Raw genomic sequence first — 121,493 nt, forward strand, 5'->3', positions numbered from 1 at the left:
GGAGGGTGTGTCTGTATGGCCTGGGGTTGGGGTACTAGGGGGATCTGTGTATGCTGGGGTGCTAGAGAGTGGGGGTTCTGTGTGGGGTGCTGTGCAGTTGGGGTGCTGACGGGTGGTGTTGTGCAGGGCGTTGTGTATTTGTGGCAGGCTCTGGGGGGCAGGGGTGCTGGGCATAGTGGGTCTGGGGGAGCTCTGGCCGTAGGGAATCAGAGGACTGTTCCAGTGTTGTGGAGGGGACCTCTGTGGTGTGGCATGGACCCACCCCCGAGGGGAATGGGCATGCTGGCAGCACAGGACTGGGCAGGCCACTGTGTATCTGGCAACTGCAGGTTTCTAAATAGAGCCCTCACACTGGGCACGATGCTATACCCCAGGCCAGCCGCTCACTCCAGGGACCAACCACCTGCATCATGCTCCATTGCCCCCAGGGGGGCCCACAAAAGGTTAATCTGGCTTTGCCTCTGAGCGGCCAGGCTGGGTCAGACCAACAGCGCCGAGCCCCACCCAATCCGCAGGGCTTGCCAGGGAATGCTGGGTGCCGCACAGGCGGTGACAATAACTTTGAGCACCGACCGACAGTCGGGTCTCCTGGTGTCAGGCTGCTTCTGGGTCCTGTTCTTCCTCCTAACAGGAAACCAGGGGCGCTGGAACCATTTGTATAGCAGGGGGTGCTGAGAGCCATTGATCCAAACTGTAATCTCTACATATCATGGAAACGGTTTCAAGCTAGTTCCAGCACCTCCATCCCCTGCTCTCCAAGTCACCCCAGGTCTGGGTGCATCCCCATGGCCTCCCACTGGCTTGGCACTCCTATAAAGGGCAGATGGGAAAGATGATGATGCTATCCTCTTATCTTGGGCCACGCAGTGTGGATGCTATGAAAAGATGTTCCAGGGTTCCCTAGCCTTGTTGGAATTGGCCTGGTTGAAACATAGCCAATGGGCATCAGCTAGCTTGCACACAGCATAATAATACAGGGAGACAAAAATGCAGCTAGGACACTGGAGGAAACTCTTGTGAAAAGTTAAATAATCAAAGTTGGCACTTTATATAGCCTTTTGCATCCAAGGATCTCAAAGCCTTTTCTGTAAGTTGTACAAAGTGTAATTATTTAATTTTACATGAGAGAGAAACTAAAAGTATTGTTATTTGCCATGTGATCTTAATGTCCATGTGCAGCAGAGAGAATATACTTTTATAAGGTTTTATTTGAAAGACCCGCTCTTCATAAACTGCATGCTATTCAATATGACTACTCAGACCGAGGCCATAGCTACACTCAAAACTTCAAAGTGCTGCCGCGGGAGCGCTCCTGCGCTTAGAAGTGCGAGTGTGGTCGTGGCACCAGCGCTGGGAGAGAGCTCTCCCAGCGCTGCAGGTACTCCACCTCCACAAGGGGATTAGGTTACAGCGCTGGGAGCATAACTCCCAGTGCTAGGGCACTGTTTACACTGGCGCTTTACGGCACTGTAACTTGCTGCGATCAGGGGGCTGCTTTGTCACACCCCTGAGCAAGAAAGTTGCAGCACTGTAAAGGGCCAGTGTAGCCATAGCCTGAGTAAAACATGACACATGGCTGGTGGGACAAAGGCATCTATACAGCAATTAAACATCCATAGCTGGCCTGGGTGCTCCAAACCCACTGAAAAGTATGTCAACATTGCCATCTAGATGCTGACCACCCCCACAGGCCACCAGTTTGTAGCCACTGTTTGGTGTAGACGCTTAGGGTTATTGTCTTACAGGTATGTGATGCCATTCATAAGACACTGGTGCTCTGGGTTATAAAGCAGGGTAATGCTAAGGAGACTGACAGCTTTCCATGCAGGGGGGTCCCAAACTGAATTTGTACACAGAAAAGGGTATTTCTCCCCCGTGCTCCCAGGGCTGACTGATCACCATGACAGTTTTACAAACATAAATGCAGAGTGGACTGGAAAGAGCAATGCTGTGATAGGATCTTTTGGAACTCAGCTCTGTTTACTATAATGAATAAAGGACAGTTTGCCCCCAGGATCACTTTGGACATTTGGTGTGGAGATTACGCTGGTTATCCTGGGAGAACTGGCTTATCCTCTGCTTCCTTGTTTAATGAAGCCATCCAAAGGCTATTTGGACAGTTTAACTATTGCCTCAGAATGGCAGTGGAGTATGTATTTGGCCATCTGAAAGGAAGGCGACACTGCTTGTAAAATAGGTTGGAAGGTGCTGGAAAAAAATCTTGCCTGAATGTGACATATTAGCAGAGGCATTTGAACAGGGACCCAGGGGCTATGCCCCCCCGTTTTTAACAACCATAAGGGTGAGCGACGGGGAAGGGATAGAGAGAAGTGAGCAGGGGCAGGGTCTTGGGGGGGGGGCGGAAAAGAGAAGAGGCAGTGTGGGATCAGGGCCTTGAGGGAAGGGTCAGGGCAAGGGTGGGCCCTTAGGGAGAAGGGGCAGGGTGAGGGTACCTATGACCCACACACACACACTTTTAGGGACCTTCTGTCAGTCCTGCATACTAGGGTACAATCCAGACTAAAGAACAGCTGTGTCACCTCTGCCCTGCAGCCTTGGGTGCCTTACAATGTCTTGCTGAAGTGACTTCCACCTGAGCTGCTCAGAAACAGCCTTCCAGCATGCAAGCCATGAGTCTGTGTGTAACTGCAGCCTGGTAGCTTCACTTGGATTACACTCTGGTTCTCATCAGCCTTGTTTATACTGCAGGGTGACCCCAACACACACCCAGTCTTAGTTTTCCCCCCAGTAATATATGTCCTGTACTGCCCAGCCCTCTCCTGGACAATACAAGTTGTATTAAGTCTATTATTTCTTTAAAAGAATAATGTGACATCTGATTATTTCAGAGAGTTATTCAGATACGAAACACACTGGATTAGATAAAACAGTAAACAAGTTTATTAACTACAAAGAGATTCTAAGTGAGTACAAGTAATGTGGCATAAAAGTCAGAAATGGTTACAAGAAAAATAAAAGATAAAACGCTTCTGGTGCCTAACTTAACAAACTATGTTAAATTCAAAGCAAAATTTTTACCCTTTGCTTTCAGCAGTCTTACTGACCAAACTTCTTAGCTCAGGGCCTCTCCCCCCAAGTCCAATGGCTGCTTCTTTTGTCCCTTCAGGTGTAGTGAATTGAAGGTGTGTGTGTGTGGCGGGGGGGTCTTCCCCTTCTTTTTATACTCCTGTCCCCCCTTTGACAAGCATTTCCAGCTGGGAGAAAAGTGACAGGCAGTCTGGGTGGAAGGGCACTCCATGTTGTTTCTTTGCTAAGATGTTGCGTTTTTTGCCCCTGGCCCCTTATCTGCCAAAGAATGGCCACTTAGCAGGTAATGACCCATCTGTCTTGTTTACACTTGGCTGAGGTGTCAAATTACCTGTTGTCTCTGAGGAACTGGTTTGGCCGCTCCCCAGACTTCTCTGGAAACCATGCTTTTAGTCATGATCTCAGCTTATGTTTATAACTTCACATATAACACTGCTACTTAAATTTTGCCATTATATTATAGGTCAGCAAATTACAAGTTTTTAAGTGATACCTCACAAGACATGTGTCAAGGTTCCTCCCCCACTCTGAACTTTAGGGTACAGATGTGAGGACCTGCATGGACACTTCTAAGCTTAATTACTAGCTTAGATCTGGTAACACTGCCACCATCCAGAAATTTTAGTGTCTGGATCACTTTCTGTCCCCCCAAAACCTTCCCCTCCCTGGGCAGCCTTGAGAGGCTTTTTCACCAAGTTCCTGGTGAACACCAATCCAACCCCTTGGATCTTAACACTAGGAAAAAATCAATCAGGTTCTTAAAAAGAAAGCTTTTAATTAAAGAAAGAAAGGAAAAAATTCTCTGTAAAATCAGGATGGAAAATACTTTACAGGGTAATCAAATTTATATAGCCCAGTGGAACCCCCCTCTAGCCTTAGGTTCAAAGTTACAGCAAACAGAGGTAAAATCCTCTCAGCAAGAAGGAACATTTACAAGTTGAGAAAACAAAAAATAAGACTAACACACCTTGCCTGGCTATTACTTACAAGTTTGAAACATGAGAGACTGATTTAGAAAGATTTGGAGAGCCTGGATTGATGTCTGGTCCCTCTTAGTCCCAAGAGCGAACAACCCCCAAAACAAAGAGCACAAACAAAAGACTTCCCTCCACCAAGATTTGAAAGTATCTTGTCCCCTTATTGGTCCTCTGGTCAGGTGTCAGCCAGGTTTACTGAGCTTCTTAACCCTTTACAGGTAAAAGAGACATTAACCCTTAACTATCTGTTTATGACAACATGCCTTGAACAAAATTACAATGGTATGTAGGGTGTGAACACAGGGGTATATTCTGTCACATGCAGCTATCATCTCAGTGTATTTTGCACAATATTTATGAGAGAAGGGGAGATGGACTTTGTAGGGAGGCACCCTGGCTCCCCGCCACGCCTGAGAAGGACGAGCCAGACCAGGTGCCGGAGTGGGCGGAGCCACCGCTGCCTATCCCCCCCCCCCGCTCCAAGTCAAGGGGCGGGACAGGAAGTATAAAAGCCCAGCCCCAGCACTCAGTTGGGCAGAGGCTGCTGGAGAGGACAGATGCTGGTACTTGAGCGCCTGCTGGGCCCAGCCGTCCCTGTGCCTGGTATCCAGAGGAGTGCTGGCCTGACCTTTCCTGGGCCTGGTACCCTGAGGAGTTGCCTGAGCATCCCCTATGCCCAGTATCCGGAGGAGTTGCCTGAGTGTCCCCTATGCCCAGTATCTGGAGGAGCCCATGGTCTGGGACCCACTGGATGACGTTGGTGAGGGACAGGTACCTAGAGAGGGGGAGATTAGAAGTGGCCTGGGGGTAGCTGACCCCAGTCAGGCTGCAGATATACCTGAGCCTATGTCAGTGTGTTGCGGCCAGGATCCCCACTGACAGCAGTGAGTCTTTGCTGCTGCTAAGGCCCTGGGCTGGGATGCAGTGGAGCGGGAGGGCCTGTGTCCCCCCCCTGCCACCCTTCCCAGGGTGGCAGACTCCCCCTCCCCCCTGGCCTGAGGAGGCCTTTGCTATTGTTTAGTTTGCTGCTCAGCCCCTGCCTAAGGGTCTGAGCCTTACCTGTGTTTGTTGCCCTGCCCTGAGCCAGGGCTTGGGCTATATAGACTGCTACTGTTTAGCTCGCTGCTTGTTGCCCTGCCTGAAGGGCCTGGGCTCACAGGCTACTGTGTGTGCTCAGCCCTGCTGAAGAACCTGAGCCTGAACTGCTTGTTGCCCCACACTGCTCCAGGGCCGGGCATATAGCCACTGGGTTTACTTGGGCCCTGCTAAAGGGCCGGGACTCTGCTGTGGGTAGAGACTATTGGTTTGCTCAGCCCTTGCGGAGGGGTCTGAGCCAGAGGTGGACTGCTGCCTGTCGGGAGGCGCCCTGGCTCCCCGCCGTGCCTGAGAAGGACGAGCCCCATACCGGACCTTTACACACTTAATGATGGGTGGGAGGCTGAGGTGCAGAGACTTACTCAGGAGTTTGAGGAGCCAGCAGGTGTCTACTAGAAAATGGAAACAGCCACAGCAATAATTTCAGGGCTGCTCTGACTTTGAGTCTCATACCTGAAAATGTGCTCCTGTACATCCAGCTGTTCTCCCAGGGAGGGGATGGTGGATAGATTGTGAGTAGTGTGATCTTTGATGAGTGGTAGAAGTAGCATGTCATGGCTCCTTATTTTAGAGTGTCTTTAACTTTGTAAAAGCCTGTGACCTATGCAAAATGTATGGATATCCTGTGCAGAATGCATAAGACGGTTACTCACCGTTGTAACTGTTGTTCTTCGAGATGTGTTGCTCCTATCCATTCCAGTTAGGTGTGCGCGCCGCGCGTGCACGGCTCTTCGGAAGATTTTTACCCTAGCAACACTCGGTGGGTCAGCTGGGCGCCCCCTGGAGTGGCGCCGCTATGGCGCAGGATATATACCCCTGCCGACCCATCCGCCCCTCAGTTCCTTCTTGCCGGCTACTCCGACAGTGGGGAAGAAGGTCTGGAATGGATAGGAGCAACACATCTCGAAGAACAACAGTTACAACGGTGAGTAACCGTCTTTTCTTCTTCGAGTGATTGCTCCTATGCATTCCAGTTAGGTGATTCCCAAGCCTTACGTAGGCGGTGGGGTCGGAGTTAGATGTTGCAGAATGCAAACTTCTGTGCCAAAGGCTGCATCATCTCTGGACACTTGGGCCAATGAGGCAAAGGTGTGGACCGAGGGCCAGGTAGTTGCACGACACATCCCCTGAAAGGGTACGTGAGCCAGGAAGGCAGCAGAGAAGCCTGAGCTCTGGTGGAATGTGAAGTAAGGTGGCTCTATGGAACATGGGCCAAAACACAGGAGGTGCGGATGCACGACATCATCGAAGACGAAATCCTCTAGGAGGAGACAGGCATGCCCCTCGTCCGGCACGCCCGCACGACGAAGATTTGGGGGCGTTACGAAAGGGCTTTGTCCGCTCGATATAGATTGTGGATGCCCTACGAACGTCTAGGGAGGGCAATTGTTGCTCTCCTTGCTATAAGTGAGGCTTCGGAAAGAAGACCGGAAGGAAGATATCCTGGATGATATGAGAGGCTGACACCACCTTTAGGGAGGAAGGCCGGACGTGGTCACCACTGCCCTTGTCCGTGAGAGACACAGTATACCGTGGGTTCATCGTGAGCGCCTGAAGCTCGGAGACTCGTCTGGCCGATAGAAAGGCTACAAGGAAAAACTGTCTCCCAGGACAGGTATGTCAGTGAGCATGTCGTCAGTGGCTCGAATGGGCAATCATAAAACTGGTTAGAACCAGGTCGAAGACCCAGGTTTTGGCGGGGGCCAACTGGGGGGGGGTATAACGCTCCAAGCCCTTGAGGAACCTAGAAACGACAAGGTGTAAGAATACGGAGCGGCCACTCTCCGTTGGGTGGAAGGGAGAGATGGCTGCCAAGAGTGCCCTTAATGAGGACCGCGCCAGGCGCTGCTGTTTGAGAGACCAGAGGTAGTCCAAGACGGAATGGATCGGGACCTCGGCGGGAGAAACATTGTGCGTTTCGTAGCAACAGGAGAAACGCTTCCACCCTGCCAGATACGTTAACCGAGTGGAAGATTTCCTACCACCCAGGAGAATCCTGTAGAACCGAGGCAGAACAATGTAATTCGGATCGGTTTAGCCACGCAGCAGCCATGCTGTGAGGTGCAGGGATTACAAGTCTGGGTGGTGAAGCTTGCCGTGATCCCGCGTTATGGGGTCTGGGCAAAGAGGTAGGGAAACAGGGTTGGCTACCGACAGGGGTAGCAACCTGGTGTACCAGTGCTGCCTGGGTTACGCTGGAGCGATCATGAACAGGTGCGCTCCGTCCCTGCGGAGTTTTAGCAGGACCCTGTGAACCAGCGGGAACGGTGGGAAATCGTACAGCCGATGGCTCATCCACGGCATCAGAAAACCCCTCCAAAACTGAGCCCGGGGAGAGGCTTGGGAATGAGGAGAACTTCTCTCTCTTTTCGCTCTCGTGGGAGCGAAGAGGGCTATGCGGGGAAAGACCCACTTCCGAAAAACGGAATGGATAATGTCCGGAGGAACGACCACTTGTGAGACAGGAAGGATCTGCTGAGGCGATCCGCCAGCTGAAACGCCTGGTATACAAGGCAGACTGCTCTCAGCTCTCGGACATTGATGTGTAAGGCCAGCTCTTGAGCCGACCGAAGGCCGTGAGTGCGAAACTGACCCAGGTGAGCACCCAGCCGAGAGATGGGGTGTCTGTCATGAGGGTCCCCGAGGGGTTAATGGAACAGCCTGCCTGGATACACCAGGGAGGGCGCTGACTCCCGGTCTAGGGAGCCCAGGATGCTCTGGGGGAACGAGACGACCAGGAGTATGCTATCTCTGCCCGGGTGGTACACCAAGGTGAGCCACAATTGAAGTGGACGGAGGCGAAGCCTGGCATGTTTGGAATCAAACATGCAGACAGCCATGTGACTCAGGAAACCTAGGCAAGTGCGAGCCAAAGTTGTCGGGAAGGTCCGTAGACCTTGTACAATTGTTACCATCACTTGAAACCGAGGCTGAGGTAAGCAGGCTCTGGTGAGACTGGAGTCCAGGATGGCCCCAATGAATTCTATTCCCTGTGTGGGAACCAGAGTGGATTTTACTATTGATCATCAGGCCTAGACACAGGAATAGGTCCGTGTCGATGCCCACAGGACTGGTAACTCGGGCCGGGAGGTCCCTCGAATGAGCCAATTGTCTAGATACGGAGAACGTGTATCCGACGGTGGCGAAGAGAGGCGGGGACTACCGCCATGCACTTTGAATACACTTGGGCTGTATAGAGGCCAACCGGGAGGGCCGTATACTGGAAACGACGGTAGGCCCCCAACCGGGGGTACCTTCTGTGTGGAAGAGAAATGGCGATGTGAAAATACGCGCCCTTCATATCGAGGGCGGCATACAGTCTCCAGGATCCAAGGATGGGATGACGGTCCCCATGGGTACCATGCGGAACTTATCTGCATCGTGAACTTGTTGAGGTCCCGCAGGTCTAGGATAGGTCCGAGACCTCCCTTCGCCCAGGGGATTAGGTTTCGTCCTTAGGTACCTCCTGTATAGCTCCGATGAAGGGGAGCGTCCGCACCTGTTGCAAGCGGAATCGCTCGTGAGAGGGGTCCCTAAGAGGGACAAGGATGGGTAGGCTTTTGCCCCATTGGTGGTTAGAAGGACCTTAATTTTGGCTCCTTTGGGGGCCTGATTGACGCCTACGACCGCGTAAGTGACGCTTGCTGGCAAAGTCCTGTCTTTGTCTAGGCGCAGGGTAAGAGCGGTGAGGCTGGGGACGGAAAGGTCGGCGCTAAAGCACCGGCGTGTGCATGCCGAGAGAGAGCGCAAAGTGACCCTGCTGCCCTTCAGGCTTTGCAGCCTAGGGCCCGTTTTTTTTTTTAGAGAACAGGCCTTTGCCACTGAAGGGCAAGTCCTGTATAGTGTGCAGCAGCTGCGAGGGAAGGCTCGATAACTGGAGCCATGAAATGCGCCTCGTGGCAACACCCGAGGCCAGGGTCGTGGCAGCGGAGTCAGCTGCATCCAACGAGGCCTGGAGGGAAGCTCTAGCCAGCTTCTTCCTTCGTTCCAGGAGGGCATCGAACTCTTGATGGGAGTTCTGAAGAACCGACTCTGTAAATTTGTCCACCGCCACCCATAGTAGCGGCTAAGCAGGGCTTGCTAGTTTGCTACACGAAGTGGCAGGGCCCCCGCCGAATACATCTTACGGCCCAGTAAGACCATTCGCCTAGCCTCCTTGGCTTTAGGGGCTGGTGCCTGCTGGCCATGGCGTTCCATCCCATTGAGGGACTGGACGACAAGGGAGCGGGGGGGGGGTAGATGTACCTATAGGTACTCGTACCCCCTGGATGATACCATGCACTTGCGTTCCGATCAGAGGAGGGCCCGAGGAGTATGTTCCTGCCCCTGCCTCATCTGGGGAGGAGGCAGAAGAAAGGCCAGGGACAAGCGGGTCCTGTGTGGGCTCGCACTCCTGGACGACCTCCTGATCCGGTGGGATCTGGGAGCCCGGTGGCTGAACCGGGGCTTGCTCTGTACCGGTCGGAGGGGGACGGCTAATTGTCGCCTCTGGCACCCAGAGCTCCGACGGAACGGAGCGAGATGGGAGCACCGGTATGCCTCTGGCATGGTAGTACGCCCAAGGTGACTAGAAGGACCACTGATAAGTCTCCTGACCTGGAAGACTCTGGAGGGCACATCGGAAAACAGAGTACTGCGCATATGAAGCGTCCGCACGTGGCAACACTGATGCGTGGCTGGATGGCCCTGAAGGAGCTGAAGAGCCTTTGGTAGAGTCTCCTTCTCTAACTGATGTCGCTCGACGCGGCACCGGGGATCGGTACCGGGAGACATACCGTTACCGAGAACGGGACCTGCCACCGGAGCTGTGCCGGGCGGTCGACTGAGAGCGCGAGGCTCAATGTTCAGGAGTGGCTACGGGAGTCTCGGTGCCTGGGGCGGTGCCGGGAGCGGGATCGGTGCCGAGTGTACCGGGCCAGCGAACGGGACGCTGACCGGTGCCGTGAGTACTAAAGGTACCGAAATAGAGAACGGTGCCGAGACTGCGAGCGGCGTCGGGACCTCAATCGGTGACGGGACCGAGAACGTCTGCGGGACCGCGATCGGGAACGGTGCCGCTCTGCGGTACCAACGCAGGGTGGCGTGAGCAAGACAGGCTCGCCGATAGACAATATAACCTGCTCCGGCGGTGTCGGGGGTTAAAGCAGCCATCAACTCCCTCGCTGTGGAAATATTTCCAGCATGGAGGGAATAGTGAGCTCGACCACAGCTCGCACCGGGGAGCGTTCAGGTGCTGGACTCGACGGCTCTTGCGTGTCCGGAGTCTACGGTGCTGATACTGTCGGTGCCGCAGCAGGTACCGGTGCCGGGCAGTATGACGTAGTAGAGCGCTCGGGCTGCGGAGCAGGCGGCCTGGACGCAGCTTAAAAGCGAGCTCGACCACGGTTCTTACCGGGGAGCTTTCCAGCACCGGACTTGACGGCTCTTGCCTGGCCGGAGTTAACGGTGCGGATATAGTCGGTGCCGCGGCAGACATCGGGCGATCCGACTGAGCATAGCGCTCGGCTGCGGAGCAGGCGGCTCGGACGCAGCAAGTATATTGTGCCTCTTCATCCTCCAGGAAAGGGAACCATGCCGAGTGGACGTCGGAGCCAGCGAGGGCCAGTGCCGGGAGGCCTTGGCGGTACCGGCGATCCGGTGCCGAGGGAGCGCTCCTTGAAGACTAACCAGCGCTCGGTGCCAAGAGCGGAGGAGCAAGAGCTGCCTCCCTCAGGAGCTGCTTGAGACGAAAGTCCCGCTCCCCTTTGTTCTCGGATTAAAGGCCTCACAAATGCGGCACTTATCTGTTAGTTGAGATTCCTCGAGGCACTTAGGAGAGGATCTCTTGCCGAGCAGTGTAAAACCCTGTGGACCGGGCATCGGACCCAGCACCGGGTGAGGGGAAGGGGATATACCCCGAACCCCTGAAAATAAATACTATACTACAAACAAATAAAGTTAACTACAACTATAAACAACTGAACTATATACTAAACGAGAGAAACTACGAGTAGCTAGGGAAGTGAAGGTCAGCTAAGCCGCGCTCCACTGTTCCAACGGCCGTCACGGGCGGAAAGAAGGAACTGAGGGGCGGATGGGTCGGCAGGGGTATATATCCTGCGCCATAGCGGCGCCACTCCAGGGGGCGCCCAGCCGACCCACCGAGTGTTGCTAGGGTAAAAATCTTCCGAAGAGCCGTGCACGCGCGGCGCGCACACCTAACTGGAATGCATAGGAGCAATCACTCGAAGAAGAATGACAGCTTTTAATAAATTCATTTTCAAGTGTTTGTATTAAACAATGTAATGACTAGAAATAAACATTTGATTACATCGATAACAAAACAGCTTTAAAGCAACAGTGCAATGGATGACAGAGCACAACAATGTGGCGACTCCAAGTCACAGACAAGCATATAGCTTGCTTCTGCCTCTTCTTGTTCTTGGGCCTTCTGGTGTTGAGTGGTGGGACTCAAACTTATCAGGGGCATTGGATGGCTCAAAAAAACTGGGCTTCCAGGTGCAATTGTACTCGCTGCCCTCAGCTTCAGCCTGAGAAGAGAATGGCCTCTGGGAGCACAGCTGCAGGGTTACAGCAGGGAGCAGATGCTGGTGTTCCCAGTTCCCTGTACTGTCAGGGGCTGCAGAACATGGCTCGGTCCTGGTTTAGGGCACAGGATTATCTGTGGGCCCAGTAGCAGCATGCTCGGCTGCAGAGCATTCTGCTTCTATATTGCCTCTGCATATCCTGTCTTTCTCCACAATGTCTTTGCAATTGTAGTGCTGCCTCTGGAGAGCTCCATTTCTTTTTCCCTCTCCAACCTCCACCTCGCCATTGTCTTTGGAGTTGTATGGGAGGCTCCAATGAGGTCTGCAAACATGTTATCCTGAGTTTTCTGTTTCTTCCCCCTCAGGTTAACCAGCTGCTTAGCCTTTGATAGAGGCCCTGTCCTTGAGGGTCTGGCTGCTGCAGGTGCCATGGCTGGGGGACTGGGAGGAAAAAACAAACAGTTATTGTTCATATTCCAGAGAGGTTATGATAGCACTTACGTGTATTTCTGATTTCTCCTCCATGAGATTCATCCTGGGGGAACCCCACAGATGGTCTGTACATGAGGAGGGCTAGATTGGAATTTTGTCTGTGCAGTTCATGCTGTTTAGGGTTGCCATTGTGCTTTGGAGGCTGGGGACGCTGGGAATTATATTCCCAGTTTGGCTCTGCAGTTTTGCTGTGCCTTGTAAGTGCTTATAGAGAGTGCTGGAGGTGTTAGCAGGGGACAGCTGGGGGCAAGCTGAATAGTAATCCCTTCTACCTCCCCTTTAGGCTGTCCTCAGTGACATTACACTGAGGCAGGTGACTAGGATGCATAGAATGTCTTTATTCGAAGAGGCAAAGGGTAGTGAGATACACTGAAGTTATTCACCAAGACGGTCCCGTAGAAGTACTGTAGGAGTGGAAGGGAATTGTGAGCTATATTGGGTGTGGGGGGAATGACTATGCAGTTATCCCATATAACGGCTGGAACAAAAATCTAGCAATTTCTCAGCCTCAGGTATGTCTACACTACAAGCACTACAGGGGCACAAGTTCAGCGCTGTAGTGTAGACCAGTGGTTCTCAACCAGAGGACTGGGGCCCTCCAGTGGGCCGAAAGCAAGTTTCAGGGGGGCTGCCAAGCAGGGCCGGCATTAGACTTGCTGGAGCCCAGAGCAGAAAGCCAAAGCCCCACTGCATAGGGTTGAAGCACAGGGCCCGAAGTCCTGCCACACAGTGCTGAAGCTGAAGCCTGAGCAACTTAGCTTTGTGGGGCCCCCTGTGGCATGGGGACCAGGCAGTTGCCCTGCTTGCTACTCCCTAATGCTAGCCCTGGTTTTCATATGCAGAAAAAAATAGTTGTTGTAGCACAGATGGGCCATGAAATTTTTATAGCATGTAGCGGGGGCCTTAGAAAGAAAAAGATTGAGAAACCCCTGGTGTAGATGCTTACTACAGCTATAGAAGTGTTTTTCTGTCACTCTGGTATACCCACCCTCTTAAGGGGTGGTAGCTAGGTTGATGGAAGAATTTTTCTGTTAGCCTAGTTGCATCTGCAGTGTGCATTAGGTTAGCCTAACTACATCACACAGGGCATAACATTTCTCACAACCTTGAACATTGTAGCTGGGTCAACCTAAGTTTTAGATGTAGCCCATGCCTTCAATTCTGCTTTATCTCCCCTGCCGACATGGTGAAAATGCAGAGAAAAATATAGAGTTCTGCACGGATTGTTTGAAGCATTCGTGGTTCACAGTTTCTCTGTGTTTAAGTCTGTGTAAAACCATTATGACCTTTGCTATACTTAAGGTAAATTTCTTGTCTTGTATAAATGACCTCTAAAATGTATTTCTACCTCAGCAAAAAGCTGTAGTATTAATACCTGTATGGGCATGTAATGCCCATGCCTACCTCATGTAAACTGAAAAGACTTACTACACTTCTTTTCCTGTAAACATTGTCTCAATAAACAGTTTAATTTTGCACAATTGAATGTTTTCATTATTCAGATATGCTGTGGGAGGGGAGGTGGGGTAGACGTCGTAACTGCACCATTCTGCCAGACACCATTTTTAGCTGACAAATTAAATTGGGGTTTCATGAGGCAGGACAGATGCAGGGAGGGGAAAAGAAAATAGATAGATGGGTGTGGTGGTATGTGTAGTGGTGTGGGCTTGAAAACAGTCACTAGCTGGGCCTTTAACATGACACCGAAGCAGTTTGCCCAGCCATACCACCATTTGAAAACCTATATAGAGGAGGGGGCAAATAGACAGTGTAGGCCAAGGTAGGGAGATGGGAGATGGAGATTCCAAAAGGCTCCCACCTCACATCTGCCAAAAATGGCGGAGGCCATAGGGTACCCAGAACAGAAGCTAGCATGGCAGTATAGCATAATAATAGATAGTAAAGATAGATACTTACATGTTCAGGTTCCTTCCATAGGATCTGCCTCCTCAGGCCTAGCCTGGCTTCTGACTAGGAACTGGACTCACTTCTACACAGCCGCCATCAGGGTCCTGAGTCTCAAAGTGATCCTGGCTTTCCCTGGACAGTTCTTTCACTGACCTCCTTGTGTTCCTCCTCTGATGACTCTTGCTGATCGTTTTTTGGGATGGGCATAGGGGGGAAGCAGGGTCAACAGCCTCCTTGGGTTCAGTAGTAGTACAATTGCTCAAAATCCTGTCCAGGTCCTCAAAAAAAGAAAAATGGACAGGTTACAGTCCACTACCAAACCTTTTTTGTTTGTAATCCTTAGTTTAAAAGTAAGTCCTCCAGAACTGTTTGCTCTTTATCTGGCACTGGTCAGAGTCCTGATTGAAGCCCCTCGCAGACATCTGACTAGCAATGTCCACAAACAGATCTTTAGTCCAGTGGCTGACCCCAACAGCTTGCTGCACCTGCACATCTCCCCAGATGGCGAGGAGATCTAGGGTCTCAACATGGCTCCAAGCAGCTGCTAGATGTATGTTGTAAGGCTCCTGGAGTAATATAGCAATGCTGATATATTCCAAGCCAGGAGCAAATGGGCAAATTCTAGCCTCATGCCAGTTATTAAACAGGAAGGGGATATCTGGTCAACTTGACCCCAATGCAGTGGAGGGCAAAGGTAAACAGATAGGTCATAATTAACACCTACCAAGCAGTGTGGGATAGCAGATGGAGGACAGCTAAAGTAGTGTGCACCAGCATTGAATGCACACTAACAATAGACCAAATTAACTCCATTTGCATCAAACTTAATACACTTGGAAAGAGGATTCCCAAGTTCACAACAGATGCGAAATTAGTGCACTGTAATGAACTGTGTCGGGTGTATGCAGGCGTTTTCCACACTGGACTAAACTCCCCAGGTAGCCATACCCACAGTGAATTAGCCAGGTGACTTGCCAGCAAAGGAAGGCAGGGACATAGGGGTTGTTTTTTGGCTCTTAACTTCCAGATACTCTACATGGAGGAACCCACAATGAGAGGAAAATGGCACATCGCCAACACCATTACTAACTCTTCCTCTGCCTCCTTGTGTGGGTCCTCTAGCCAAACAGGCATCTTGACCCTGGAGGCTTCTACCCAGGTCCTGGTCTTGACTTGCTAGGAATGCAGCCTGTATGTCCCTGCTGAAGAAAGACAGGTAGGGGGAACCATCTGTTGTGAGAGGTGTCTGTTGGGGGAGTCCCCTAGGAAGCAGGTAAGACCTGTAGAAGGAGGTGGCTTGTCTGCATAGTTTCTGAAAGCCATGAACTTTGATGGGATGCACATAGAGATGTCCAGAATGGATGCTAGCTAGCTAGAAAAGACTATAGCAAAACCAAAGGAGGCATGAGAACCAGCTGCTCTGCGGGGAGAAGACTGGCTGCTGGTCACCTTGGGTAGTAGACAGTGCTCGACCCCACACCCAGGTCAAGAACTGGTACACTGTACTGACAACAGAAGGAGAGGAGCAGACCCCAATGGCTGAGGAAGAGGAGTCACCTGCCCCCAAGGCTGGGAGGCTCACAGCCACCACATCCAAGAGGAGGAAATGTAGGTGGTCAGGGACTCCCGTCGGAGGGGGGCAGAGGCATGCATCTGCTAACCTGACATGTCCCAGGAGAAGTGCTGCCTGCCTGGAACCCACATTTGAGATGTCACAGAAAGGTTGTCAAGACTCATCCATCCCTCTGACTACCACCTCATGCTGCTCATCCACGTGGGCACCAATGATATTGCCAGGGATAATCTCGAGCAGATCAGCAGTGATTACATGGTCCTGGGAGTGAGGGTGAAGCAGTCAGGGACACAAGTGGTGTTCTCGTCCATCCTGTCAGTTGAGGGTAAGGGCCCAGGCAGGGACATGCGCATCCTGGAGATCAGTGTATGCCTGCGCAGATTGTGTCAATGGGAGGACTTTGGCTTCCTTGACCATAGGATTCTGTTCTGGGAAGGAGGATTGCTGGGAAGAGATGGGGTCCACCTGACCAAGGAGGGGAAGAGCATCTTCACACACTGACTCACCAACCTAGTAAAGAAAGCTTTAAACTAGGCTCAAAGAGGGCAGGCAACAAAAGCCTACGCATAGGAATTAAAAAAAAGTGACTAAGAGTGCTAGATGTTAGGGGGAAATGGAAAATTACAATAAGGTCACAGGAGCAACAAGAGAGAAAACAGTGCGGGAATCTGCTCAACATCTGATGTCTATAAACAAATGCAACAAGTATTAGTACATAAGTTAAGTTATTACTTAATTGGCATCACAGAGACTTGGTGGGATAAATCTTATTACTGTAATATTGGTATAGATGACCATAGCATGGGCGGTGGGTAGAAGAGGCTTGAAGAGGCTAGGCCTCCCCAAACGGGGCAAGAAATGCTGGATGCAGCACACCTCCAAAGCCCCACCGCTTTTGGAGCACCATCGCCAGAAGCCCGCACCAGCGCCCCATTTGCACTCCGCTCCGAAGCCCCGCTTACACTTGGCCTCTTCCCCGTGCCACCACCCCCCGCCCAGCTCTGCCCTTGCTCCGCCTCTTCATGCCCCTGCTCCGCCTCTTTCCACAAGGCCACCCCTCACCTGCTGCTCAGAGAGGAGGGGGAGGAGAGGTAGGGTTGCCAACATTTTAACTGCACAAAACTGAACACCCTGAGGTCCCCCCGCCTAGGACCCAGACCTGCTGGTTGCTTACGGGGCACAGCGTGATGCCAGAACAGGTCGGAGCTAGCCTGTCTTAGCCCGGAAGCACCGCCAACCAGGCTTTTAATGGCGCGGTCAGTGGTGTTGACTGGAGCCGCCAGGGTCCCTTTTCAACTGGGTGTTCTGGTCAAAAACCAGGGCACCTGGTCACCTTATGGAGAGGAGTGGGCAGAGGGGCCTCAGGGAAGGGGAGAGCGGAATGAGCGGTGGGTGGGTGGGGGCCTCTGGGGAAGAGGCACAGTGTGGGTGGGGTGGGGTACAGGGCCACAGTCTGGTGCACCCCCACTTCTATGGAGCTTCTGGCGCTTGCACCCAGCCTCCCTAGACACAAGAATCACGTGCCACCTATGGACCATAGCTTGTTCAGGAAGGACAGGTGGGGGCGGGGGGGGAGGAGGTGTTGCATGGCTAAAAAGCAAAGTAAAAAAGAGATGGTAAAAGGCAAAAATGCCTTTATTAATAGGAAAACAGAAAGGAACAAAGTGACAAGTCAAGTACTTTTTTGGCCTGCTTAATGATATTTGAAGAGTAGCAAGCAAAAGACACAAAATAGAAAAAAAAAATAAAGTACATCAGAAGCAGGAATCCTTCCAAACAATCAGTAGGGCCACTGAACAATCAGGATGCTAAAGGAGAACTCAAGGAAGAAGAGGCCACTGCAGAGAAACTAAATGAATTTTTTTGCATCTATCTTCACTGCAGAGGATGTCAGAGATTCCTACACCTGAGCCATTCTTTTTAGGCAACAAATCTGAGAAACTGTCCCAGATGGAGGTTTTAATGAAAGAGGTTTTGGAACGAATTGATATATTAGATAGTAATAAAATCACCAGGACCCATTCACCCAAGAGTTCTGAAGGAACTCAAATATGAAATTGCAGAACCACTAACTGTGGTATGTAACCTATTGCTTAAATCAGCATCTGTACCAGATGACTGGTGGGTAGCTAACGTGACACTGATTTTTAGTAAGGGCTCCAGAGGCGATTCTGGCAATTAAAGGCTGGTAAGCCTGAAGTTACTACTAGGCAAATTGGTTAAAACTATAATAAGGAATAGAATTATCAAAAACATAGATGAATATATGTTATTGTTATATGTAAAAGCCAACATAGCTTTTGTAAAGGGAAATCACACTTCACCAGTCTATTGGAATTCTTTGAGGGTGTCAACAAACGTGGACAAGGTTGATCCAGTGGATACAGTGTACTTGGATTTTCAGAAAGCCTCTGACAAGGTCCCTCACCAAAGGCTCTTAAGCAAAGTAGGCAATCATAGGAAGATCCTTTCATGGACCAGTAACTGGTAAAAAAAATAATAATAAAAAAAAAAAAGGAAACAAAAGGATAAATATAAAATGGTAATTTTTCACACTAGAGCAGTAAGCAGCAGAGTCCCCCAAGAATCTGTACTGGGGCCCGTGCTTTTCAACATATTAGTAAGTGATTGGGAAAAGGAGGTAAAAGAGTGCGGTGGCGAAGTTTGCATATGATACTAAATTACTCAAGATAGCTACATCCAAAGCAAACTGCGAAGAGTTACAGAGGGATCTGACAAAACTGTGTGACTGGGCAACACAATGGCAGATGAAATTCAATATTGATAGGTGCAAAATAATGCACATGGGAAAAGATAATCCCCAGTTATACATACAAAAAGATTGGTTCTAAATTAGCTGCTACCACTCAAGATAGATCTTGGAGTCATTGTGCATGGTTCTCCAAAAATGTCTGCTCAATGTGCACTGGCAGTCAAAAAGCTAACAGAATGTTAGGAACCCTTAAGAAAGGGATGGATCAGTGATTTTCAAACTGAGGGTTGGGACCCCAAAGTGGGTTGCAAACCCATTTTAATAGGGTCACCAGGGCCAGCATTAGACTTGCTGGTACACAGGGCTGAAGTTGATGCCCAAACTCCACCCCTCCCCCCAGGGTGGCGGGGCTCAGGCTGCAGCCCCCTCCACCCGAGGCTCGATCTCCACCCTCCTCTCGGGGTCACGTAGTATCTTTGTTGGCAGAAGGGGGTTGCAGTGCAATGAAGTTTGAGAACCCCAGGGATAGATAATAAGGCAGAAAATATCATGTCACTATGTAAACCCACGGGACTCCCACACCTGGAATACCATGTGCAGTTCTGGTCACCCCATCTCAAAAAAGGTATTAGAATTAGAAGAGGTAGAGAGAAGAGCAACAAAGATGATTGAGTTATGGAACAACTTCCATATGAGGAGAGGTTAAAAAGAATGGAACAGTTCAGCTTAGAAAAGAGATGATGAAGGGGGCTTTCACCATCTCTTGGTGTGGTCTTTTGAGGGGTCTCAGTTTCTCTTAACTGACCATCCTTAGTTTGGTCTCAGTTCCTGGACCCTCAACTCCAATTAAGCTATCAGCTGGCAGGGGCGGCTCTAGAAAATCCGCCGCCCCAAGCAGGGCGTGCGCCGCGCCGCTCGCGTCGCCCTTCCCCGGTCCCGCGGCCGGAGCAGAAGTGCCTGCGGACCGTCCAGTGGTCCCGCGGCTCCGGTGGAGCATCCGCAGGCATGCCTGTGGAAGCTCCGTCCAAGCCGCGGGACCAGCGCACCCGCCGCAGTCATGCCTGCGGGAGCTCGACCGGAGCTGCGGGAAGAGAGGACCCTCCGCAGTCATGCCTGCGGCAGGTCCGCTTGTTCCGGGGCTCCGGTGGACCTCCCGCAGCCAGGACTGCAGGAGGTCTGCTGGAGCCAAATGCCGCCCTGCCGGTAAAATGCCACCCCACGCACCTGCTTGGCACGCTGGGGTCTGGAGCCGGCCCTGTCAGCTGGTACACTTTTGGGTTTGCAGTCTCCTTCAGCCTCCTGGCAATTTTCTTAGAGGCAGCCTGTTGCAGGGCTGTTACTCCTTTGATATCTCAGGCCTTTTGGCCTCCCTTTCCATCTCTGTACTCATCTTTATAGCAGGTCTTGTTTTCTCTCTTGGTTGCAGCTGTGGGTGAACTGATTGGCAGTTCTGGCAGCTGTTTGGGAGTGTGATCAAGCCGCTTGCTTGTAAACAGAAGATACGCTGTGCCGGAATGCACTCCTGCATTCACACCCTACACTCTGCTGTAATAATCTTTGTACAAAATATGCCTTGAAAAGTATCACTTGAAAACTAATAACTCTCTAGTCAATAATATCATACTGTAATGTACAGTTATGAACATAAGCTGAAATGACTTAAATGGGTTTACCAATCAAGTCTTTGGAGGGAATCAACCTGTTCCTCATGAACAAAAAACAAGCTGATGCCTCTAGCCAGGTGTCAAAGTTGATTGTCAATCACATATCAAGTGGTTATTCTTTGTCAGCGAAAGGGGGACAGGAACAGATTGATCTGCATTTCAACAAATAATAACATGGAACCTCTTTCACCAGGAGACTCCTTGTCTCCGTTCTCACAACTGGAAGGAACTTTATCTAGGGGTAACTGTTAGGAAAATGCCTTGCAAAGGTGACTGGACTATAAAAGTGAGAGGGAGAGAGCCTGGGGTGTTTTTGCCCATCTCTCTCTTACTCTCCCTTTCACCTAAGATGACAAAGAAACCAGCCCTTGGACTTTGGGTGAGATCCTGACCTGAAATTTGGTCAGCAATACATCTTGAACCAAGTCTAGTTTGGTAAGTCTTAGCTACTAGGAAGCATTTTATCTTTATTTCTCTTGAAACCATTTTGATTTAAATACATTGTACTTGTACTCACTTAAAACCTCTCTGTAGTTAAATAAACTTGTTTTATTCTTTAATCAAAACTAATCCAGTATTGTGTTTAAACTGAATTGTTTGGTAATGCCAATTAAAGTAGCAAGAGGTCAGACATTGACCCCAACAGACCTGTAATATCTGAACTGTCTAAGAGAGGACTGGACAGTGCAGAACACACATCTTTGGGAAATTTGAGAATGGGAGTGTGTTGGGGTCACACTACAAGTAGTAACCGAGGCTGGTGGAATCCAGAATGTGACTGGAGTGTGGCTGGCAGGCTGCAGCTATACACAGATGCTCAGGGTGTGGTGTTATTTACCCTTTCACATAACACAAGAACCAGGGTCACGCAACGAAATTAATAGGCAACAGGTTTCAAAAACATACATAAGTGCCTCTTCACAAAACACAGTGTCAAGCTGTGGAACACAACACCCCATGGCAATGAGAAGGCCAAAAAGTATAACTGCATTAAAAAAAAGTATTAGATAAGTTCATGCAGGATGGGTCCATGAATGGCTATCAGGCAAGGTGGTTGGGGTGCAACATCAAGCCCTGGTATGATGTTATTGACATGAACTGTGACTGTCTAGATCATTTTTGCAACCAAGGTCCTATAGTGGCACCAAATCTTGTACAAAGGAGATCAAGTAAGGTATCAATGGAAAGGTTGTAATTTGCTGGTTATGATTATGGTGTTTGTATGTGTGTATTTTTGTATTTGAAGTTATGAATATCGGCTATGTACTTGTTTCTCAATGTGTTTGTAAGTAGCACCAGTGAAGCAATTCTAAGTAGCACCAGTGAAGCATTCAGTCAGTTTCTTGAGAAAGGACTATTCTGAGTAAATGCCCAATCAAGAAACACTTAAGTGACAATGGACCTTGGGAAACTCCAATCCACATCTGCGGAGCCTTCCTGTGAACGTTCAAGGCAGCACATGAGCAAACTGAGTCATGCATGTACATGTGACTTGCCCATGTGACTCTAAATTCCATCTTGTTGCTGTGATTTTCCACAGTAAGAACAAAGGGGTCCTGCCACATGGCAGAGAATATAAAAGGCCCTGGAAAACCCTCCATTTTGTCTTCAGTCCTGCTTCTGACCGCTGGAGGAACTTTGCTTGAAACTGAAGCTCTGAACAAAGGGCTGAATGACCCATCCAAGCTGGGATGTTTGTACTCCAGACACTTGATTGGTTTAAATCGGCAGTAATCCCATCAAGCATAAACTAAGAACTTTGCAATTGTATGTATTTAATTCCATTTAACCAATTTTAACTTGCATCTATATTTCTTTCTTTCTTTTTATAAATAAACCTTTAGATTCTAAAGGATTGGCAACAGCGTGATTTGTGGGTAAGATCTGACTTGTACATTGACCTGGGTCTGGGGCATGGTCCTTTGGGATTGGGAGAACCTTTTCTTTCTTTTTCTGGGGTAGTGGTTTTCATAACCATTTATCCCCATAAGAACTGGTGCTGGTGGTGATACTGGAAAACTGGAGTGTCTGCGGGAATTGCTTGTATGACTTCTGGTTAGCCAATGGGGTAAAACTGAGGTCCTCTCTGTTTGGCTGGTTTGGTGTGCCTTAGTAGTGAATGACCCCGGTCTTGGGTTGTGACTGCCCTGCTCCAAGCAATTTGTCCTGAATTGATACTCTCGGTTATGTCCTGCCAAAGGCTGCTTTGTTACACCTGGGTATCCCTAAACCTCTGCCTGTATGATGGAGGATGGATCATTCGACAATTGCCCTGTTCTGTTCATTCCCTCTGAAGCATCTGGTACTGGCCACTGTTGTAAGACAGGGTACTGGACTAGATGGACTATTGGTTTGACGCAATATGAACATTATGTTCTTATTATACACTAAGAATATATATACACACTTGTTCTGAGATCCAGAAGGAGGTGAGAGGCAGACCACTTGAAAGTCTGAGTGAAAGTAAAAGGGGGGAAAAAACAGGGGGAGCATCATGGATCACCAAATCAAGAGGCCAAGGTAAATGAGGCATTTCTAGGACAAATAACACAAATATCCAAACACAAGATGCTGTGGCACTGGGGAATTTTAGCTACTGAGGCATCTGTTGGAAAAGTAACATGGTAAAAGACAACATTTCCAATAAGTTCTTGGAATATTTTAGAGACCAATTTTTGTTTCAGAAGGTGGGGGGTGGAAATAAAATGGGACAGTCATTTTAGACTTGATTCTAACTAACAGGGAAGAATTGGTTGTGAATCTGAAGGCTGGGGGCAATTTGGATGAAAGTGAACATTAAATAATAGATTTCATGATTCTAAAGAAAGCTAGGAGTGAGAGCAATAGAATAAGGATAACGGACTTCAAAGAAGCAAACTTTAACAAACTCCGAGAACAGGTAAATAAGGTCCCATGTGAAGAAAGTTTAAGGGAAAAAAGGAGTTCAGGACAGCTGAGTTTATCAGAGACAATATTAAAGGCACAACACACTATTTGATGCTAAAGAAAGATAGGAAGAAAAGTAAGAGGCCAATATGGCTCAATCAAGAGCTCTTTAATTATATGAAAATCAAAAAGGAATTCTACAAAAGTGGAAATATAAACAAATTGCTAAGGATGAGTACAAAAGAATAGCATAAGCACATAGGGACAATCTCAAAAAGGCAAGATACAAAATCAGTTATACCTAACAAGAGACATAAAAAGTAAGGCTGCCTGTCTGTCATGGAAGTCATGAATTCCATGACTTCCTGTGACATCTGCAGCAGCTGGTGCTGGCTCAGGGGCTGTTAGGGTGACCAGATGTCCTGATTTTATAGGGACAGTCTCAATATTTGGAGCTTTTTCTTATATAGGCTCCTATTACCCCCCACCTCCATCCTGATTTTTCATACTTGCTATCTGGTCACCCTAGGGCAGGGGTAGGCAACCTATGGCACGGGTGCTGAAGGCAGCACGCAAGCTGATTTTCAGTGGCACTCACACTGCCTGGGTCCTGGCCACTGGTCTGAGGGTTCTGCATTTTAATTTAATTTTAAATGAAGCTTCTTAAACTTTTTAAAAACCTTAGTTACTTTACATACAACAATAGTTTAGTTATATATTATAGACTTAGAGAAAGAGACCTTCTAAAAATGTTAAAATGTATTACTGGCACGCAAAACCTTAAATCAGAGTGAATAAATGAAGACTCGGCACTCCACATCTGAAAGGTTGCCGACCTCTGCCCTAGGGGCTGCCCGAGCTCAGCAGCACCTGGGCCAGCAGCAGCAGCTTGGGTGTGTGGGAGGGGGCTCAGGGCTGGAGCTCTGGGCTGAGGTTGGGGTGTGGGGTGGCTCTTGCTGGTGGGAGCCGGGGAGCCCTCCCCTCCCCACAGTATGTCCCTCCAGCTCCTAGGTGGAGAGGCTAGAGGACTCTGCACGCTGCCTACAGTCCCCAGCCAGTGGGCGCTGCGGAGCCAGCGCTTGTGGCAGGAGCAGCGCATGGAGCCCCCCTGGCCGCCCCTCCCCCTAGGAGCTGCCAGGACATACCGGTCAGAGCCAGGTAGGGAGCCTCCCCCCCCCAGCACCAGATACTGGAAAAAAATATTAAACAATCAATTTGTAAGCAGCTAGAGGACAATAGGGTTATAAGGAATAGTCAGCAAGGATTTGTCAAGAACAAATCATGCCAAACCAACCTAATTTCCTTCTTTGATAGAGTTAGTGGCCTAGTGGATAGCACAGAGACTGTAGATTTGTTTTTAGTAAGGCTTTTGGCACAGTCCAACATGACAGTCTCATAAACAAACTAGAGAAATGTGGTGTAGATGAAGTGGATGCACAACTGGGTGAAAGACTGTATTCAAAGAGTAGTTATCAATGGCTCACTGTCAAACTGGGAGAACATATGTCCTGGGTCTGATACTATTCAATGTTTTCATTAATGCCTTGGATAAGGGAGCAGAGACAATGATTATGAAATTTGTACATGGCACCAAGCCAGGAGGTATTGAAAGCACTTTGGAGGACAGGAGTAGAATTCAAAACAATCTGGACAAATTGGAGAGTTGGTCTGAAATCAACAAGATGAAATTCAATAAAGACAAGTGAAAAATACTACACTTTGGAAGGAACCATCAAATGCAAAAATAAAAATGGAGAATAACTGGCTAGTAGTACTGCTGGGATCTAGGAGTTATAGTGGATTACAGACAAACTGAATACGAGTCGACAATGTGATTCAGTTGCAAAAAAGGCTAATATTCTAGGGTGTGTTAACAGGCATGTTGTACATAAGACAGGTGGTAACTGTTCTGCTCTAGCTGGTACTGGTGAGGCCTCTGCTGGAGTACTGTGTGCAGTTCTGGACACCACACTTTAGGAAAGATGTGGATTAACTGGAGAAAGTCCCAGGAAAGCAACAAAAAGAATAAACAGTTTAGAAAACGTGACCTATGAGGAAGTGTTAAAAAACTGGGGTGTTTAGTCTTGAGAAAAGAAGACTGATAACAGTCTTCAGATATATTAAGGGCTGCTATAGAAAGGACAGTGATTGATTGTTCACCATGTCATCTCAAGGTAAGACAAGTAGTAATGGGCTTAATCTGTACCCATCATATAAAAATCAACATGACCTTGCCCAGAGGTTCTTAAACTGGGGGTTATTACATGGGGGTCATGAGCTCTCTGTCAGTTATGTGAGGGGCTGACGGCCACAGCCCCCATTCAATTAAATTAACCCCCCATTTTTAATTTATATTCAGAGATTTACCACGTAAAGGGGTCACCAATATAAAAAGTTTGAGAACCACTGCTCTACTGCATTGCCACCAGCAGTCACAGTATATTTTTCCATTGTCCATTGGACTAAAATGTGTCCTGGGCCAGTAAATCAGTGCAGCTCTATTGACTTCAGTGGAGGTATTCCAATTTACACCAGCTGCTGATCTCAGTACCTGTGTGATCCTTAGCCTTTGACATCCAAATGGCTCCCTAAATCAAAATGCAACATGCCACTTCAGTGCTCCCTGCAACTACATGTTAGCATTTACTCAGCCTAGAATTTTAAATCAAGCCTATATAAGAAAACAACCTGAATCCTCAGGTTATATACTAAGATGATGTGTGCTAAACTAGTAGATTAGAAAGATCCTGAACATCCTCCAGAGGACTGAATATGGGGCTGCAACATTAGAACTCTGGGACCCAAGAATCTCTTAATGCCAACTGGCAAGGGAGTGCAGAGACTATGACAGATACTGTGTTCTTAAACTCTGTTTATGGGGATTGGTCACCGGCAAAGGTGAAAAATTAGGTTTCTGTCAGACGAGATGTTTAGCCATTTATCTGTTTACATGTAAAGTGAAACCAACATGACATTTGCTCTTATCACATTGTTCACCGTGCTTGTATGTTATACCTTTTCCCCTACTATGTATCTGTCTTGTCGATTTATATTATAAGCTCTTTGGGATAGAGACAGTCTGCTATAAAGTTTGTCCAGTACAATGGAGCATTATTCTTGGTTGGCCCTTAGGCACTATTGTAACAAACGTGACTGATAATTCTAATGATGGCTTTGACACTATTGCTTTGTGTTCTCGAGCAAGTCACTTAAACGCTGACTGGAATTTTCAAAGGAACCTACAGAAATTAGGTACCCAAATCCCATTGAAATTCAACTGGAGGTGGGCACCTGACTCACATAGCCTCTGTATGCTAGGGTCCTCATCTATCACCTAGGGATAATAGTACTTATCCACCTACCTCACTGGAGTGTTGTGAGAATTCATTAGTCAATGCTACTGCAATGCTTTTAAAATGTAAAGAGCCTTTTCTTTTTTTTTTAAATCTTCAAATAAATATATGTTTACTGATTTAGTCAGTTGGTATTTTCATAGCATTGAAATCCAAAAATTCCTTTGGCTTTCAAAAGGTTACCAATTCACATCATAAAGTAGTTTAAGGGACAATCTCAGAATGATATTCTGCCCTCTCAAAAGTCTAACCTATAACTTCATTAATTTTTTGTGTTTCTAAGACAAGCTGCTATTGAATGGGCAGAATCATTTTCAACAGATCCATGTTGCTTGCAGGTAACATGACTGTGCCATGTGCAAGTACAGTGCTCCTTACTACACAGCCAAAAAATCAAATTATTATACTGTAGGTCAGATTCACCAGTACACGGGTCCCCAACACGGTGCCCGCGGGCGCCATGGTGCCTGCCGGGGCATCTAAGTGCGCCCACGTACTGGCCGGCGGACGAGCATCTGCCAAAATGCCACCAACAAGCTGTGTCATCCAGAGGCGTCGCCGCCAAAATGCCGCCGATTTTTGGCAGCGCCTCTGGATGACACTGCTTGTCGGCGGCATTTTGGCAGCAACCCCTATTGATGTTGCTGCTTGTCGGTGGCATTTTGGCAGATGCTCGTCCGCTGCCACGGTCCTCCGTGGCTTGTCTGGTGCCCGCCAGACGAAAAAGATTGGGGACCACTGCACCAGTACTTTCTGGCTGCTTTGTGCCTCTTCAGGAGCACTAAGGAGCAGTAAATCTAATGCATCCATCTGTTTAAATTATGTTTACAACTACTTGATATTGCTGGAATGGTGGAAAAGGACTAAATGCCCTGGTTAATCTAGTCCAAAGTTCTTGGATTTGAATTCTGTCTGCTGTATTTTGCAAAACTTTCAATAAAACAACAATATCCTGCAGTTCTTTAATATCTTCCAGCTTCATTGACAGGAATGAATTAAATCTTGCAACATCCCAGTGAGGCGCAGTAACACTGAACATTATTATGCCCATTTTACAGGATGAAAGGGAGGCAGGATTGAAGAAATTTAGGATTCCTATACCCCTGTTCTAACTATTAAACTATGCTCCCCCTTTCTATGTTACTCAATTTTATTTGTTGGTTGCTACATTCTGAAGTGGAAAGCATAACGTGTGATTTCACTGTTATACATGAAGAAGCCAAGGGGTATAATAATTAACTAATCAATTAATAAAAGCTCCCAAATTAAATAGCCATCTATACTTCTGAGGGATATTTAGTAACAATTAGAAGAGCTTTATATGTGCAGGACAACGTATTACCATAAATTGTAAGACTTGACAGAGGGCTTTTTAGTCCTACAACATGCTCACAGTAGAGCTTAAAAAGGTTTTGTTTTCTTATTTAATAAGTGTAATGAATCAAATCTCTTGAATGTCCATCTATTGGTGTTGCCCATTATCTGGTGGCACACTCATTCTCACAGGGGAAGTTCATTGACCTTTGCTGTGACCTTCCCTGAGCGAAGCTCTTGTTCTCTATCCTGCTTTTCTTGTCACTCTCTAGCTGGCTGGCCTCTTGTCATAGACAAACACTCAGAGGCAGATATTAATCAGAAACTTTATAGTTCATTCATGGTCCCTGATTTATGTCAATGCTCCATTCCTGCTCTGCTCCTAGTTTCTCTAAAGCAATGCAGGAGGTGGGAATGAGATTAGCAAAAAAGGCCTGAAGGAGGGGTCATCTGTGTATCAAGGGTCAGTAAACTGCTGTGGGAAAGACTAGTGCAGCTGGCAGTCAAGACAGCTTCTGGATACAATGAAAAAGGCCACTATAAACACAATTTTACTTTTTCAAGAGAGCTCCTTAAACGTTCATGTCCTATGCAGCTATATATTGTTATGCTTGGAAGCTCAGCAATCATGCCACCTTGTTGAAATTGTTGGGCATGACAGCTGCCTTCGTTTCAGGTTAACTGAAGGAACAATTAAATGCCCTTTGTTTAGTGATAGATGAAACAATGGAAAACCTCTGCCTAAGATCTAGACTGCATGCAAGTCTGGGTAGTGGGTAGGCTATGCAGTCCAAGGGGTTTTCCAATGGTTTGATAACAAATGCAGGGGTGGGGGATTGATCTGATTGGAGCTCTGTGTGAGAGACAAAGAAGCAGCCGAAATACCACAGAAGCACACAGAGTGACAGAAGGGAGCAAGGAAGCCCCAGAGACAGCCAAACACAGTGGCACTTCCTGCAGTTCCCATTGGCTGGGAATAGCGAACTGTGGCCACAGGGATCTGAGGGGCTCCATGCCTGCAGATGCTCCAGGTAAACAAAACATCCCAACCGGCCAGCGGCTTACCCTGACTGGCCGGGAGCCAAAGTTTTCCAACCTCTGAAATATAGTGTTGGCTTATGAAAGGGTCATACAGTTTTTGCTATTTTTACCTATCCATTTTGGGGGAGTCGGCTTATTAGCGAACAGGCTAACAAGTATATATATGGCATGTAAAATTAAACACACAGAAATACTCTGATCCAAATGGGGTCTATACACTCACTGATGTTATGATTTACTGATGCTAACTGTAGTTAGTAGCCAGATCTGGAAGTGTACAAATTGATTTAAAGCTTATCTTTGCATGCCCCTGATTCTGGTGCTTCTCAATTTTCTCTAATGGCAACTCTAATTTACACTGAATGTGAGAGAAGCACTAAAGTCAGAGGACTGTGTTGCACAAGAGTGTTTCAGTCACATACTCTTTCCTTCAGAATCCCTCCTTCTCTCTCCCCCTTTCTTTTGCTACCCCACCAAGAGGGAGAAAATGGTGTAAAATTCCTACGTTGTGTTATACATTACTGGAGGATCACCTTCCCTGGGCCATTTAAACCAGTTTTAGGCCAGATGGGTGGTGGTGTACAGAGTGGCTATACTGCTTCAGAGGATCTGGCTCTACACGTGTCTTCACTACAAGAGTCAGAGAAAAGATTCTCTGTCCATAGCTAATTACATGTTTTTGCTTGACCTCTGAGTGATCTCCTTAAAGATTTTGTAGATTTTTAACTTAGTACATCTGAGCAAGACAAATAATTGTTTGCAATAAAAAGAGTACATTAGTCTTATATGTAAAGTTTTAGAATGCAGGTATCCCCACTGTCATATTCAGTGAGTATAAAAATACAAAGTGAAACACAAAAGAAGCTCAGGAGAAAATGAAGCAAAGAGGATTTTGAATGGATTATCTTTATTTAGGTTAAGACATTTAAAGGCAGGATTAAAACAGAGGCCGTAAAAGAATATACATGCTTGCCAAGCCAATGTAATGGAATATCAGATCCACCTTGCAACTTAAAATGTAATATAGCTTATGAATTCATATCAACCAAAATCTGTAATGAAACAGCTATAAAACTAGATGTCAGATATTATGAAGTAAATAAAAGACAACAGCAATTAATGAAAAAAGCCTCACAGGATAAACAGTGATACTTTAAAAATTATTGGCAGACACTAGCTGTGCAAAATAGAATATTATTTTATTATCATAATATGGTTAAGTTACATGAAACGGAGAGGGTGAAGGAGCTCATTAATTAAATTCAATACTTTATTTTTTATTTTATCATTGGCAAAGTGTATCCAAATAATTTAAAAATATATATATTTCCAGTTTGTAAGGCATGCTGTCTTGAAAAAGTTATAGAAGTCTTAAAGTCAAGTGTTAGTAAATTTTGTTGCATCTCTTTTCAAATTTAAGAAGGGTGGAGAAAATGTCACTGCACTGAGTAGTCACCCTTTTTATAAAATAAATATTGATTCATAAAATTAATAGTCTAAATTGTGTGTGGTGGGGTCAGGGAATACCGCAAAGCCTTTCACTTCTAGGTCACTAATTCAAATCCTCATCAGTTTGATAGTAATAAAAAAGTTAATTATTTAGTGGTCTATATTTAAATATCATAGATGGCTGTTGTAGTCTAGCTCCTGATAAGAACGTGCACACAATAGAAAACTGACAACAAAGATGGTGAATCTCAGAGAGGCTAATGACTGAACGAGGATATAGACTTAGCTACCCTCCTCCCCTTACAAAGAAACCTCATCACCTGGGGTCCCTAGAGGTCACTGTGGTGCTGCTGTCCTGTGGATATATTTACACAATTGAATTCTCCAGGGCTGCCAATCAAGCACCTTTCACAAGCACCCAGTGGCAGCTCCAGGCACCAGCGCTTCAAGTGCATGCCTGGGGCAGCAAGCCAGGCAGCCTTTGGTGGCAGTCAGGCAGCCTTCAGCTGCATGCCTGCAGGAGGTCCCCGGATTTGGCAGCAATTCAGCGGTGGGTACCGGCAGACCTCCCGCAGGCAAGCCGCCGAAGGCAGTCTGACTGCCATGCTTGGGGTGGCAAAAAAGCTAGAGCCGCCCCTGCAAGCACTAAATTAATTTAAGAAATACAATTTTATAAACTATAGTCTGAATAAAAATCACCACTTCAGTTGTTGGATAAAACATGGTACTTCTTTTGCATGCAACACTTTTATTGCATTATTTGCTAATGTGTGCCTCATTTTACAGCGGCTTACTCTGAGCAGGACTATTTCAAACATTTTACAACCATACATAAATCTGACCACCAATTTATGTAGTCTTCCACCTAGTAAATAAAGTGGATTAAACTACAGAATTCAGAGAAGAGTCTGAGGCAAATCTACAGCTAAACCAGGGCTGCTCACTCAGCACCCCTCTAACAGGGGTGAGGTGAGTCACCACTCATGCAGCAGCAACCCAGCTGCACTAACATTCTTCCCACAGACCCTGCAGAGAGTCAGCCTTCAGGCACTGTTTTCCCCAGGAATTGAAATTAGAAGGAGTGTTCAAATTTACTGCAGCTTCCTTTTTATATGGGCCCGTTTGTTCCTGATTGCCTGCTCTCTTCAGCCCTTCTCTGATTGGCTGCCTCCTGCGCAACCTCTTTGGGGCTCTATTAACTCCTTAGAGCCCAGTGTGGGATAGGCTCCCCATCACACATCCCTAAACAAAATAAGCACTATAGTGACAGAAGAATGCCTTTTATATCACTTTATACAGCACTTTTAATAACTTTTCCAAATAAAATGGGTATTAATCTCCACTGCCTTGCACAATCAATTATATAAGTGTAAAGAAGGTATAAATTGATACAAAAATCAGAATAGTTATGTTTTACAAACACTTTTCACTAGCTTTGCAATAATTACATATGGTGCAAGGCACTGGAGAATCAGCCCTAATATAATTGTATTGATGTGAATGCAAAAATTGGCAAAAATAAAAAATGTATCCCAAATTCAATAAAGATACATGGACACAGAATAAAAAAATTAAAATGGAGAAAAAGTGATCAGTTTAATCTTCCTAATTATATGATGATTGGCAATCTACTTCTGTATCTAAGCTTTATCAGGTTATCGCCCTGGATATAGGGAAGTAATCACAACATTGGTGCAGTGACAAAGAGCTGTTAAATTTTTTTAAGGAAGCATTTAAACCTTTTCAGAGTAATTATGCCAAAATGCAATTAATTCTTTAAGGAGAAAGCTTTCAGGTAAGGTAGGCTTTCAGAATCACTATCATACACTGGACATGACTATATAAATGTTTTGGGAAATTGTCACAAACTCACAAAATACAAGAAAGAACAGGAGGCATGGATCAATCATAATATCTCATGGAAGTTGACTTAAGAAGATATGGCTAAACCCAAACTGAATGAGGTGAATGAGAACGGATGAATAAATATGGAGATATGCTCACAAGAAGATTTTCTTTAAAATATAAGAGTCGCATAGGTATATACTGTAACATAGTGCACAGAGATTTATTCACATATCTCCAGATGCATCGAGATGATAATATATTCCTGTGTTAAACTAGCTAATCATATTTAAAAGGATGCTGTCAGTTTTTAGACGCACAGTGTTACTTACCTTTAAAGTTGTTTGTGTCTCAGCAGCCAGAGACTTGTTAGGTATTTCTAGTTCAACCCAATATTGCAAGCCACAAGAAATATAAAAAGTAAAAATTAAAATAAACCGTGACTGGGAGTTTGTTCTCGACACAGGATCCCGTTTCTTATACTCTTACTCATGTTGAATATTGTAGTAGTCTATGAATAATCCCATTGATGTCAATAGGACTACTTGTAGATTAAAGTACTATTCAGTTAAGGCCTGGTTTACACCTAATACATAGCTCAACCAGCTACGTCACTCAAGGTTGTGAAAAATGTTATGCCCTGTGCGACATATTTAAGTCAACCTAACCCCAACTGTAGATGCAGCTAGGTCAATTCTTCCATCTCCCTATCTACTGCATCTCAAGGGGGTGGATTTCTACAATGATGGGGGGGGGGAACCCTTTTATTGCTGCAGTAATTGTCTATGCCAGCAGTTCTCAAAATTTTAGCAACCCAAGGACCCCCATTTTGATTTAAAAATTTTCCAGACCCCTAAGTCCCCCGGCTCAGTCCCAGGCCCCGCCCCCACTCCACCCAACCTCCTCACACCCCTGCTCCACCCTCGCCCCTCCTCTTCCCCCCCCTTTCCACCCCTCCCCCAAGCGCGCCTCATCCCCGCTTCTCTCCCTCCCTCCCAGAGCCTCCTGGGGAGGGAGCTGATCAGCAAGACCAGCGGTCCCCCGAGAGTATCCTTGCGGACCCACAGGGGTCTGCGGACCCCATTTTGAGAAATGCTGGTCTATGCTGCAGCAGTACAGCTGCAGCTGTGCTAATGTAGTGCTTTGTGAAAGCACTGGTGCCTCCTTGTGGATAGGCATGTCATAGCAGTTCTCTTCCCACTGGAAGTCTCTTGTCGATAGCTGCTCTGTTTCTGCAGTGACTTGCCTCTTCCTGTGACTTGGCCTTCCAGCCAGTTCATTTTAAATTCTTTTTCCTTCCAGGGTAGTCCATGAACAAAAAGCAAGGGGAATTAACACAAATCAATGGAGATAATAGGAAGTAGAGGGAAATGAGTCCCTCTCAATGGGCATCAGAATCTGGCCCTCTCTTCCTTCAGGGAGGGGCCGTCAGCCAGTGGTTATCTGGGAAGCTCCTCTCTTCAGTAAACCCTTTCCTCTTGTCTTTGAGCACAAGCTCATAAAAATTTGCCCTCTCCCTCAACGTGAAGAGAGATATGTAGAGCTTCTTGCCCCTCCCCAGATACGGATTGCACAAACTGGGTTATGTTATAAACAAGAAATAAGATTATTACAAGACAGTTTAAGTGATTATAAGGGATAGCAAACAGAACAAAACAGATTATTAAACAAATAAAACAAAACACACATACTAAACTTAAGTTCTTAAAGAGACAGGTTTCAAGAAGTAATTTCTCACCCTAAATGAGGTTTTAGGCAAATTGCAGAGATTCTGTAGCTTAGAGTTGCAGTTATTTCTTCTTACAAACTGGACCCCTGTCTCAGTCCCTGTCTACACTGGCAAGTTTCTGTGCAGTAAAGCAGCTTTCTGTGCTGTAACTCCCAAGGTGTACACACTGCCAAACCATTTAGTGTGCAGAAACTGTGCAGTTGTAATGCTTTAAAAAAAACACCCCGACGAGAGGCATACAGCTTTCTGCGGTGCCAGTGTAGACACCGTGGCAATTACAGCACTGCGACTGGCCTCCGGGAGGTATCCCACAATGCCTGTTCTCACCTCTCTGGTCATTGGTTAGAACGCTACTGCCCTGCCCTCAGATGACTAACCGTCAGTCCCACCTCGTAAATTCCTTTGGAAATTTGAAAGTTCCCTTCCTGTTTGCTCAGTGATGCGTGCAGTGATCTCAGTGCACCTTTCCAGGTGGCCACGCCTGCTCCACGCACCAGGCGATCACCCGCTTGGAGAAGTGCCAAGCAGCTGGACCTCATCGGGATTTGGCAAGAGGAGGCTGTGCAGTCCCGGCTGCGCTCCAGCCGTAGGAATTATACCTACGGACAGATTTCACGATGCATGATAGAAAGGGGCCATGACCGGGATACATTGCAACGTAGGGTAAAAGTGAAGGAGCTGCAAAATGCCTACCAGAAGGCATGGGAGAAAAACCGCTGCTCCTGAACTGTGCCCACGAGCTGCCAGTTCTACAAAGAGCGAGACATGATACTCAGTGGCGACCCCACCTCGACTGCAAAGGCCCCTGTGGAAACTTCGTTGGCTGGCTCACGTGCCAGTTGAAAGTGGACTGAGCCAGGAGGAGGAAATCTTGGATGAAGAGGAGGAGGGGGACCCAGAGGCAGAGGATGACTCGGAGGCCAGAGTTGCATGCAGCCAGGAGGTCTTTTCTACCCCCGCGGAGCCTGGCCAGTCACAGCAGTTGGATCTTGGCGAAGTGCAAACAGGAGAGGAGGCCCCTGGTAAGTGGATCTGATTTGGGGAATTGCTGAAGCGAATTGTTGGGGGCAGGAGGGTTGCAGAAAGCAGGCTTTTCTCCCACCGCATGCCTAGTCTGAGCAGCACAACAGGCTGTTGATTGACTCCCTCACTTCACAGGAATCTCCCTCAGAGATCTCCAGGAAACTCTTATGAAGATACTGGGCAATCCGCTGCTGCAGGTTCTTTGGCAGAGCTGCTTTGTTTCTTGCCCCATTAACGGTAACTTTCTGGCGCAACTCTGCTGTCATGGGGAGGGACCATTGCTGCACACAGGTGAGCCGCATAGGAGCCAGGGCAGAAGCCACAGGCTTGGAGAAGACCCTCCCTTGATTCCCTGCTCACCCTACAGCAACGAGATATCTTCCGTTATGATCACATCCTTTGGAAAGTGTGGGGACAGGAATGATTATCAGGCTCCCCCTACAGTGCTGGATCTCCCCAAGAGCCACGTGCCCAGTGTACAGCAGAGTTCAGGAAGAGTGATTTACCCTGCCACTGCACCTACTCACCATTTTGGGGGTCTTGTGGCTCATGTGTGCTTGCCTGGGGTCAGCCAGTTAGTGACAAGTGTGTGAGTATTGGCTGTGCTTTAAAGCCAGGGGCGGATCTAGGAATTTCGCAGCCCCAAGCACGGCAGCACGCCGCGGGGGGCGCTCTGGCGGTTGCCAGTCCCGCGGCTCCGGTGGACCTCCTGCAGACGTGCCTGCGGAGGGTCCGCTGGTCCCGCGGCTCCGGTGGACCTCTTGCAGACGTGCCTGCGGAGGGTCTGCTGGTCCCGCGGCTCCGGTGGAGCATCCGCAGGCACGCCTGCGGGAGGTCCACCGGAGCCGCGGGACCAGCGGACCCTCCGCAGGCACGTCTGCAGGAGGTCCACCGGAGCCGCGGGACCAGCGGACCCTCCGCAGGCATGCCTGTGGGAGGTCCACCGGAGCCGCCTGCCGCCCTCCCAGCGACAGGCAGAGCGCCCCCCGTGGCATGCCGCCCCAAGCGCGCGCTTGGCGCGCTGGGGTCTGGAGCCGGCCCTGTTTAAAGCACTGAATCAGTGTTCTCTGTGTTGCAAACAATATTGCTTCTGTCAAATGTTGCATTTAAACTTCACAGAGATGACCTTGGGAGCCCAGCCTCTATCTTTGTTATCGGCGGAAGAATGGCTGCACAGAATTAGAAAGTGGCCAAGAAGAACTAAGGAGGACTTTCTGCATGATGTTATGCACTCCACCACCAAGAAACAGGAATTGAAGAAGTGGAAGGACAGTGAGAAGAGGGACCAAAAGGAGAATGTGGCACCCCAGAATGAAATTTAAACTATATGGAGTGCCAAACAGACACGGTTCAGGCGATACTAACACTGCAAACTGATCAGCTCCACGCCCACCCTCCCCTGCAGTTGCCGTAGCAAAACTTTTTCCCATGTGCCCCACAGACACTGCCAACCCACCCTCAGCAACCTCCTGGCTCCAGTCTCTACCTGAAGCATTCCACTCCTCCCTCCTCACAGTCCAACACTGTGGACTCCGACTACCCACTGCACTCAACACCCATCCCTCTGCAGCTTGCCCCTACTGAAATACAGCACCCGCTACATTGTACTCCAAAGGAGAAGGTTGAGTATGATCCCTGGACATGCACAAATCTGTAGCCGTCCCGAGATCTCTCCTCCTCCTTGGACCTTCCCTTCCCCCATCCCCCTCCCTGCTTGTGTATTTTTGTTGTTTGACTCTCTTTTATGGTTGTTGTCTTTTAATAAAATAATTGTGTTGGTTTGAAAACAATCTTTATTTTATTAAGAGAAAGCATTTCGACGTCCCCTATGGTGATCTTCTGGTCCAGGAAGAAAGACCCTGCTTGCAGCTTCTTCAACAGGCCAGTGTTCTGAAAGATGCATGTGTCATGCACCTCTCCGGACCAGCCTGTGTTAATGTCTGTGAAATGCCCATGGTGATCCACAAGTGCCTGGAGAACCATTGAGAAATACCCCTTGCAATAAATGTACTCGGTGGCTAGATGGTCTGGTGCCAGAATTGGAATGTGTGTGCCATCTATTGCCCCTCCACAGTTAGGGAAGCCCATTTGTGCAAAGCCATCTACAATGTCACACACGTTGCCCAGAGTCACGGTCTTTCAGAGCAGGATGCGATTAATGGCCCTGCACACTTCCATCAACATGAGTCCAACAGTCGACTTTCCCACTCGAAACTGGTTTGCGACCGATCGGTAGCAGTCTGGAGTAGCCAGCTTCCACAATGCAATCGCCACGCGCTTCTCCAAGGACAAGGCAACTCTCATTCTTGTGTCCTTGCCCCACAGGGCTGAGACAAGCTCATCACACAGTCCCATGAATATGGCTTTCCTCATGCAAAAGTTCTGCAGCCACTGCTCATCATCCCAGATGTGCATGTTGATGTGATCCCACCATTCAATGCTTGTTTCCCAGTCCCAAAAGCGGCGTTCCACTGTGGTCAGCACCTCCATGAATTCCACAAGCAATCTCGTTTCATAGCTAGTACGCGTGGCGAGATCAACACTGCACTCCTTTTGTCTTTATAGTTTAAGGAATAACTCCACTGCTACTCGTGATGTGTTGGTCAGAGTGAGCAGCATATTGTTCAACAATTCGGGATCCATTCCTGCAGACTGAAGAGGCAGAGCGCACAGTATACAAACCATTGAAAGATGGCACCAAATGTAGACGGAAGCGCAGGGATTTCTGGGATGTGAAGCAATGCATCACAGGTCATTGGGACAGGACCCCAGATGCCGCGCGACCCCATCCACCTTCCCACAAGTCTTAGCAGCAGAAGAGAAAGAGGTGTGCTGAGGGATAGCTGCCAAGGCTGTACTGCTCCGAATACCACTGCAAGTGTGAACACGCTATTGCACTGGCAACTGACAGTATGAAGACACAACAGCGGTTTCCCTTCAGCGCTCTCTGAGCGGCGCTGTAACTTTGCCAGTGTAGATGTGCCCTCAGTCTGGACTCACCCCTGCCTTTCCCTTCAGGTTAGTTCCTTTGTCTCTTCAGTTACTTTCAGCAGTCTTTCTTCTTGGGTAGGCAATGGAGGAGAGAGCTGATGGCCTTGCCTTCCAGCCCTTAAATAGAATGTACATAAGGCAGGAAGCCTGTTTCCAGTGAAAAAGTACCAGCAGTGTCGAAGGTGGTATTTTGCATTAGGTGACATTTTCACCTGACCTTGTAGTGTAAATGCGGCATCCCAGGAAGTTCCTCAGGAAGGTGGGAGATTAATATCTTCAGAGTTCTATTCTCCTTCTTAAATAACCCATTTAGGATGATTGCTTACTGTCTGGTGGGCGTTTCCCCAAGTACCCACCAAGTTGTAATTGTGATATAGTCAATATTCCTAACTTCAGATACAGAAACGATACAAGCATACAAATTGGATAATCACATTCAGTAAATTATAACCTTTCCGATGACACCTTACAAGACCCATCTTGCATAAAATATATCTCACCACTCAGTTCTTTTGTCTCTTCAGGTACTTTCAGCAGTCTTTCTTCTTGGGCAGGAAGGCAATGGAAAAGAGTCCTGTTTGCCTTACTCCCCCGCCTTAAATAAGATTTACATAAGGCAGGAATATTTTGTTTCCCAGTCTTGACCTCCCACTCCTTTTAATGGAAAATTACTAGAAGTGTGAGATGGTGTTTAGTACCAGGTGACAGGACCACCTGACCTATTAGTGTCACAGCTATGCCCTAGGATGCCTTTTAGGAAGGAGAGAGATTAGTATCTTCAGAGTTCTATTGTCCTTCTTAAATGGCTCATTTAGGATGATTTCTTACTCTCTGGTGGGCGTTTCCCCAAGTACACACACAGTTGTAATTATTATATAGTCAATATTCCTAACTTCAGATACAGAAATGATATATGCACACAAATTGGATAATCACATTCAGTAAATTATAACCTTTCCGATGATACCTTACAAGACTCATTTTGCATAAAATATATCTCAGTTATGCCATATCCATATCATAAGCATATTTCCATAAAGAATATAGGGTACAACATAACACATGGCATCTCCAGGGCAACCCGGGTGCTATCTGTACATTCTAGACAACTTTTGTTTGGAATTATAATGCTTCCAGAGTTATACTGAAGGTGAAAACTACAATGGACAGGTGTATATTTGCTCACTTGCTAGTTAGGCGTTTACAGCTAGAAGTCAGATTGACAGGTTGATGGGTGGTTTATACTCACTGTGGTGGGAATCCAGAGCTGAATGCCACATTGAAAGGTATTCGTTTACTTTGTCTCACTGAAATAGAGGTAGGAGAAAAAGGAAGATGGAACATCCTGAATTTTATTCAAGGGTGGAATCCTTACCGAATTTCTCTCCTTCCTGATAGGCCAGTGCCTCACAAACTTTTTTACTGGTGACCCCTTTCACGCAGCAAGTCTCTGAGTGCGACCACCCCTTATAATTAAAAACACTTTTTGATATATTTAACACCATTATAAGTGGTGGTGGCAAAGTGGGATTTGGGGTGGAGGTTGACAGCTCGTGACCCCCCATGTGATAACCTTGCGACCCCTTGAGGGGTCCCAACCCTCAGTTTGAGAACACCTGTGATAAAGGAGTTACCAGTGGAAGGTTGTCTAGAGACTGTCTCTTGGCACAGTGAATCTCAAAAAGAGGCTGTTGGTAACAGCAGACACACATAAAGACTAATGATAATTTTATATTTCTAAAAGCTGCTTTTGGAGTAGTTTTCCTGGAAATAAAAATACTTTCCCCTTGTTTTATTGTTAGTTCAACTCCAGTTTACAATTCTCTGTCTTTTTGTATACTCCTAGACCAGATGTGGGCAAACTATGGCCCACGGGCCACATCTGGCCCACGGGACCCTCCTGCCTGGCTGCTGAGCTCCCGGCCTGGGAGGCTAGTCCCCAGCCCCTCCCCTACAGCCTCAGATCACTGCGCCGCTGGTGCAATTCTCTGGGTGGCGGGGCTGCAGAGCCGCGGCCTGACCCGGTGCTCTGTGCTGCACAGTGGCATGGCTGGCTCTAGCCAGGCGGTGCAGCTGCATGTCCTGGTGCTCTGGGCGGCGCAGCTGTAGCGCCACCAGCCACCAGTGCTCCAGGCAATGCAGTAAGGGGGCAGGGAGCAGGGGGGATTGGATAGAGGGCAGGGGAGTTCAGGGTGGTGGGCAGAGGGCAGGGGTGTGGATAGGGGGTGGGGCGGTCAGAGGGTGGGGAAGAAGGGGGTGAATGGGGGCAGGGATTCCGGGGGGGCAGTCAGGAAGGAGTGGGGGGGTTGGATGGGGTAGCGGGGGGCAGTCAGGGACAGGGGTTCCGGGGGCAGTGAGGAGACAGAGAGAAGGGGTGACTGGATGGGGCAGAGGTCCCGGACGGGCAGTTAGGAATGAGAGGAGGGGTTGGATAGGGCAGCGGGGGGGGGCAGTCAGGAGTGTTGAGATGAGTTCCTGTCTGCATCCTGTAAAACTTGCCATACCAGTATTGCCCTGGCCTCTTCTTTTGTCATTCAGTGTTGTACGCATTCTAAACCAATATGCATTTCCTCACCTTTTGGGGGCGAAGCCAGACTTTAAGGCACCTGCTCCCCTACATGGTGTTAACTTCGCTTGTGCCAATCAGAAAAAAACACAAACAGGTTTTGGGCCCCGTCCCCTATGACACTTGTATGATGTCATAGTGGGTACTTTATGGCCTGCCTGCCATGTGCAGGCAGGGAGAGGAGAAAGAAAAACGAATCCTGTGTATACCCGTGTATCCTGTGTATACCCGTAACCGAGCCTGATCACCTCGAAGCCTCTCTCTCAGCTCACGTGTTTCAAACAGAGCTTCTACGTTTGCCGGTCGTTATGCGTTGGTTTGTATTTGTAAGTATCAGTTATTACTAAATGCTGCATCTTTGTTTATAAATATTGTTAGTAGATATTTTAGTCATTGTGTGTTTTAAGTTTCATTAACTCTATTAGCTAATCATACACTGCTCCCTTACCCCTTGTAATTATCCCCAATAAAACTTTTAAATTGATTAAGTTTAGTGTGTGTGTGTCTGCAGTTTGCATCGTGACCCACACTCTCCTTGCATCCCTTACCAATATAGTCTGTTGCCACGTGCAGCCTGGTAAATAACAGGCCTGCATTTTCTTTCGCCCCTGCGAGTCCGTGGCAATCTACAAGGAGCAGGGAGTCCGGGGGCGGTCAGGGAACAGGGTGGGTTGGATGGGGCAGGAGTCCCAGGGGGGCCACCAAGGGGCAAGAAGCAGGGGGGGTCGGATAGGAGGCGGGGGGCTGGGTCATGTCTGGCTGCTTGGGGAGGCACAGCCTCCCCTAACTAGCCCTCCATACAATTTCAGAAACCCAATGTGGCCCTCAGCCCAAAAAGTTTGCCCGCCCCTGTCCTAGGCTGTAGCTTTTATGCTAGATTTAAGGAGAAACATGCTTCTAATTTTCCCCTTGCCTTGCACCTGCTGAACATAACTCTTGACTTCCCAGAGTTTGAGCACCAAGTTAACTAAATCAATTTAGAATCAATAAGAAATCAACTTAAACAAAATTGAAATAGGATACGCAATCCAAAATAAGTGTCCATGCCAGAAGGCAGCACTGATTTACTTAAATCGGGGCTCATATTGTATGTAAACCAGCCCTAAGGAACTGTAATTAAATATGGAGAGAGGACACCTAATGTCACTTCCCTCAAAACATGCTACTGTCCCCATCATGTATGGATCAGAGGGACAAATGTTAGTCCTGAGAACTGATAAAAATAACATAAGAGTTATATACTGGTAGCCTATTCATTTGGGTCTGTAGCAACCTTCTCTGACATTTGTCATAACTTCTTTTGTCATCATGCCAACATATCCAGGTTTAATTATTTTATTCTTTCCTAAAAAGTTGGTACTTCTGTGGAAGTAGGGAAAGAATTAACAAGGATTTGAAGGGGATCTTAATGCATGTCAGTCAGTTAGCAAGAGTCAGGCTAGTAGTTAGCAAGAGTTAGGCCACACTGTAACCCTAATGACGTGAGACTTGTAGAAGCGAGGAGGGTGTGAGGCGAGAGAGAAAGAACTGTGGAGAAGTTGTTACAACCTTGCAACTGATAACCAAATATGTAGACTGGCGTCTCCTAGAAGTGAGAAAAATAAGATAGCAGGATGGCTTATGTATAAACAAAATGCAGTTGTTGCTCATTATTGTCTGTATTATTGCTTGTTATTGTCTGTAACAAAGGTATAAATGCTTGCTGTAATTGTTTACCTGTTGAGAGACCTGACCGGGACTGGGGCGACCCTGTGTCCTAGGGTACTCCCTCCCTCTATTGTAATTACTGGAGAAATAATAAAGTATTTGATTTTGCTGCACCCAAACAAAAAGCGAGAACTGAGTTTTTCCCCGACACTTCCAACCCCATCTTTCTTTTTTTGGTCTACTCTGTATTGCCTCCGATTTGTCAACATCTTTCTGGTACCCAGAATAGTAGTATTCTAGGTGCAGTCTCAGCAGTGCTATAGAAAGAAGGATATTTCTAGTGACATGATGCCATTGTGTATTTTAATCTAAAATTTCATTGGCTTTTTTGGCTGCCATATTATTTGTTGCCAAACCTTTGTTTGGAAATAATTGAATAATACCTGGAAATATGACTTTTTCTGGTGAATAAAATATCCTTATAATAAAATTCTCATTTGTCCAATTCTCCACTGAAAAATGTTGTTCTTACTGAAGTGATTTGTTCATGCCCAGTCTCAAGCACATGACAGATGTCAAAAGTGGACTTGTTTTTAAAAATCACCCAATATGTGACCAATTGCCATGAACAACAAGCATTTTATTTATTTCATGTAACTTGCATGCTTAAGAGTTCTCTTCACAAAATAATGCAAATGACATTTAGAAAATGGCATTTTTTAGTTTTTATTTCCTTATTTTGAGCGAAGCAGTTGCATTTGATTTTCTTGCCATTAATAATAAGTTAAGAGCAACGACGCTTAAATTGGCCCTGAGGAAGTGGGAAGGCACATCAGCTAAACATGCAAATACTTTGCAACTCTCTGGACACTGAAGTGTAGAAATATGATTTGATGAACATGACTTATTGATGAAACACACAAATAATAATATAATAAATGTAATTACATTATTTCCAGTATGAGACAAAGTATAATGGTTGAATTTGATATGGGTTTTAAATTTCTACTATATTAATTGCAAGCAGTAAATTTGGAAGATAGCAGTGTTAGCTGAAATATTGTCTTTACATTCTTCTGTACTCAGTTCTTTCATATACATAAATGTAGCTACTTAGGGTTTGTCTACATTGGCACTTTACAGCACTGCAACTTTCTCCCTCAGGGGTGTGAAAAAACGCCCCCCTGAGCCCTGCAAGTTTCAGCGCTGTAAAGTGCCAGTGTAGACACCTCGTGGAGGTGGTTTTTTTGGAGCTCTCTCCCAGTGCTATGCCACATTAAAGCGCTGCCATGGCAGCACTGCTACGGCAGCACTTTAATGTTGCCAGTGAAGACATGTCCTTACATTTCTTCCAAAAGATCACTAGAGTGCTTTGAGGATTTGCATGTCTGCATCCTCTGAGCACCAGGCATATGCTTTAAGGTGGGGCTTAAAAATCTTCTATAAACATATTATTATTCTTTCAATCCTGATATAACTGCAATGGAACCATCCTCATAATTCTAATGAGATTACACATACAAACCATGAGGTAATCTGAAATATTTCAAAACGGTGTACTGTATGATTTAATAAGGCCTCATCCTCTGGAAAACCACAAAAGTATTCTCCTTGTTGAGTTTCCACTGGATTATCTGCTTGAGGAAGGTGGGGTTTGTCCATCTGTGAAATAACCAGGAGATTCTGCCCCAAAATCCACACATTTGTCAGAAGCCAGGACTGTCTATGCCGCAACACAGTGTCTCCTCTCCCGACTTCCTCCAGGATCTTCCAGGCTCTGGACCAGCATGCCCCCACCCTCCAGCTTCATCCACAGAAGCCACGCTGTCTGGTGATCCTCTTCCTGCTGCTGGTCCCAGATACGCCCCCAGGAGGAGCTCAATAGCACAATATTTTACCAAAATCTTCACAGGCTTAGTTAGGAGATGATGAGGGAAATGCAGAAAACTTTGAAACATAAAGGGTGATGGTTTAACCTCAACCAAATTCTTACACAGCCAGTCACTATGTAATCCTTGAAAACAGGGATTTTCTGTGGGGCAGGGATGCAGCATCACTAGCCACATCAACAATATATTTGTGAAGAGATTTAAAAAGTCAAATTCTGAGTTAGCTTCTAAGTATTTCCCAGTGAAGCACAGAAAGCAAAATCCTTCCCCATCCCAGAGAGAAGAAAAACTAACACGCTGAGAAGAGATTATTATTGGTGATAAGAAGCTTCATTTAAAATTAAATTAAAATGCAGATCTTATCAGTTTAGTGCAGTGGTTCTTAACCTGGGGTGCACGCACTCCCTGGGGCAGGGCTAGTGCAAGGATATTTTGCCCCCTAGGCGAAACTTCCACCTTGCACCCCCCCCTCCCCTCCCCTCCCACCCTCCCTCACACACACACATAGGTTCACTGAGGGGAAAATCCCAATGAGTCCTTATAGACCCTAGGGGCCTGCCTGCCCAGGGGTCAGCCATGCCCAGGGGCTGCTCCCCAGACCAGGTTCCCCCCTCCCCGCCCCCTGAATTCCACTGGAGGGTGCACAGCACCACCACCCCCCGCGAGCCCTCCCCACCTCACCCCAGTGGCCCCCACCCTGAGTCCACTCACTGGCTTTGCCGGGCTTGGGCCACTGCAGCAGCTTGGCAGGGAGGAGCCGCCTTCTGGAGGCACTGGAGAGCCAGAGCGTCCTGCTTGCGGCAGCAGCGAGCCCCAGCCATGGAGGAGCCGGCACGGTGCAGGGAGGCAGCAACCCTGCAAAGGCGGTGGCGCCGCTAGCGGGGAGCAGCCCCACCCCCTTACCCCTCCTGTCCAGGCTGCGGCCCGGCGTCCCCCCTGAGGCTCCTGCAGGCTGCAGTGGATGTATGCGGGCACCAGCCCCCATGCGCCTTCCGGGTCCCCCCTCGCCTAGGGAGAGCCCTGCCTTAGCCCCGCCCCCATCCACACCCTCCCACTTCCCACCCCTACTGCCCCCGTCAGAACCCCCAACCCCCCCCCGCTCCTTGTCCCCTGATTGCCCCCTCCTGGGACCCTTGCTCCTAACTGTCCCCCAGAACCCCACCCCCTACCTAAGCCTCCCTGCTCCTTGTCCCTGACTGCCCCCTCCTGAGACCCCCTCCCACCATAACTGTCCCCCTAGGACTCTAGCCCCTACCTGTCCCCTGACTGCCCCAACCATATCTACATCCCCACCCCCAGAAAGCCCCCTGGGACTCCCACATCCAACCACTCCCCCATCCAACCACTCCCCACCACCTGACAGGACCCCCAGAACTCTTGAGCCATCCAGCCCTACCCCTGCTCCCTGACTGCCCCCCGGGACTCCCCTTACCATGCCCATGCCGGTCAGACACCGGCTCCACGTGGAGGCAAAACACGCTGCTGGGCTGCTGCGTGCACAGCCCCTCCCCCGCAGAGTGCTGAGGCAGCGGGGGATGGGGGGACCTGCGGGAGGGGCAGCAGCAGCTCACGCTTCCAGAAGCCGCAGAACCCGAGCACGGTGAGGGGGGAGCTGGGGGGCGTGCTTGCCCGGGCTGCGGCCCGGTGCCCCCCCGGGGGGCTCCTGCAGCGGATGCATGTGGGTGGCAGTCCCCGTGCACCCCCCGGCTCTCCCCTCGCTGCACTCGGGCTCTGCGGCTCCCAGAAGTGTGAGCAGCCGCTGGCACCCCTCCTGCAGCAGGCTCAGGGCCCCGCGCCCCAGGGGCTCACACTGCTGGGAGCTGCAGAACCTGAGCATGGTGACGGGGGAGCCAGGGGACATGCCTGCCGCCGGTCTGGGGTCCCGGCTGCCGGCCACGCTCAGCCTCCTGCCGGCCTGGGGTTCCGTTCACTCAGCCGGCAGCAGGCTGAGTGGGACTGGCAGCCGGGACCCCAGCTGGCAGCTGTTTGCCAGGCAAAATCGGCTCGCATGCCACCTTTGGCACGTGTGCCATAGGTTGCCAACCTCTGTACTATACACTGAAATGTAAGTACAATATTTATATTCCAATTGATTTATTTTATTATTACATGGTAAAAATAATAAAGTGAGCAATTTTTCAGTAATAGTGTGCAGTGACACTTTTGTATTTTTATGTCTGATTTTGTAAACAAGTAGTTTTTAAATGAGGGGACACCTGGGACTACGCGAGACAAGTCAGACTCCAGAAAGGAGTACAGTAGTCTGGAAAGGTTGAGAGCCACTGAGTTAGATAGACTGCCGGTCTAAGGGTATGCAATATAATTGTAGCCATGTCAGTCCCAGGATATGAGAGAGACAAAGTGGGCGAGGTAATATCTTTTATTGGACCAACTTCTGTTGGTGAGAGAGACAGGGCTAGGAATGGTCCCTTACAACTATTCATGCTAAACAATCAGTTCCACTTGCATTTGGCTGTGATGCTAGAAGTAGCCTCTCCAGACCTGAAGAAGAGCTCTGTGTGGCTCAACAGTTTGTCTCTCTCACCAATAGTTGCTGCAATAAAAGATATTACCTGACCCACCGTGTGTCTCTAAGGGTACGTCTACACTTCAAACGCTACAGCAGCGCCGCAGCAGCGCTTCAGTACAAACATGACCCACACCAACGGGAGGGGTTCTCCCCTCAGCACAGGTCATCCCTCTCCCTGAGATTTTTCACACCCTTGAGCGACACAGTTAATCTGACTTTATTTTCTAATGCAGACCAAGCCTCACCTGGCACGCAGTGTTAGCTTAGACAGACTGTGCGTGTAAAACAGACAGACCAAGTGCCCATTGAGAAGGGAGTCTCAGTCTCCCCTTGACTGAGGGTGCCTGTGGTGCAGGGGGGCGGCTTGCATCATGCATTGTGAGTGCAGACATCCCCGTGACAGGGGGCAGTGTCAGGCCACACAGCACCGCAGTGCCTAACAGGGATGCCGACGGAGGAGGCTTCCAAGCTCCTGCAGTGACTGGGTCTGGCCGCGAGGGGTCCCTTCCCTTCAGACACAGCCTGGCACGCCCCGTCTGCCTCCCCCTCCCCCACGTGACTGTCTCTCTCCTGTGAGAGGAAGGCAGGGAGGGGGAGGGGCACCGGCCTCCTCCACTCTCATCCCCCACCCCAGCGACTACAGTTCCCAGAAGGCACCGCTCTCTCACCTTTCCCCGCCTTGCGCAGGCGCCGAGCCCTTTCAAACGGCCGTGCGCCTCACGTGACCCGCTGATAGCCAATCGGGTTTGAATCTGATTTTTTATCCGCCCCCTCCCCTCCCCGCAGCGCTTGTGTGCGATCAGATCGATCTAAGATGGCGACTGTGGAACCGGTGAGTGTTTCATTCCCTCTCCCTCGCGCCCTGATCCCCGCTCCCCTGAGCCCGGGCAGAGGAGGAGGCAGGGGGGAAGGAGGGACCGCTCCCCAAGGGGGGGCGGAGAGGGGTGATCCCCACTGGGGCGGGACGGGGTGAGAGTGGATCGGCAAAGCTCTGAGTAGCGCACGCGCGTGGAGGGGGACGCGCCGGCCTGTGTAGGGGGGGAGGGGATGGGTGGATTCCGAGCCCGTGAGTTAGGCGCGTGGTGGGGATTGTGCCGTCACCACCTGGGGCCCGCCCGGCGCCAGGCCTGGGAAGTGGGGGGAGGGGGCAACGGACGCGAGGGGCGGCGCGTGCGTGAGGTGGGAGGGAAGAGGGGGAAGCCGGCGCGTGATGAAGAGGGGGCGCACGCGGCCTGGGCTTGGGGGGGGGGCTGCTGTGCTGGGGCCAGACACCGGGTGGCTGCGGTTCCTATTGTGCCAGCAGTTGCACGGCGCGTGCGGGGGAGGCCCGGCGCGTCTCCCACGTGTGCTTCCGCCCCGACTGACACAGGGGAAACGGAGAGACCCCCGTGCGCGCGCTTGGCCGCCGCCGCTCCCCGCTGGGAGCCCGCCCCGCTGTCTCCCGGCGGGGTCGTGATGCGCCCGGACAGGACCGGGAGCTTCTGGCGCGCCCCTTGCGAGTGACCTTGGCGACCCTCTCCCGGTCTGCGCGCTCGTAGTCCGGGGCCGGGGGGGGGAGCGGACCCGAGTGGCGCGGGCAGGGGCCGCGGCGCCGGAAGGTGACCCACGGAAGAGCCTAGTGCCACCATGACTGTGGCCGGCCGGACCCGCCGCTGGCGGCGGAGGGGGCGGTACTGTCTGGTGAAATGTCCGTGTTGCTGACCACCCTGGTGCGGCCAGGTAGGAAATGCATTTCCTGGCCACTGAGGGGCTAACGGGCTCCCTACTTCTTCCATCGATTTCTCTGTCTCTACCAAACTGCTCTGACACCTGGGCAGTTTAGCCCTGGATTGACAGCATGGCAGCCTACATTCAGATGTCGGGTGGGGATAGAGTGCTGAGCCGTGCGCCGCATTGAAGTGACTCTTGTGACGTGATCACTGTTCCCTTTCGGGTTTGAAGTATCCAAAGTTAATATGGCTTGTTCCCTGACAAACCCTGGCACGTACGTTTCACTTACCAAGCTGTTGCCACGTTACTGGGGAGAATTCGCGACTCCTCTTGTGACATCCTGTTGCTTTGCACATATTTACTAAATATTTTTGATGTCCTTGTTTCAATTTTAAGTAGCAGAGCTCCAGAGAATATTATTTCTTAGATATTATTTCAGCCTGCTTTTTCTTTATTTCTGTGTGCCACCTCCAGCCATTCTCCATGATTCATGTGATGCCATCTTTGATATACATGCTCATGTATCTCAGGGGATGGTCACCTGCAAGATTGGGTATTAGGGTCTGGAAAAGAAGGTGGGGAAGAGGTAAATAAGTCTCTCTTTTGAGCGTTGTGATTTATTCTATTAAATTTTGAAAATATAATTTGAAAGTTGCTAAACTTACTTATTATCTCTTAAAAATCTAATAAATGTTTTTTTAAGTACAAGAATCAGTTTACTGTCTCATTTGACCTAGTTGTAAATAAACTGATTTTCATAGAGAAACAGAAATACTACTGCGTAAAACAATTCGCTGAAGTTTTCTTACTGTTTTATGGTGAAGTAAATGTAGCTGAAAACATTATAGACATCCATTTCCAATTAATGGCTCTCTGCAAAGACACAAATTACTTTAAATATAAGCAAAAGATGAGTGAATTTAATGTTTGTAAACAGTGTCTAACAGCCCTAGAAAACAATGTCATTGACTTATCCAAAGAACAGGAACAGACTAAGCAGCAACAGCATCAGTTTCCCCTTGTTGTTCACATGGTTTCATCATGACTTGAGTTTGGGGGGAACCATTTCTAGGGTCAGAGGATCAGTGTCTCCATCTTTGTTCACTTTTTTGTGAGGGCCACCAAGATCACTAATTGCTGTGATGTGGGCAGCTGTCCGCTAGTGACTGAACTGATACTAAAAGCATGCTTTCCTAAAGGAACCAAATGGCTATCAAATGGTAACCACTCTTGGTTACAACTGAACTTGAAGGCAATTTAAAATTAAAGGTTCCATGCCTCCTCATAAGTCTCTTGCCTGTTCTCAATTTTTTTTTCTATTTGCCAAGCCTGACCAGCATATTTCTGAACATAATACATAAAGTTTATAAAACGACTAGAGTGACACTTGTATGTTGTTGTGTTGTAGCCGTGTTGGTCCAAGGATATTAGAGGCAAGTGGATGAGAAAATACCTTTTATTAGACCAACTTCTGTTGGTGAGAGAGAAGCTTTCAAGCTCTTCATCAGGTCTGTGCCCGCGTAAGCTCTGTGTAAGCTCGAAAGCTTGTCTCACCGACGCAAGTTGGCTCCTAAAAGATATTGGCTATTTGTACAGAATTAAAATACTATTTACTGTTGTACAGTTCAAAAAAAGAGGGAAAACTGCTTGTTGAGGTTCCAAAATCTGGGACTCTACAGGCATATAAATCCTTCATTTTTCTGTAGTTCCTGTATCTCCCTTTCCAGTGTAACACAGAAGCATTTTATGGAGCTCGCAGTACCACCTTATTTTCTCTGAGTGTCTTCTGCAGTTGAGGCAGGAAAGATCTTATGAAATGGGAAGGGTGATCCCCTGTAGGGGGAAGGGTGTTAAAGGAAAATCAAAGCTAAAGCAATTGTTGCTATTTTGTTTTAAAAAAATTTCTGTGGACACCTTTCTTCAGGTTGAAAGCATTTGAGGTACAATGCAAAACATTAAAGCTTATTCAGTGGAAACATCTGTTACCAATGCAAGTATAATTCTACAAAATAACATCTGTAATGTTAGTGTTGGAACAACTAATTCCCAAAACATTTTTGTTTATACATTTCAAACTTCCAGAAACTCACTTTTCAGTACAGATCTCTTCTCTCCCCCCCCCCTTCTCTTCCATGTTTGCTATTGAAAAGGGAAGAAAAAGAAGAAAACAAAGGTGTTAAGAAGCAAGTTTTTCCACACAAGTTTAATTTAGGTCTCTTCTTGTTTAAATATTATCAGCTAGTTCTAGTAGACATTAAAACACAAATTACTTGATAGGTGTAGATGTCTCTGAAAATATTTATAGAGCTTAATACAATGCTTAAAATGCTTTTCTTGCTAACTGTAAAGATAATTTCAAAGCTGCATGCATCCGTGGAAGCTACATTTTGTAATGGAACTGAGTGTATTTACTTTAGAGTTGTGCGCTTGTACATTTTATTTTAGGGTTAGTCAACATATATAAATTTGTATTCATTTTACAAGCATTGTAAGTTCATAGTCAGAGTTGTACTAAAGATTCAAACCCTGGCATATGTACTTTGTTTCATACTGATGTGGGCGATTTCTCATTTACCTTGCTCTTCTTGCTCCAAAATCCATTGAATTTAGTGGTAACTTAAATATCAAACCAGGGCAATATATTGCATCTCGTGAAATGTAGAAATACTGTTTTGGTATGTTCCTCAAGCACCTCAAGAAAATGTAGTCCTGTTTTGGAACTTATAGTTAAATTGCATCTATAAGAAAAATATGGGTCTATCAAACCTATGTACTTTTAATCATCTTATATGGATCCGAAGCCTGGGTATTGCTTAAATAGAACATCAGGACGCTGAAGGCACTTCATATGCATTGCCAGCAGCTACTGTTGGGCATAAGAAAGTTTGTTTTGTTTTTTTAATCAGTGATAGGGGATGTGTTGTTGAGAATTGACTTCAAGAAGATTCAAGTCTTCCTTTGTCACCTCTGGCTGGCTCTTTATGGTCATATAGCCTGCCTCAGAGACGAAGTCTACACACGTCAAGTCCTGAAGATCGGACTTAAGGTCAGCAGGGATCATTGCCTAGCCATGGACTGCCGGCAGCCAGGTGGTCATCTGCAGTTAACCTGGCTACATCAGATCAGTAATAACCCAGTGGCACTTCTAGTCCCCTGGAATACAGTATAATGTGGTCATGGACATTCGGCTCTGCGGACACTCACTGTATCTGAATGTTCTTTTTAATAAGAAAAGAACTGTTTGTACAAAGCACTAAAGAAAAAGAAAAAAGTCCCAGTGTTAATGCTTTGGCATTATTTCAGGGGTTTCAACAACAGCCTGCAGAAAATAACTTTAAAAATAAAATTCTGCCATGCTAAACCTATGAATGGTTTGGATAAATAAGACAAGAAGATAACTTATATAACCTTGTACCCTTCCATCTCCCAAATTGCAAGCAGATTTCGGTATGGGATTTTGCTTTTATCATTTTGTTCTTATTCAGTGCACTTAAATATATGTATTTTCTTAACACTTGCATTTGTATAGTTAACTAATTCCACATTCAAAAGATCCTATCTTGAGCTGAAAGTCTGTGTCTTAGCTGAAACTTTCATATCTGTTCTTCCATTTTTAATTTGGCTAGTTGCATGCTATGAGTCAGCTTTGGTAAGGATCACTGGAATAGGCTTCCAAGGGAGGTGGGGGAATCCCTGTCATTTGAGGTTTTTAAAAACAGTTTGGACAAATATCTGCTAGGGGTGGCTTAGGTTTATTTTGTCCTACTTCAGCTCAGCAGGGTGGACCTGATGACTTTTTGAGGTTCCTTCCAGCCCTACACTTCTGATTCTATGCATAATTAAACACTAGTGTGTAGGATCTTGGCCCTTGCTAATGGAAATGGCAGACCTTGTAATGATTTACTTAAATTAAAAAAATGCAGCTGAACTATGGCTTGGAGTTTAAGTTAGTGTGTATGCTGATATCAAAACAGCTTCTAATTTAAGGATACATTTAAAGCTTTTTTGTAATTTTAACACTCCTTTTATTCTATGGAAAAGAAAATTAAACAGCAAAAAAAGCTTTGACTTTTGTTCTTTAACCTGAACTGCTTTAGGACAGAAATTGGCCTTAATCTCTCTGTGACTAGGAATTTCTAGTGTCATTGTGATCAGTGACCTGCTGTTGGGAGATTCCCACAGTATTCAGTCATAGTGTGATGAATTAGGCCAGTGGGTCTAAACCAGGGGTATACACAGATTTTCCAGGGGTACATCAACTCATCTAGATATTTGCCTAGATAAAGTGCACTAGCAGAGTCAGTACATACTAAAATTTCATACAGGCAATGACTTTGTTCTGTATACTATACCCTGAAATGTAAGTACAATATTTATTTTCAAGTTGATTTATTTTATAATTATATGGTGAAAATGAGAAAGTAAGCAATTTTTCAGTAATAGTCTGCTGTGACACTTTTTTTTTTAAAATGTCTGATTTTTGTAAGCAGGTAGTTTTTAAGTGACATGGAACTTGGGAGTACGCAAGACAAATCAGATGCCTGAAATGGGTATAGTAGTGTGGAAAGGTTGAGCGTCACTGAATTAAGCAGTTTTGTTCATTATATTTTGCTTAAATATATTGCTGGTATTTACCAACTGGGGATCAGTCTAAAGTGCAGTTGATAATTAATGAAGAGATACTGTAGTTTTAAAAGAGTTTATGAACATAAGAACGGCCATATTGGGTCAGACCAAAGGTCCATCCAGCCCAGTATCCTGTCTTCCAACAATGGCCAATGCCAGGTATCCCAGAGAGAATGAACAGAATAGGTAATCATCATGTGATCCATCCCTTGTTGCCCATTCCCAGCTTCTGGCAAACAGAGGCTATGGATACCATCCCTGCTTATCCTGGCAAATAGCCTTTGATGGACCTATCCTCCATGAACTTACCTAGTTCTTTTTTTAACCCTGTTATAGTTTCCATCATAAGCTCACTTTAAAAATAAAAATTAAAAAATTCCACGCTAACTTTCTGAAAAAGTTTAGTCAGAAACATACCTATCATACTTTTCTTTTAGATCAGAGGAAAATTTCTGGTCCATTTTAGATAATCACCCAAGTGGTTTGTGTTAGTTATAGAATCTTGAAAAGAATTGAGATTTTTTTAATGTTACGTTTTCTAAAGAGTTTTGTAAAAGGGTGTCCCATACAGCGTGGTCTATATATCCATTAATCCTCAGTGAGAAGCAGTGCATAGGACCACCTATCTATGTTGGGTTTTAACAGCACTTTACATGGTATGTAAGTGCTACTGTAAACATTGAGTGCAAAACTTTAAAGTTATTAGATTAAAAAAATAGGAACTTCTGCAGAGCTTCATGAAGACCTCTGTAAACATCATAAGCTCTAGGAGAGATGTAGTGAAAATTGTAAGAAATTGAAGTGTTTGTAGAGAGGATTACATTGTGAGAAATGACCTTGCTTTCATGCCCTAGCTATTTTAAGGTTTTCTGCTTAACATTTAAACAAAAACCTCTTTTTATTTTCTCTCTTGGTAAGGAAACACTTATAAACTGAGGTGGTTTTTTTCATTTCTTGAAACTTTCAACATTTTAAACATATTAATACAGAAGTTTGTTTTAGAAATTCAAAATGTGCATTATTCTTCTCTTGTCACATCCTAGTGCATAGGACTGTTTGTTTTTAAGTTTGAGTTTCTACCTTTGGTGATGCTTGGTAAGAACTTGAAGTTCCATATGTTCTCTGCACACTTGATAAAATTCCTTAGGTCTTGCAGTGTTTAAAAGCCGTTAAATAGTCCCAATTCCAAGGCACTTACAAATGGCTGCAGTCTTAGATTTTAAATAGTATGTATAGTTCAAAATTATACAAAAGCACAGGAGGTAGATTTTAAAAAAAAAGTAACATTTGAACAATTTTTTGTATCACGTCTTTTATGTATAAATCAGAGCTTGTTTTTGTTCATAACTTTACACTAATAACATGTTAGTTAATAAACAGGGTGCTGACTTCATTTTCATGTGATGAAAATGTAGCATCAACTTTCATTTATCAGTTCTATTTAAATATTTCAGCCTCATGATAATTAGAGTTTATTTTCCCGACCTTACTTGAATTAAACAGATAATTATGCGGCTTAGATGTAGCATGAATGAACTGGATGACAAGGACTATCCTGTGCTTTAACTATAGTACTGTCTTCCTTGGAAGTCCTAAATTTTCTGATTATAATGTTGGCTCAGATGTTGGCTTAATTTTGAAATATGATATATGTTCATGATTAGAATCAATTTGAAAATTCCTGTTTCAAGAGCCTTGCTTTTTACTTTAAGTTTAATGTTGTAATTGTTCTTGGTAACTTTAGACTTGTGAGTCAGCAAAGAAGAGATTTAGCACATGGATGAAATTTTTGGATATTGGTTGGAATGTTACATTATCTAATTGTTTAATTGCTAGCTTTAATAACTTAATCAAATTATTGAATTTACATCCATTTGGAAACTCACCAGAAGTTCACAACACAAAATACTGTTATGTTGGCAATGGCTTGAATCTCTAATATCTAAAGTGAAGCCCTCCGTAGTCCTGGTCCTCCAACTCATGAGACTTCCAGCAAACACCAGTGGCAATGTTGGTACTAGTAAACAAGATCATTTGGAACCCTCTTACATATTGACTATTGAAGAAACTTACCTTATCCCCATATGCAGATTCCATGTTCCAGTATTAAAGGCACCAGCACATCACATGCTGGCACGTCTCGTGTAAGCGGGAAGTTTGGTATCACAGGGCAACCACTTTGTGCAACTAGAAACATCCACAAAGGTATTAACTTTAAAACAATTCTAAATACTTTGTAACGTGCATCTTTTAGCCCTATGAAGATTGCAACTCCAGTACTGGAAAAAGTGCTGCTCACTTTCAGGTAGACATAATCCCTTTTTAAAAAAGCTGTTATAACTGTTGCTGGATGGAAGCCAACAATAGTTGGTTTCTTAACTTCTTGAGGAAAATGTGTTAATCTTCATGTAGACACTTTATTTATTCCTGGAAGGTATACTAAAGGCCTTCTTTCTGTTCACGCACTTCCTTGCTACATAACCTCTTGTAACATCTCACTTGGGCTTCAGGTAATGTGTCATATTCCTGTTGTTACTGCTAGTTGCTTTCCTAAGATCTTTGGTTTAAGAAAATGTATACGGTTAGGATAGCCATTCCCTTATACACATAGTTCAGTAGCTTCAAGTCACTTCCTCTTTTCTTCCTAGAACTTGATTAATTGCACAGATTTTCTTTATTTTCAATTTTTGGGCATATCACAGTTAAACTACTAGACTATCCAATTAATTTAAACATTTTAATAAGATTTTGCCTGTGATGGTATTAGTTCAAGCTTTAGTGTCCAAACGAATAGCTACGGAAAGTTGCTGAATGATCATATACTATAATTAGATCAAAACCAGCAATTCTAGTGAACAGCGAGCTTTAAAATAGAATAATTCCATTTCTGAAAGTTCTGAGCCTTTCATTTTAAAGGAAAGAACATGACAGCCTAAAATATTGGTTGTATTTCTTGTCTGCCAGTCTTGGTGTTTTGCTTTGGTTTTTTTCTCCCAGGAAGAAGGCCCCAAGAAGTAACTAAAATGGAAACTTAAATAGGTTGCATTGTCTGCTTTGTCAGGCCTCACCTGTACTTAAAAATCTAGTACTGACATCTGTTCTAATCCAATGAATATGTAGCTGAATCTTGGTTCTTTTAACCTCAGCATAGTGCCTTTTTCTGTGCCTGGGTTTAATTGAATTCTTTATATTGAGAGAGATTTTTTTTTAATTTTTATTTATTTTTGAGCTAAGTAGTTTTTAATTGTACTTTTTGGGAGTTAGTTAGCAAGAGTCACAATTGCTATCTTACAAATCTCGTTGTTTGTCGTCTTCCCATTTTGTTACAGTAAAAGCTTTTGCTGATGTCCATGTTCTAATATGCGTCTCATTACATTGGAAGCTACTCAGCAGCTGTTCCCTGGGTCAGTGGGCTGTGTGGGCACATAGCTGTAGGTTTTGCAAATGATGGTAGCAGCCCTGATGAAGATGATTGAATCCAGTAGACAAAGCCTGTTTTAATCAGATGCTGTGCACTTAACTAGAAAATCCACTTAATGTGGGAAATTCCCAGGCCACCTGTTTATTCCCAGAGATGTATAATAGGGATTGTAATTATGGCCTCTTGGGATAAAAGTTACAGTTGAATATCCAGTGGATTTCTCTCTCCTGCTATGGAGCTCTTAATTGCCAGTGTGTGGTCCCTGCGAATCTTTGTGACATCTGTACTATGAAGAATAGTAGATGCAGAAGAAATTCCCAAGATACAGAATCCTGTTACCATGTATATGTACTTGATATCTTTTTAAAACTGTGAATGGGATCGTTCTGCCAAGTTTTCCAGGAGATGTCGATATCTGATTTTCTGTTCAGAAACTGTAATATATGTAGTGAGTACATTGAGCTGTCTACTACAGTGCATATAAGAGTAACAGGGTTGACCCTACAAAGGCTTCCAATTTAGCAGGTAACCAGGTTTGGATTTACAATCTACCCTATCTGTATATCTCTGAAAAAAAACTAACAAAACTAGAGAAGGCAGATCTTTAAAAGCAAGCTTGTACCCACTTGCTTGTCCTAAAACAAATTCAAGTTTGAGAAATGCATTTAATAAATGATAACAGTAAAATGTTTAGAAAAATCTCATTTTAAATGAGATTTTAGAAACTACTATTGCTAATGGTAATTTTACTAATAAAATATTGTAGGGCTCTAGCATTGTCTGCTTAGTCAGGCCTCACCTATACTTAAAAATCTAGTACTGACATCTGTTCTAATCCAATGAATATGTAGCTGAATCTTGGTTCTTTTAACCTCAGAGTTTATACTAATCAATAACTGGCTTTAACAATCCAGCTGAAAGCTTTAAGCAAGTTTTACTAATTGTATTTAATACACTGCACATTTGATTAATAATGATAAATGCTTCACTGTGTAAACATTTGGTCTGATGATCTGGGCAAGGGGTCGAATGTGAAAGATCAAAAGAAACTGTAACAAGTAGCATTAACTAAAATTTTGTTTTCCCACTAAGTAGCTCACTCTGTTTTGCTCAACTTGATAGCATTTGTACTGAGCATAAACTGCTCTAGTTGAGAGTTAAACTTCTGTGTACCTGAAACTTATCCTCAACTCTGCTTTGAAGCACAAAACTCTGCTTCCAATTTAATGGACTAGGTTAACTTTTGCAAGTGATAGCATACACAGCAGTGCTTAGATCTGATGGCATGTCTTGTATTGCATAACTATCTCATAATTTGATTAGTTTTTGAGGGAGTCATGTCATCCAGTGCCAAAAGGATCATAGTTGGCTATTGCAGGGCCTTTGAAGTGAGTGAATCATAAGGACACTTGTGAATGACATCTTGAAAATGAACTTTTTAAAATGTGCACATAAGCTACTTGGTATCAGAATTGCTCTAACTAGAAGTATGTAATTTGATAGGCTGTTGGGTGGAGTGCAATGTCTTCTATTCAGTTTTGGTCCATACACGTGGTATCCATAAATACAATAAGCAAGTAAAAGGTTTCTAGCACATGCATACCTAATATATTTTTCTAAAGCTGTTTAAAACGTGCACTTGCTAGTTATCACTTTCCTTTTCCATTCCTAGTTAGTCTTGTATTCATCTTTCTAGCCTAGGTTGCACTGGACAGTTAAAAAAAATAGGTGACTAGTCTAGTGGGTTTAAAAAAAATTTCTTAGATGTTATTCTTTAGCTATTTAAAGAGCTGATTACTTAGTGGATCTGAGTAGTTGCTCAATAGAAATAGCTACAGGAAAAACAGCAAGTTTTCAAAACTTCCCATTTGTACAATAAGTATTAAAACAGTCTTGATGAAGACTTCATTAGTGTTTGCAGAATTCTGGGTGGTCATAATTTATTTGTGTTTAATAAAACCAGTGAAGTACTGTGAACAAAAGCCAGCATTATTTCAAAATATGAATACCTCCCCTAACCCCCACTTCTAGGTGATAGAAAATATTTTGTTGCTAAAGTATAAAACCTAAGACAATATCAGATTATGAGAGGATATTTTTTTTAAGATCGTTTACTTTGTGTATTTGACAGCATTTGTGTGTTGGCCATTTCATTGATTTTTTTTTTTTCACTCTGGGGGGTCTTTCAAGTGGCTTCAGGAGGAAGAGTTCAATTTAAAAAAAAATTAAAAGTGATTGGTAAACTACAAAATGATCAGGAGGCTAATGGAGGGGGGGGGGAGGTGGGAGGTAGCAGGGTGCAGTTCCTGAAACTACTAACACTTGAATTTTGAGTGATTTAATGGAGTGCCCCTTTTTAAAAGAAATTTGTCATGTGAACCAAATCTGGCAACAGATTCTAAAATAGGATACTACTACTACTTTTGGATATTGTAGTGAAGTCTATTAGTATATGAATAATTTCTTAGTAAAATATTTCCGCAGTTAAGGCAGGAGACTGTGCTGTCTGTAGTGTATTTGAATCAGCAGTGAAGTCCTAAATATCCGTGCCTCAACAGTGGTTTTCTGTGTAATCCATGTTATTCGAAGAGCATTCTAGGTAAAATATGGTAGTAACATAATCTCATACTTCGAAAATGCTGCCACTTCATCTTCATGTTTAATAATCCCTTCAGGTCTACTCCACTTCTCCTCAGTGTTCCAGTAGCTCAGAAGCTTCTGGGACTGTGAATAACTTTGAGAGGTGGGAAATCCATATTCAAATCACTTCCCTTTAGGTGGGGTGGAGGGATTGAACCAACCTGTCTCTCATCCGGAGTGAGTACCCTAACCACTGGGCTAAAGGTTATAATGGAGGCTACTGCCTCCTCCTCCACCCTCCAGCTGTTTTGTATGAAATGTGATTTGAGAACGCATAGGGGGGTCTATCCCCACAGGCAAGTTGGCAGTGGAATGGAACACCTACTTTCACATGCTTTGAGGGATTGTACTGGGGTTTATGCATTGTGTACATACCCAGAGGCAGAAATTTAGGGTCACGGGACTTTTACAGTGAAAATTTAGGCACCTAGGGATTATAGGTGCCTTCAGGGTTACACTTAGCAGGGATTTTGAGTCTCTCTGTAGTGCACAACTCCTACTTCAGTGCTGAAGTCCTTTTGACTTGTCATGGCTGAACTTAATCTACTTCTGCACTGCTTCTCTTTGATCAAGACCATAAAGTCTAAAATTTTACCTAGTTTTTAAATCCTTTTTTGTGCCTCTGGATTTAGAAGTGTCTAGAATATTTTTACATTTAGGTAGGTTTTGTTTTGTGTGTGGAGTGTAACTAAGTGCTAGTTATTGTGCAGAATCAGCTGTATACAGCTTTGTTTGCCCTAAATGTAGAATGAGCTGTCTTTCATCCCCTGTCTCGTGAATGTTACGGCAAGGATTGCAAATTGGAGTGGGATGGAGAGATGGCAGTAGCGGCTGGAAATGCTTTATTATACTTTCTAAAGTTCTGAGGGAATGACTTTAATAGCCACAATGTCATGTTTGAAATTGTAGAATTAAATGACAAATAAACTTGAAGAGCAACACACATCCTGAATTTTCTTCTCTACTCATGTTTTTTCCATATTCTGTTTTAAATTTAATAAATTCAGTGTATATTTGAGGTCTGTAGCACTTTCTCTAAAGCAAGTGTAGGATGATATTTTGAATCAACGTGTATTGTAGTAGCAGGTGTTAATGGGTAACTTAAACTCATTGAGAAAGGTAAACTTCAAATCTGAGAATTACTTTTAGTTAACACTACACTGCCATTTAGGGCACATATTTCAGCTCATACTTGCTTACGTTGAGAGTACAGGCATTGGAAATTACCCCGTTTGAATTTCAATACTTGTAGTGTTTCGTACTGGCTGCAGTAGTTTTGGAGTCAAGTATCTCTCAAACCCTTAGGGCTAGAAAAAAGTTATGCAAATACATTGAAAGGCTGGCAATCTCTACTTTCCAGGGATTGTTCATTAGATTCCAGACCTTAAAATCAAATCATTCTAATTATCATCTTCTTCCTCGCAATTATGACATTTAATGGCTGCCTCCTCAGGAAACACTGATTATGGAAATCAGTGTTGTACGCTAATGGTTCTAAAACTAAAGTGCACAGAGCTCATTCCTGGAACTCCCAATTCTTAAAGATCGCAAGCAGACTTTTGTGCCTTCTGGTACTTGGTAAAATAAGCTGTATAAACCACATTGAAATCAAAGTGGAGCTGGGGAAAGCCAAACAGCAAGCAAAATTACATGAATTTTCGTGGTCCAATATCTTGTGACCTGTTAGGATTTACGCGCATGTTGCATAGATGAGCACACATACTTGCAGGGCCATATGTGTTTTTATGCTGTGATCCTGGACTGCTAATCAGAAAAAAGGTAGTGGAAGCTAATTCTCTGAAGTAAACTTAAGAGGGTGGTAGCTAAGTGTTTTCAGAATACAGTTGAAGACACACATTCATAATTTTGCTTTTCTTTATACAGGAAACCACTCCCAATCCTCAGACTTCAGAAGAAGAGAAAACTGAAACAGCACCAACTCAGGAGGTTGCCAGCCCTGAACAGTATATTAAGCATCCACTACAAAACAGGTGAGCCATGTTGTTCTGTCACCAGGCTTTGTGATTCTACAGGTAAATACGTCACCTCAAAATTCTCATAGTTGTTGTTTTGTCAAATAATTATTGTGATTTATAGAGAAAAGCTTTGTTTTTTCACTTTTTGTTCATAAACTTTCAGCCTATTCTAACAAATTTTTTCAGTGACCCTCATGAAGAAATAAACACCCAATTGTACTGGTTCTGAGTTCATCTTCTATTGTAATTGAAACCTTTTGTTTGTATTAATAATAGTGATAGAGAGCTGAGATCTCTTCCCTCTGTATATTTTCTTATTGCAGCCAAGATGCTCTGAAGGTGGTGGGGAGAGGCCAAGTTCGTTCTTCTATCAGTCAGGGGCAGGTGGAGCTTCACATGTATCAGACATCCGACAGTGGCTGATATAAAAAATTGAACCCCTATCAAGCAGGGTCCAGAAATATACTTTGATAGAAAGCATAATGTACTGTTCGATCCCAGCAACTAAGTGCTACGGATCTGGGCATCACATGTGATGTTAGCCCTAGACGTCATTAGGGAGTTATACACCCTCATCTTTCATGTATTTTTCTTAGTTTTCATGGTTGTACTACACTGATGGAAGCAGTAGTGGTAGACCAACTGAGCAGCTGTTTTCATCAGGGTTGGACAACAAGTTGGTAAAACTCTACTGGCTAGTCTGTATTAGTGTTCCCACTTTGCTATTACCAGTGGCAATGCAATGGTGCAAAATTCTAAGAAAAATGTAGTACAGACCTACAACGTTATATGAGGAGTTAATGTTCCTGAAAAATGCGACTTTAACTGAAACGATGTTAAGCGAATCCAATTTCCTCCTAAGAATTAATGTAAATGGGGGGAGTTAGGTTCCAGGGAATTTTTTTTTGCCAGACACAAGGCATTCTATATATTTTAAACAATTTTAAACAAGCAATTTAATACTACACTGGGGGGAGTCGTGTGCATGTGCTGTGTGTTTACAAACATGTTGTACATACAGTACAGTACTATAGTTGGGAGGTGCCCCTGCCTTACCCTACACAGGCACAGCCCACTGGCACTGGAGAGGAGGCAGGCAAGGAGGCTGAAGGTGCTGTAGGCTGGGAGAAGCACACTGCGCAGCAGCGGCAGCTTCCCCTCCTCTGCAAGCACCGGGGGGCGGGGGCCTCAACCCTCAGCCTGCCCACTCCTTCCTTCCCCAAGCCCCCATCCTTGACCTGCCTCTTCTTCCCCCTCCACCTCCTCCCCCTTTACTTCCCATGCTGCATCCTCACTCCTCCCCCTCCCTCCGCTCCCTTCTAAACTCTGCAAGCCACTCCGGCAGGAGGCAGGGGAGGGAAGGCAGGATGAGTCCTTGCTCCTCCCCCCCCTCCTGCCTGGAGCAATCAGCTGGTTTGTGGTGTTTAGGGGGCAGGAGGGAGCGGGGAGGAGCGAGGACTCGGCACGCAGGCTCCCCCTCCCTCCCGTCTGCCTCCTGCCCAGGGCAGTTAGCTGGCTTGCGGCGTTCAGGAGGGATGGGGAGCCTGCTTGCTGAGTCCTTGTTCCTCCCTCCTTCCCCCGAAAAGCCGCAAGCCAGCTGATTGGCGGGGGAGGGGGTGTAGGGAGGCTTCCAGCTGTGGAGAAAGCAGGCAGCCAAACAACATAAGAGTGGAGCATTGCACGGCTTTAAATGAGCATGTTCCCTAATTGATCAGCAACGTAACAACGAAACAACATTAACTGGGACGACTTAAAGTGAGGAGTTACTGTATAGGTGTTTTCTTTGGCTAAATTTCTCAAGCACTGCGAGCAACAATTACAATGCTGTTTGTAGTTATTAAATATTTTAAAACAATATTCACAAGACCACTTATGAAAATGTTACTTTTGAGTAAAATATTCGGAGCTTAGGATATCAATTCGGGGAATTGATTTAAATCATCGATTTTTTTTTTTTTTGGATTTTTAGTCAACTTTTCCATTTGTACTACAGTTATTTTTAAGAGGTGCATTCTCATTGGTTAATATAACCATTAAAACATGTTGATTTACAATTAAATAGAGCATTTACACTAAATTTGGTGTATCTTTTTGCTACATTGGAGGGTATACTATAACTATATACATATATTTAAGCAATTGTATAGCTTAAAATTTGTAGATTCTTATTAATTATACATTTTATTGTTAGAAAATGGTGAATGATCTATATATACTAGATAAGTAACTTTTTGCTCTTGATTTGTCTCAAGCTGCATTAGGATGGTAATTGGAATTTAAAGAAACACAAAACAACATATACTTTTTTCTTTTTCTTTTTTTAGAAAACATTAAATGTTTTGGATACATACATTTGTATTATCAGAACATGTTTCATATTTACAACTAAATGATTTATTAACAGACTAGAGGGGTTAACTATAGACAGTGAATTAAACTGATTATTTCAGATCAGCCTGGGCAATTTTTCCAATATGCAGAAGTGCAAATGACTGGAGTTTGTTAGTTAGGCTGTCCTTCAAACATTTAGAACTAGTAGATCTAATCTCCCTCCTCATCTCTTTTTGTGAACTATAAGAGAGACAAGTGTTCATGCTTTTTCAATTCCCACTTAGTTTCTAGACTTCGAATGAATTAGCTCAAATGAAGAAAATACTCCAGTGCTTGCAGAAGAGGTTGCTATTGTCAAACTCTGGTTCCCAGGATTTAGCTAATGACTTTCTCCAGTTCAGTTGTGACCTTCTTCGTACTTTTATTGATGATGGTTTACTGCTTGAATGGTTCATAGTTGGCATGATTGATTGGGTAATTATTAGATGCCCACATCACAGCAGCACCATCTTTCGCAATTAAGCATCTACCCTGGTTCATTGGATTGAGAATATTGGCAAGAAAATGTTGAGAGTAAGTGCTTCATCCATCTGCTTCTTTACTGCTTGAAGTGTAACTTTGTGGTAGTTATTTCTTTCTTCAGTGTCTCTTGAAGTTCTTTGCAGATTTCAGCAGCATCAGCAATGCAGCAGCAATCTTTCCACTGTTTGTCCCAGGGTATGGAAATAGCTTTCAGTAAATTCAGCATAGATTTTATATTTCTTCCTAGTCTGATGTTGACTACTTTAGCTGTGATAGTTCCATCTGTTTTGTCACGATTTTCTTCACAAATTATAAGAATAGGCCAATTCTTAATATAGTCCAGAACATTCAAGAACTGACTTCTATTATACATCTTGGGGGAGAATTGGTTTGGCTCCTCCTGCTCTCTGCAGTGCAGCTAAATTGAAGTGGTTGTCACGGTTTACAGGATTGGTGCTATATGCCCAGCTTTGGAACATCCTCTTGGAGGAACCCCTTCTATGTCCCTGACCCCCAAGGAGTTGCTCTCCCCTTCATGATAGGCTACATGGCCTCACCCTCTCCTTAGATTGAATCTCTGGGCTGCAGCACTCCTGCTTCAAACTAGGATCTCTGCTCAGTCAGTCTAATTGAGATAGACTCCTGGTTAGAGACTTGTACACTCTTCAGGGACTATTGGACTTCACCCAATATTTGCAAAGACACTCAAAAAGCATTTTCAAAATAGTAAGGTTTATTAGTCAATTGGAACATAGCATTGAAAGTCCTTAGGTTAGCATAGAGAAATAAAGGTTAAAGCATAGACAATTCTGGTCAGCTCAGAGCAGTTCACCAGCCAAGCTGTAGAGAAGTCCATTTTTCAGGTTTTGTGTCTCCCTGACCGTAGTCAGTTCCCAGGTGAGAACCCACTCTTATTCCCCCAACTCAATTCTCGGTCCTTTCTTCTTGTGATTGGGGTCTCTCCTCAGCTTCCCTGCTGAGAGGTGGGGAAATCCTCTCCCCCTCTGGCTCTTTGGTTGCTCGATGTCAGTGTCCTGATAATTGGGCTTTCCAGTGTCTTTTTCAGTTGATATGGATCAGCATAGGCCTGTCCTTTTTTAATGAACCCTTCATTTTGCTCAGACAGGCAGCACACACAAACCTGTCTTTTAGCCTGCCCTGAGACACACATAGGATTCATAAAAATAGTATCTCAGAAATTCCCACTTTGTCACAGTTATTACCCAAATATTTTGCAGTTTCAACATTTTGCTTTATTCCTGGAGTTGTATTTAAGTCTTTGGCTAAAAGATGCATCAGATGAGCACTGCACCCCTATAAGTTTCAGATTCCCTTCATTATTTTCTTCTAAATTTCTTCTCATCTTTGCTACATTTGCAGCATTTTCTGTGACATAGCTACATGTGTCAAGCTTTAATTTTTGTTCAGTTTGTTACAGCTTTTATTGCTACTTTTAAGTATTCTGCTGTATGGGTATATCCTGATGTTTCAATTGGTTCTGTAAAATAGACAACTCCAACTTCTGTTGACAAAGACAGACTCTCTACTTGATCCTTGTGTACATTGTTCCACCAATCAAGCCTCAGTTAACGAATTTCCTATCAATGCTTTTTGCACACTGTTCAATTTCCTCCTCAAACCTTGTATCCAGCAATGTCTGTTCTGCTGGGGGGAATGTAGCCTGGTCATAATGATTGAACCATGTAAATAAAATTTGTGTTCTGAACAAGACGAGAGGAAGAATGTGTTGCATAAATGAACCATGTAATTTGTTCATCTGTGAAGTCTTGCTGGAATTGGCTGGTCCTGATTATGAACTCATCCATGGTTTTACTGGATGCTGAAGTTCTTCTTTTTTTGATGCAGGTAAATTACTGTCTGGCATAGATTTAGCTGCAGCACTGGTGGTGGTACCAGCATATGACATGAAGTGGTAGATGTTGCAGATAGACATTCATAGCCCCTTATGTCTAAGTTGGGCACTGAAACAAAATGGTGTAAAAGTCACTCTTTCAGTGCACTGCTTTGAAAAAATGAGGTTGTAAATGAAAGATTCCTCTTATTGCAGCTGTTTGTACCACTGTTTAAATTATATAATTTATTCTAAACCTAATTTTATAGGAAAAGTAATTAACAAACTATAAGGATTATCTAAATCTATTTAAACCCTTATCTCTAGTCATATTTTATGTTAAAATTTTAATGTTAAAATTAATAAATGTACTTTTAAACCAGAAGTCTTCACCTACACTGTTTATATTGAGCAATAAAAAAAAAAATTTAGTAGTCCAGTAGAAACTGTAAAAATGTAATTGATAAATACTCTCACAACAAACATGCCAATTATATTTTGAATACAAACATTTTGAAATTCATAAGTAATCTACCCAAAACACAAATTTGACAATCTAAATGGTCATTTCTTAGCATAGTAAGACATGCTAGGAAGTCCATAAGGATGGTGCAGACATAAGTTTGCTAGCCAGTTGATTCAGATTTTTCAGACATCTCCACATCCTGGTCAAAGTCATTGCCTTCTGAGGAGCATTTTTCATGTTTGTCTGATAACCGGGCACTGCCTCTCTTTGTTGCACTTTTTACATGTGACACGTGTTTGTTTTCTTGAATTTCTTGAAAATACTTCCAGATGTGGACTTTTTTGTGACTTGTAGCCATGGCAGTTTTTTTTCTGCAGTTCCTGGGTGTTGAAATCAACACTAGAGGCTGCACTCTGAAGAGTGTTATCTCTTCTTCCCAGAGTGTCCTGCTTAGACACCAGTTTTGCTCCTTCCTGGTTGTGAGATTGCACTCACCAGAGTAGAGCTGTGATGAAATGTTTCATGTTAGTGTGCCTTTAAGTTTTAATCTGAGCAAACAATGAGAATTTAAGTAAAATAATATAAGACAAATATTTACAGATTACCTTTAAGATTTCTCATTAAAGCTTGTTGTCATCAATAAGCTTAAATGTCAGCTTCATTTTTTTAATCTCTAATCATTACAATATGATGGAAGTGCTTCTTGGCATGTGTGCTGAGACGAAATCATTTTTTCTTCTAATCTTTCATCAGAATCTATTTGAAAGAGATGCCTAGGTGAAGGAGACAAAGGACTCTAATCACATAGAGAAGAGGTTCCCAAACTATATCTGACCTTCATATTCCATCACTTCATGGCAGTTTTAAAAGAACGGTGGTATGTGAACCTGTAAAGTTCGGGAACCACTGACATAGCGTGCTCCTAACATGAACAGTCAGCAGTCTTTCGCAGATTACAGCCAAGAGTCCACTTTGATGTACAAGGCTGCAGTTTACCTATAAGCACAACTAAAACCTTGTTTTGAGGCTCAAGCAAATGGTCATTCAGTCATGAATGTATCACTGATCACTTATATAAAACCTTTCAAAAAGGATTTTAAATAGCTGCACATAAATGATTGGTTAGGCCTCCTAACACTTCTCTATGTTGAGACCCAGAGGCTGTCACTTTCCCAAGTTCCAGAATTAGATTTCAAGCCTGTTTCTCTTCTGAATTTCTCCTGCCACCTAGGAACTGGTACTGAGTTTCATGCTGTTACCTCAGTGGCAGTCTCATATCTTCTCTGTACTTGTAATCCAATAAGTGTACTCAAACCTCTTCAGTTCTGACTTATTTTTAATGTACAGTACATCATTTTATCTTTAGGTGGGCACTCTGGTTCTTCAAAAATGACAAAAGCAAAACCTGGCAAGCAAACCTTCGTCTGATCTCAAAGTTTGATACTGTTGAAGATTTTTGGGCGTAAGTAAAGCTTTTAATCCACATACTAATCCTGTGGAATATTGGGGAAGTAGTTTGACATTCCTTTCTGTATTAGCAAAAAGGTACTTATTAGCTACTAACTAAATGTTAGTTTCTGGAGTGTAAATTGGAATTTGTCTCAACTGTTTGGGGTGAACATCTTAATCTTCAGAATGAGAAGCTTTTTCAGAAAACCAAACTTTTATATAAACTATTTCTTGTTTTTTTGTGGATTAAATCCATCAAATATTTTTCTGCTTGCGTGGATGGGGTGGAATTGTAATTGTATTGATGATAAACAGATTGTTCTGCCTTGCAGTCTCATATTGCAATGTATATAGGCCTGAAGGTTCAAATATTGGCTTATTACATGTAGACTAGATTTTAGACTAGATTTTTCAGGGTCATAAACAGAATTAAACTGAAGCCTGAACTCTGCTTTGGGTGAAATAATTTCCTGTGCACAATATCCTGTACCTGTAAAGTTTGGCCAGAAATTATTAGTGGCTTTTGGTGCCCAACTTGAGGAACCTTAGAGGGGCCTGTTTTTCAAAGGTCAGGTACTTGTTTGTTTTCTGAAAAACAGGCCCCCATTAAGGGGCCTCAGGTTGGACACCCAAAAAATCACTAGTCACTTCTGAATATCTTGGCCTTGTTATGCACATTTTGAGAACCCCTTTCCTGTTTATCAAGCAGAGTAGAAATAACTAAGCAAGTTGTATGTACAGTATTCTCAGGGGCTTGGGGTATTGGTGAATTGAAGCTATATTAAAGCTCTTATTTGTATAACAGATAGATACTGGGCAGAGTACCATAAATATCAATGATACTGGGGAAACCAGACATTTGGAAACCAACTAAAACCTCCCCCCTGCGCCACATTTCACCTCACTTGTGAAATTGTCTTGGCCATCCAAGGATATAGATTCTGTCACATGATTGGTACTATGAGTCCCATAGGAATTAAGTGAAACAGGAAATTTCAGAGCATTTCAGAAGAGGGTAGAAGGGAAAATAATTTCTGTATTGAATGCCCTCGAAGTCTGTTAGTGGCTGGGCTGCAACAGCAGCACCTGAGCCATAGGCATGAGCTCTTTAATGATTTTGGTTCCTGTGGGTTGCTTTTACTGAAATTAAAGAGGCTGTCTTTAAGTGTCTTGCATATTGTGATGTAAATTGGGACAGTGCATTGGGAAAATGGAGGAAAAGAGTGTGTGTTTTTGAGGGTGGGATGTGGTTGATAGAGGGAAGACATTGGTGCTTAACCTTTTTAAAACACTGACTCTCCACCTTCTGAGTAGCAAGGTCACTGAGGATTTTGTTGGCTTCTCCCCTCTGGATGTGAGAGCTGGGAAAACTGGAAAGTGCTAACATGAGGTGGAAAAGGTGCTCTTTATGTTGGTGTGGGACACCCATGGGAATAACAAGTGGAAATAATAGTTACTGGGATGCTAGAGGGATTGTGTTGTAATGTGATTGTTGGACAGGAGAGTTTTTGTGTGGATAGTGTGGGGAAAAATCAGTGTGTGCAAGTGGCCTACTCTGGGGTTTGTTCAGGCAATCAGCTTTGGCAGTTGCATCTTAGGATGGTTGTCAAGTTGAGTGAACATGCTTGGAACCTGGAGATCTTGGATGAGGTGTGTGGGTCAGTTGTGTGAGCTTTGGCTTCTCCGCACTGTTGTGATGGGCAGCGATCCCAGTGGTCTTGCCATTTCTGGGGAAGCAGTTTTTGGCAGATGTAAACCTTGTCCTGATTCGTGCTGTTAATGCATGGTTGTATGCTAATAAAGTTGATCATGGATGAGTTTGGGCATGCACGTTACCAAGACTGGTTGTATGAACTAGCAGAATATTTACTAACCCAGATGACTCCTGACTGGAGTCGGCTACAGCATCAGTTGCAGCAGGGGCGGGCAAACTTTTTGGCCTGAGGGCCTCATCAGGTTTTGTAAATTGTATGGAGGGGCCGGTTAGGGGAGGGGGTCGTGGCCCGGCCCCAACCTCCTATCTGCCCTCCCCCAGGACTCCTACCCCATCCAACCCCCCCTCTTCCCTGATTGCCCCTCTGGGACCCCTGCTCCATCCACACACCGCCGCCCCATCCAACCCTTACACTCATTCCTGATGGCCCACCCAGAACCCCGCCCCATCCAACCACCCCTTCTCCCTGTCCCCAGAACTGCTGCCCCTTGCTGCCCCATCCAACCCCTCCTCCTTCCTGACTGCCCCCCTGAACCCCTGCTCCCATTCAACCCCCTGTTCCCCCAACCCCTATTCACACCCCCCGCCTCCTTACCACCACCCCGAACTCCTCTGCCCTCTGTCCAAACCCCGTCCCCTCTTTTTTACCCCCCCCCCACCTCCCTGCCCCCTTACTGTGCTGCCTGGAGCACCAGTGGCTGGCGGCGCTGGAGCCAGGCCACGCCACCACCACACAGCACAGAGCACTGGGTCAGGCTGGGCTCTGTATCTGCGCTGCCCCAGGAGCTCACAGTCCCACCACCCAGAGCATTGTGCCAGCGGCCAAGCGAGCTGAGGCTGCAGGGGAGAGGGGACAGCAGGGGAGGGGCCAGGGGCTAGCCTCCTGAGCCAGGAGTTCAGTGGCCGGGCAGGATGGTCCCACAGACCGTAGTTTGCCTACCTCTGAATTACAGGGTATTTAAACTGAAAGGTATTTTGCTCTCTTCACCCACTGTATGAACCTGCTCAAACTCAGTGGTAGTTTGAGAGCAGCTACAAAATAAAGGTCCAGTTGAAGCAGCAGGTGGAGAATGCAATCTAGCAGTGCTTTCTGGGGATGAACCAGGACTGAATATACGTAGTTATGGACCACAAATTAGTGAAGTCTTCATTCCTTGTTCTACCCTCTGCACTGGTCCCAACAGTAGTGTGTGTGGAGACAGCTGTCACAGTTTCAGGGATTTCTCCCCCAAGCTGCACTCAGGAGTTCCCAGTTAGGTCTCCAACCATCACCTGTCTCTGGATAGGAATCAGGGTTTTAAGGCTACACAGCTGCCTGCCTTACACTGTGATAGCCTCAGCAAACCAGTCTGTGTAAAGGCCAGCATGTTTCTTCCTTTCTCTAGTGGATATGAACAGTGATTGCGAGCAGTTAAGTTACCCCACCGCTCTTTCTAAGCAAGCACCTTTATTAAGGTAAAAGCATTAGAGAAAACATGTTGAAAACAATACAAATTCTTCAAGTGCTTGCTCATGTCAATTCCATTGTAGGGGTGAGTGCTTGCCACGTGCACCAGTGCTGGAAGTTTTTCCCTCCGTGATATTTGTTGGGGACCAGCTCTGGCGCTCTCTTGAGTGGCGCACTCATGCACCAGTATACAGGGCTGCGCCGGCTCCTCTCCCTCAGTTCCTTCTTACCACCACTGACTGTGCTGGAATGTTTCTTGCCTCGGCAAGCTTACCTATCTCAACTGTGCCTAGTTATGAATCTCTTGTGTATATAGTTCTTAGGAAGTTTATATAGTTTTAGTTCCCTTAGTGCATAAGATAGTAATAGCTAGTCCCCTATGGGATTTAGCCTAGGGATGGGGCCCTGATCCCTGGGCTTCAAGCCTTGTTACTGCTGCAAAAAAACCCTATGCCAGTCCGTCAAAGCTGTCTGAAGTGCTTGGGGGAAACCCATGTGAGCGACAAGTGCCACATTTTTAAGAGTTTCAAGCCGCAAACCAAAAAGGAGTGAGACGTTTGACTTAGAGCGCTCCTTATGGAGTTGACCCTTGGAGCCAGCCACATCGGACTCCACTCCAAGCACTGCAACCTCTCTGCATGCTGCGAACTCAGGGGTTATGGTCGCGGGAGGAGCTCACGCTACATATAAACATCAGGAAGCTTAGCACCATCCATCTGGCTTGCGCAGTGTTCCTTCCCCACCTGTCCAGTTGGGTGGTGCAGGTGTTGACTGACAAAATGGCCTCCATGTTCTATGTCAATTTGCAAGGGGGAGCTCATTTGTCGGCTCTGTCCCAGGAAGCCCTTTGTCTGTGGGACTTCTGCATCCAGCATGTAATCCACCTGGAAGCCTTGCATCTCCTTGGTGTCTGGAACAAGCTAGTGGATCACCTTAGCCGGTCCTTCTTTCACCACAAGTGGTCCCTCCACTTGGAGGTGGTCAAGATGCTCTTTCAGAAGTGAGGGAGCTCCACAAATGAACCTGTTGACCACCAGACAGAACAGAAAGTGTCATCGGTTCTGCTTTCTGCAAGGTCTCAGCAAAGGCTCGCTTTCTGATGCTTTTCTCCTGTCTTGGTCAGGAGACCTAATGTACCAGGGTGGATTTGATTTAAATTATTAGTCGGGAAGACTCGATTTTAATCATGGATTTGTACATAAAAGTGCATTCTTATTGGTTGTTATGACCTTAATACATATTCTTCACAACTCAGAGATAGATACAGGTTTCATTTTTAGAAGGTACACACTATACCTCTTTAAAGTGATTTATTTTGAAAACTTTTCAGATGTTTTACAGCTATGTCAGAAAATGAATGATTGGTTATTTCATTTACCAAAGGTAATTGAAGCAGATAGTTCACCTCCCAATGACTTCATAAATATCTCCAATTCACAGGTTAATCGTTAATATGTGGAGGATTTTCTTGCCATGCTTTATTGGGAGAACATCACCCAGACAGACATTTAAATTGTTTTATTTAACTAAAACAACAACGTTATGTATTCTGGATTTTTTTTCTTCAACAGCAAACATATTTTAACAAAACAAGTATATGAATTTTTTAATTCAAACATTCAAGTTTTTTAAAATCAGGGTTTTGTTTTTTTTTAATTAAAATATTTAAATGAAACATGGTCTGTAACATGGTCTTCAGTATACACGTTCACAACGCATTATGCTATCACTCAGCAGGCCAGAGATGACACTGGTTTTGGCAGAGCTGTGTTGCAATCAACATGTCCCTGAACTCCTACCTGCCTCCAGAGGTATTGCTTGGGAGTCACCTACAATGGAATGGACATGAGCAATCACTTGAAGAAAAAATGGTTACTAACCTTTCATAACTGTTGCTCTTCGAGATATGTTGCTCGTGTCTATTCCATGACCCTCCCTCCTTCCCCTCTGTTGGAGTTGTGGCAAGAAGGAACTGAGGGAGGGGGTGCCGGTGGTGCCCCTTATACCAGCACATATGCGCACCACTCCAAAGGGCGCCAGAGTTAGTTCCCTATGGATACCACAGATTGAAAACTTGGGGCACCGGTGCATGTTGTGAGTGTACACACCTATAATGGAATGGACATGGGCAACACCGCTCGAAGAACAACAGTTACAAGAGGTTACTAGCCAATTTTTCACACATGCATGCTAAAAGCTGACTAGATGTCACCTATCAGTCTTATGGGGCCCTAGTAAGCCAAAGTCTTTCAAACCCTTCTGCAAGGATTGGGGCTCTCATTGGACAGAAGGTTCTGTCCATTTCCTGGATCAGAAAAAGGACCTTGTGTCGGTTAAGTTCATCCTTCTAAACCAAAAGCCCTTTCTTTGTCTCCTAGTCTCTGGAAAACCCAGCTTGAATCAGTATATGCCCAACCACTCCAGGGTATGGTACTTGTCTAGAGTGATTTGCCTGAAACACCCCCTCCCCACTCTTTTTAGTTCCTATAGGAGCTGTGGTAACTCTCCACCATGGAGTAAATCAGTCATACATAAACTATTTATATATTTATGATCCCCAAAGATATTGCATGTGATTGCAATATCTGTTACAGCAGCATCCTTTCCTCCCCACACTCCTCCAATTTCATGCATTAAGCCCATCGACACTCCATTTTCAAATTTTGTTTTTTCCTGTGCATTGCTTGGTGGTGAGCACTTCCTTTTGGCTCAGTATACACTTCACTTCTGAGTCTTGCACGCTTGTCTCTTTTTCATCCTTATTTGGTTGTCAAATATTCTGCCTACAGGTCTCCACCCTTGGAGTAATGTAATAAATGTTCATGAGATAGAATATGACTCTTAAAACACATCTTCTGGATAGAAGAGCCACAGAAGCCTAGCCTTTATCTTTCTACTACAATATACAAAACAAATTAATTTTGTTCAGTGGGTGTCCTGAACGTTTGTGATAAACTTGTATGAAATATTAACTCACGTTAGCTTAAGTCAAGGCTTGGGTTTAGGTGGTGAAAATGGCAATATTTTTTAAAAATTATAGTTGGTAGCATGGATCCCAGTGAGAGGATGTAAACCAGTTTGTCTTGTTTCATAGAACTCAGTACTTTTTAAAGAGCTAAATAAGTAACATCTCTACTAAAAACTGGTTTGACATCAGAATATAAATTGATATGCATTTTTATATTGGGTTTCTATACTGCTGAAGTTGGGGTAGCTTCAGAAAGAAGTTTTAATAACTTGATTTTAATGTACTGTTCAGTTTGATTTAAGCATGTTTTGTCAGTCAAACTCCGAGCTGTATGGATTCGGCTTTCTTCAGCCTTTCAAGAACAATATTGTACCTTCAGAAGCTGCTGAACTTTTAAAATGTATTTCTTATAATTATGTGTTTTTCTTTGTTTTCAAATAGTTTATACAACCATATCCAACTCTCTAGTAATTTAATGCCTGGCTGTGACTACTCACTTTTTAAGGTATGCCCAGTAAGCTTTTTAAAATTATTAATGTAAATCACAATCTTATATAACTGTTTTCTTGAATAAGTAAAGATACCATGATCAAAAATTTTAAAGTGACTAGTGATATTGGGAGCCCAGCTGGTGGAGATGTGTTAAAGGGGCCTAACTTTCAGAAAGTGCTGAGCACCTGCCCTCTGAAAATCAAGCTCTTAAAATGACTGAAGTTGGGCACTCAAAATCACTAGTTGCTTTGAAAATTCAGTCCCATGACCCTACTGATGCATTGGTTTTCATCACCCTGTATCTTATTTGTGCTTGCATTGTAAGAATTTTACAAGATATGAGCCCAAGTACTTGATATGATCAAGTTTCAAAGTTGTTTTTAATAGTGCAAAAGATCTTCCATTCATTACTTTATATAATGTGATTTTTGGGGATGCAACAAAGGGGGTCACATGGCTGTTTAACTAGTACTTTATACATAATAAAACTTTCCCATATTATTTTAAGTGAACGCAGTGTTTATGAAAGTTAACAAACAAAGCAAGTTTTATACAGGCACATCACTGGCAACAGCTTTATAAGCTTTCCCTGGTGATCCTGCCAGTGGCCTTCTGTTTTGACCTAGAGGAATTGCTTCTCAGGGCAGTGTACTAGTTTGATCCCTCTGTGGCTACCAATAAGAGTGCCAAATGTGGGAAAGTGACCTGACATCATTAACTGCCTTTCCACTTTCAGATTTCATCCAAAGTTCTGTGAAGCACAGATATTGAATTGTAGCTCTTCTCTGAAAACTTACTATTAAAGATATTTCTTTTATATATCAAACACTGCAACGTTAACAGCACTATGGGATTGGGTTCTTTTCTGACTAGTGCAGCAAGTGTTAAGTAAGTTCCAATTGCAAAGCCTTCATTGCTGGCAATGCATGAATTAGAAAACAGTTTGCCTTTTAAATGATAGGTTGACTTTTTTGCAAGGATAGCAGTTTTTTAAAAACATAAGAACATAAGAGAGGCCGTACCGGGTCAGACCAAAGGTCCATCTAGCCCAGTATCTGTCTACCGACAGTGGCCAATGCCAGGTGCCCCAGAGGTAGTGAATCTAACAGGCAATGATCAAGTGATCTCTCTCCTGCCATCCATCTCCATCCTCTGACGAACAGAGGCTAGGGACACCATTCTTACCCATTCTGGCTAATAGCCATTTATGGACTTAGCCACCATGAATTTATCCAGTCCCCTTTTAAACATTGTTATAGTCCTAGCCTTCACATTGTTATAGTCCTAGCCTTTGTAAACCCTGCATATTTTGCTCTGGAATTCATTGAGGCTGTAAACAGTGAGTGCCATGATGCCACTTTGACTAAGTCACTCTTTGACAGTAAGCAACTTTCCCACTTCGCACCTGAGTAAACTGAAGCACAAAGATTCAGTAACCTGGCCAAAATCACAATCTTGGTGGTCAAATTGAAGAATAAAACTCAGGAGTCCTTGGTAAAAAGAAAAGGGTGTGGTAGTAAATCTCAGATCTTGGGGTCAGTTGACTCAGGCTTGGACTGTGGGGCTAAAAATAGCTGTGTGGATGTTCCTCCTTGGGCTGGGGGCTGGCCACAGTAGCCTCTTTCCTTGCCAGGTTTCAGGGTCTGGACTCCAGCCCAAACCCAAATATATACACTGCTATTTTTAGCTCTGCAGCCCGTAGCACCCCACCCCCACCCCTGCAAGCCATAGTCAGTTGACCTGTATTTGAAACTCAGTGCCACAGGCTTTAGTTTGCAGTGTAGGCATACCCCCTTGTTTTAATCACTGGTTATGTTGCCCCGTTTCATACAGGACTAAATAAATGTCTTACCTGGGCTGTATTTGAACCAGTTTACATGGAGCATTCTGTAGCAGACTTCAGGTTAATTATTCATGACTTTACTATACAAATAAGAATTCAGCTGTCTGGGAAATATTAAATTTTTAGTTCCTAAATTTCTCCATTACTGTTTAGCATGAAACTGGTGTTGCTCTTAGTATTCAGTGTTCCTACCCTAGAATAAGTACTCTGTGGGGAAAAATCATTACTATTCTTAAACTGTAAATTCTGTTCTTGTGTTGCGATTTAAATGTTACTTCCCCTTTTATGTTGTATAATAAAATACAAATGAGATATTTTGCCATTTACTATCTTACTCTACATTTTATAGGATGGGATTGAACCTATGTGGGAAGATGAGAAAAATAAGCGAGGCGGACGATGGCTAATTACACTAACTAAACAGCAGAGAAGAAATGATCTTGATCGCTTCTGGCTAGAGACAGTAAGCTCTATAACATTGCATATTATAACTTAAGGTTCTTATGTTGAATAGCTAACTACAAAGAGGTTTTCTCTTTGGCAGTACTAAAATCTTTCATGACTTTTTCCTTACAAAAATAGATTGTCGTGAAACACAAGGTACACAATGATGCTCAGACATATCATTTGAAGTAAGACAAGCATACAAATATTAGGCTACATATTACATTTAAAGTAGGGCTGTCAAGCGATTAAAAAATTTGTGTGATAGCACTGTTAAACAATAATAGAATACCATTTATTTAAATAGTTTTGGATATTTTCTGTTTTCCAATATATTGATTTCAGTTACAACACAAAGTGTACAGTTCTCACTTCATTTTTATTACAAATGTTTGCACTGTAAAGAACGAAAGAAATAGTATTTTTCAGTTCACCTAATGAGAACAGGTGTTTGCATGGCACTGTTATAGCTGGCATCGCAAGATATTTGTCCCAGATGCACTAAAGATTCGTATGTCTCTTCATGCTTCAGCCACCATTCCAGAGGACATGCGTCCATACTGATAATGGGTTCTGCTCGATAACCATCCAAAACAGTGCAGACTGCTGCGTGTTCATTTTCATTGTCAGATGCCACCAGCAGAAGGTTGATTTTCTTTTTTGGTGGTTCAGGTTCCGTAGTTTCTGTATTGGAGTGTTGCTCTTTTTAAGACTTCTGAAAGCATGCTCTACTCCTCGTCCCGCTCAGATTTTGGAAAGCACTTCAGATTCTTAACTTCATCACTCAACCCAAGGTTTATCTGTAGAAATCTCACATTGGTATCTTCTTGACGTTTTGTCAAATTTGCAGTGAAAGTTTCTTAAAATGAACAGCATGTGCTGGGTCATCATCCGAGACTGCTATAACATGAAATATATGGCATAATGTGGGTAAAACAGTAGGAGACATACTATTCTCCCCCAACGAGTTGTCACAAATTTAATGCATTATTTTTTAACAAGCATCATCAGCATGGAAGCATGTCCTTTGGAATGGTCGCTGAAGCATAAAGGGGCATATGAATAGTTAGCATAACTAGCATGTAGATACCTTGCAATGCTAGCTACAAAAATGCCATATGAATGCCTGTTCTCACTTTCAGATGATGTTGTAAATAAGAATTGGGCAGCATTATCTCCTGTAAATGTAAACAAACTTGTTTGTCTTAGTGATTGGCTGAACAAGAAGTAGGACTGAATGGACGTTTAGGCTCTAAAGTTTTACATTACAGTATTTTTGTTTTTGAGTGCAGTTAAGTAAGCAAAAAATATCAATGTGAGTTGCACTTACATGTTAGAGATTGCACTATTGTATGAGGTGAATTGAAAAATACTATTTCTTTGCCATTTTTACAGTGCAAATATTTGTAATGGAAAATAAAATAAAGTGAGCACTGTCAACTTTGTATACTGTGTAATTAAAATCAATATATTAAAATGTAGAAAAACATCCCCCCAAAAATATTTAATAAAATTCAATTGGTATTTTATTGTTTAACAGTTAATCATGTGAGTTAACTGCAATTAATTGACAGCCCTAGTTTAAAGGTGACTTGCAAATGTTTGTTAAAAAGCCAACTGGTAGTTGTCTGTTCAATGCCCGTGATAGAGATAATTCTGCACACAACTTATTAGCCCTCTTACCCTAATGATGTAGACTCTTAGTCATACGTTTCAGCTACTGGTGAAGTTTGTTTATTTGCATGTTGTCTCTAACATTGTTTGTTAAGTTTAAGAGTATCTTTGCTTTATTTACATTTTATTTTCTTAATAGTTCATACATACAATGGAATTGACGTAAGCATTATCAATAAGATCCCTTTATACTTACCTTCTTTCATTTCATGTAGTGGATACTGAATATTACGCGTTCAAAAACGGTCCTAGGATAGTACAGTTGTCTAGTGCATTACACAAAAAATTCCATTTTCCTCTCTCCAGGTTCTCCTGTTGTTTTGTAGACTATTTTAGAATCTTAAATGCAAAAAGCTGTAGCTGCCAAATACTCCTAGAAAATCGTAGGATAATGTATGTATGCACAAAATGTATCGCATGGAAAAGGCTAAAGTTGACTGTCTCCTAAAAACTGAATAGATTCTTCAGCATCTAGTGGAGTCAGATGCTTGACAGAATGTCCTGGTATTAAACTGTGGTTAATACATTGCAAAACTGTCACTCTGCATAAGTAATCATATAACAGTAAATCTTAATACACCACCAAAGTGGAATGTCAGAATTATTTTGTGATTGAAAATATAATATTGGCCCTTATTTTCTGCTACAGCTGAGGAGAGCACAATGCAACTTGGTGAGGGGCCAGTGCCCAGTATAATTTAGGGCAATCTAAAGGCTAAATTATGCTGATTGCTTATGGCTCAAGGAATGATATGGCTGCTTGGCATAAGATGGAGCAGAGGGGAGCCCTGGCTGTACACCAGTAGCAAAGCAAGGGTTTGCATAAGAATTGTTATACCAGCTCTTCTGCTGGACTGTCCTACACTGGGATCTGGTGACCAGTTTTGGCTTTAAAGGGGGTAATCACTTATTTTTTGTCAAGGTCCAGATTTCTTGATCAAAGTCCAGACTCCAGAGAAAATAATACAAAAATAACAATGATAATAAGTAAATAAAAAGTTCACAGTCCATTCAAAAGCCTCTGGTGGTCTGGATTTGGCCCACAGTCTGCCTATTGACTACCTCTGCTTTAGGGTGTGATATGCCTATGTGACATAAGGCAGCCTCACTGCACCCCAGAATCTGTTGCTGTCACTTCTTCTTTCTGCCTGGAAGGACACACAGAGATCCAAGTGGGTTTGGTGCTTATACTCCATTTCGCATGCAGCTTTGAGTGAAACTCAAAGGGTGGTGGTGGAGAGGGTGTCTCATCTATCAGATCCATGGGCACCACAAGAGCCTTGTGATGTGTCCCAAAGGCCTTATGCAGTTGCAGAGTCAGAAGATGAGTATCTTCAGGCTAATTGCTATTTCTCATACGCCATAATAAATATTGCGTAAGAGAAACTTTCCAGTCCCAAGAGTTACAGTTTAAAAACTACAGGGAAGTAGTATACTGTTTTTCGATGTAATGTAATCACACCATCCTGATCAACACTTGGTTTACTTCTCTGCTACCTAAACATTATGAAAAATCCAAGAAACATGGCATTGCTTTCAAACATTTTATAAACAGAAAATACAAAATATTTAACTTTCCCGTTACAACATAAAAACGAAGGATAGGAAAGTGAACTGTTCAGTTGCTAGTAACTTATTGCACATGTCCTAAGCATGCAGGCAGATAGATGTGATTATGCAGTCGCACATCAGGGAGCAGCTCTCTGAATCATTTCAATTCTTTTTCACAACTAGCTCAATCAAAACAAAATCAGAACCTTTTCCTTTTCCTTCTGTCCCCTTGATTTGTCAATATATTACACAAACTTCCGTTAGGTTGGCCAAGTTTGGAATATAACTATAAACTATGTTATCTAAGATAGAGATACAACAGCATTTAATTTTTTTCCTTGTCTAATAGAAATAACATGTCTATAAATAGTATACTTGTCATATCTTATCTGTCCTTTTGCTGCTTAAGCAGCATGGTAGCATTTTATGGCCTAATACTAAAAGACCATGCTGTTGGTTAAATAATACTTCGAATGTTTTGTGTGGCATGAGACTAAAAGTTTGGAGCTTCCATTACTCAAGTGAATATAATGTGTTCCCCTTGCAGTTGTGTACTTCTTCTATAAAATGTAGGGGGTTTGATTTATTGCCATTAGATTTCCTTTGCGGTTGCCAATTAATCTTTAAGAATTGGTTTAGTTCTCACACTGCTTTGAACCGAGTGTTTTTAAGTCTAAAACTTTTAAATGATTTTGAAATTTTTTATTCAAGATAATGATCAGTACATAATGTCTAAGATGCAAACAAACTTCCATTGATGGGCTGCATTCATCTGCACAGATGAACTTCTCCAGCCCAGTTTGTAATATAACACAGGCCATAGAACTTCCCCCAAAATAATTCCTAGAACTTACCTTTCAGAAAAACATCCAATCTTGATTTTAAAATCCTCAATGAAGGAGAATAACCATGACCATTGGTAAATTGTTTCAATAGCTAATTATGCTCACTGTTGAAAATGTATGCCTTATTTCCAGTCTAAACTTGGCTTGCTTCAACTTCCAGCCATTGGGTCATGTTATACCTTTCTGTGCTAGATTGAAGAGCCCACTATTAAATATTTGTGACCCATGTATGTACTTATAGCCTGTAACCAAGTCACTCCTTAACCTTATTTTTGTTAAGCTAAATATATTGAGCTCCTCAATTCTGTAACTATAAAGCATGTTTTCTAATCCTTTAACCATTCTTGTGGCTCTTCTCTGAACTCTCTCCAATTTTTCATTGCCCTTTTTTAATTATGTATGCCAGAACTGGACGTAGTATTCCAGCAGTGGCTGCTTCAGTGCCAAATACAGAGGTAAAATAACCTCTCTACTCCTCCTTCATTCTCATATTTAAACATCCAAGGATAGTTTTAGTTCCTTTTGGCCATAACATTGCACTGAGAGCTCATGTTTAGTTGATTATCCACCATGACCACCAAATCTTTTTCAGTGTCTGTTTCAGAGAGAGTCCTCCATCCTGTAAGTATGGCCTATCTTTTTGTTCCTAGATGTACACGTTTACGTTTAGCAGTATTAAAGTTCATATTGTTTGCTTGAGCCCAGCTTACCAAACAATCCAGATCAGTCTGAATCAGTGACCTGTCCTCTGAGTTATTTATTGCTCCCCTCCAAAACTTTATTTACAGACTTTCAGTGATGATTTTGTTTTCTTCCAGGTCATCCATAAAAATGTTATGGTAGGCCAAGAAGCGATCCCTGTGGGCTTCACTAGAAACACCCGCTTGATGATGATGATTTCCCATTTACAATTTCATTTTGAGACCTATCAGTTAGCCAGCTTTTAATGTGTGCTATGTTAACTTTATAATATTAGAATTTTAATCAAAATGTTGTGCCAGTACCAAGTAAAATGCCTCAAAGAAGTCTAAGCATATTACATCAACACTATTACCTTTTATCAACCAAACTTGTAATTTTCTCTCCCCCCCCCCCCAAAAAAAAAAAACAAAACAAGTTATTTTGACAGGATCGGTTTTCCATAAACCCATGTTGATTGCCACTAATTTTATTACCCTCCTTTTAATTCTTTATTAATTGAGTCCTGTATCAGCCGCTCCACTGTCTTGCCTGCGACCAGTGTCAGATTGACAGATGTATCATTACCCAGGTTGTCCTGTTTACTCTTCTTAAATATTGGTACATCATTAGCTTTCTTCCAGTCTTCTAGAACTTCCTCAGAGTTCCAAGCCTTCAAGAAAATCGACATGACTGGTCCAGCGAGCTCCTCACACAGCTCTTTTAAAACCTTGGAATGTAAATTATCCAGACCTGCTAATTTAAAAATGTCTAATTTTAGTAGCTGTTTTAACATCTTCCAGAGATCCTAGTGGAAAGCATTATCACCCTATCATGAGGTTACTTCATCTGTTTTTTTTCCCCCCCAAATACAGAACAGAAATATTAAACACTTCTGCCTTTTCTACATTATTATTGATAATTGTACCATTTCCATCTAGTAATGGACCAATACCATTGTCAGGATTCTTTGTTCCTAGTGTACTAAAGAAAACTCTTTATTGTCCTTAACTCTGCTGGTCATAGATTTTTTTTCTTCCATATGTCCCTTTGCTTCTCTTATTAGTTTTCTACAATTCCTAGCTTCTGATTTTATATTCATTACTATCAGCCTCCTCTTCCTACGCCAAGAGAAGAGATTTTAACCTTACCAGTCAAACTCTGAGGGGTCTCCACGTTGGTCCATCATAGCAAGTAAACATCTCTGTGCAGTACCTGCATTTGTGTAAATATTGTGCACAGGGAGCATTATCATGTGCACTCATGGTTCGGGGTACAGTCACAACATGGGTTGGCGCAGTGAGCTCTTTGCAGTGCCTTGGAGTTTGATCCAAGCTTGATCCGTTGCTCCTCATGCATTGAAGCTGAGTGTGCAGCAAAGGTGGTGCACTCAGCCCCTGGGGAAAGAATATATGTTGCATATCTCCATAGCAACCTCACATGAATCCTCAGCCAAAACACTTCTAAAATGTATAGTTGGTGGGGCTGCATGGCACAAAAGGGATCCTCCAAATACCTGAAAAGATTTATAGAGAAGAAGCAGAAGGAGCATTTGGGAGAATGATGGGAATTTCAAGATGATGGGCTATGTAGAGAAACAGTTCGGGAGATTTGGTAGGAGATGGAGGGCATGACTGTGGCATGTGTGGAGGGCTTGGCAGAGGAGAGAACATCTTTTAATGAAAGAGGTTGTACTAGAAAGGTTTCAGCTATGAAGCCTGTAGATAGATGGAAAACCTCAAACAAAACACCCTACCTAAAAAGAAATAAGGGAACTCCACTGCTATGCAGTTAAACCTTTCTTCTTCTAATTTTAGCATACATTTAGTCATTGATATTTAGTGTTTTGATCCATTCAGAATGAAAATGGTTTGTCTCCATGTGTAAGAGGTTTTCAGTACACCAAAAATTTAATACAATAATGTCTAATATGAAACTGCTTTATAAAAATGGAAGATTCCACAATAAAACACTATTTTATTTCAGGTTGCTTACCTTCCTTTAATAGTTGGTCTTTATTTTGTAGCTGCTGTGCCTTATCGGAGAGTCCTTTGATGACTACAGCGATGATGTATGTGGAGCTGTTGTTAATGTTAGAGCTAAGGGTGATAAAATAGCAATATGGACAACTGAATGTGAAAACAGGGATGCTGTTACGCATATAGGGTAAGTGATGATTGCTATTCAGTGCCTTAGACTTAATACACATGACCGTATTCTTTAATACCTTTAATTATCTTTAATACCTAAATACCTTTTTAAATTTGGGTAATTCAGTCAGAGATATCATGCTAATGCTGATCTTCATTTTGAGATCAGTGGGTACAGTCTGGAAAATGTATTTTGGGGGAAAAGGAAAGTCTTCTGTAGTATGGCCTACTGATAAATGTCTTAATGAGTTTAAAAAAAAAATCAGTACAAAATAAGTTGTGCACACATTGTCACATGCACTTACAGACTGTGAATCTTGCATGGATTTGAAGGATAGACCTACAGTAGATTGTCTGAACTACTTGAGTGTCCCTACTTGTACCTTTTGGAAATAAAACATGAATAAATGGGAAGCAGATCGGTGGTTAAAGCTTCATTGGCTCTTCTGGATGGGGCATTGTAGCTAGCTAACTCATGCTCCACTGCAGTACACCAGTATGCACTAGGCTGATGATGTCCCAGCCATTACAGAACATGGAGTAAGCCTATCCTGAAGCAGGTGTCTAAGGGTCACTTTCAATAAAACAAGTATAAACATATCTGATGTCTTGTGGGGGGAGGTGCTTTTTTAAAAAAAAAAACACTCTGAAAAACTATATATATTCTATTACTTTAAAGCTGCTTTCTCATCCTCTCACCCTTTTACATAACCTCAAAAGAGAAAACTAGCTGTGTGTTTCAGTAATGTCATCTACCTTGCATCATTCTGGGCAAGGGACATAACAGCAGGCTGGGAGCTAAAATCATGGCAGGAATAAACGTCCTGGAGCTCAAGAGTTGACTTTTAGGTAATGTGCTGAATGTTGCCTCATCTTATTAGCAAATATTAGTGGAATTCTTATAACTTCTTGCAGTTTAAATTTAAAGTACAAATTGTTTTTATTACTGGTCAGCTTAAAAAAAAACTAGACTTGATTAAAATTGTCTTCTCTTCTGAAAGAAAACTAATGGCAGTATTTCCAGAAAAGGAAATTGCATATTTTTCCAGCCTGATTAGATACTCTTTTCCTTAGAGGACTCAAGAAAATTCAAATGGAGTGGTGGTCTTTTTTTTCTTGGTTAGATTTTTCTAACTACAAATGGTGCATGTTGACTTATGTTCAGTTTTGCATTGACTGCCTGTTCTGTGACCAGCAGAACAGTTTACCATATTAAGTCCAGTGAGATCTCCCTTACATGTAGCAGTCACTTCACTACTATGCCATCTCTTTCATTAATTTTGGGGGCAAGTCTTCAGTGATAGGAACAGTGAGTTACTGAACTTTGGTGCAGATGTTTTGGTACTCCAGGACACCGTCCTAAGTATGCATCAGAGTGGTATTAGCAAACACTAAGGGTATGTCTACACTAGCAGAGTTACAGCACCGACAGTTACAGCACCACTCAGAGAGCACTGAAGGGAAACCACTGTTGTGTCTTCACACTGTCAGCAGCCTGCGCAATAGCGTGTTCTTGCTTGTGGCACTTGCAGCAGTATTCGGAGCAGTGCACTCTGGGCATCTATCCCACAGAACATCTCTTCCTCTTCTGCCGCTAAGAGTTGTGGGAAGGCGGAGAGGGCCGTGGGGCATCCTGGGTCCTGTCCCAGTGCCCCATGATGCATTGCTTCGCATCCCAGCAGTCCCTGTGCTTCCGTCCGCATTTGGCGCCATCTTTCAACGGTTTGTGTACTGTGTGCTCTGCATCTTCAGGCTGCAGGAATAGATCCTGAACTGTTGACCACTATTCTGCTCGCTCTGACTAACATGTCACAAGTGGCGGCGGAGTTATTCCTTAAACTATGAAGGCAAGAAGAGTGCCAAATTGATCTCGCCACGCATACTATCTACAATACAAGATTGTTTGTTTGTAGCATTCAGAGGTGCTGGCCACAGTGGAACGCCGCTTTTGGGATCGGGGAAACAAGTACTGAGTGGTGGGATCACATAGTCATGCATGTCTGGGATGACGAGCAGTGGCTGCAGAACTTTCGCATGAGGAAAACCACGTTCATGGGACTGTGTGGTTATGAGCTCGCCCCAGCCCTGCAGCTCAAGGACATGAGAATGAGAGCTGCCCTGCTGTTGGAGAAGCGCGTGGCGATTGCATTGTGGAAGCTGGCTACTTCAGACTGCTATCTATTGGTCGCTAACCAGTTCGGAGTGAGAAAGTCAACCATTGGACTTGTGTTGACGGAAGTGTGAAGGGCCATTAATTGCACCCTGCTCAGAAAGACCATGACTCTGGGCAATGTGTGTGACATTGTGGATGGCTTTGCATTAACACAGGCTGGTCCAGAAAGGTGCATGCAAGCAGGGACTTTCTTTCCGGACTAGAAGATCACCATAGGGGAAGTCGAAATGCCCATTGTGATCCTGGGAGACCCCACCTACCCCTTAATGCTGTGGCTTATGAAGCCATACATGGGGCACCTTGACAGCAGCAAGGAGCAGTTCAACAACAGGCTTAGCAAGTGCAGAATGACTGAGTGTGCTTTTTGCCATTTAAAAGCCTGCTGGTGCTGCCTCTATGGGAAGCTAGACCTGGCCGTTGACAGTATTCCTATGCTTATAGCCGCGTGCTGTATGCTCCATAATATTTGTGAAGGGAAGAGTAAAAGCTTCACTCAGGGATGGACCACTGAGGCTCAGTGCCTGGAGGCTGAATTTGAACAACCAGAGACAAGGGCTGTTAGAGGGGCGCAGTATGGGACCATAAGGATCAGGGATGCCTTGAAGCAGCAATTTGAAGCTGAAAGCCACTAATATTTGTTGCTATGCTCAGGAGTCATTACTGAGTGCTTATAATGCTAGTGATTATGATTGGTACAGGCGATGCAATATGAAGGTTTAAGATAATTGTTGCTTCGCAGGGCTCTGTTTGCTCTCAATTAATAGAATAAAGATTACTTTCAAACCAACACAATTCTTTTATTAATAAAACAACAACCGGAGAAGAGAGTCAAACAAAATAACACATCAGCACTGAGGGGGATGGGGGAAGGGAAGGTCCCAGGAGGAGGTGGGGTCTCGAGAAGGATAAAGATGTGTATGTCCAGGGATCATATCCAACCTTCTCCTTTGGAGTACAGTGCAGCAAGTACTGTACTTCAGCAGGGCCAAACTGCTGAGGCGTGAGTGTTGAGTGCAGTGGGTAGTGGGAGTCCGCAGTGCTGAACTCTGACGGGGGAGGAGTGAAATGCTGTGGGTACAGACTGAAGCCAGGAGGTTGATAAGTTTAAGAGCCGCTCCGTGGCTTCATTCTGGAGTGCTGTGTTCTCCTTTCAGTCCCTCTTCTCGCTGTCCCACCACTCCTTCAGTTCCTGTTTTTCAGCCACAGAGTGCATCATAACATAAAACAAAGTCCTCCTTGGTTCTTCTTGGCTGCTTTCTAATTCTGCACAGCCGTTTAGCTGGTGATAACAAAGAGGGAGGCTGGATTCCCAAGGTCATCTCTTTGAAGCTAAAACTCCACATTTTACAGAAACAGTATTGTCTGCAACACACACAACACTGATTAAGTGATTTAAAGCACAGCCAGTACTCTCACTCCTGCTACTAACTGGCTGACCCCAGGCAAGCACACATGAGCCACAAAGACCCCCAAAATGGTGAGTAGCCGCAGAGGCAGGGCAAATCAGTGTTCCTGGACCCTATGGTACACTGGAGAGAGCCAGCACTGTGGGAACTGATAATCATTCCTGTCCCCACATTTTCCACAGACTGTATTCATTATGGAAGATATCTCGTGGCTGAGGGTGAGCAGGGAATCAAGGGAGGGTCTTCTCCAAGCCTGCAGCTTCTGCCCTGGACCCTATGTGGCTCACCTGTGTGCAGCAATGCCCCCCTACCCCCCCCCCCCCACACACCCACCCAGTGATGGCAGAGTGACTCGGGAAAGTTACTGTTAATGGGGCAAGAAACCAAGCAGCTCTGCCAAAGAACTTGCAGCAGAGGGATTGCCCAGGATCTCCATGGGAGTTTCCTGGAAATCTCTGAGGCAGATTCCCGTGAAGTGAGGGAGTCAATCAACAACCTGTTCCGCTGCTCACACTAGGCATGTGGTGGTACGCGTATCATACAGACACAAGCCTGCTTTCTGTAACCCTCCTGTCCCCAACAACTTGCTTCAGCAATTCCCAAAATCAAATCCACTTACCAGGGGCCACCTCTCCTGTTTGCACTTCGCCAAGATCTGACAGCTGTGACTGGTTAGTCTCCTCTGGGGTAGAAAAGACCACCTGGCTGCATGCGTCTCTGACCACCGAATCATCCTCTGCCTCTGGTTCCCCCTCCACATCCTCGTCCAAAATTTCCTCCTCCTGGCTCGGTCCACTCTCGACTGGCACGCGAACCACCGAAGTATCCACAGTGGCGTTCACAGTGGAGGTGGGGTCACCACTGAGTATTGCATCCAGCGCTTCGTAGAATCTGCTGCTCATTTGCTTCCCATGCCTTGTGGTAGGCATTCCACAGCTCCTTCACTTTAACCCTGCACTGCAGTATGTCCTGGTCATGGCCCCTTTCTGTCATGCATCATGAAATCTGTCCATAGGCGGCATAATTCCTACAGCTGGAGTGCAGCTGGGACTGGACAGTCTCCTCTTCCCAAATGCTGATGAGGTCCAGCAGCTCGGCATTGCTCCAGGTGGGGGATCGCCTGGTGCATGGAGCAGGCATGGCCACCTGGAAAGATGCACTGAAATCACTGCACACATCCCTGAGCAAACAGGAAATGGACTTTCAAAATTCCAAAGGAATTTATAGGATGGGGGTGACAGTTGGTCACCTGAGGGCAGGGCAGTAGAGGTCAAACTGACGACCAGAGAGGCAAGAACAGGCAGTATGGGACACCTCCCGGAGGCCAGTAGCAGTGATGTAATCGACCAGGGTGTCTACACTGGCACCATAGCGCTGTATGCCTCTTGCAGGGTGGCTTTTTTTTTTGTTTTTGTTTTTTTACAGCGCTGCAACTGCGCAGTTTCTGCACACTAAGTTGCTCAGAAGTTACAATGCAGAAAGCTGCTTTACTGCACAGAAACTTGCCAGTGTAGACAGGGCCTAAGTTAAATTTAAAAAGTCTAAGATCACTAAAATGGAAAACTAGCCACAAGGTAGCAGTGAAGATGGCACAAAGTATCCCAATGACTTTACGTGACCTCATTTATATTGCCTGTATTTCCCATCCAGTAACAGTTTAACATTATACTGCCGCCATTGCCGCCACTGAAAATTATTTAACTCTCAAGTGTAAAGAAGTCAAAATAAAATTGGCTAGTTATGATTTCATTAATCGCTTACTCTAAATATCAGTTCAAGTTGCAGTTTGTACCAATAGAATTTCATATAGTTTCTGATAATAGCCTGCAGTTATAACACTTTGTTCTATGATCTGGTCAGAGCTCACAAGTTAAAGGCAGTAGTAATTCAAATACTATCAAGGAACGTTTAGGGGAGTGTATTTAGGTAGTAGTCATCCTTATCTAGAACTGAACCAAAGTTCTAGGATCAGTGTCTTCTCTTGTGCCCCCAAAACTGTTGTGAATGGGCTCATTGACTAGTTTTGCCATAACATTATAGCTTTTGGAAAACCTGTTCAAAGGAAGATACAGTAACTCCTCACTTTAAGTTGTCCCAGTTAATGTTGTTTCATTGTTTTGTTGCTGATCAATTAGGGAACATGCTCATTTAAAGCTGTGCAATGCTCCACTTTTACGTTGTTTGGCTGCCTGCTTTCGCCACAGCTGGCAGCTTCCCTACTCCCCTCCCTCCCCCCGCCTGCCGGCCGACCCCATGGATCAGCGCCTTCCCCCTCCCCCCCGCCAATCAGCTGGCTTGCGGCTTTTCGGGGGGCAGGAGGGAGGGGGGAGGAGCAAGGACTCAGCATGCAGGCTCCCCCTCCCTCCCTCCCGAACACGGCAAGCCAGCTGATTGCCCTGGGCAGGAGGCAGAGGGGAAGGAGGGGGAGCCTGCGTGCTTAGACCTCACTCCTCCCCCCCCCTCCTTCCTGCCCCCTAAACACCACAAACCAGCTGATTGCTCCAGGCGGGGGGGGGAGGAGCGAGGACTCATCCTGCCTTCCCTCCCCTGCCTCCTGCCGGAGTGGCTTGCAGAGTTTAGAAGGGAGCGGAGGGAGGGGGAGGAGTGAGGATGCAGCATGGGAAGTAAAGGGGGAGGAGGTGGAGGGGGAAGAAGAGGCAGGTCAAGGATGGGGGCTTGGAGAAGGAGGGAGTGGGCAGGCTGAGGGTTGAGCCCCCCGCCCCTGGTGCTTGCAGAGGAGGGGAAGCTGTTGCTGCTGCGTGATGTGCTTCTCCCAGCCTACAGCACCTTCAGCCTCCTTGCCTGCCTCCTCTCCAGTGCCAATGGGCTGTGCCTGTGTAGGGTAAGGCAGGGGCACCTCCCAACTATAGTACTGTACTGTATGTACAATATGTTTGTAAACACACAGCACATGCACACGACTCCCCCCAGTGTAGTATTAAATTGCTTGTTTAAAGTGTATATAATGCTTTTTGTCTGGCAAAAAAAAAATTCCTTGGAACCTAACCTCCCCCCCCCCTATTTACATTAATTCTTATGAGGAAATTGGATTCACTTAACATCGTTTCACTTAGTCGCATTTTTCAGGAACATTACAACGTTAAGTGAGGAGTTACTGTACATGAAGTTCTTGTGGCAGTGACTAAGTTGATACAATTTATTTTTTGAGCTTTTGATCACATTTTGTTCAATATTTTAATCAATTTCAGATAATATCAAATATTCTACCCGTTCTGAAACTAGTAACAGAAATTCTGATACATGCTTCATGGAAATCTTAAACTGTAAAAAAAAAACAAAAAAAAAAACCTGCTTGTTTATTTTTGCCAGTATATCAGCATGATAGGGTGGATCTTTGATCTCTGAAATGTATCTGGGCCTGCTGCTTATTTTTCCAAGTCCTCCTTATCCTGGCGAAGATAACTTATCTCTGCAATAAATGATATAATTTAGATTTGACTTGAAGTGAGAAACGGAAGTAGCAGGAGCAGTTGAACTTTGTACAAAAACAGGATATTGTTTTAAAAATGTATACATAAGTACAGAAATATCTAAGCAGGATTTTCTAAATAGAAATTTGTGTCTGTGCATTAAAATGTCAGCAGATCTGAAAGGAAATAACTTGATATACTATCCCCTTCTAAAGAGTGTTACTTAAAAACTTTTGGTGTTTTTTGTTTTGTTTTTTTTTGTTTCTTCAGGAGAGTATACAAGGAAAGATTAGGACTTCCTCCAAAGATAGTGCTTGGCTATCAGTCCCATGCAGACACAGCTACTAAGAGCGGCTCCACCACTAAAAATAGGTTTGTTGTTTAAGAAGACACCTTCTGCGTATTCTTTCATAGGAGACTGCGTCAAGCAATCGAGATTTGGGAGCTGAACCAAAGCCTCTTCAAAAGCAGAGTGGACTGCGTTTAAATTTGATTTCCATCTAAATGTTGCTAAGATTTGTGAGAAGTCTCATTCGCCTTTGTCTTGTACTTCTGTGTTCAATTTTTTTTCTATTTTGGCTGAAGTAACCATTATTCAATCAAAGGATTTCAGTACACATTACCCCCAGAATCCATAAAGGTTTTCCTGGCCCACTCTAATAGCTTAGTAGGACATTACTATTACAAAAACATTTGTTTATCCACAATATTCAGAAAAGAAAATGCATCTCTTATACCTTACAGAAAAATTTACTTCTGTTTTATATTTGCATTGTATGCAGTGACATATTTTGCTGGTTTGGAAAAAAAAGTATGGTGCATAGAATTTTCTAGCAATTTTCTTAATACAGCATTGTCTTTGCTGTAACCTATGCTGATGGCTGCTAGACTTAATTTATTTGTTTCCCTAATTGATAACATTAGTGATACTCTGATTTCAGTTGTTCTTGCTCATGTAACATTGGTGAAGGATCTGGGAATATGACAAAGGTGGAATAAACATTAATTTTGTGCATTCTTTGGTAACTTTTTGTTTTTTTGTAACATCAAAGCTTTGCTACAGACTTATGCATTTCAGTCAAATCAGTGATCTATGTTTGTGTGATTTCCTAAACATAATTGTGGATTTTTTTAAATGTAACACCATAAATTTACATTCCTTACTAGAAATAGTATGTCTGTTTTTGTATCTTATGCTGTATTTTAACACTTTGTATTACTTAGGTTATATTCTTTGGTTAAAAATGGCTCAAGTAGACAAGCAGTCCCATTCATATTAAGACAGTGTACAAAACTGTAAATAAAATGTGTACAGTGAATTGTCTTTTAGACAACTAGATTTGTCCTTTTATTTCCTCCATCTTTACAGCAAATATTTGTACTTGTGACAAGGCAGTCTCTACTGTGGCTTCAATTGTAGTGTGTCTTCCAAGAGAGATTAATATGGAACTATAGTTTATTACTATGGTTATTACAAAATTTTAATAAATCTAATAGCTAGCACCATATTCCAAAGTGGAATTACACTGATTTGGCTATTGTTTTTCTTAAAATGGTCAGTCTAACTGATCATAGTGTGTTGTGCAGCTTCTTGGTCAGCGTACACAGAATTCGAGGAAAAAGTTGCAAAAGACGCAGGGCAAAAGCCATCTGGATTCAGGTGGCAGCTACAGCAGCATACCTACCTCTGGTATAGCAGTTATCATCAGGAGATCTCAGAGCACATTACCAAAGGATGGTGGTATTCTCCACATTTTACAGATTTGGTGGAGGAGAGATAGACTTGTCTACAGTCACTCAATAGGCCAGTGCCAGAGCCAAGAATAGAACTGTAAATAAAATGTGTACAGTGAATTGTACACTAGGTCTCCAGAGTCCCACTCTGGTGTTCCATATATTAGGCCATGTTGTGCATCTCGAGCACTGAAGTGAATGATGCTGTGTAAAATCATGTAGTTACTGTATGAGAAGTTTCAATAAAACTCATTAAAGAAAAATGGTATATAGGGATAAAATTTAACAATCTGCTATCATGTCTTCCATACCAATGACAAATTTCCTTCTGGCTGGAGCAGTTGATGCAGATGTCTGGGCAGAGGTGCTGGAGGTTGAACTGACTTCATAGGGGCCAATGGGAGAAAATCTTAGAAGAGGCTAGTAAAGTTGTATAACCATTTAAAGGAGTACTTCCTAACAAACTTCTCTTTTCATCATTCCCAAAATACAACATAATATCTTAAGGCTAATGAGTGGTGTGCAGTTAGACTAGTCTCTTAAATTCTTACCATTTATTAAATGGTATGTGAAGATCCTGCAGAGCTATGTATGTGGTCTTTGTAAGTAAACTGAAAATGAGGGAAACTTATTCTGCAGTTTGTCAGTTTCACATTCTCACTAAGAGTTCTCTGCATTTTTGTCTCATTGTGGAACTTGTTACATTAAGACTGAAATCTGCCTCTTTCTGGCAAAATGCTATCAGAATGGGAACAATGCTTACCCACACTTGTATTTCACCAGTATAGCACTAGTGAGGGTGAACTCAAACTCTACATAATTTACAAGAAATGGGGTCGTCTTCATAATCTGGACCACTTTTTCTCTTAAACGGAACTTATAGAACTACTACTTGTATTAAAATCAATGATGACTGGAAACAGCTTGATTTATTTTAGTGTTATGGCAATAAAAACTAATGTACCTTTAACAGAGCAGACACATCTCTAATGAAATTGTGAACTGTCAATGTAGTGACAATCTACCTGTAATGTCACTAAGCAGGGGCAATGTCTTAAGTGGGGAGGACTATCCCCTCACATTTGTGCAGGACTGTAGTGTGACTACACATTTGTATTTTGATTTTATAGTACAAATGGGGGGGGGGCTATTAGCAGCCCTCTTTTGTGGAACTACTTGCATTTAAATTATCATTCCGTTGACAAAGTTTTATTATAGTACATGGCACTTCATATTCCATTTCTCTGCTCAGTTATTCAGGTCTGCTTATTAGTTTGCTGCTCCTTTGTTTCCTTTATTTATATTCAAGATGGATGCTGTTTAATGCTAATTTGACCATAAACTGTCGTAGATGGTTCATTGAGCTTTTTACTAAATGTGCTTTGTCGTGTACCTAGTAAATCTTATACTTAGGGAATATTTCTAACTTAAAAGCTCTCCACCCCACTGTACTCTTCCCTAGGTAGAAATATATGGCATTGGATTTTATTTTAGAAAATGTGCCGTTAAGTGTGAGGTGTAAGAGCCTGGTTTACTAAAGGGAGGAAGGTAAATGTGAAAGTGTAGATAATCTGTATTGCTTTTGTAGAGCGCTTTGAGGTCTACTGATAAGTGCTGTACAAAAGTTGGGTAGTGTTACTTGTTTTTAAATGTTTTAAAAGCTTCTAAACTAAAACTTGTTATGGTGCGCGAACCCTAGGACAGTGTGACAATTTACTGTTTTTATTCAAAGTAGACTATGTAAAAATTCCCAATTTGGTGTTTGGATTTCTATGTTGGATGGGGAAAAGGACGGAAGAGTACTGAAAGGTTGTATCGCTGTAGCAGTGTGTAGTGTATTACTGTGGGAGTCTCAAGATTTCTTAAAGGATAGTAAAGCATACCTTTCTAAATAAGATGAATAAATATCTATGCTGCTTCGGCAATAGTTGAGCAATAACTATCTCATAAATCCTTAATGTTGGTTAGGATTAGTCAGTAAATCAGATAGGTTAGGCCCAAAATTTAATTACAAGTCCTCACTGAAAATGTTTGGGTCTTAAATATTACCAGCAGTTTTTATGTACCATGCCTTCAGCATTTTTCTAGCGACTTGAGTAGTCAAGATTTCCATCCTAGTCTCTGAAACCCTCAGTGAAATTTTCATGAGCATTCTAGGGCTCTACTTCACTCTGTGACCATGACCTTGCACAACTGTTAAGTTCATCTGGAGGAACTGAATTTCCTCCTCAAGAATGAAACTTAGGAATGCAAGAAACGGGTTTTTTCCCCTCAACTGTTCTCTGAGTTGAACTTACTGCCAGAAGAAACAAGTGACCATGAACCTTGTTATCCAACTGGGAATGTAAAATTCTTCCTTGTATTCCTGGTAATACCCGTGATATGGTACATGCTTTCCAGACATACGGGAGCAGTCCCTGCCCCAAGGAATTTAGTCTGAATATTTAACTGAGCCATTCTGCAATAACCATTTTTTATTTTAAGTATTTCTGTAACATGCCAAGTTTGTCAAATATCCTGGTGTTTTGTGAACCAAAAGGTGTGAGTAATTAAAAACTTAGTCACCTTTCATTGTAAAGTAAATCTGATTTTAACTCATTTGAAAAAAAAAATTACTTTTAAACTACTAGCAATGAAAAATGTTGCTGTCTGTCGCTTATTTATTTTCCAGAATTGTAATTTAAGACTAACAGTGCCTACTATTCTAGCTTTGCACCATCTTCTTTGAATGGTAGAGTGCTTCTGAAATGTTTTTAAAAAACAGTATTTAAACATTACTTCCTTCATTATAGGCTTCCTGAAAAATGTCACTTAAAAAAAAAACAACAGCCTCTTCAGTCTTCCATCTCCCATCATGGAATCTTTTGTGAAAAAATATTTTTTGGGATTGCAACTTTTACCTTGGAAAACTGATCACAACATAAACTGAGTGTCTCCATAGAAAAGATTTCATTGATGGGGAGAGATGATTAAGATGGCCTAAAAAGTGGGCATGGGGGTAGGGGAGGGGGGAGACAGAATCACAGGAGGATGTACATATGGTCTCATTTAAAAGAGAAGGGGAGAGGTAAAGTGCATGATGGGAATGTTGAATTTTCATTATCTGCCTTACAGAGCTGAATGACTTTAAAAAGAAGTGTCCATCCTATTATATGCAGAGAGAAAATCCAGTTCCATAACTTGAATTTTGCCTTACCTGTATGACATGAATTGTGTTTGTCTAAAATGTGTGTTCAGTTATGTTGGAAAAACATTCAATATATGAAAGTATCAAGAGCATTCAACTCACTGAAAACAGCTTGCTTAGAGTAAACTAAAATTGTCCCTTGTCACCAAATGTCAGGATTGTTTGAGGAACTACATCTGAAAGTGTATGTTAGGTTGGAAGAGATTCTAAAACTTTCTTCTTCCTCATGGGAGGAGAGCTTTGTCTCTTCAAAAGAGGCTGTTTGCAAATGTCAGCATTTGACATCTAGGCCTTAATGTGTGCTGCAAAAAAGAGGGTCTCTGTTCTTTCTTCTCATTGTTATGTGGTATTTATTGCAGTCTCCCTGGAGCATGTATTTGCTTTTGTGAATTGTTAGACATATTTAACACTTGTTTAGGCATCTCTGCTTATCAATATCGAAGAGACATTTTAAAAGATGTTCTGACATGGTTGAACCTCAAGGTGTGGGTAAGAAATCAACTGTCCAGACACTCCTAAATCTTAAGATTTTCTTCATGTTGTGAATGACTTTCCTGTTTTCAGTGGCATGGGGACTGAGGATGATAGATATGACGAATGGGTGAGATTTTCAGCTTGTGGATCTTATCAATTTCAGGAAGGGGAAGGGAGAAGGTCTTCTGACCTGTCAAAGGAAAGAGGAATTCTTTGCAGATTTTTGCATCATTCCATGGAAGTCCTAAATATGGAACCAAGCTATAATGGCTGTACGAATTCCGTAGTCAAATTAGCAGCTGAGGAAATTGAGCAGTGCTTCTATGTGCTGGGGTTAGAGAGGCCCAGTATCACTGCCTCCTCCAAGATCAACCTTGATGTATAGTTGCCCTGTGACAAAGGAACTATATGGAAAAAAGGTTTGGGTGTCTGTAACGAAAACCACTGAGTTGCAGATTCTAAAATTCTAAGTCATGAGCTTTTGCCTCTCATTTGTGCAGTCCAGTTCTTCAAGTAGTTTCCCTATGGGTGTTCCACTTCAGGTGCGCATGCACTCCTCAATCCACTGATTGGAGATTTTCCATTAGCAGTGTCAGTTTGGTCTGCGCATGGACTCTATACAGCCTCATGCCACACTCTGAGGATATATAGGGCTGTACAGGCAAACTGCATTCAGTTCTTTCTCTACCACTTCAGCCTGAGACAGAGCTCTACTATGTCCACCTCATGTATGCATCAGCGTGTTTTGTAATTCTTGTTCAGGTTTGTGTTGGTATAGAATTAGGCCTTGTCTACACTGCCACTTAAAACTATGCCCCTTGCGAAGGTGGTTCTATTACAGCTCTGGGAGAGTGCTCTCCCAGCACTGGAGCCACTATTGCGCTGCCACAACAGCATTTTAACGTTGGCTGTGTAAACATACCCTAAGATAGAGGAAAAACTGAAACCTCTTGCAACTTTCTCCCCACACTTTTTCTGGGGAGCTTATTTGGCCTGATGGGGCATGTTGTCTGGCTTGCCAGACTCCAAATGCTACCATCCTTGTCAGGAGGCTATCCCAATCAGCTATGGCCATTCTAAGTTTTATCCTTTGCTTGAGAGAGTCTCTCATCTCCCTGAAATTTATCTTTTTTGCCTGGATTTAAAATCTGGAGCTTAGAAGAATCGAGAGACCAAACTGAAGCTGATGATGGAGTGCTCTCTTCAACCCACTTCCAAGTCATGTCAAGAAACTCCCCCACTGTATGTCTGTCTCCAGACAGAGCCCACATCCCTTCAACTTTTGGCTAAGGTCTCACCTAAGAAGGGGAAGGCTCTGAAGAAGAGCTCAGCCTCCAATCACAAGGCGCTAGCTCCCAAGAAGACCCAATCTTCTGCTAGGTCTACGGTGTCTGAGACCTCAACCTCTTCACTCCATACCATAAAGATGACAGACTCTTCCTCCAGTACTGGCAGAGCAGGGAGATCTCAGAGCACTTCGGAGAAACAGTGAGCCAGCAGGGCCACAGTATTTTGCACATCCAGATGGACACAATCTACTTCAGACTTGCCAACAAAATCGAAGCACACGCCTTTGGCCTTGGTGCCTACATGCCCCAAATCAGTGGTACCACTGAAGTCAATTGCTGTGTCAATACTCTCCTGCTTGGTGTACCACAGGAATTCCATTACTCAAGGGACTTGTCAGTGTTAAATCAGCCAGAGTCCTCGCTGCTTATGGGTACCAAATAACAGCGTCAGTACTGAGACAACAGTCTCCACTACTATTGCTTTCTGGTACAACAGGATTCTCTGCCCTTTTCTACTGGTGCTGTCTCATTGGAGGACACTGAGAAGGGGGATGAAGGAGACATTCAATCAGTCTCTTCAGTGTGGGGTTCCCCTTCACGTCATTACACAAACCCATACTTTGACAGACCCTCACCCACATCAGGGTTAGTGGGGTCAGTCCTGGCTACCACTCCATCTCCCATATGGGTGTCTCCAATGGCCATCCTGGGGTCCTTAGGTGGCATTATCAGCAGCAATTTTGCTAGACCTCCAGCTTAACTGCACAAGGAAACTAGGGTGTCAGTCTCCTCCACCAAACCCCCAACTCAAGGAAACCTTTGAGGAACTGGAGGGTAGGGCAGACAAAGAGGCTACCCACTCTAGCCCCATCTCATCGCCTCCACCGAGGCAGTCGTGCCTCCACCACTGTCGGTGGTCAACTGTTTTTGTCAATTCCAGGACCTTATGAAGAAGGTGGCAGATGCCCTCCAGATACGTCTTGAGGAGCTTAAAGACTCATCACTAACTCCTTGCAGTTGGTGACACCCACCAGGCTTACACTACCCATTAATCAAGTGCTCCTGGATCCAGCAAAGACACTGGCAAACTCCGGCCATTGCATGGCCAACTTTTATAAACAAGTGAATTAAAAATATTATGTTTTCCCAGAGTTAATTTTCAACTTTGTGGCTATGATGCATGGTAATTTAGCATTAATCAGCTCGGTATAATGTATTATTCGCTGAAGGTGTTGACTAGCTTTTTGTATTAACATTAAAAAAAGCTGTCAGTAAGTAAATCTTGAAAATGAAGTGTGTAGGTGATTGATTCCTGCATTGTCTTGTTTTATGGTCTTGCAACGCATGAGGAAAAAAATCCTAAATCCAGCTATGTATGAGTATGGAAGATTGATTTTTCTGTTCAAAATTGTTTTAATTGGCAACACTGGCATCGGGAAAACCTGCTTAGTCTGACAATTCACTTTCACTTTTCTCACCAGGTCAAGGAGACATTATCAGGGTTGACTTTATGATTAAGACTGAAGATAAATGGTGGAAAAGTGAAGCTGCAGATCTAGGACACAGCAGGACAGGAGAGATTCTGGTCCATTACGCAGAGTTACTGTCGCTAAACTTTGCTGAGATTTCTTAGTTGGAGATGATTTATGCTACTTGGACCCATCTGACTCTCACCTAAGTCTGGTGTCTGATCTTAAAGGGGGCTGACCACTCTGCCTACAGATCAACATAAGATTAAACCATATTATATTCTATTTGCAGTCTTTGGAGTTGGTTAGGGAAAAAAGTTTGCACAAGGTGCTTGATAAAATCCAGAGCATGGGCTGCTGCGTCACTTTCTGTCACTGACTAAACAGCATCCCTTCATGTTGAAGAATGCATGATCTCTTGTGCAGTACATTTGGTCCTTTTTTTAAAGATGAACTTTAACCTTTGGACTATACTGGCATTCTTCCAGGCAGCCAGCCAAATGAATGCTTCGGATGTGTATATAGCATGTGCCCATAGCATCCCAATTCAGGACTCAATTGTATGTTTTGAAATAGTGTGTTATATCTCTCGTCCACAGGCACTTTCATGAACTTGGAATTTTAAAACTATATATATATAAAATCAACATTTGCAAGCAAACAACAATTTGGAAAAAGATATGGATACCGGCTCTATCACTCTCTTTTTGATTGTAGCAGTTCACCTGAATAGTTGAGATGAAACAGTTTTATTACATTACTGTCCTCTGAATGTGTAACTTTGAGTAATTAAAGTACACTAACAAGCACTATCCATAAAATATTACCTATTTTTCTCAGCCTGACAAAATAGTTAGGGACTATATTGCTTTGATGTCAGTTGTAGAGTGAAAAGACTTACAAGTTTGCATCTTCATTAACGATCTGGAGGATGGTGTGGACTGCACCCTTAGCAAGTTTGCAGATGACACTAAACTGGGAGGAGTGGTTGATACGCTGGAGGGTAGGGATAGGATACAGAGGGACCTAGACAAATTAGAGGATTGGGCCAAAAGAAATATGATGAGGTTCAACAAGGACAAGTGCAGAGTCCTGCACTTAGGACGGAAGAATCCCATGCACTGCTACAGACTAGGGACCGAATGGCTGGGTAGCAGTTCTGCAGAAAAGGACCTAGGGGTTACGGTGGACGAAAAGCTGAATATGAGTCAACAGTGTGCCCTTGTTGCCAAGAAGGCTAATGGCATTTTGGGTTGTATAAGTAGGGGCATTTCCAGCAGATCAAGGGATGTGATCATCCCCCTCTACTCAGCACTGGTGAGGCCTCATTTGGAGTACTGTGTCCAGTTTTGGGCCCCACACTACAAGAAGGATGTGGATTGGAGAGAGTCCAGCGGAGGGCAACAAAAATGATTAGGGGGCTGGAGCACATGACTTATGAGGAGAGGCTGAGGGAACTGGGATTGTTTAGTCTGCAGAAGAGAAGAATGAGGGGGGATTTGATAGCTGCTTTCAACTACCTGAAAGGGGGTTCCAAAGAGGATGGATCTAGACTGTTCTCAGTGGTAGAAGATGACAGAACAAGGAGTAATGGTCTCAAGTTGCAGAGGGGGAGGTTTAGGTTGGATATTAGGAAAAACTTTTTCACTAGTAGGGTGGTGAAGAACTGGAATGGGTTACCTAGGGAGGTGGTGGAATCTCCTTCCTTAGAAGCTTTTAAGGTCAGGCTTGACAAAGCCCTGGCTGGGATGATTTAGTTGGGTTTGGTCCTGCTTTGAGCAGGGGGTTGGACTAGATGACCTCCTGAGGTCCCTTCCAACCCTGAGATTCTATGATTCTATGATCCTTTATTGAACATTTCTTAAAGGAGCATAAATAACATTTCCCAGCCATTGTTAAGGAGAGTAAATTATTAGCCAGAACCTCTTTCCAAGATCGTTGAATCCACAGACACTGCTGCTAGATTTATCTCCAGAGCAGTTGTCATGCTCAGGGCATTGTGGCTTCAGTTATCAGGATTCCTGAGAGAGGTTCAGATATGGCTGAGGACCTCCCATTTGATGATCAGAAGCTCTTCTCTGGAACTACAGACAAGTGCCCTGCACATGCTGAAGGACTCCAGGGCCACGTTGCGGTCTCTGGGTATATACAGCCCTACAGCCATGAAGAGATATAACAAGGCTCAAACTACCCAGAGATCCCACCTGGCTCAGTTCTATGGTTGTCAGTGAACCACCAAACCCACCAGAAAAAGACAGATTCTAGAGGAAATGAGCTCCCACCCTTCTTCAGCTAGGAAACCGGTCTCCATATCAATTTGTTGGAATTTAGGGAAGTCAGGAATGCTGCCTTCAGTTCCTACCCCTCATCAAGGGCAAATCAATCAGAATCCTGATGGACAAAGTAGCTTGCATGTTCTGTATCAACAGAGAGGGAGGAGATTTCCCCCTCCCCGCCGCTGTTTGCCAAAGCTGTGGAACTGGTGTATGGCCCATTGGATTCAGATCTCAGCCACTAACCTTCCTCGAGTCCAGATTCTCAGTCAACATGCTCAGCAGGCACTTCTCATAGGACTTCTCAAATCCTTCATGGGATATTGTAGAGGTGGGAACTATCACAGGGGGAACTATTCACTATATCCGGCAACAGGAAGTGCCCCTTATTCTGCTCAAGAAGAGGCCTAGGTCAGCTTTTTGAGAGATGCCTTTCTCCTTCCTTGGACAAAGGGCCTGTTCTATGCATTCCCTCCAATACCACAGATTTTAAGAGTGATGAACAAGATCAGGCAGGACAAGGCCAGGGTTATCTTTATAGTACCGACCTAGGTGAGCTGAGCTTGGTGTCCTTACCTACTTCACCTGTGTCCCTAATCAGTGCTCAAGCCTCCAACCATCCCTCATCTCCTCTCCTAGGATGCAGGTTGTGTGCTTCGCCTCAACCTAGGGGTCCTCCATTTCTAAACATGGCTCCTGGATCATTCACAGAGTTAGAATCCACCTTGACAGGAGCACAGGTATTATTAGACAGTAAAAAGGAATCAATTTGAATTACTTACCTTCAGAAATTGTGAAGTGGTTCAACCACTGGTGTCACCGGCAGCACTTGTGCCTGAATCTTTTCTGCTGTCAGCCATCTTGGATTAACTGCTGGATTTAAAAAAGGGGTTTATTAATTTATCTCCATTAAGGCTCATCTTGCTCTGATATTAGCTTTTCATTCCCCACTGCAAGGGTTTGTTTTGCACATCCTGTGCCCTCAAGATTTATTAAGGATCTGGGGAATCTTAACTTGGGGGTAAAGGATTCTGCTGCAATTTGGCATTTTGACCTGGTACTTAGATGCCTTATGGCACCTCCATTTGAACCTATGGTAACCTGCTCTTTCACTTATCTATTAAGGCATCCTTTCTAATAGCTATCACTATTAGAAATTGGAGCATTGTGGCAGACCTCCTATTTACAATGTTTTTCAAGGACAAGGTCTCCCGATGCCTGCGAACCCAAGTTTTTACTTAAGGTGCTTTCGGATTTGCATCTTAACTAGTCTATTCATCTACTGGTATTTTTTTCCTAAACCACATAAATCTCCATAGGGGACTTCCCTTCATATGTTTGATGTATGATGGCATTGACCTATGTGGATTAGGACCAAGCAATTTCAAATATGCCCTACAGATGGACTTCTGTTTCTGTGTAACCAGTGGGGGGGGGAGAAAACCAAAGAGTAGAGAGCTCTACACAGAACATTGAGTGCTAGGCTCCCCCCAAACATTTAGAGCACTAGTATAACGTAGCTGAGGTTGACGTACTTAGACCTACTCACTGCAGTGTCTTCACTGCGGTGAGTCGACTCTGCCTGTGCCTCTCACGGCAGTGGAGTACAGGAGTCAACAGGAGAGCACTCTTGTCTAGATTAGACTCAATTGCTGCCCGCCAATCCGGTGGGTAGTGTAGACATACCCTAAGAAAGATCTGTACCTCCTCAGATCACTGGTCCACAGTGGACCAGTGATCTGAGAAAGTACAGATCTTTCTTAGATGCCTGACCTGTTCACATACTAATCTCCGGGTGTCCCATCTCCAGCTGTGGCCATTATCTGATGCTTCAGAGGAAGGTGAAAAAAATAAACCCACAATACATTTTGCCAATTGTGCATTGGAAGAGGTGGGGAGGCAGGTGGCTTTCTTCATGACTACTGCAGGCAACTAGTTAAAGCTCTGAAGCACGAGATATGATTATTGTAAATGTCTTAATGCAGAGATGCAATTGTTTATTAATATGTTGAGGGCATTGCAAGCAATCCCGTTCTCCCTGTGGTCCATGAATCCCCTGCTTCCTTCACAGATTCCAAGGCCAGAAGAGACCACCAGGACCATTCAGCCTGACCTCTGCTCTCTCAGGCTGTAGCATTTCTCTTTTGAAGCTGGATGGAAAGGTATCTAGTCTCATTTTAAAGACTCCAAGTGATAGTGAGTCCACCACCTTCCCCAGTAAACTGTTTAAATGTTTAATTGCCCTTGCAATTAAACATCAAAAAGCTACTTTTTGTTTCAAGGTTAAATTTGTCTTAACTTCATCTTCTACCTGTTGGATCTTGTTATGCCTTTGCCAGCAAGATTGAAAAGCCCTTCTATTTAGATCAGTAATGTTGATCTATCAAGGCCTATATGGTTTGGGTTCTGGTTACCTAAGAATCTAAACAGCCATGTCAGTTGAGATCACTTAAGGCACTAGAGCCTAGTGCTCTAAATGTTTGGGGGGGAGCCTAGCACTCTTAATGTTCTGTGTAGAGCTCTCTACTCTTTGGTTGTCTTCCCCCCCACTGGTCACACAGAAACAGAAGTCCATCTGTAGGGCATAATGGGGGACTCATCACTTTTCTCAGGGAAATAGACTGTTTTTGTTTATCTCCACAGAGGATGTGTTGGGTTCATTTTATGACCTCAAAATGGATGTTTTATTTTTAGTGAGTGGAGAAAGATGACACTGCTTTGAGTCTACTTCAGCTTACCTTTTCTTTTCTCTACTCAGCTTCATTTGCTCTGTGTTACTGAGCACCAGGAGGCTGCACTTACTTGCATTACACACAGTGGTGATCTAAGGTCTCATTGCAGAGACTCTAAGCCGTGATGATGGTGGACTCGAGCAGCTGGCACTAGATATCCAATGGGAAGGGAAAGGCAGAGCAACTGTATGGGAGGAAAGGAGAATGAATCATGTATGGAAGTGGGTGGTTTATATTTTCTTGGATCCTCTTCCTGGATAAGAAAGGACAGCTGAATTTGAAAGGCTTGACTTAAACAGGTGAAGGGATGAATTTCAGGCCAGTTCTGATTTTTATCTCAGAAAAGCAATTAACTTCTACCATTTAATTGCTCCTGGGGAGCTATTTATTCAGCTTCCTTCCACTGGAATAAGTATTTCTTGCAGGAAATCAGTCTTTTTGTATTCACATATTTATAAGGAGACCAGATAATATTGCACTTGCGTGAACATAATGACACATGATTTTCTTGAATTGCAACATTAAGTCGTTTTCTCTCTGGTTAGTAAATGGACACGTAAATATTAAAGTACATAAATGTTCTTTACAGCTCTGAGTGCTATAACCTTGCGTACTTCATGTGGAGGACTAGTTCTAAAACTAAGGGATCTGGTTTTAGGGTTAAATCTGAAAACCCTGATTTCTATCCTTTCCCTAAGACCTACATTTCAAAATTAAAGTTAAATTAAACCTGAATGAAAAATGTTGAAACTTTCCCCCATTGTGGCCAAATCTGGTTTCTTTAGCTTGGCCTGTTTGCTGGTAACATTGCATCACTGTTCATCTGGAAGGTCAGTAATTCACATTTTCAGTGCTGGTTATGATTCAGATTGTAAATAGTGGGGAATTTCAGAAATCTTTGAGAACACATTAACAACATTAAGCATTGGTTATAAAGTCTCTTCTGGAAACACTTGCGTATCCTTATAGGCTTGGAGGAGTAAACTAACTTCATTGATGAAAGTAATTGATATGCCTTTTCAATATTTTCATTCCCTGTTTTTCTTTTCACTTTTCATTCCACATAGGGCTTAGTCAACAATTTATTGGGGATGGGAAGAGGGAGAGTGGTCTTAGGAAGAATAGATGGGAAAGCAATATTCTGTGTTTGGATTTGGTTCAGAAAGAATGGCCTTCTAATAGTCCCTTATTCTGCAAGCCCTCCCTGCATCAAACTCCCAGTAAGCTCAATGTGAAGAGGGCTTGCAAGAGTGGAGCCTTGAAATGCAAATCCTTAAACTCATCCCTTTTTTTCAAATTTTTTCATAACTCTGTCTTGTTAGGGCTTGTCTACTGCTAATGCAATTATGCAGTTTGAATACCCACCTGATAGGATGAGGTAGCTGATTATGAAATCTTGTTTCAAAAGTTTGCACACTTCTGAGTGCTATTGTATGCATGATATTATGCTACATTTTAAGGTAGTTGCAAAAGGGATTTTAAAGACACCCATGTAATTTACAGGCCAGTTCCATCTGCAAAGATGCATGCAGTTATTGGCTCTTGGACAGAAAAACTAGTTTGGTGTGCATGGCTGTATTATACAAGATGAGATGGGGAGAGAACAGCTCCTCTGCCATTTAACACTTTCTATACATATCTGTAGTGTTAACTTCTCTCCCCCACGCTAATCTGCTTTGCTAATAATACTGCATCCATCTGGCACTTGCTACTGCAGTAGAAATTCTGTAAGTGGTTTTGAAGCAAGGGAATTGCTCAAACAGAGAGGATGCACAGGGCAGATGCTGCTAATTACAGCTATATAAGTATCATTTTATACCATCAGTTTTACTGAATGTTCTTACCATACCTATATGAAGATAACTAACTAATCTCCAAGGTTTAAACTGCTCTCATGTTTCATTCCCATCATATTTCTTTCTTCTTGTTTCAATCCTGCAGCCCTGTTAGTTAATGTAAAATTATTTATCAAATTGAATTTATGAAAATATTTTATTTACTAATGATACCATCTGAGCAGAATTCTAATTCCTGAGTCTCAACTCTGTTAGAACTCCCCAAGTTCTAAAGCTTTCTAGACCTTAAAAGTTAAAGTAGTAGGGTTATATTAATGGCTAGTGGTGCCCAAATTGGCTTTTCATTACACACATTGAATCTATTTCCCATGTTAAGTATCCTCACAGCTTCTTTTCAAACTGTCTTAAATGGGCTATCTTGATTATCACTACAAAAAAATTTTTCCTGCTGATAATCTCATCTTAATTAATTAGCCTCTTAGAGTTGGTAGGGGAACTCCAACCTTTTCATGTTGTGTGTGTGTGTGTGTATATATATTATATATATATATATATATATAATATATATATATAAATATATCTCCATATCCTCACTCTATGTTCCATTCTATGCGTCTGATGAAGTGGACTGTAGCCCAAAAAAGCGTATGCTCAAATAAATGTTAGTCTCTAAGGTGCCACAAGTACTCCTGTTCTTTTTGCGGATACAGGCTAACACGGCTGCTACTCTGAAGCATCTCATTCTGCCACTCTTATTCACATTGAGTAGTACCTTGCTCTGAAGGTAGTCTAACTCACCTCCATGGGACTACGTGCATAGTCAATTATTTTAAAATAGTAAAATAAATATCAGCAGTGTCCTCATTCTAAAAACTTGAATGAAGCATCAAGGCTATAAATTGTCATTTGCAGACGGCTAAGTAGGGGGAGAACTTGCAACAAAATGTTAATTCTATAGCTGTATCAATTAAACTAAAAATCTTAAGTAACATACCAAATAAGAGAGAGAAAGCAATGACATAAGATAGAGCAATGGCTTCTATTATAGTAGCACCTAGCTGCTCTAAGATAACCACCTGGCATACAAATGGTGTCAAGAGGCAGTAAGCCATACATCACTAGTTATAGTCATTAAGAATGCCACTGTGTCTCAAAATAACAACTTGTAAAGAAGGGCAGTTTTTGGCAGGAGAGAAGTAGTTTGGCATTTGGATTTTAAAAGGGTGAAATAAAGAAATTGTAACTTAGGCTACATCTATATTACCGCTTATGTTGGTATAACTTATGTCGCTCACGGGTGTGAATAAGCCATCCCCTGAGTGAGATAAGTTACACCCACCTAAACGCCAGCTTGGACAGCACTAGGTCAGTGAGAGATTCTCCCACTGACATAACTACCCCCGCTCTTTGGGGCGGGATTTATTATTATGCGGCTGACTACACTAGTGAGCTTACAGCAGCACAGCTGCATCAGTATTAGGTCTGTCTCTACAAGGACCTGGACTACAATCCTGGTACTAAATGTCACACTGCAGGGCAACTGCACCTTTTTTTTTTTCCTGTCAGTGGTCCAGCAAGGGCACTTACTCTCAGGTTTTGGCTCACTCCCCATTGCCTTTCTTGGGTGGAGATGCATGTTTCATTCCCTTCTCGTAATGGTATTTTCTTGCCTTCACTGTGTTATTCCTGGCAAAGAGCAACTGCCCAAGCATGTTTGCTTTTCTCTTCAGACACTGATAGCAGAGAGGTTGTCAACAGTTAATACCACACAGTTCTTTCTATAGAAGCCTATTTTATTCTTACGGTAAAAAGCACTGCAAAAAATATTAATAGAAACCTACATGCATGTTGTTAAGCTTATGTGGTAAAGTACCTGCTTCTCCTCAGCAGGCTCAGTCCTTTTTAGCCTTGGAGAGACAGGCTTGGGCAAAGCAAAATCCTTCCAGGTCGCACAGGGTCTGGCTGATCCCTCCCTCCCTCAGTCAGTCAGTCCCTTGTGCTGGGTTTCTCCCCTTCTGGGGACAGAGTGCACTCTTCCTTGCTGGAAGGGTTCAGAGCCTTGCTGCACCTAGCTTGCTGGCAGCTTCTCTCACTCTCCTTCCCCCACCCCTGCTTCCATGCCAGGAAGGATTTAAAAAGGTCTCCAGCAGTTGGGGCCAGCTGAACCTAGTTAGTTCCCTGGTAACTCCTTTTCCAGCTGAACCTTATTTCTTCTTTGAATGATTGCTCATATGCATTCCAGTTAGGTTAGGTGTGCGCGCCGCATGCACGTTCGTCGGAAGATTTTTACCCTAGCAACACTCGGTGGGTTGGCTGGGCGCCCCCTGGAGTGGCGCCGCTATGGCGCAGGATATATACCCCTGCCGACCCATCCACCCCTCAGTTCCTTCTTACCGCCTGTGTCGGTCGTTGGAACAGTGGAGCGCAGCTTAGCTGACCTCCACTTCCCTAGCTACTCGTAGGTCTCTCGTTAATTCTTGTGTATATAGTTTAGATTTATATAGTTGTAGTTAACTTTATTCGTTTGTACTATACTTAGTGTATATAGTTCACAGGGGTTCGGGGATTATCCCCTTCCCCGCACCCTGTGCCTGGGCCTATGCCCGGTTCACCGAGTTTTCAAAGCTCAGCCTGTCACGAGCCGATGCCTCACGACTCCTGTCTTAAGTGCCTCGGGGAATCTCACCTAACAGATAAGTGCCGCATTTGTAAGGCCTTTAAGCCGAGAACAAAGGGGGAGCGGGACTTTCGTCCCAAGCAGCTCCTGAGAGAGGCAGCTCTTACTCCTCAGCCCTCTGCACCAAGCGCTAGTCAGTCTTCAAGAAGCGCTCCCTCGGCACCGGATCGCCGATACCGCCAAGGCCTCTCGGCATCGGCCGTCGCCGGCACCAACATCCGTTCGGCACCGATCCCTCTCCCCGAAGGTGAAGAGGCACAAGACTTCTGCGTCAGAGCCGCCTGCTCCGCAGCCCAAGCGCTATACCAAGTCGGACCACCCGGCCCCAATACCTGCCGAGGCACCGACAATAGCGTCACCGTCGATTCCGGCCACGCAAGAGCCGTTGAGTCCGCTGCCTGAAAGCTCCCCGGTGCGAGCCGTGGTCGAGCTCACTATTAAGCTGCGTCAGAGCCGCCTGCTCCGCAGTCCGAGCGCTATACCAAGTCGGACCGCCTGGCCCCAATACCTGCCGAGGCACCGACAATACCGGCACCATCGACCCCGGCCACGCAAGGGCCATCGAGTCCGGTGCCTGATAGCTCCCCGGCACGAGCTGTGGTCGAGCTCACTATTCCCTCCACACCGGAGACAGTCTCCACGGCGAGGGAGCTGATTGCAATGACAGCGTCTGCACTGCCTCAACCCCCGGCACCACCGGTGCGGGTTATATAGTCGATCGGCAAGCCTGCCTTGATCAGACCACCCTTCATCGGCACCACAGAGCGGCACCGTTCACGATCGCGGTCCCGCAGACATTCTCGGTCCCATCACCGATCGAGGTCCCGACGCCGCTCACAGTCTCGACACCATTCTCCATTTCGGTACCAGTAGTACTCGCGGCACCGGTCAGCGTCCCGTTTGCCGGCCCGGTACACTCAGCACCGATCCAGCTCCCGGCACCGCTCCAGGCACCGGGACTCCCGTAGCCACTCCCGACATCAAGCCTCGCAATCTCGATTGACCGCCCGGCACCGCTCCAGTGGCAGGTCCCGTTCTCGGTACCGGTATGCCTCCCGGTACCAATCCCTGGTGCCGCGTCGAGCGACGTCAGTTAGAGAGGGAGACTCTACCAAGGGCTTTTCAGCTCCTCCAGGGCCATCCAGCCATGCATCAGTGTCGTCCCGCGCGGACACTTCATATGCGCAGTACTCTGTTTCCGATGTGCCCTCCAGAGTCTTCCAGGAGACCTATCAGTGGTCATTCTGGACACCTTGGGCGTACCTGTAATCCCATCTCGCTCTGTTCCGTCGGAGCACTGGGTGCCAGAGGCGACAATTAGCTGTCCCCCCTCTGACCGGTACAGAGCAAGCCGCGGTTCAGCCACCGGGCTCCCAGATCCCACCGGATCAGGAGGTCGTCCAGGAGCGCGAGCCCACACAGGACCCGCTTGTCCCTGGCCTTTCTTCTTCCTCCTCCCCAGATGAGGCGGGGGCAGGAACATACTCCTCGGGCCCTCCTCTAATCGAAACGCAAGTACATGGTATCCTCCAGGGGGTACGAGTACCTATATGTACATCCCCCCCCCCCCCCGCTCCCTTGTCGTCCAGTCCCTCAATGGGACGGAACGCCATGGCCAGCAGGCACCAGCCCCTAAATCCAAGGAGGCTAGGCGAATGGTCTTACTGGGCCATAAGATGTACTCGGCGGGGGCCCTGCAACTTCGTGTAGCAAACCAGCAAGCCCTGCTTAGCCGCTACTATGGGTGGCGGTGGGCAAATTTACAGAGTCGGTTCTTCAGAACTCCCGTCAAGAGTTCGATGCCCTCCTGGAGCAAAGGAAGAAGCTGTCGAGAGCTTCCCTCCAGGCCTCGTTGGATGCAGCTGACTCCGCTGCCACGACTCTGGCCTCGGGTGTTGCCACGAGGTGCATTTCATGGCTCCAGTTATCGAGCCTTCCCTCGCAGCTGCTGCACACTATACAGGACTTGCCCTTCAATGGCAAAGGCCTGTTCTCTGAAAAAACTGGCCCTAGGCTGCCAAGCCTAAAGGGCAGCAGGGTCACTTTGCGCTCTCTCTCGGCATGCACACGCTGGTGCTTCAGCACCGACCTTTCCGTCCCCAGCCTCACCGCTCTTACCCTGCGCCTAGACAAAGACAGGACTTTGCCAGCGGGCGTGGCTTACGCGGTCGTAGGCATCAATCAGGACCCCAAAGGAGCCAAAATTAGGGTCCTTCTAACCACCAGTGGGGCAAAAGCCTACCCATCCTCGTCCCTCTTAGGGACCCCTCTCACGAGCGATTCCTCTTGCAAGAGGTGCGGACGCTCCTCTTCATCGGAGCTATAGAGGAGGTACCTAAGGACGAAAGGAGCAAAGGGTTCTACTCCCACTAATTCCTAATCCCCTAGGCGAAGGGAGGTCTCAGACCTATCCTAGACCTGCGGGAACTCAACAAGTTCATGATACAGCTAAGTTCTGCATGGTACCCATGGGGACCGTCATCCCATCCTTGGATCCCGGAGACTGGTATGCCGCCCTCGATATGAAGGGCGTGTATTTTCACGTCGCCATTTCTCCTCCACACAGAAGGTACCCCTGGTTTGGGGCCTACCGTCATCATTTCCAGTTTACGGCCCTCCCGGTTGGCCTCTATACAGCCCAAGTGTATTCAAAGTGCATGGCTGTAGTCGCCGCCTCTCTTTGCCACCGTCGGATACACGTTCTCCGTATCTAGACGATTGGCTCATTCGAGGGACCACCGGGCCCAAGTTACCAGTCATGTGGCATCGACACGAACCTATTCCTGTGTCTAGGCCTGATGATCAGTAGAAAAATCCACTCTGATTCCCACACAGGGAATAGAATTCATTGGGGCCATCCTGGACTCCAGTCTCCCCAGAGCCTGCTTACCTCAGCCTCGGTTTCAGGCGATGGTAACAATTGTACAAGGTCTACGGACCTTCCTGACAACTTTGGCTCGCACTTGCCTCGGTTTCCTGAGTCACATGGCTGTCTGCACGTTTGTAACCAAACATGCCAGGCTTCGCCTCTGTCCACTTCAATCGTGGCTCACCTTGGTGTACCACCCGGGCAGAGATAGCATACTCATGGTCGTCTCGTTCCCCCCGAGCATCCTAGGCTCCCTCGACCGGGAGTCGACGCCCTCCCTGGTGTATCCAGGGATGCTGTTCCATTCACCCCTCGGGGTCCCTCATGACAGACACCCCATCTCTCAGCTGGGTGCTCACCTGGGTCAGTTTCGCACTCACGGCCTTCGGTCGGCTCAAGAGCTGGCCTTACACATCAATGTCCGAGAGCTGAGAGCAGTCTGCCTTGTATACCAGGCGTTTCAGCTGGCAGATCGCCTCAGCAGATCCTTCCTATCTCACAAGTGGTCGTTTCCTCCGGACATTATCCATTCCGTTTTCTGGAAGTGGGACTTTCCCCGTATAGCCCTCTTCGCTCTCGCGAGAATAAAAAGAGAGAGAAGTTCTCCTCATTCCAAGGCCTCTCCCCGGGCTTGATCTTGGAGGTTTTTTTCTGATGCCGTGGATGAGCCATCTGCTGTACGCTTTTCCACCGTTCCTGCTGGTTCACAGGGTCCTGCTAAAACTCCGCAGGGACAGAGCGCACCTGATCGTGATCGCTCCAGCGTACCCAGGCAGCACTGGTACACCAGGTTGCTACCCCTGTCGGTAGCCAACCCTATTCCCCTGCCTCTTTGCCCAGACCCCATAACGTGGGATCACGGCAAGCGTCACCACCCAGACTTGTAATCCCTGCACCTCACAGCATGGCTGCTGCGTGGCTAAACCGATCCGAGTTACGTTGTTCTGCCTCAGTTCTACAGGATTCTCCTGGGTGGTAGGAAATCTTCCACTCGGTTAACGTATCTGGCCAAGTGGAGGCGTTTCTCCTGCTGCTACGAAACGCGCAATGTTTCTCCCGCCGAGGTCCCGATCCATTCCATCTTGGACTACCTCTGGTCTCTCAATCAGCAGCTCCTGGCGCGGTCATCATTAAGGGTACACTTGGCAGCCATCTCTACCTTCCACCCAGCGGAGAGTGGCCGCTCCGTATTCTTACACCTTGTGGTTTCTAGGTTCCTCAAGGGCTTGGAGCGTTTATACACCCCCCCCCAGTTGGCCCCCACCAAAACCTGGGTCTTCAACCTGGTTCTAACCAGTTTTATGACTGCCCCATTCGAGCCACTGACAACATGCTCGCTGATATACCTGTCCTGGAAGACAGTTTTCCTTGTAACCTTTCCATTGGCCAGACGAGTCTCCGAGCTTCAGGCTCTCACGATGGACCCACGGTATACTGTGTTCCTCAAGGACAAGGGCAGTTGTTACCTCGTCCGACCTTCCTCCCTAAGGTGGTGTCGGCCTCTCATATCAACCAGGATATCTTCCTTCCAGTCTTCTTTCCGAAGCCACTCATCGCAAGGAGAGCAACAATTGCCCTCCCTAGACGTCCGTAGGGCGTCCGCAATCTATAACGAGCGGACAAAGCCCTTTCGTAATGCCCCCAAATCTTCGTCGTACTGGCATACCAGACGAAGGGCATACCTGTCTCCTCCTAGAGGATTTCATCTTCGATGATGTCGTGCATCCGCACCTCATGTGTTTTGGCCCATGTTCCATAGTGCCACCTTACTGCACATTCCACCAGGGCTCAGGCTTCTCTGCTGCCTTCCTGGCTCACATACCCTTTCAGGGGATGTCGTGCAACTACCTGGTCCTCGGTCCACACCTTTGCCTCATTGGTCCAAGAGTCCAGAGATGATGCAGCCTTTGGCTCAGCAGTTTTGCATTCTGCAACATCTAACTCCGACCCCACCGCCTACGTAAGGCTTGGGAATCACCTAACTGGAATGCATATGAACAATCACTCGAAGAAAAGACGGTTACTCACCGTTGTAACTGTTGTTCTTCGAGATGTGTTGCTCATATCCATTCCAGACCCGCCCTCCTTCCCCACTGTCGGAGTAGCCGGCAAGAAGGAACTGAGGGGCGGATGGGTCGGCAGGGGTATATATCCTGCGCCATAGCGGCGCCACTGGCGCCCAGCCGACCCACCGAGTGTTGCTAGGGTAAAAATCTTCCGACGAACGTGCACGCGGCGCGCACACCTAACCTAACTGGAATGGATATGAGCAACACATCTCGAAGAACAACAGTTACAACGGTGAGTAACCGTCTTTTCCCCATGGCTATCTCTCCTCAGTGGATAGGGAGAGGCCTTTTAACCCCCCCTGGGACTAATTACTACTCCTCCCTTTGAAGCCATTTGTCCTGGGTTTGCCACACTTACCAGATGCTATCTTAACTCCAACAGGGGCAAGTTCATCAGAGGTTCAGCATAGAGCAAGCACAGTCTGTTGGGGCCTCAGCAGGCTTACTTGTTCCAACCCTTCCCAAAGGGTTGGGGTCTTCTGCGGACCTGGGCCTATGTCTGTTTACCAGATCAGGAAGAAGGCCCTGAGTCAGTTTAAAATGAGGCTATTTAAAAACAAACACAAAAATTCAGTTGGTGCCTGGAAAGTCAACTTTGAACTCATACATACATACCTCTCTGGGGGTTGCCTTCAAGGGGCTGACACCAGGGGAAGTACGCTAGTATCTGCCCCCTTACTACAGAATGTACGTACAATGGCACAATAACACATACACAACTGCATTTTAATACAATGTACCCCAAAGCTATTAGCCCTAATTCAATAAGGTTTAATTTAATTCAATAAAATTTGTTCAGGATCAGTTTGTCACACTGAACAAAGTTCAGAGCTAGAGCTCAAGTATCCTCCCTGGACACACTTCTAATTCATGTAAATTAAGTCCAAAGACAAGTTACTATAACTGGGCATTTGAACAGCGATGAGTGAAGAAACAAAAGCATATCACTGTCCCATGTTTTCAATTGGCAACATACCTGGCTCCATACTCATTGGAAGTATCTGTTTTGGGTTTGCAAGTCAAGATTACAGATCGCTATCCCTTTGCTCCTGGGTACATGGTTAAGTCAGTAGGGACAGAAGTATGTGTGCATTTAGGCAGAAGCTGTTTGAAAAGTTGGGGCATATATATGTCCACTATATGAGCAGGTTGGGGAGGGTGACAAAGAGAGCATATAGCTGGAGGACATTCCCCCTCTCCCTGCCCCCAGTACTGCACGGCTGTAGGCATAATTTATGTGTAGTGAAAGGGCCCTGGGCTCCTAACCATATATAATTAAAATTGACAATTAAAAAAGGGTAATAGACCCCCAAAAGTCCATTACTGGTAAACTGACGTCTTTGATAGCCAGCTCTGCAACATCTAATCAATAAAACAGCCATATAAACTCTAAAAGGAGAAAAGTAATAAAACATTTTTTAAGTTTAAAATTGCTTCTGAATTCCTCAGTCAGCCTTAATGAAGTCTTAAATGTATTTAGACATCACTTCTAAACAAGAAATGCATCTAAATTGTTACCCAGTGTGAAATACAGAGCTGCCTTATTTTAGTAAGCCCCAACAAAATAAAATACAATAAAAATGTAATAGGCATTTGAAATCTCTACTTTATCTTTAAATGTTTAAAATGCCACAGAACAGAAAACAGCAACAGAACATAGCAGAAACACATTACTGCTCTCAAACATACATACAAGAAGCAGCTTCAGGGAGCATATCCATCACTACATAAACGTCAGAACATTATCACCCATGAGGAAGGAGAAAGGGAGATAAAGCCGACAGCATAGATCACATAACAGACAGTCCCATAAATGTTATAAGCCCCAGGAATCCAGACTACACAATGCTTAATATTCTGTCCCTGGGGCATCTTTTCCTACTGCACATCTGCTTTGAGTGTCTCAGATTAGTGTGGCAGGCTTTAGATCAGAAAACATACTGAGCCGTACTGACCGGAGTCGCCAGGGTCCCTTTTCAACCAGGTGTGTGTGTGTTTGGGGAGGGGATGTCACAAGTGTTCAGACACAGGAAAAAAATGAGCTGTGCTACTCAGGGGACACGCTAAGTATTGTTTTACCAAAACTGCTGCTCCCAGATTATGATAGACCTGTCACTTTTTTCAGACCACTTTAAGCACTAAATCCAGGACTATATTTAACAAAATATTTAAGTCCCTCCTGCATTTTTGAGGGGACTAAATTACAGCTGAACTTAAGCTTCAGTTAAATCCATGTATTTCTCAGTCTGCTTTGCCTACTGACTCCGATTTTAGATGCTTTTGATGTTAATTCATGTTCTCTACTTTGTTTTCAACAGGAGTCACTGGTGCCTGCAATGTATCAAGTTTTCAGTGGCTATATTCAAATAAGCTTCTAAATGAAAACTTAGGGCTGACTGCAGGGTATATTACTTTTGATGTCTGGCAAGATGGCTGGTGGTCTGAGATGTTGTAGCAAAAAATATTGTTTATCTGAATTTCTTTCCCTTTTCCGTATATTTTCCTTATACCAAAAGCCCCAGGCACCAATCCAGACTTGAAGACAGGCAAACCTTCAACTGCGAGAAAGCAGTTTAAAACAGATTTTAATTATTGCTTTGGAGCTACAAAGCAAAAGGACAGATTCCCAGCTGATGGAAATCAGCATCACTCCATTGAGGCCAATGTGTCTGCTCCAGTTCCTATCAAAAGCTAATTTTCCATCCTTGTTATTAATCCAAGGCTGTTGAAGTTGTTGCATTGGAGCAGTTACTTTATTCCCTTTTTCTCCTCCCAGGCAGAACAGTTTGTCAATGTAGCTGATTGGGTAAAACTCTTGTCTTTGGGTTGGGAAGTTGTGGTTTCATATATATTTGGTATTGACACTGCAGTGAAGCAAGTGAGGGAGGATTCTGCATCATTAGTAGTGCTGGCCCAGATCTGCAAACAGACTTGGGCATTGCAGTGCTCGGCATGCTAATGTCTAGAAAAGCGCAAGAACAGCATTGTGATTCACAAAGCCTAAATTAGGGGGCTAGGCTCCCTATAAAACAAATGGGGAGAGATAGCGCCTTAGAACGTGATTCACAAAAGCCAGTATGCTAGGTGGTAAGCTGCCTAAGGTAGCCAATGAGAGAGCCCAATGAGATGGGTGTGTCCTAAGTCCTGCCCCCCTCATGGAGTTAAGGCCCTAAACCCAGGCTCCAGGAAGGTGCCTCTCTCTGCTAGTGGTTCACAACTGGAGTCAAGGAGTCTTAGGCACCTGCCTCATTCACATAAATCAGAGAAGGAGGAGGTGGTGATGCTCACCTTGTAACTTTTAGCCCAGTAGTTAGGTCACTCACCTGGGACGTGTGAGATCTTGGTTCAGTTCCCTCTGCTGCCTGATGGGAGATAGGATTTGAAGAGGGGTCTCCCTCAATCTCCGCTGTTTGAGTTGTGTTGTGATAATTTGGCTGACAAAATATATAAGATGGTACAATAACCTGTAATAGAGTTGCCAACTGTCTAATCACACAAACCCAAACACCCTTGCCCCTGCCCTGCCCCACCCCACTCACTCCATACCCCCTGCTTCCATTGCTTGCTCTCTCCCCCCCCCACTCACTTTCACTGGGCTGGGGCAGGGGGTTGGATTGCAGGAGGGGGGTGTGGGCTCTGGGCTTGGGCTGAGGGGTTGAGTGCGTGTGTGGGAGGGAGCTTCAGGCTGAGCCTGGGGCAGGGGATTGGGGTTTAGGTGGGAGTGAGGGGTGCAGGTCTGTGAGGGAGTTTGGGTGCTGGAGGGGGTGAGGGGTGCAGCCTTCAGCCCGGCAACGCTTACCTCGGGTGGCTACTGGGTGGCGGTGCAGCAGGGCTAAGGCATGCTCACTGCCTACCTTGGCCCCGTGCTGCTCCTGGAAGCAGATGGTGTCCCTGTGGGGGAGGGAGGGCAGGGAGGCTCTGTGTGCTGCCCCTGCCTGCAAGCACCACCCCTGCAGCTCCCATTGGCCACAGTTCCCAGAAAATGGGAACTGTGGTGTGGTGCTTGCAGACAGGGGTACGGGGCAGCATGCCGAGACCCCCAGCCCCTGCCCCCAGAGGGGCATGCTGGCACAGGGCCAGAGCAGGTAGGGAGCCTGCCTTAGCCCCACTGCACCGCTGGACTTTAAGTGAGCTAAAATCTCCCGGATTGGCTTCAGCAGCCTTCGGGAGATAAAGCCTGATTCTGGGAGACTCCCAGCGAAACTGGGAGGGTTGGCAACCCTAACCTGTAATAACAAATGTTTTTGAAAATCAGTCAAGTTGTTCTCAATAATTGTTATAAGCAGGTGCAAGAAAACTAGGCAGAGACTAGAATCATAAACTTAAGATCAGAAGGGACCATTATGATCATCTAGTCTGACCTCCCGCAAGATGCAGGCCACAAAAGCTGATCCACCCACTCCTGAAATAATTCTCTCCCTTGACTCAGCTGTTGAAGTCCCCAAATCCTGAAAAACCTCCAGGGCCACTGCCAATCTATCCTGGAGGAAAATTCCTTCCTGACTCCAAATAGGGCGATCAGCTGAACCCCGAGCATGCGGGCAAGACTCTCCAGCCAGACACTCAGGAAAAAGACTTTCAATATCCCAACATTGACCCTCGGTACTAATTACCAGTGGTCGCACATTATTGACCTATTGACTAAATCACGTTATCCTATCAAACCATTCCCTCCATAAACTTATCAAGCTTAATCTTAAAGCCAGAGAGGTCCTTCACCCCCACTGTTTCCCTCGGTAGGCTGTTCCAGAATTTCACTCCCCTGATGGTTAGAAACATTCGTCTAATTTCAAGCCTAAACTTCCCAACTGCCAATTTATATCCATTTGTTCTCATGTCCACATTAGTACTGAGCTGAAATAATTCCTCTCCCTCCCTGGTATTTATCCCTCTGATATATTTAAAGAGAGCAATCATATCTCCTCTCAACCTTCTTTTGGTTAAGGAAAACAAACCGAGCTCCTCAAGTCTCCTTTCATACGACAGGCTTTCCATTCCTCGGATCATTCTAGTGGCCCTTCTAGACAAAAAGGCCACTGTGCTATAATTCAAGGACTATGTTGAAATCATGCTTGATTAAAAACAGAAGATGTGGAACTGGAAATTAGTGAACCAAAACTGGTATGTCGGATATTAGGCCTAATTGGTGGACAAAATGATGAGGGGATGGGCTATTCTACCCACGGTTCCCTTTGTGGATCCTTGAAGAAACTTGGTGGCGGGGGGTGAATAAAGAACAGGCAAAGGCTACTGGAGTGAGCTATGCCATCAAGGATGCAACCTCCATGTTCCCTGGTACCCTGGGTCTTCATCATCTGATCCCGAGGGATGTCCTGACCAGACCAGGCCAGAGACTTCCACTGCAGCAGCTCCAGCTCATTTCAATCAACTTCTTCTCTTTTTCAGAAAAGGGCAGTTATTACTATCTTCAATACCATCTAAGGCACTGTCAGACAAGGGGGGTTTCCTTCTGAAATCCCTCTTGAGCTCTTGTTCCTGCTGTCTCTTCCTATAAGACTTTAAACTGTGGTCACTTCTGCTCAGCCGTGGTGGCTGTCTTTTTGCTATTTAAAGTTCTTCTGGCACTTTCCCAAAAGAATAGGGGATACCTAATGCCCTGGTCACCATTCATGCTCTAAATAAAGCAGATCCTAATGTCCAAGGTGAAATGTAGCTGGTAACATTTTTATCACCACTCCATCTAGCCCTGCTAAGAACAAGGTTTACATAACAGACAAAACACCAGTGGCTGCTGATATATTCTTTATACTAGTGCTCTCACTGGTGGAACTGCACTGATGCCAACAGAGAAATTTTTGGCCAAAAAAAAAAAAGTCACTTATAGATAAGGACCAGGCGTGCTTGCAAAAAATGGCATCAATTCACAGCTGCTTGCAGTTGGCTTCTTAATCAGGGTCAGCCTCTTCCCTTTCTGCACAGCTGGCACCAGAAAGTGAGCCATATCACAGTCTGCTGAAGAGAAATGTTAATTGTCTTATTGTTCCAAACAATAGTCAAAATAAAAGCCAAGGGTCTAAGTGCTGCCTGATTGACATTAAACAGCTGGAATCAATATGGCTACATGGGTTTAACTGAGAAGAATTTGGCGCATACTAAGCCCAAACGTATTAACTGCTCAGGGCTAGGAAGCTATTTCTCCCATCAGCACGGTATTGTATAATTGGCTGTGGTGTGGGGTTTATGCCGTCCTCTGTAGCATCCAGATGACCACTGGATATGTATTTTACTTACCGGGATTTTGTAGTAAAAGAGCAAAAAGTACACACCTACCCCGCTATAACACGACCCGATACAACACAGGTTCGTGCGGTAGCAGGGGGGCTCTGGTGGCGCTTTAAAGGGTGCGGGGCTCCAGCTGCTGCAGGGAGCCCAGGGCCCTTTAAATCACCACTGGAGCCCTGCCGCCACTACCCCAGGGTTGCGGCAGCAGGGCTCAGCTGGCGATTTAAAGGGCCCAGGCTCCCCACAGTGTCCGGAGCCCGGATCGCTTTAAATCACTGCCAGAGCCCTGCCACTGCTACCCCAGGGCTGTGGCAGCGGGGCTCGCCGGCGATTTAAAGGGCCCGGGGCTCCGGCTGCTGCGGGGAGCCCCAGGCCCTTTAAATCACTGCTGGAGCCCTGCCGCCGCTACCCCGATATAAGGGTGTTTCACCTATAATGCGATAGGGATTTTTGGCTCCCCATGACCGTGTTATATCGGGGTAGAGGGGTAACTTGTTATAAAGTACAGCATACTGTATTGCAGTGGTTCTCAACAAGCAGCCCACAGATTTCAGGGGGTCTGCGAAGCAGGGCTGGCATTAGACTTGCTGAGACTCAGGGCAGAAAGCAGAAACCCCACCGCATGGGACTGGAGCCTGTGGCCCCAAGCCCTGCCACCCGGGGCTGAAGCCAAAGCCTGAGGAACTTAGCTTCACTGGGCCCCCTGTGGAGTGGGGCCCCAGGCAATTGCCCTGCTTGCTACCCCCTAATGCTGGCCCTGGCTTTTATAGGCAGTAAAACATTTGTTGTGGCACAGCTGGGCCATGGAGTTTTTACAGCATGTTGTGGGGGCCTCAGAAAGAAAAAGGTTGAGAACCCCAGCTGTCCTGTATATCAGACCATATCAAATGTGATTTTTTTAAAACTGGGAAATGTTCTCAGCAGCAGATTCAAGATCTTTTGATGTCATTTGTATGTGAATAGTGAGGGGATCTGGAGGGAGAAGTAGGAATGAGATGTTTTATGGGAGTTTTGGGGGTTTGTCTTTGCTTGTGTTTTTAAATAGAAATGCTGTGGCACTGTGCTCACTTTTTTGTTCAGCTGTTCTGCAGCAGTGTGTGGTGTGACTCACTGCCTGATGATAGCAGAGGGATTGCTCTGATTAAGACATCAGCTGCCTGCAGCTGTGAGCTGAAGTCATTTTTGTAAGCTTGTTTTATGGATGCTGTGCACTGCTGTGCCCTCTTACATTAAGCTTCAGGATTGAAACATTAGGTTTCCTTTTGTTCTCTACAACCAAAAAAACATACTCACCAACTGTATCTGTATTGCAGGGTAAAACCCTATATTTCAGGTCCAAGATACTGTGTACATTAGTAAATGTACTCAATTCTTTGCAGGATTTTTAGAATCTTGACATAAATGTGCTTTTTGAATTGTAGGACATATTATGTTCATTATTAACCATTTTCTGGGAAAACATAGCCCCTGATTCCCCTACCTCTTCCACACTTGCACGATTGTGGAATGCATGATAAAATGTATTAAGCCAAGTGCATGTTTAAAACGTTATGTTTTAAGGACTTCTCTAGCTCAGCACAGATGTACTTTGGAGTTTGGCCAAACTACAGGTGTCAATTCTGCCACTTTGCGTAACAGCAGCAGATCCTTACAGCTTCTTTACACTGGGGGGCCCAGCTATAACTTGGTTTCCCTGAAACAAATAAGACATCATTTTCTATATTGCAAAGTAGTTGAAACCTAACTATGGCCTAGATGAGGGGTTCTCAGACTGGGGATCAGGACCCCTTGGGGTTGCAAGGTTATTACATGGGGGGGTTGCAAGCTGTCAGCCTCCATCTCAAACCCTGCTTTGCCGCCAGCATTTATAATGGTGTTAAATATATTTTAAAGTGTTTTAATCTATAAGGGGAGTTGCACTCAAAGGCTTGCTATGTGAAAGGGGTCGCCAGTACAGAAGTTTGAGAATCACTGTCCTAGATTATTGTCTCCTGCATCCACAGAGAGGAGTTTCTGCTTTTCTGTTCAGAAAGGAAGATCAACCCCTGATTTTGCAGCACAATTAAGTGTGTGCCAGGAAAGATTTAAAAGTTCTGGCAGCCAATGTGAGTGCTTCTTGCTTGTGTGCTCTGAAGTCACTCATTGGTTGCCTGAGTTATTGGCTGCGTGAAGTCCCTTACAACATTGGGCCCTGATACTGCAAAGACTTAACTCAGTGAAATTACACACACAGGTAAATCTTTTGCAGGGTCAAGGTATTAAAAATAATAAATACTGTATTATTCCGAACTCAGGTCTCCGGAATGCAAATGGTGTGTGTCAACCACAGAATCACCCTTCTTTCCATCTCTTATAACAACCTTTAATCTTAAGAAAGAGATGTTTTGCTCTTGTCTACATTAAGGGAATTTAGCAAACATTTCCCACCACCTCTAATCCTGATCTAACTCCATCTGTGTTGGCAATACTGAGCACTAAAGTTGATGCTTTAAAACACTATTTCAATTAAACCTGAAACAATAGCAAGATTGTTGTTTTTTTTAACTATGTGCAGGCTTGAGCAAATCCTAGGAGTGACAGAAAAGCAGCAGGTATTGCAGAAGCAGAGGCAT

General features: G+C 44.7%; 1 protein-coding gene and 1 long non-coding RNA gene across 2 annotated transcripts; one reads left to right on the plus strand and one right to left on the minus strand.

The window, feature by feature from the left end:
* Positions 1–11,490: 11,490 nt before the first annotated feature.
* LOC123371983 lies at positions 11,491–40,263 on the minus strand. The gene is made up of 4 exons (XR_006580031.1): positions 40,204–40,263; positions 38,878–38,935; positions 14,057–14,325; positions 11,491–12,088 (listed from the first exon to the last, which is right to left on the minus strand). It is a non-coding gene; the product is annotated as an uncharacterized LOC123371983 (long non-coding RNA).
* Positions 40,264–46,676: 6,413 nt separating this feature from the next.
* Positions 46,677–94,426, plus strand: EIF4E (eukaryotic translation initiation factor 4E). Its single transcript, XM_045019333.1, has 7 exons — positions 46,677–47,092; positions 60,542–60,648; positions 67,171–67,266; positions 73,824–73,887; positions 76,067–76,180; positions 82,936–83,075; positions 90,340–94,426. Exons 1-7 carry the CDS (start codon positions 47,075–47,077, stop codon positions 90,452–90,454), a joined length of 654 nt encoding a protein of 217 aa, XP_044875268.1. The 5' UTR covers positions 46,677–47,074; the 3' UTR covers positions 90,455–94,426.
* Positions 94,427–121,493: the final 27,067 nt, after the last annotated feature.

The sequence above is a fragment of the Mauremys mutica genome, chromosome 5 (genome assembly GCF_020497125.1).
Source record: "Mauremys mutica isolate MM-2020 ecotype Southern chromosome 5, ASM2049712v1, whole genome shotgun sequence".
Lineage (NCBI taxonomy): Eukaryota > Metazoa > Chordata > Testudines > Geoemydidae > Mauremys > Mauremys mutica.

Excerpts from the sequence above, each read along its gene's own strand:
- EIF4E (XM_045019333.1), top strand. Across the intron at positions 73,888-76,066 it reads GTGACTACTCACTTTTTAAG|GATGGGATTGAACCTATGTG; the intron begins GTATGCCCAGTA and ends TACATTTTATAG. Across the intron at positions 83,076-90,339 it reads GATGCTGTTACGCATATAGG|GAGAGTATACAAGGAAAGAT; the intron begins GTAAGTGATGAT and ends TTGTTTCTTCAG.